The sequence below is a fragment of the Euleptes europaea genome, chromosome 10, assembly GCF_029931775.1.
Source record: "Euleptes europaea isolate rEulEur1 chromosome 10, rEulEur1.hap1, whole genome shotgun sequence".
Classification (NCBI taxonomy): Eukaryota; Metazoa; Chordata; class Lepidosauria; order Squamata; family Sphaerodactylidae; genus Euleptes; species Euleptes europaea.
The window spans coordinates 64,606,210-64,729,948 of NC_079321.1; the positions used below are offsets into that span (position 1 = coordinate 64,606,210).

At 42.4% G+C, this 123,739-nt stretch overlaps 1 protein-coding gene across 1 annotated transcript; it reads left to right on the forward strand.

Moving 5' to 3' along the window:
* The first annotated feature begins 950 nt into the window (after positions 1-950).
* On the forward strand, positions 951-116,637 carry FOXO3 (forkhead box O3). The gene is made up of 3 exons (XM_056856539.1): positions 951-1,436; positions 105,478-106,901; positions 116,511-116,637. The coding sequence occupies exons 1-2, from the start codon at positions 951-953 to the stop codon at positions 106,864-106,866; spliced, it is 1,875 nt and encodes a 624-aa protein (XP_056712517.1). The 3' UTR covers positions 106,867-106,901; positions 116,511-116,637.
* The last annotated feature ends 7,102 nt before the right edge of the window (positions 116,638-123,739 follow it).

Below are 123,739 nucleotides of genomic sequence, written 5' to 3' on the forward strand. Positions count from 1 at the left end.
CTCCCTCCCTCCTTCCTTCCGCCGGCGCGGACCTCGCGCCTCTGCCCTTTCCGCCGAGGCGCTGCTACCTTTATTGATTTGCAAGGCTGGAGTGAAGGGGGGGGTGGCGAGAGAGAGACGGGACCTGTCAAGATGGCAGCAGCAGCGGCGGCGGCGAGGGGGTGATGAACGTGGCGTCGGCGCTGGGACCGAACCCGTCTTCTCGGCAGCCCCGCGGGGGACTTGGACCTGTGGGAAGAGCGGCGCTTTGGCCGGCTTGGGCCCCTCGGCTGCCACCCCCTTCCTCCTCCTCCTCCTCCTCCTGCGCGCAAGGATTAAAAAGAAAGACTCCGACTCCCAGCTGACTCCCCTCGTTGGAAAGATCCGCTTTCCCTGCTTTTCTGGGTTTTAACCCCGTCCTTTCCGGGGCGGGGGCGCCATGCCCAAGCGGGGCCAACGCGGTCGGATGCATTTGGAGGCGTCCCTTTCGCGCCTTCGGAGCCCCGCGATCCATTGATCTGGAGCAGCGCAGACCGAGGGTCGGAGGGCGATAAGGATCGGAAACGTTTCCGAGGAAAAGGCGCTTTGAAGGCGGGGAGGACGCGGCGTCGTCGGGGAGCGGAGGCGAAAGCAAGCAGCGAGGGGGGGGGATCGGGATCGGGGGTCTCTTTGGATCGGGGGTCCGTCCCGCGCCCAGGCCGCGGGAGCGCTCCTCCCGCACGGGGCGAAGGAGAAACCAGCGCGCACGTCGGGACTCGGAGGAGCGCCCCTCGGTGCCGGGAGGCGGGCGGATCGATCCCCGGGTGGATCCCGGGCGGCGGCGGAGGAGCGGGGCGGGGAGGGAGCGGCCGGACCTTTAATGGAGGGCGGCCAGCCTCGCTGATCGCCGCCCCGAGGGGGAGGAGGAGGAGGGCTCCTCCGGCGCCCACCCCTCCAGCACCCGCCCCGCGGGGGGGGGGGGAAAGGCCGCGATGGCCGAGGCGTCCCCCCCCTCCCCCCTGGACGTGGAGCTGGACCCCGAGTTCGAGCCCCAGAGCCGCCCCCGCTCCTGCACGTGGCCCCTGCAGCGGCCCGAGCTGCAGGCCAGCCCGGCCAAGCCCGCCGACGCCGACGCCGCCTCCGGGATCCCCGAGGAGGAGGACGACGACGACGACGAGCGGCCGCCGCCCGCCTCGGCCGGGCCCCCCGCCGCCGCCCCCCGCGAGCCCCCGGCCCCCGACGGCGCGGCCCGCCTGCCGGCCCCGCTGCCCGGCGAGGGGCCGTCGGCGGCGGCGCCCAGGAAGTGCTCGTCGCGGCGCAACGCGTGGGGGAACCTGTCCTACGCCGACCTGATCACCCGCGCCATCGAGAGCGCCCCGGACAAGAGGCTCACCCTCGCCCAGATCTACGAGTGGATGGTGCGCTGCGTGCCCTACTTCAAGGATAAGGGCGACAGCAACAGCTCGGCCGGCTGGAAGGTGAGCGCCGGGCGCGGGGCTGGGGGCGGGGGGTCGCCTGAGGGCTGGGGGTGCCCCCCCCTCTAAGGCGACCCCGGTGCGGGGCCGTGTTAAGTCTGCCTCCAGGAGTAGAAAAGGGCAAGAGCCCGGTAGCGCCTCCAAGACAACCACAAATATTTTCCGGCAGGGTGTGAGCTTTCGGGAGCCACAGCTCGCTTCTTCCGATCCGGCCCAGGCGAGCCTGATCTGGTCAGATCTCGGAAGCGAAGCAGGGTCAGCCCTGGTTAGTATTTGGATGGGAGACCACCAAGGAATAACAGGGTTGCTGTGCAGAGGAAGGCACTGGCAAACCACCTCTGCTAGTCTCTTGCCATGAAAACCCCCAACAGGGGTGGCCATAAGTCAGCTGCGACTTGACACACGCACAAAAGGTCATTAACGTTTTAAATATATTGTCTCATGTTGAAGGGGCCCCCGTTTGGTCAGGGGCCCGCTTGCCATGGGGCCAGCCGGCACCCTGGCCAGCCCGCCGCTGGGATGATCCACCTCCAGAGTCCTGCCTAAGGCTCAATCTTTCTTTCTTTCTTTCTTTCCTTCTTTCCTTCTTTCCTTCTTTCCTTCTTTCCTTCCTTCCTTCCTTCCTTCCCCTTTAGTGTTGCCTTATGGTCCGCGCTGTAGCAAAAGGACAATGATCCGCCTCCAGAGTCCTGTCTAAGGCTCAAGCACTCTTTCTTTCTTTCTTTCTTTCTTTCTTTCTTTCTTTCTTTCTTTCTTTCTTTCTTTCTTTCTTTCTTTCTTTCTTTCTTTCTTTCTTTCTTTCTTTCTTTCCCCTTTAGTGCCGCCTTATGGTCCGCACTGGCCCCCCCAGACCCCCCCCTCCCTACAGCGGGAGTACACTTAATCCACCGACACCCGACACCCGCGTTAATTAGTGCCGAGTAACGATCCCCGGCCGGTCCCGCCATCCGATGCGGGCTGGAAGGCATAAAAAGGGCGGGAAAAGAGACGCCCTCTTCAACTCTTCCCCGGCGAGGGAGAGGCCAACTGACCCACCTCGCCTGGCTGTTATTCAGCCAGGACAGCGAGTCCCTGGAAAGGTCACCCCACGTTGCCACACGCCCGTGCGTAACATATTAACCCACATTGTTATGTATGCGCATAACACGCATAACCTGGATTACCAAATTCTCGTCCTCGCCTCCATCAGAAACTGGAAGCGGAGCCGGGGCGTGAGTGAGCTGGTTGTGCTCCCCCGGCCAGGGTGTGTTCGCACAGCGGGCTCCATACAGCGGCCCATCCCGCCTTGGCAGGTCTCAAGGCTTCGGCCCAGGGTTGCCCGCTGCCTGGTCCCCCATGGGGAGTCGGGCAACTGCAGGAAACGACTGCTTCTCCGCTGTTGGTGTAAAAGGATGTCTCTTCCCCAGGACACTTGTTGCGTTTTCGGTTGTGCTGTACAACGCCGGGCGGATCCAGAGAGTTTCCGTGCGGACGTGCCTAGAAGGGTACATTCTTCCAAGGATTACAACTCTAGGCTCGACCCTTCTCTGCTCCCCAGGAGGGTGATCAAATCAGGCACGCTGGGCCCCGGCACACTTGGCCGGTTAAAGATTAAATGGCGGTAGTGATGTAGAAGGGCAGGTGGCGGCGGTGGGGAAGGATCAGAGTCTGGGGTGCTTCCTAAAAAGCACTGATGGCGGCTCCCTCTCTTCGTTGCTTTGCTGTGAACCCCCCCCCCCCCGCATCAGCTGCTGTCTGCGTCAGCTGCTGAGCAGTGCCAAGGATGGAGCCGGAGTTTAAGATATGAACAGTTTGTCTCTTTAGGTACGCCTAGGTCATGATGGGGTTGCTTTAGTTCTTTTGCTAGCCATTGCCAGATCAACCCCGCCAAGGCATGTGTCAAAAAAGAAACCGGAGTAACAGAATCCATTCCCAGCAGCAGACAGAGAGTCAAAATGATCCCCTTGTTCAGTCTGTGGTTGCTGAGTGACAGGCTGATCCCTGTCCTTTGTTTGATAGGATTATCTGCACACAATCGACCTTAGAACCTATTCAGTACCGGAATAGGGACTTCGCTGGCGCTCCCTCTCTCCGTAGCTGTGGCTTTATGTAATGCTAATTCAGTCCTTTATTTTGAATACTGAGTTCACTTACTCTTGGGCAAGAACAGGAAACTAGGTGATTTTTCGATAACCAACTCTGGAAAAGAATTCATGTAGAGTGCAACCATGAACGCAACACACGCACACACAAACACAACTAAAATCCCAAGAGGTTAGATATTTAACAGAGAAAGTTAAATCATCCTAGCAGGGATAGACAGACCTGCCCCCCCTTTTTTAATGACCCAGCCATCAATTGTATTCCCACACACTATAAGGCAAACTAGGAAGGTAATACTGTAAAGCCCCACTGGTGGTCCATGCTGTCTTGTTGCTGTGACATTTCCGTGTATGAATACACAGTGAACAGTCAAAGTTGAAATGTGTCTGTTTTAGGATACATTTAAGCTGTTTTATTTACATTATACTTACCACTTATAGGTAGTGTTGTTTTTAATTCAAGACTGGCAGTACTACCCTAAGTGAGGTTTCACGTTTCTATGTTCGATGAAGTCAGTGGGTTTAGAAGGATATTACTCTATTTTAAGATTGCATGGGAAGTTTGGTAGCTGTCTGATTATGGTTCTGATCTTGAACTTTTTGAGAAGGAAGTTTTGGTAAAGATGCAAAAGTGTGCAGCATTACTTGGGAATAAGTCCCACTAGATAAAGTGCTTTTATATGCATATAAGATCAGGCTGATAGTATGTTAAGGATCAGAGTGCCAGGCTGAACTGGCCGTTTATGTAATTTGAATCAGATAATCGAAGTACACATTAGGTGCGCGGGAGAAGTAGCAGGATGAGGGGATGCTTCACTCTTTTCCTCCCTGCAGTTTCTCTGCTTCAATTGGCCCCTTTATTATTTGCTTCCACGGGGCTTGAAATATGTGTTTAATGCATTAGGAGACTCACAGGAAAAAGAGCACCCTAGGAGTGACATGGACAACAGGAAAACCGTGGGCAGGGAAAGTTTTATGGATGTATCTCCTATCCCAGTGCCCCTTTTCGTAACAACAACAAATAGCCATTGTTACTTGTATTCACATGTAATTTGTCCCTTAGGGTATGACAGATTCTCTTTTTTCAAAAGGCTTAGGTGGACTTGCCTATAGCCCCCACAAGCCACCCCACACTTGCATGCAGCTCAAATGATTCCTGTTATCATCTATGTGATGGATGTGGACTGCTATTGGGTGTGCAAGTGGTGTCCATGCAGGGGAAGAAGCCGTATTGCTCTGTGAAAACTGGTGTCACATTGAGCCTTTTTTCTCAGACCTTGCCTGTCCAGTTTTTGTGCAAAACATACCAAGGATGGAAAATTCCCGTCGAGCCTGAAGATGGATATCGTTTTGTTATTGTTGCTGTTTGAGAGAGTGTGTTGAAGGTAGTATGCAAGAGACATTGGTGTGCACACTCACCCCACGATTATGTTTATGCACAAGTTGTGCATGGTTTCGAAGAGCTTCAGAAACCAGTAAAACCTGTTTGATCAGACAGGCCATTATGACAAAAGCAATTACTATATAGGGCCAGGCTAGTGACATCTTTGTCACCCCACCTTCAATGCTGTTTTGAATTAATGTCTGTCTCCATCTGTTGACATGGTTTTACAGTTAAGAAAAGAAATTATAACATTTCTAAACAGAAGGGTTTCCCATACAGAAAATAGCATGCAATTCCTGCACAGGAATGTGATCACCTACCTGCATGGAAATTTTGCTGCGAAACTGCCATTGACCACGGCCAAAATTCTCCTTATGAGGCCACTACACAACAGTCTGTCCATGGGTCGTATGCTGTGTCAGAATTTTGTAAGATGCAAAGTGGCCCTGAGTTGTTCACACGTGACTCTTGTTGTAAAAGATTAGAAAGATAATACCGTCTTCATGCATAACCTGTGTAGATCGAATGGTTATATATCTCGTATGAGGATACTCACAATTAACATATCCCAAATATGCAAGTACTTCTGGAAAAGGGGGTAATTGTTTAAGAGTGTTCATACGGGACGAGGTTATTTTCTATCCGGCATGCTTATATCTTGCTGCACTCAAGGAATAAACATCAGGATTTTTAGCTTTGTTGAAATGTTATCGCTCTGCTTCACTTGCCTGCTGAAGTCTTGCGTACAAAAAAGGAAGCGGAGCCCAGTTCTGACACAGCGCTTGCATCAAAAGCATGAATGAGTCCATTCATTCAGAACTCTGGTATATTTACAATTTAATATAAAACCCCTTTTCCATTTTAAATATCTTCATCCGATGAGAATAAAGGAAAATGCAGTACTATATAGTGTTATTTGAAGGCAACCCCCCCCCCCCCGCGATTTCTTTTGGTAACTTGTTCATGTGCTTAACTTCTTGGTAGGACACATTACTGGAAATATAATTTAAGTGCAAATGAAAAATTTCTACCAGGCTGAGCACCTGATTTGGTACAGCCTTTTGGCTCAGGGTACAGTATTCACTCAAATGCAAGACTAGGTGTTTTTTTTTTTTACAGGTATAGCATAAAAAAGGGGGTTGTCTTACATTTGCATACAAATTACAGTTATGTCCAATAGTAAAAATGTTTTAGAATATAACATTTTTAAGGGAGTCATCTGACATTTGGAATCATCTTCCTTCTGAGTAAATATGGTAACTCTTTCTGTCTTGGTCAGCAGTTTAAAAAAATTCAAGGCTTGTGTCACAAAATACAAAAATACATAGATGTATTTTAATAACTTCTTTTTATAGCGTATTTGCATGAGAGCCTATGTGTACAATGCAAGGGCCATTAAGGGCTTAACTGCTTTCCATACTGAGCACAGGTATCCATTGTGATGTGTCAGTCACAGACTTACTTATTTGTCATGACAGAACCAGCTTTTTCACTGTTACGTTGCATTCTCAAAAAACTTTTGTCGAAAGGAATAAAACACCATGTAGCCGCTTGCAGGCCTGAAAGGTAGACATTCCATCCTTTGGTTTACAGGGAAAATATTAATTGATTTCGGTCGCAGTAGTCTCTAGGCCATACAGGAAAATGCTTGCATTAATTAGATGGCTTAATATTGTCAAAAAAAGTCTGATAATTTATAGTTTTAATTTGATTTTGATATTTCTGAATAGCCTTCAGTGGTGCTCAGAGCTAATTAACATGTTGGGCTGAAGTCCTTCAGAGTAATCTCACTGGTTTGTGTTACGGCATTAGTAAATCAAGCATTCAGATTGATAACTCTTAAGGCTCAGAGTGCATCACACGTAATATTTTAAAATTTTTATTTAAAATGTTTATATATAGGGCTGTGGCAAAGGAAGAGAATTCTCTTGGGGGTTGGAGAAAGAGAGTTTATTTTTGTTTTTGCCAATTACATAGATTCACATATCGGATGGAGGGCTTGTGCCACGTTAGAAATTTGTCATTTTTATTGTTTGTATTTTGAAACAGGAAGCTTATTTGTTTATTGTGGAACACTGCTTTACTTAGACTGTCTCTGATGCTAATATTAAGCAGCTAACACAGTTTGGTTAAGAAGTATTTTGAGGCATTTTCAGAGGATACCATGAGGAAATCCATGGTTAAGCTTATAGTGCGTGTGTGTGTGTGTAAATTGCCGTCAAGTCGCAGCCGACTTATGGCGACCCCCTTATGGTGTTTTCAAGGCAAGAGACTAACAGAGGTGGTTTGCCAGTGCCTTCCTCTGTACACTTGCTAAATACATTTTGCTATGGTTTAGCTACTTGCTGAACACCTTTTGCTATGTGGATGCATCCAGTTTTACTTTTGGCAAGTAAATACTGTGCCTATCAGGCATAGTAAGAAAATAGCTCATTATCATCATGAGTTTTGGATGTCTCTATCAGTGTATTAACTCTATGGGCCATTCCAAAAGTTACATGGTCCTCACATAGGGACCATATAATTTGTCAGCTGCTTACGGCCTCGTTACATGGAGAGTATTCACGCCATTGCTTCACATTCCTGGCTGGCACTGACATAAGATTCTTCAGGCTCCTCTTACAAACGTTATGGCTCTGTAAGTAGTGGCTGTAATTGTTGAAAGTGTTTTTGGTGACCTCTGTGTGAGTTCCTTAAAAGGTGATTGCGCACCATCTGTTCTACTGATTGTTGACAATGGGATAAATTAAATAAATATATAGATTCATAGTGACTCTGATATATTGCTTTGAAAGTATATTGATAATCAGGGAACAATACTATTAGAGTTTTCTACTTGCCACAAATAGTATTTGGTCACATATTTAGAGCTGAAAATGCACATACAGACCTTGCTTGTGACAGTACCTTTCTCAATTTTGTAACTAATGGATGCATTTTTTAAAATTGGCACATTGTATATGTAATAAAATACACATCTTTTTCATGGGATCCTTGGATGAACATACACAACACACTTCTATAATAGAATTACAGACATTGAAGAGAGTCAGAGTATCTTCAGAAACTAATGCTGTGTGAAAATACAGGGATGATCAGCGCTCCCTCTAGTCCTGCATAGCAGTATATCCGAAGAACATAGTTTGGGAGAAAACATGGCCGGGTGAGGGAGGATGCTGGGATGTTGCCGGAAAGGTGGGATGCGCTCTGGGAGCCGAGCCATCAAAAAGTAGTGGGGGAAAAGCAGAGGCGAGGAAAGAGAAGTTGTAGCCACCAGAGACCGGGGAGGAGGGAAGAAGTTGGCGGGAAGCCAGCCCTGCCCCCACCTACCAGCAGCAGACAGGATAGGGAGCTCAGGAGTCAGGAAGGCACCCAAGAAGGGAGGCAGGCAGCCAGCCCGCCCAGAGCCCACAGGAGCATGCTGGGAGGAAACTGACCTGAAAGAGGGGCCAGGGGATTGGAAATCCCAGGTGTTGCCCCAGCTAACACTGACAGCAGCCCAGGGGATTGGAGGTGCAGTAGGGAGCAGCATAGGGGCGCGACTGCAACGGCCAAGGAGGAAGTGTGCTTAAAGGCTGGCCTGCGCTTAAAGGTCCAGTACCCAATTTGAGGCCTCTAAGGATATCTTGCTGCACCACATCTTATACATCAAGCATCCCTAATGAATATCACATTACACACAGTTTGGCCCGGATTATTGTACCTTCCCATATGCGCTTCAGGTCTAGGGATAAACCGCTGTGTGGATGCAATACTGTATGGGTATAATACCATTATTCTGGTGTTTGTATCACTCCCCTTTGTATTTACACTGGCTCCAGAGGAGTTTGCCCCCCCCTTCAAGAATGGGCTGCCTGTGTGTGTGTTGAGAACATTGAGAATTGACTATTTAGCAAAGGTTAGTAAGACAAGTATTATATTTCATGTAACACAGATAAGACTTCACCCAGTTTATCACCTAGTTTGCTCTTTGTGTTCTTTCATACCCTGATAAAATGTTAGCTAATCTAATATTGGCTTGTGGATAAATACAGCAATAGTGTACAATAAGCCTCTCCAGATCCGTCATGCCCTATACTTTCTGATAAACGTATGTGCGAGCTATTTTAACACTCACCTACACGTTTCCAAGCCGCCCCACAGTGATTTATTTATATGACTCAGTATCTGCTTACTCCTTTGAAAAGCTGATGAGGGTACCAAGAGATTGTTTTAACTTCTGGTTTCCCTGAAGGGAAGAACTGTTGAAAGGAGGGACTGAGCATTATTTTTTATAGATAAACAAATGTTTTGGTGCTTTTACTCCCTTCTTGTTTGGTAGTTTGGGGAGTGTGGCTTATCTTTCTACACTGATTTTGTTCATCGTTCTCACAACTATTTCTTCCTCTTTTATCCTTCACAAGGAACTACCTTAAGAAAAAAGTACTTTGTGAAATATTCCAAAAATAACCAATTTTTTTTAAATTATCATGATCACTCTTGCCTAGAAATAGAATCAAGGTAGATGAATGGTAATAGACGAAAACAGGGCAACAGTATGCTTTAAGGATGAGCTCCAGGATAGAAGAAAAATTGTCATTGTTATATTCATATTCCAGTTCACTAGTCAGCGTAGTACAAGAGGCAGGCCTCACAGAGCAGTTGCTTTACCTGGAAAGGAGAAGGAGGAAAGCGCTTCATTTTCTGACCAATCCTCACATGCAAAACCACCCAAGAAAAGAGGGAGGAGGGAAGAGCTCAACGAGGGGCTGTGGCTCAGAGGTAGAGCATCTGCTCAGCATGCAGAAAGTCCCAGGTTCAATCCTCGGCATCTCCAGTTAAAGGGACTAGGCAAGTAGGTGATGTGAAAGACCCCTGCCTGAGACCCTGGAGAGCCGCTGCCGGTCTGAGTAGACAATACTGACTTTGATGGACCAAGGGTCTGATTCAGTATAAGGCAGCTTCATGTGTTCTTCCCTAGCAGCCAGGCATCCTCTGCAGATTGTCCATTTAATAATCTGAGATGAAGTTCTAATGTGCAATATTCAGTAACTATTAGCAGAATGCTGTGTTGCAAAAAGCATTCATTAGATTTGATAGAAAAATGAAGATATTTATGCTTTTAAATTCCATAAATAAGCCAAATAGTACTATTTTATATGTTAACCTCTAAATTATGCATTTTATGTTCAATTAGTAAAGGCATGTTGCTTGGCTGTCCCCATGTCACTAGTGTTGCCAACCGGCAGTTAGCGACCAATGGAAGTCTAGGGGGATGTGAACATTGGGGGGCACAACTGGGCGATGGCATTACGTCACTTCCAAGAAAACCCAGAAGTGCCATCATACCGCTCTAGAAACTGCCAGAAACTCTGTGGTTTTTCTCATTTACATTGTAAGCCTGTAAAATTAGTAGAGTTTTTTATACAGCTGTATCAATAATTCCAGAATTTAGAAGCAGGTCATTTGCTTTATTTTGTTTTTGTATCAGAAGCCTAATTAATCTACACCTGGTATGTTTATCTTCCTTGTGAGAGATAAAGACCAGCTGCTAGTGTATTTTAGTTTTTTTATAAAGATTTTGTAAAGCTTCTGTTTCAAGAATGTGATGCCATGCAAAAACATCTTGTAATTCAACTTTAGCTTTATTTGCTGTAATAAATGTCTGCTTACAGTGCATTCCTAAGGAGAGTTACTCCACTCTAAGCCCATTCATTTCAATGGGCTTGTGTGTGTGTGTGTAAAGTGCTTTCAAGTCGCAGCCGACTTATGGCGACCCCTTTTGGGGTTTTCATGGCAAGAGACTAACAGAGGTGGTTTGCCAGTGCCTTCCTCTGCACAGCAACCCTGGTATTCCTTGGTGGTCTCCCATCCAAATACTAACCAGGGCTGACCCTGCTTAGCTTCTGAGATCAGAGTGGAGTAACTCTCCTTAGGAATGCACTGTTAGTCAATTTAGGTTTTCTTGCCTTCTTTTTCTCTAGAAAGATATAGATGCTAAGCATTAATAGAAACCATTCAACACTGGTTCGGATTAGCAATTTATTTTGTGGTGATCAGGTAGGGAAGCATTACAGAAGTCGTTTCTTTTTCCTAAATATCAGCTCTAGCTTCGGCATACCATATTATTATTTGGCATACAATATTAGCCTTGTAAGTGACTGGAGCCCCATTTCATTTAGAAAACCCTTGCCGCAGCAATGTGCCACTGTTAACTATCCCAGTTGGTAATGCTGTGTTGGTACAATGGTTAATACAGTTCACTTTAGTCCTTGTTTGGCAGTGCAGTAAATCTTAATTTTAGGCTATAGACCTAATTTCTCCTATGCAAGATCTGAGAGTGTGGGGTTGGTATGATTGTCATTCCAGTTTTCAATCTGATTGGGAAGGCTCCTGGACAAGAAGCAGCGCCCCATCCTTCCATCTGACTGTATTCCTCTTTCAATAGGATTTCCATTTTACTAGTAGATATATTTTCATCCTAAATGCCATTGGTTTAGGACCAGTGGATAGTGATAGCAATGGATCTTACTTCCAGGTAAGAGTGTTTGGAATTATAGCCTTTGTATGGGAGAAGCAAATATAATTTTACCAGTATGGCATCGCTTTGAGACCCAGTTAATGTGACTGAAGCTGCACTCTTGAACTTTACGGGATTTGTTTCCGAGTATTCATGCTTCCTATTGCCCTGTCAGTCAGCATGTTTGGAATGTGGGTTGCATTTTTCAGCATACTGCAAAGAAATCACAGGACTGCTTCACTATATGCACCCCTCAGCACAGTATTTTACTGCGAGGTTCTGAAAAGTGAGTAGAATATTAAGGAGCAGCAAGTGCAGAGAAAGAGAGTTTTGGACGTATAATGATGCACTTTTGCATGTCCTTTTTATCATGTGCCAAAAATGCCACAGATCCACTCAGCCCAAACTGAACTAACTGATCTGGCTCTGTGAATTGTTCCTCCAAAGGCATACGGTTGCAGTTAGAGGTGGGCACTTGAAAAAATAAAAGATATTTTTTTGTTTGATTTTGGGAATGACTACTGTACCGGCATTCTGAATTATTTGGGTCTCCAATACCGTTTCACAATTTGGGTTTTCTTTTTAGAATTACAATTTTTTTCTGGTTTGTTATGCCTTGTAGGGGGATTCTTTTTCGGGGAGGGGGGGTCTGGAATGGCTGTTTTCAATCAAATGGCACCAAAATTGAAATGACCTAGTCCTGCCTGTTCACTAAAGACCCCCTGCCCAAGTTTCAGGCAAATTGGGTCAAGCGCTTCAATTTTACAGGCTCCTAAACAGGAGCCCCGTGGCGCAGAGCGGTAAGCTGCAGTGTTGCAGTCCAAACTCTGCTCACAACCTGACGATCCCAACGGAAGTCGGTTTCAGGTAGCTGGCTCAAGGTTGACTCTGCCTTCCATCCTTCTGGGGTGGGTAAAATGAGTACCCAGCTTTCTGGGGGTAAAGGGAAGATGACTGGGGAAGGCACTGGCAAATGCAAATGACCCCGTAAACAAAGTCTGCCTAGGAAACGTCGGGATGTGACGTCACCCCATGTGTCAGGAATGACCCTGTGCTTGCACAGGGGACCTTTACCTTCTAAACAAGGTGCCCTCAGCCATCCTGCCAGTTCCCATTGTTTTCTATGGGGGAAAACATTCTTTGCTTTCTCCAGGGCAAAGAAGACCATAGCCAAATACATGCACTTCAGGCCCACAGCCTCTACTGCTGCCCTAATATTTGTGGTACTATAACTCACCACATAGCCCACGGAGACCTCCCTGCCTACTCATGCCACTAACTGCTTCTCAGTGGCAGCAGAGATGTTGGCTGCCATGTGTGCCTTGTCCAGTACTTTGGTGTGGAGCGATGACTGGAAATAGCAGGCCTGGTGCCCCCTCACACCCTGCCTAGCAGTGGTTGCTCCATTTCTACCCAGAACATCCTCAGGCTATAACAAGTGGGCAGTCAGAGAGAGGTATGTGTTCTGTAACTGAGAACAGGTCCAAATGTCAGGTGTGAAGTGCACAGCTCTTCCATAGGTGCGGAACAACCGTGCCTTCACATGGTCCCAGGCAGCCTAAACAGGGCATCATGGTCCTAAGCACTGTGGGGCCAGCAGAGATGGATAGGCACCTTGGAGCAGCTTGAAGAACACAGCATCCCTCCACAATAGAAAAGGACTGCCCATCTGGAACAATCATGACAACCTATATCCTATTTTTGGAGGGCATGATTGGGCAGATAGTTCTAACGCTTCCTAACATCGGATCCTATTGTCTGGGAGAGCTGCCTCCCTCCCCCCCTTACCTGTCAAATGGAAGGGGGCAATGGCTCTGAGAGCCTTAAAATAATGTTATAGGATATTCCTGAATATTGCCAGAAATATTCAGAATCCTAACACTAACCCAAGAAATCCATATACCTGAATATGACCTTTTCTGCACAAATGGTTTAAAATGTTTCATGCTGTTAAAAGTTATGTTTTCTTTTTCGTTGCCACATGTTTTTCCTCCGTTTGGTGTTGGAAACACTTTTCTTCTGTTGTTTTCCCAAGCACTTTTACCGTGATTTTTTTCTCCGTTTCCAAGCCAGCTGTCGTGCAAACTTCTTGAAAAGGTCTTTATTTCTCCACCCCACCACCCTTCCCTTGTTCACGCCCACTGTTTTGCTCATCTCCCCTCTCTTCCCCTCTGTACCCAGTTCCCGCCCTAATTTTTTAATTTTTTGACGAGTAGATTAGCGATCTAATGCCGGATCGGATAGATTCATAAGAGCAAGAATAACTTCCGAGCAAAACGAAAAAAATGGATTTCCCTCTATAATTTTTAATTTTTTTCCACGAGGTTAGCATTCTAACGCTGGATTGAATGTAGGCATAAATGCGAGAATAAATCCTTCCCCTTTCTGCATTCCCCCTTTCTGGATTGCATTAAGTGGAGAGTTTTGCAAATTCCTGGGCAGAGAGGGTGATTGACAATGGTGGATTGTGCTTCGGTTTGAGGCAGCTGAGTTGGTACATTTCAGGAAGGAACGCTGGGTGAAGTGGTGTTGCTGGGCTTGTTGGTTTAAGTGGGTGAAACTGCAAATCTTTGATTTGCAGGTGCCCCAGGGGCAGGGGAGCTCTGGTCAATTTCACCTCTCCAAAGAGCTCTGCATTCTGTTTCAGTTTGGAGCATCCATTTTGAGTGTGAACTTTTCCAAATGTAAATAATGGTGGATGAGACACGTATGTTTTCCCCTCTAATGGAAGTGCGCATCAGCTCTAGAGCGCATGCGCAAAAACACACTCACAAAATTAGGGGGGAAGTGGGTGTCCAGCGCGATCATCCATGACATTATGAATCACATGATGCCCACCACCAGAAAACACTGCTTTTTGAGAAAACCAGTGTGGACAAGATAAAAATAACATTGCAAAAGAAGGTGGGAAACAAAATTTGTGGAATGTGATTCCAAGTCTTGCAGATCAACCATGTGGAAAATCTGTGGTAAGCAACGCATGTGGGAAAGGCCTATATTTGAAAAATGATTGAAAATATCTGAATGCACATCCCTAGTTCCAGTTGCTAAGAAGAAAGCAGTTTTTATCCTGAGTGCCTAAATTTGGATGTGAAAATGGAATAGAAATTTTGGAGGTGGACTTTTACTCTGAATAGCTAGGGCCTAATTTATCCATGTCTTTTTTAGTATTTTTGGTTTTAGTTCTTCCAGTCTGTGTTGGATTATGGCTCTTATGCATGGAATATCAACTGTAGACTCAGAGTTGAGCAAACAAAAGGGAAAAAAAACAGTTTGATAATTTGCTTAACAGGCTTAAAACATAAGTTCAGCATAGGCAAGTAAGAAGATAATGAGCTGGATTTTAACAGAAGCCCCATGGCCTTATCTAGCATGAGCTGCAAGGACTACATGGGTTTCTGCAACTGAAATTTGTTGCAGGATTAATAACTACATGTAGAAATGGCCAAGTTAGGCTTACCAGGTCCTGTTGGTCCATGGGCGGGAGGTTTTCTGGAGCGCGCGCCCTGCATGACGCGCCTACGTCACTTCCGGGTTTACTCGGAAGTGATGCGGACGCTCTATCAATCTCTATCAATGGTTTCCATAGAGTTTTGGCCGAAGTTGCTAGAGCGTCCGCGTCGCTTCCGGGTAAACCCAGAAGTGACGTAGGCGTGTGCACGTGGTGCCCGCCAAACCTCAGCTGGTCGACAGGCAGCCCGGTGGATTAGTGGGATTTTACCCGCCGCCACCAGGCACTTGGCAACCCTAGGCCAGCTAGACTTTCATTAGGGTAGCGAACTATTTTCCTGTATCTTGAATTGAAATGTTGATGGCTCTGAAGGTAAAATAACTAGAAAATACATCTGAACAAAGTTACAACACATAATTGCAAGAGGCTGGAAGGATTTTCATACCAGGTAATTTGCTAAATTTGTTCATATAAGTGATTGTCACTGATCTCTTTTACATATCATATGTGCAAGTTATTACTGATTTGCTACTATTGCATTTGCTTTTATTTATATCCCACTCCCCCAGTGTAGAACATCATTCTCCCCTCCTCTACTTTCTCACAACAACAATCCTGTGAGGTAGGCAAGGCTGAGAGTTTGAGGTGCCCAAGGTTACCTAGTAAGCTTCCGTGGTAGAAGTTCCCTAACCTATCTCCAAAGTCCCTAATGGACTACATGCCTAATCAGCAGACCTCTTAACCCTTCTCCCAGCAAAATCCAACAACCCCAAACTCTTGTCAGCTGGCCAGCAGGTAAACTGCCCAACTCCTCCTTTTCTCCCGTCTTCTTTTTCACCTTCCAGTCCCCCCCCCCCATTGAAAATGATTGACTGTGGCTCCTGGAGGATGAAACTTGAAACCGTCCATCACAGAAGGATTTATTAGAGCCTTTCTTTATAGAATATAACGGATGACATCTACAAATATAAGAGCGTTAAAAAAAAAATCTTTTTAGAATTTTATACTGTTCATTTCCCATGGCATATACGCAACATAATGGCATATATGTTATGTAAATGCCATAATAATCCTTTGAACTTCTCATGTTCTCTTGTTTAGGCATTTCTTTTGTAAATGCACACTGTTTTATTTGTGCATGCTTGCCTGACTGTTACCAAATGCTATACTTTCTAACCTTTTGTCTAGACTAGGAAATGAGGCGCGATTAGCAATTTTGATAAGTAGCACATGTTGACTTGACACATTTTCAAACATCACTTAGTAGCGAGGGTAAACAAGGTGCTCCCTGCTTCTTATATATAACAAGGCTTTTCCACCCAAGTAACAACATCAAGGGGACTCACCATTAGATAAAGGCCTAAAGACCAAAGGGGCTAGGGAGTCCTAACATCAGGGACTTGCAGAATATTTATACTCACATGGAATATTTTAAAGTACTTTGCAAAAAAAAAAAAAAAAAAAAAAAGCTATGCTGTCTTTAAAGAAGCCAGCTGCTAACTTGCACCCTTGGTCTCACTGGGTTTCTGATTAGTCTTTTCCTATTATATTAGAGGCCTATTAAAAGCCCAATGAAAGCAGGATATAGGAGAGGCAATGCATGTTGATATGCACAGTGAGATATATTGCGGAGGATCCTACCCCTGTCTTGGCATTCATCTGAGCAAAGTCTGAAGCCTTCCTGCAGCCTAAGGAGCCTCTGTCTAACTTAAGTGGTTCTAATGGAAGAGCTGCTTGTCTTCCTTGACACCTGGATTGCCTCCTTGGGGAGGCCAGGTCAGACTATTCAGATGGAAGGAGTATACTTTCCTTTCCTTGTTTATTCTTGCCTTGGTTTTCCTAGGTGTGGGAAAGGCAGCTGACCTTTGGGGTGCATTAGGTTGCTAGATTAGGTGGCCTGTGCCATTCACTAGGGAAGGACAAGGCTGTGTACAGTTTAATCTTATGCTTGTTTACTTGGAAGTGAGCCCCACCAAATAACTGCCAAGGGAACGTACATAGGATTGCAGCCTTCGTCCGTCTAACCAGTGGTTCTGAAATTGTGTAGCAGCGACTCTGCTATTACAGCTTTCCAAGGGTAATTAAGATCACAATCAGACTATCAGCTGTTGGTTCTCACACTCAACTCAGGTTAGGAGATAGGCAAGTGAAAGGCTGCAGCACAGAGACCACTTCAACACACGCCAAACAATGCACTCTCGATCCACTTCCAATGCACTTTGCAACTGGATTTTACTATGTGAAATGGCAAAACCCACTTGCAAACAATCATCTTTTCTAATGGAAAAATATCATAGTATGTCAAATGCCGATGTTTCTGCTATCTTGTTTTAAGGATGTGGCCGCACTTACAAATCATTGTCATCCTGTTATTATGCTCTGGGACAACTAGCCTACTTTCTGTGCCAAGAGTTTTGGCTTGGTAGTTTATTTTCAGGGCTACATATAGAAATCAATCGAAAAAGGCACTGTTTATCACTTTCAATCTAAGGAATCTGCTTGGGGTTATTAATTAATATGGCTTCTTAATACTGTAACCCAGGGGTCCCAACGTGGTGACTGTGGGCATCATGATGCCTGCCGACATCTTTCCCAGTACCCACCAAGTGTTTTTAGAAAGTGGAAGGGGTCAGTTGGGGCTTTTGCCCAGCAGAATTTCTGATAGGACATTGGAAATTAGATGGCTGTGCAGTTTTTTCGTTAATGTGGCTTTGGCAGCAGCTGCCACCAGGGCACAAGGATCTTCACTGTGTAGCTGAAGGTAAGCTGCTGCAGCCATTGTATGGCTGGCTCCACCTCCTGTGACAGCTATTTTGTGGCAGCCATGTTGTGTCTGTGCTCACCATGCTGTGTCAGAATTTCAGAGGTGCCTTCAGGCTCAAAAATGTTGGTGACCCTGCCCTAACCAATCATTTATAAACAACTCCCCGAGGAAATGAACAAGCTTCTGGTAGTGGCGGTTCTCTCTACTGGATGCAGGTTCATGAGTCTCAGTATTCTTGTGATTAATATCAATTTTAAAAAATTGATAATCATGTTTAAATTCCAACCTTCTAGAGACGTCTCCTTTTTATTCACCTTGGAAGAAATGAATGTTTAGAAATCAATTATTTATGCTAGGCTATTTTTTGTGTATTACATGTTTTTATTTTATACCCTTTGCTTTTGGCGGTTTTTAAAAATCTGCTTGCATTGTAAAAAAGTCACTAGAATTTCCAGCATGGAATTTTGTCATAAATTCATAAGGATCTATATCAACACAGACAAATTATATTATCCTGGTTGAAATTCTTCAGTCAGCCAGAAAATAAAAGGGCTGGGGGGGTGTGGAACTCCAGAGGTAATTTAAATCACTTATGGTAATGCCTGTTGCACTAGTATGCAGATGTTCATCTTTTGGTGAACTGATATTTGTGGATTAGACAAATTCATGAAAACATCAGAATATCAATAGCAATTAGCAAGTGGGGCAAACACATAGCTGTACACTTTGGTGTCCCTAAATCATATATAGCTAAAAGCTGGAAGTGATGCACTTTGAATGGAGAATTTTGTTACTGTGTGCTTTTGTTCATTCTCTTTGAAATCTCAGGAATGAACCTCTGGACAGCTGGACATCTCTAGTAGAAGTGCAGGGGAGCATAGGAGTACTGGTCAACACTGTTCCAGTATGCAGGCACATTTTAAAAAATCAGCCAAGATTTTAATCCTTCCATTTCAACAAACACTTTTGTGTGTGTGTGTGTGTGTCTTTTGCAGTATTAAGGACACTACTACACAAGGAACAATTTCCAGCATCCGCCATAAAAATTCCAGGCAGCCGTTTCCTGTCTTTTCTTAAGATATAAACAGTTGTGGTCCATCAGCAGGAGTTCTTCTCCCCTTAAGAACCCATGTCCTCTGTGGACCCCTCTGCCTTGGAAGTGGTCATAGCTCAGTACTATGTTTTATATGCAAAAAGACCCATACTCTCCTGGAAGAGCCAGGAATTTTTCCCCATGTAGGGGTCCTTTTAGTTTTTTAAGGTAATTCCAAATGTCAACTTGCTGGTTTGAAGATTGAAACCAGCCTTGGGTGTTTGTTTCCCTTCGTTGTATATTTGTTCAGATTTTCAGTTTGAATGGGGATTCATCTGCTTCCCATACAATTCAGGTTTCATAATGAAGCCCTTTATACAAATCTGAAGATTAAAACCAAATGAACTATCCAGAGTCTTATCATTTTGTGTACATGATAGTCAATTGATAGATTGTACACTCTTGTATTCATCATTGGCAATATGTGTGCACATTTTCTTGTGATCCTTTTTTGTTTTCCACACTGAAGTTTACTTGATGTCAACAATCACATTTTAATTTTTTTCATTTTACATTACCTAGAGAAGATAGTCTACATCTTGCCCACACGGAAGAAGAGGCCTGTCATCCTATCTGAGAGGGTAAAACTGGAACTGATATAGGTCTTAATTTTTTCATGAGACCTTTGCAATCATACTCTTTCACTAAAAGTTCCTATGCATTCATATCAGGGCTTGGTGTGTATTTAATTGAAAGTAGTTTGCCAAATCAGGGAATTTTGGAGCATGGTAAAACATGGATCATGAAAATATCCTACTGAGATTATTACTGGGATTATGTTAAGTGGAAAGTAGATGTTACAGTCCTCTTTTTTTTACATGAGCCTTCCTAGAGGCTCAGGCGGCTGTTGTATCTGATGTATTCCAGAGACATTGTGAACCATCATTCCACATGTGGACAGCTGACCAAATTGAGGCTGAATTGTTGATCCTCTGCTAGGCCTGGCATGGAGCTGCCCTGGAGGAAGGAGCCTCTTGTTGGACATTCTCAGCCAATTTGGGGTCATGTTGGGAGAACATGCAGTTGGTTGATCGTTGGTAAAGTTCCTGAAATGTTGCCTGAATAAGACCGTGTAAATATCTTATTGTGTGTAGTGATGATAGGATAAAATAACATAATGTGGTATGTGCTGATGAAATTTAGAAAGCAAGGAAAAACAACCCTCAAGTGACTAGTGCTGGACAACGTAGCACTCCCTGTTGAATTTCACAGTGAGCAAGGTCAGCAAAATGATAACCACAGCTAGTTAAGATTAAGAACCACGATGTTTAAAAACAAGTTCAGGAGATTTGAGAGCATCATCACATTCTTTCTAGGTTTAGGACACCATGACCTACAGTATCAGTCACAGCTGGTCAATCCAAGAATATAAATAGTGAAAAGAACATTGAATTGGCTGAGGGGAAATGTTTGCTGTGGGCTTTTCCAACAGCCGTTTACAGGCTGCAACTCTGAAACTCGCTGTATATTTGTGTCAACTTGTGTGCCTGACAGTGCAGTCCTGAAGCGGGGGTGGGGGAGGATGGCCTTAGGAGGTGGCGTGACCCCTGTGCTGGCATTAGTGCCACTTGCACCATGCAAATGGGCACTAACACTGGCGCAGGGCCCCTTATGCCAATGACGGAGCGGTGTGGCTGTGTCACAAGTGGGTGCTGGCGCAGCCTCAGCAGCAACATATCTCCAACACGGGCTCACACTGGCACCAAAGGGGGTGTCCCCAGGGGGGTGGGGCTGACTTTAGTTAGCTCCCTGAGCCCTTTTGCCCCGGGCAAAACAGATATATGCTGTTATTGGCATGCTCTGGTTGGCTGTTTCCGTCTTTAGCTGTCACAGGAGCATAAATGGCATGTCATGCCTTGATTGATGGATTGCAGTGGGGTTGCCACAGCCTCTAGTGCAATTGCTAAGCACATCTTGGAATGGTCTCTTTTTTGGGACATATTTACTTCTGCTGAGTGAACATAGGAGATCACTAGTGGCACTAGCACCCGGGACTCAGGATTAGGCTGCCCACGTGCAGATTCTCCTAGATCAAGCTTTTTATCATTTCCACCCAGGGCCCAGAATGAACACAGAGAAACAGCCTGAAGTTGTTTGTTGGTTTGTTTGGGATAAGGTACATCTATAAACTTGCTGTTTTAACACCTTATCATTGACAGTACATAGCAAATACAGACATAGGTGTGTAATAGGTTTTTTTGTTTGAGCAAGTAATAGTTTTAGTTATTTGGCAGTATCTAATTGATGATAGGTCATGATGGTTCAGGCAGAGAGGCATATTAACATAATAAATTTGCTGCTTAAATGTACTTGTACTTCTTACTCCTGTATGCATGGCAGTGCTGACCCTTGGGAAACTTGGGGGGGTTACTTTGGTGAAGGATGGAGGACCATTCTTTAATTCTGTTGAGCTCCTTTTCCTTACTGAACATGTGCCAGTCCTGGAGCCTCCTTCAGAAGCGCTGCTTTCAGCGATAAGGATTAAGAGTTTGACTAAGTGAAGTGTAACCTTTAACTTTATTTTAATTTTATATGTGCGTTTAATGTTGTGGTCCACCCCAAGCCTGAGAGATAGGGTGGATGAACACATTTACAGTCCTAAAGAGGTAATGTTTATTTATTTTGGTTATTTCTAATCCGCCTTTCTCTCTGAGACTCAAGGCACATTACATAGTATAAGTCAAGTACAGTCAACAGGATGGGACATCCGATGAACAATACAATCATGTTTGGACTACTGATATCTGAAAACAAACATAAATCTAAAACTGAGCTGAAGCAAACCTGAAACAAAGCATAAGCATTTAACCATGATATGTTAAATGGTGTAGAAACGACCTAGTCTGGAGCATATTTTCAGTGATAGGCTGCATATAGACCACAGTCCTTATCCCTTTACCAATGCAACTTTCTGAACTATTTCATTACAGTACAGACCTATTCACCTGTGCAAAAAAGGTCTTCTTGAATCATTCTGTTATGCATAGTTTGCGGAAAGCCAGGAGAGTGGGAAACTTCCTGACCTTGTCAGGAAGGCCATTCCATAAGGTGGGGGCCACAACAGAGAATGCACAAGTGAAGTGCTTTTGCTTAGTTTTGAAGTCTGTTCCACAGAGCACTGAATCTCTGGCAGCCTGTGATAACTCAGAAAGGTTTCAACAGCCTCTTCAAGCGGAATCATTAGAAGCTTGTTTATTTATTGCTCTGTGGCACGGGGTCCTAATATTAGTAGCAATTTGGGACCCAGTCACTGCCAGTCTCCATCACTCTTTTTTCAAACAAGGAAAGCCAGAAAGGATTCTGAGAAACCTATTCATCTGTCACTCCCTACGGGGTGTTGAATGAATTAAATAAGCTGTATCATAGTGCTGGAAAAGTAGAAGCTGCTACATCTCCACATTTAGAGGACAGAGGTATAATTCCAAGTTGAGTAACTGAAGTTCTCCAAGGGTAAACCCCATTGCTCTTTGTGGAAATTAAGCATGTTGAACCTTTTCTGCCCCTTAAGTGGCAAGTCGTAATATCTCTTTTCCGCGAGACTGGTCTTTCAAGATTATTTCCATAAATGGGGTTTCTTCCATTATGAATGCCGTGTTGAATGACAGGCTGATGCAAACTAATCCATAGAAGTAGTTTTCTTGTTTGCTATGGAATGATTGCCATGATTAATGGCTCTTTTATCTTCTCTCATCAGCTCTGAAAAAGCCATGTGTGCTGATGTGCATATCCTTTGAACTCCAGATACTCTAGTGTTTGCCTCTTTATTAAACCTTGCACCTATTTCACAACAGGGAATAATTGAGAGTGACTGGAAAGAACATGTGACAAAGTTCCTGCTTTGACAGTACTGACAATCCATACAACACCAGGTTCTGACCTTTACACACATCAGCACTGAGTATTACGGTGTAACATACCTAGCTAAATATGATATAGGCTTAGTACTGTTACTTTTTTGCTGCTAAAAATCAACATAGCTCTTTTTTTCCAAAGGTGCAACTAAATATGTCCATTTTGATTGAAGACCACAACACAACTCATTACTATTGAAATTGAATCAATATCTTTGATGATTCAGTCACCCTTTCTGGTTATAAACACATGCAAGACTAGTCTTCTAACTCTAGGACTCTTTGTATGAGATATAAATTGGGATTCCTTCAAAGATGTAGATTAAAGCACTCCTTCAGTTGTATGTCACTTCATGTCTCTTTTCTTTTGACCCAAGGGTACTAGGGATATTTATTCTGGGTTACCTGCAGCATGAGTATGTTTGTTTAATGGTAATTGCAATGAATGACTGATGTATCTCAGTTTAACAAAAATTAATGAGTTGCAGAAACTCCGCTAACATGTCCAGATGTGATACATCTGCAGTACTTCCAGAATATCATCCATGAGCACTTGTATGGGTGTACATAAAGTGAACTAACAGGATGATATAATGTCTTTAGATGTAGGTAATCCTGATGTAAGTCTCTCATCAGTTATGTAGTTCAGCAGGATGAACACATGAAGCTGCCTTATTCTGGATCAGATCATTGGTCCATCAAGGTCAGTAATGTCTACTCAGACAGGCAGTGGATCTCCAGGGTCACAGGTGGAGGCCTTTCACATCACCTACTACCTGATCCTTTTTAAACTGGTGGTGCCAGGGGTTGAACCTGGGACCTTCTGCATGCCAAGGAGCCACAGCCCTTCCCATCAAGGTTGCTTGTCTCTGGGCTCCCAAAAAGTTATGAAGGCTAAATGTTTCTCTGATATCTTTTGTGGAAGAGTAGGCTATAAATAGGAGCCCCGTGACACAGAGTGGTAAGCTGCAGTACTGCAGTCCAAGCTCTGTTCACAACCTGAGTTCAATCCCGACGGAAGTCGGTTTCAGGTAGCCGGCTCAAGGTTGACTCAGCCTTCCATCCTTCCGAGGTCGGTAAAATGAGGACCCAGCTTGCCAGTGGTAAAGGGAAGATGACTGGGGAAGGCACTGGCAAACCACCCCGTAAACAAAGTCTGCCTAGAAAACGTCAGGATGTGACATCACCCCAAGGGTCAGGAATGACCCGGTGCTTGCACAGGGGACTTTTACCTTTAGGCTATAAATGTAATAATTAAAATTACTAAGTTTTGAATTAGGTGACTCTGTGTCTCTTGTCTGTATCCTAAATACCAATGTTCAGAAAACCTATGAGGATCCTTGCACTATTCAGCTCTATTGCCCTAAGACTGCTGTATAGTTAAGGATCTCTGGGTCATGATGAGCTTTTCTGAGTGATCATAACCTTGAGGTTGTAACCTTGGAAAGGAATTAGGCTGCATATAATGTTTCCAAGAATTGGAGACACCCTGCCCTATTGAGCTGGTACAGATCTCTGGGTCAATTACTAACATTGGCTCAATACTGCTGCAGGGGAATCTTGCCGCTGTACTGTAGGCTTGTTACTAATAGTTGGTTAATTGGGTTGTATGATTGAGACAAACATGTCAAGGGAGCAGAATGAAGGAGCAACAAGTTTGGCTAAATAATGTTTCTGCACAGAGCACGAGCACAAGCAAATCCCTCTGGTTAATGTGTCCTTTTTAATGTATTGCTTAAGGGAGATCTTTTGTTGGAGCAAAATATTTCCATGAAGAAAATGCAAGTTTTATTTTTTTTAAATTATTCAGAACTCTTCATCAGGCAGAATCAATAAGGTGTCTAATTCACATTGACATATAAAATAGAATTTAAAAAAAGGTAAAGGTCCCCTGGGCAAGCACCGAGTTATTCCTGACCCATGAGGTGATGTCACATCCCGACATTTCCTAGGCAGACTTTGTTTACGGGGTGGTTTGCCAGTGCCTTCCCCAGTCGTCTTCCCTTTACCCCCAGCAAGCTGGGTACTCGTTTTACCGACCTCGGATGGATGGAAGGCTGAGTCAACCTTGAGCCGGCTACCTGAATTAGACACAATTAAACACCAGTAGCCAGATAGATAGGAGAGCCAGTGTGGTGTAGTGGTTAAGGTGTTGGACCAGGACCTGGAAAACCCAGGTTCGAATCCCCACTTGTGTCATGGAAGCTTGCTGGGTGACCTTGGGCCAGTCACACACTCTCAGCCCTGACCCTGCCTGGTATTTGGATGGGAGACCTCCAAGAATTTCCAGGGTTATGTCATGGAGGCAGGCAATGGCAAACCACCTGCCAGTGTCTCTTTCCTTGAGAATCCTATGGGGTCACCATAAGTCAGCTGTGACTTGACAGCAAAAAAACAAAAAATCCAGATAGTGACCTAATAGCAAACATTTCCAACACATTAATTTGTTTTTAGGCATGTGAGGGGTTTTTTTGTGCCATCATTTTTTAGTATTGCACTTTAGCTTTTTAGACTTATTTATTTAATTTGGTTGCCTGGTTTTGGGGAATTCTTTTCTTAAGGGATTGGGCCTGTTAGAAATAAAAAATAAATATACTATATATACTATATTTTGAGACAAAATTGAGTCAGCTGTGTAAAAAGACACTAGACTTCTTTCGACAAACCCAGTTTAGGGTTTGTGGCGGCAGCAGTAAGTAACAGAAGAAGACATGGTCTTTTCTTCATTGGTTGTCAGTCAGATGTCATTTAATTGTTTTATGGCTTGTGCTATTTGGAATGGATTTCTTTAGAGGTGATAAGCTCACTGTTCAGCTCTTGATGGTAGCAGTGTGGATTTAATTGTATAAATGTGAGTCGACATTCAATGGGTGTAAATACTGCTTCTTAACATAGAGATTCCATTTAACTGGAGTGGCTATAGAATAACTGTCCTCTCCTAGACAGAGTCAACAACATGGATGCTAGTTTCAGTGGTTTTGATGAGACTGTGTTTAGGACCTTGACATTGTAAGTCTGCCCACAGAGATAACAAATGAACATAAGGCAGTGTTTCTTACATGACAAACGTGGTAGGGCTAGGTACTGAAAGAAATGTGAAGTTGTGGCTTCTGCATCTTTGTAAATAGGTCCCAGAAAGCAGTGCTTGGGGAAATTTTGTGAAAGGCTTGCAGAGTTGCAACTGATGACAAAGTTAGCAAAGATTCAAAGGAATTTTGTTTTTAATTTGGGAGGAAAAGTTTACATTTCTTTTTAAAAACGGTGTCATTAAAAAGCCAGTCAATATGCGTTTGCATGAAATGTGTGTGAACAGAGACCTTGGGAAGCAGTAGCATTCATGGTTATTTGGGAGTAATCCCAACTGAACTCCATGGAGCTTCTGCGTAAACATGCTTAGGATTTAGTTATATGGTTCTTAAATGTAAGCTGTCTGTGTAGACATCCTCCTTCCCCCACTCCCTTACAGTAGTATTGTAGTTAACGGCTGGGAGACCTCTGACGTGTATGTTTCATAACTCAGAGTTAGGCATTCTTTGCAGGCTATCATATTTAGTGCTGTGTGCATACATATACACAGAGAGAACATTGTTTACTTCCTCTGTAAGTGCTGGGACATTCAGTACTATGAAGTATGATATGCTTGCATAAACACTGGGGCCAGATTTATCTCTCACTCCTATCTTTCCTTTCCAGTCTTGGAAAGTGATTAATCTGCAACACACATTTTGTTCTTGGATTGCACTGCATTATTCTCTAATCGTTTCCAGTTTTGCTGAAATCTGGTGCTTTCTTGAAGGAACATTTCTGTGCCACAGCCGCTTGAACATGAGCAGGCGGGCAGAGCCTAGGTCTGCTTGTAGTTTGCATTTTAAAAACTTCATACTCTATGCCTAGGAAAGACAAATATTGGACCTGTTGCTTGTCTTTTACCAGGGGCCGTTCCTCCCTGGTCCCTGCTGCAGTTACAGTCCATCCATCTCAAATTTTATTTAATCTTGTAATTTCTGTCCAACTTCATCTCAGATTTACGAATTTGGTGAAAATCTCAGTTGGATGTTTTTTCTGCTTATTAATTTGGGTTTGTTGACACAGAATTTGAGGGTTGAAAGATCAGGCCCCTGGGAATGTGTGAGCAGCAGCATAATGTGCTCCTGATGCATTTGATCCCATGCAGTTGCCCCATATTTCTTTACTTTTAAGTGGGCCTGCAAGGCAATCCTTGTTTTGAGGGGTTTTGTTGTTGTTGTTGCTGCACTGTTTGTTTAGTAAGGGCAATTTTTGTAATTTTGTATTGCTGCAATTTGCAGTGACTATTTCCTGTGCTTTTAAAGGAAGGCCAAGGAAAGGTGGGACAGACCTTTTAAAAAACAAAATAAAAAATAAAATGTAGAGACTCTTGAGCACAGGTACCACACAGGAAGGTGGGATACCAATGTGAGAGGCAGGAAAGATGTCTTGATTATATCACTTCAGACTGAAGGTGAGGTCTCCTCTAATGTAATCTTTCCCCCCAATATTTATTTATTTAAAATATTTATAAAATTGCATTTCTCCTAAATAATGGGCCCCTAGGAGAGTAAAACAGCCATAACAAACTATTAAAAGTCACAATACAGCCAGAAAGTACAATTGCAGTTCTTCCCAAATATCAGTTATCAAACTGTATCATCAATTAGAGCTATACATAGAAAAAATTATGTCAGGAAAAGGATTAGTAAGGAAGATTCTTGTGCTAGTTTTCTGTACATAGGGCTTTTATTGTATGGAAGATCATACAATCAACATGAGCCCCAATGGAAACTGGCCCCTTGTGAAGTCTACCCCCTCCCACCTCTCTTTTGCCTGTAATTTTCTCATGTTGTTCAACAACTTACTGGATGCTGACTGCATTTTTAAAAAAATTATTTTATTGCAAGAGCACCTGTGAACTGGCACGAAATGTGGCTGCAGTTTCAGTGATTATTTTAGATAGGCAACTATTTCCAGACTAACAGAGAAAGACATCAGCTATGCCTGCCACTTCCCGTTGTAGTGTCCACCCAACATCACAATGAAGATTGCTCCAGATTTCAGCTTCCTCATCACTGTTTATGCCCTTTGCTCATTTTGAGCATTTCCAGTTGAATGGGAGTGTGCAGCTTTGGCAAAACTAATAGAACATTTCCAGCTTCACAAAGAATGACTTTGCTAAAGGTAGATGGGATTGCTGGTGGACTAGAAGATGGTAGAATTGAATGGCTCGCTTTCAGAACTATAGTTTGTTGCATTGATACTCATCTGTCAGAAAGCAATTTATTTTTTGTAACGTGTTTTATTCTATCAGTGTAGCTTCCACAGCTTTGTGGGCTGTTCTTTCTGGGGGGGAAATCCTGCTCATTTCCAGTTACAAGCAGATGGGTGCCTTGCATTGGTGGTTTGTAGCTGTGCTGCCACATGGTTCATAGGTCATCAGAATTTCCACTCTAGACAGAGCCTGCATTGACCGAGAAATCCACACGTACCTTTGAGAATTATCAGTTTTGTACAAGCTAAACAAAGACATGTTGTACTCTTTTCTCCCCTAATTATACAATGCAAAAAAGCTATAGCTGAAGTTTTCAATTTATTTTTAGTCACTTCAAAAAAGTTGTTTCCGAAATGTGTAATGCTATCACAGAATGCTGGATCACAAAAGTGTTTTCCCTTTCCCTGGGGCTCAAATGTCATTTTTGTCCCACCTCCAGAGTTACTTGTCTGTTCCTGCTTGAACCACGGTATACTCCCCACTCAGCAACTTGTTTTCTTAAAGAACACAGCCTGATACTTGGAAATCGCTCCTTTTTAAGGAAACTTTCAAATCAACTGGAAAAATTATTCCTTTCATTGTATTAGTTACTGATTTTTCTTTTCAGAGTGACCATCTTTTCAGAGAGTTATATTAAGACAGTCAGAGCAGAAGTGAAATCAGAAAAGTTAGCTTTGTTATAAATAGCTGTGGTAGGAAAACAGGTGTTTGTGGTGCCAGAGGTGTGTATTTTAAGAAATATAGACCTAAAAATATTCTAACAGACCTGAAATATTACCTACAATGAATTACTTAACTGTGAAGCCACCATATGATCTGAAATGGACATTCCTGTACACAATGAAATAATAACCTCTCTATCTCCAGAGCTTAACATAGAACTCAGTGTGATTTACAAGCAAGCCTGAAAACATGATGTTCTAGTAACAAGATACTTCTCATTCATATAAGTCTTGGACTGTGTATTTCTATCTATTCTTACCCCCCCTCCAGATAGCGCAGAAGAATTAGAAGTGTTGATTGTTCTGTTTTGTCTTTACACAAATAAAGTTTGTCTTTGAAAGTTTTACTTTCATTCCTAATACAGAGCCTGAATTTTAAATTTGCAAGACTAGCACTCATTAATATAAAAAGCAGCAGAAATTAGAACATTTAAACTATATAGGGCATTTAAATTCTGTGATTGTAATGTTGTTTGGCTCAAAAAACAACCAGGGATATTGTTGCCAATTACAGGCTGGGAAATCCCTGGTTATTTGGGGGTAGGGTTACCAGGCCCCTCTTCACTATCGACGGGAGATTTTGGGGGCGGATCTTGAGTAGGGCGGGGTTTGGGAGGGGACTTAAATGCCATAGAGTCTAATTGCCAAAGCGGCCATTTTCTCCAGGTGAACTGATCGCTATCGGCTGGAGATCAGTTATAATAGCAGGAGATCTTCTGCTATTACCGGGAGGTTGGCAATCCTATTTGGGGGTGATGACTGGGGAGGAACCTCAGCAAGGATGTGACACTATAGAAGCTGCCATGTCCTTTAGAGGAACTGATCTCTGTAGTCAGGCGATCACCTGCAATTCTGGGAGAACTCTAGGCCCCAACTCCAGGCTGGTAACCTTAAATGGGGAGCTATATAGAGCAGCTATATAGAGTCACTGGAAAAGATAGTCATGCTAGGAAAAGTTGAGGGCAGCAGGAAAAGAGGAAGACCCAACAAGAGATGGATTGACTCAATAAAGGAAGCCACAGCCTTTAGTTTGCTAGATCTGAGCAAGGCTGTCAAAGACAGGACATTTTGGAGGACTTTCATTCATAGGGTCGCCATGAGTCGGAAGCAACTTGACGGCACTTAACACACACATATAGAGCAGCAACAGAAGAAAAAGAGTTGACTTTTATACCCCACTTTTCTCTATCTTCTGAGAGAACTGTGACACTGACTAGTCCAAGGCCACCCACCAGGCTTCATGTGGAGGAGTGGGGAATCAATCCAGTTCTCCAGATTAGAGTCTGCTGCTCTTATCCACCTCACCACATTGGCTCAGGGCCATACATTTGGGGAAGGAGTTGTGGAATGGGTTCCCTGATGACATTGTAGTGTTCTGGCTGTTGCTTAATTTTGCTTGGAGCTCTTGTTGCATAGTTAGATCATCTTGGTGTGCATTGTGTTCATTACTGGATGTTGATGCAGTTTCCTCCTACGTTGGCGCTAGTTTCTACTGATATTGTTTTGCTTTCTTTTTTGCCATTAGGAGTGCATTGGCTGTGCTGCTGACGTGGCAGAACTGTAGGACTGACCTGTTAAAACTTCCATTGGAAGTTCACTTTTCAGTCAGCTAAATTTGATGTTACGTCCCAGGCACAGTTACCTACATCAAAGTCCTTCAACTAAAAGTAACGCTGTGACCTCTAGTAGTAAATATAACTGATTTATTCTTTGGCTCTAGTTAAATCATTGCAGCAATGTTGAAGTAGAGGAAAGGAGAGAAAATGTCATAAATTACTAAAGTTAAAATTCGAATCCATCTTTTTTTATCCCTCCCAAACACTAAGGGAGTGTGAGATACCTTGTTATTCTTGAAACATAATTAAGAAAGAAAACCTATCTGGGAAAGGAATCACAGACATTAGCAGAAAGACAAGAGTCAAAATTATGCTGTTTAAAAAAACAGATAACACTGCAGTCTGTGGATTGCTTATGTCAGCACATGGCACTAACTTATTTTCTTTACATGAAAGCCTATGAGCACTGGAGACTGCTTAGTTTGCTAGCCAACGGTGCAATCCTAAGCAGAGATACACTCTTCTATGCACAATGACTTCAATAGACTTTGCTTAGTGTGGCAGTGAGATTTGTGAATGGCAGATAAAAATAATTATCTTTTCAGTGTTGTAGATCAAATGAGCCCTGACCTGGATAGCTCAGGCTATCCCCATCTTGTAGGATCTTGGCTGCTAAGCAGGGTCAGCCCTGGTTAGTATTTGGATGGGAGACTACCAGGGTCGCCATGCAGAAGCAGGGAATAGCAAACCACCTTCTGAGTGTCTCTTGCCTTGAAAACTCTACAGGATTTGCCATTAATGGGCTGTGACTTGACAGCAGAAAAAAAATAATGAAATAAAATGAAATCAAGCATAGATTTAACTTCCATATTTATTATTTGTTCTTGATTAATTATCTCTCTTGAAAATTGTGACAGAATACAGTACACATATCTGGAACAACACTGTTAATTTTATGTTTGAAAAGTAGCATCATTTTCTTCCCATTTTTAAGGATGGTGGGGAAGACGTAAGCCCATCGATTGCAGTTGCTTTAAAAAAAGCCCTTCCACTAGCTGAAAATTTTTGGAATACAGACAAAAGTAAGGCTGGCTGGTTGGCAAGGCAGAGGTTGTAAGGGTGCAGATATGTTAAGAATATAAGAAACGCCTTGCTGGATTTAAATAAGTTTGATCTAGTCCAGCATTCCAGTGTTGTCCTTTCACATTTCCATGGGAGATTGACAAGCAAGATTAGACCACATGTTAGTCTGGCCTCTTTTCATTAGAATTCTTTTAGAATTATAGTACCTAATAATGCAAAACATCTTTTAGACCTGGGGATTTACTAGAGCAACTGTGTGAACTTACTAGAAGGAGGGAACTGGTTAGATGCTTGAAATCTGGTGCAACTTGAGTTTCAATATTTGTTTGCCAGTTGTTGTCCCAGATTTAATTTATGATATGAAAGCAAGGATTGTTTGAAAGCTTGTGCCAATGAAATGAAGATGTATGATAGAGAACAGTTTCTAGTGAGATAGTGCAACTCTAAATAGAGTTACACCCTTCTAAATGCATTAATTTCAATTAACTTGGAACAGTGTAACCTTGTTTAGGATTGCACTGTTAGTCTATTGCAGCAAGAAGAACCACCTTAAAGACTAAGAACATAAGCTATGATGTGAAGAATATTGTAGAGTTAATAGAAACACCTCTTTCACGGTTTTTATTTTAACCATCTTTTTGTTGTTTTAAAAAAAGACGTAATATGGTTCCATCAAAGAGGCTTAGCATATGTGTAAAAATGTGCCTGTGTTAGTGTTAATTACGAGAAGGAGATACTGGATTTGTCTGCTGCAGCTAGAGCCTTTAAGCCAAATTCACCATTTGTAGTGGATTTGAGAGGCTTGTCTGGGAAGCCATTTAAGCAGCCCAGTTCCAGCGAGAGATCTGATAATGGTCAGTGAAAACAGTAATCCCAAAGGCCTAAAAGGGCTAACAGCAGTCAATAACATGGCTGCCAATCTTTAAATTTAATCATGACATAATGACATCCTTAACATGGAGAGGAGGTTATTTTTCTAAATGTAGCAGACAGACATTAGATAAATATGCATTGAGAAACAGTGACCGGAATGAAATTGTGCTGGACAGGCAATAAAAAATGTTAGAGTTCTCTCAATGTGCGATAAGAAATGTATTTTGTTGAAATTAGGCTAGACTAAATATAACAGTGAAGTGTTGTACTATTACGTGAATTTTCTTCGATTACCACATTGGGAAGAATTGAGGTGTAATCACTACCAAGTTTTGCGAGTTTGCTATGTAGATTATTCCCCATTTACCTTGAAATCCACTTGGTGAATCAGGAGACTGCCACTTCTGCAGAAGTGTTAACACGTGGGCATTTGTGTGGAGTACAACTGTCAAGATGTGAATGGGTGTTTGGGTAATTAGTTACATATATTACATAGTATTACCAGATGTCAGTGCACAGGTCATACCTGGAACTTTAAAATTTCATAAGCAAGGATGCCTCCCCTGTCACCTGCCCTGTTTCCCACTAGTTGCTTTGCCTGCTCTGCCCAAATCTAGATATGGTACAAAATTAAAATTGTTCCTGCAGGCATAGGGCCTTTTAAAGTACAGTCTCCAGGTGTCTTTGACACCTGGAATCTGAGCAGAAAAACTCAGGTATCCACCAAATACAGTACTCTCTAGAAAGGTAATTGTGAAATTACCTTGGAGGTTTGAGGCCTACCATCTGCTTCTATGATCCTTGCCCTTCCTGGCTACTTAAATCTGCCTGGGGGAAGGGGGAAGGCTAGTTGACTGGATCCAAGAGGTAGTTAATTCCTCTTTGGGGGGTGATTACTGTATGAAGCGAATAGTTTAGATTGGTTCCAATCTGGATTAGGTGTGGTTGTGGGACTGAAGCAGCCTTGATTGTCCTGGTGGATAACTAGTACCAGGAGATGGGCAGAGGGAGTGTGACTATTGACTTTCCTGGACCTCTCTGCAGCTTTCAGTATCATTAATCATGATATCCTTCTAGGCCACCGGTCTGGATTGGGAATGGGAGGCACCATTTGGTGGTTCCAGTCCTACTTGGAGGATACACTTCAGAAGGTGATACTGGGAGACTGCTACTGCCTAGAGGAGGTTGGAGTGGATGTGGGCTAATAAACTGAAGCTTAATCCCAACAAGATAGAAGTGCTATTGGTGAGCAGAAGGTCTTACCCAGGTTTTACGGTGTTACCTGTTCTCACTGGGATTGCACCCCCTCGAAGGAACAGGTCTGTAGTCTGGTGGTGCTCTTGATCCCAGGCTACTACTGGTTAAGCCAGGAATGCCTTTGAGCAGCTTCGGCTGGTTAGCCAGCTGTGGCCTGTCCTGTGGAGAAAAGATCTGGCCACTGTGATGCATGCCCTGATTATATCTAGATTAGATTACTGCAATGTACTGTACATGGGGCTGCCCTTGAAAAGGGTTCAGCAACTTCAATGGGGACAGAATGCTGCAGCCAGCGGGTTGACTGGAGTAGGTCATAGGGACTGTATCAGTCCAGTAGGTCCATTTATGCTGGCTCCCAATCTGTTTCTGGGCACAAGTTAAGGTGCTGGTGTTGACCTTTAAAGCCCTATGTTGTTTCGGACCAACAGACTCGAAAGACCTCCTACTCCCTTGTGAACCTACATGACCTCCTCGGTCATCTTCAGAGGCCCCTGCCTTGGTGCCTCTGCCTTCTGAGATTCAGCAGGTGACAACCCGGAAGAGGGCCTTTTAGGTTGTGGCATCAAAATTCTGAAACTGACACCCCAGAGATGCTGGTCTGTCCCTTTCTGTTGCCATCTTCTACCAGTGGGTGAAGACCTTTTTGTTTCATTCAGTGTTCCCTCCTTACTACCAAATGTTTTAATTGTCGTTTTTATGTTTTTGCATGCACTTTAGCACTGGTTTTAATTGTCTTAATGAAGTGTTTTGTTCGTGTTAATGGATTTTGAGATATGGTTTTATTTTTGTTTTAATTTGTCAGCCACCACGAGGGCCGTTATGAGGGCAGAAAGGCAAGCTGTAAATTTTGGTATATAAAAAAAATAATACCTAGGAACTGAATTAGAACAGCATGTTCCTTTATTTTAGTACAGATCTTCCCAGCAGAGATCAGAAACTCCTCTATATAGTGAGATCCAATTTTGTTTCCTAAACTCACAGGTAAAAAATACCTCAAAACAAAATGTCAAGAGCCTCCTATGTCAGCCTACTACTGTTTGCATAGTTTCCTGACTTTACAGACTATAGTGCAGGGTAACATTATATCTGAGGTGACTGTTCAGTTTCTTCTTGGGCTTCTAGTTGCTGCCACATAAATGTTCTGCAGGATAATTTTGCAGCCTGGTTCAGTCAAGACTAGCTTCACGTACACTGAGAGTTAATACTTGTTTAGCTGTTGCTGGCTGCTGGAGCCACACCGCTTTTGTTCTGAGGGCAACGGCCACCATCGCCTCTTCATAGCTCAGAAAGCCCACTTGTGTGGGGCTGGACTCAGTCTTCCCATAGGCTTTTATTGGTCTCCTCCCCTCTGCCTCATTGGCTAGCGGCTTTTCGCTTGGCTCAGCTGACTGGGGGTTGAGATAGGGCGGTAGAGCAATGTGGAATTAACTTCTTGTTCTCATTCCCAACTCCAGCTTTGTTTAACCTGGTCTGCTGCCAACCCTTGGCTCTTGTGCCACAGCAAGACAGGACAGAGATGGGCCAATTTCAGGAAACATTTTATTTCTTGTCTTTTATGTACGTATGAATAGGAAAGAAGAGGAACCATTAAAACCACTTGGACGTTTCTTGTCTGCTAATTCCAGCCCGTCAAAAAGTTTAAAAGGGAGGCATGGTCACAGACTTTCTCAATTAAGCAGAAGGAAGGCTTTAAGAGCTGGCAGCACCCTGTGGGATGGTTTCAAGCACCGGCAGTTTTTGTGGGCCTTAGGAAGGCAAGCTGCCCCCGCCCCCCAATCCAAAATCAGGTCACTGGCTCAAAAGTTCATTGGGGTGCATTGAGACACCAAGGCCTGACAGTTCCATTGACGGTCACCAAATGCCCTGCAATTTAAGGTTTGGCCCTCACAGGAAATGTTTGCACGGTCCATCACCGCTCCAGCTTCACAGAATGGATATAAATAGCTTCCAAGGGGGGCCCTCGCTTTGAATGCTAATCTTGCCCTCTGCCTCCAGTTATAGTTTAGGCCTGGAACAAACTGCAGGCCCGTGAGGAGCAGCAGGGTGGAACCATTTGGGAATCACATCGATGCTCCTCTTCAGGGTTCTCTAAACTCTGAGAGGTCTGAGCCAGCCGATTTGTTCTCCGTCCTTTTCCCCTTCGACTGACCCTCAGTTACTCCCGACATCCCATCCCTTCTAGAGCCTATTTAGTTTTGTCAGGCAATTTTTCCAGTGGTTTCTCTTTCTATTTTCCTTTTTGGTTACTTTAAAAAGTCTTTTTTAAGTGCCTGAGAAAACTATTGAGTAGGTAAAGATCCCTATCTTATCTGTGATGGCCTCATTGTGCAGTTTTTATCACCCACACTGGGGACAGCCATTTTGCTATCATTAGATACACCAATACATATCATGAACATGCATCCCCTGTTATTTTTTTGTTCTGGTTCTGTGGACTTAATCTGAACCACAGCACTATGTTTTGAGATGGGGAAGTCATGTAAGCATTCCAGATTTGACACTTAGTCACCTGTCGCAGTGGCATGGCAAACCTCACCCCAGGGAAGAGGAAAGGAAAGTTACCTTTTGTCTGATATCTCTGATGCCCCAGCCCACTCTGAACTTTGCACCCAGCTTTGATGTTGGCAAGTGCAAAAAGCATATTAAAGTGTGTGTTGAGCAGTACATTTTTGAATGGAATATTTGCATAGTGTGTAACTTTCTGACTGGTCAAAGGTGGTGTCCTTCCCAAGAAAACCCTGACACAAGGAGGGATTGTGACTTCAGTTATTAGAACCAGGGCGTCAACAGCATCTGTCTGACTCTATCAGCTAAGAGAGCTTGCAACTCCAATCTGTAAGCCACTTGACACATGTCCAGGTGTCAGGGCAGTCCCAAGGGATTTTAGTCTGCTAGGCAGCTCTTCACCCTGGCTCATGGATGCACCTGGTTCTGGGCAGGCAAGGAGCCACCGCTGCTAGCCAGGCAGCGTGGAGCCAGCAGCCACCTGCTCTTCTCTCCTCCCATGAAGCTGGCAGCCACCTGATCTTCCCTTCTCCCTCCTTCTGTTGTGGAGCTGGGGCTGGAGGTGGGCCAGAGGTAGGGGAAGGTAGGCCCGGTGAGTACGTTCTGGCCTCCGCTTCCGATCATACAGTGACCCAGGGGCTGGTGATACTGACCAGGGCTACTGCTTAGCATGGCTAATCTGGCCCCAGACAGGACCTGTCCTGAGCCTCTTCTGGCACACTGGCAATTGCCTAGGTCTGCCTAATGGACAGGCTGGCATGGAGGAATGTACAGATTTTTCCTCTAGTAACTACTAGAGGAAAGATCTGTACATTTAACTCTACAGGTAACCAGAAGCTGTTTTTCTTTTAATATTTCGTTCTGTGTTTCCCATTCCAAATTTCCATCCACTTGGTTATTTTGTGTGGGCTTAGAATTTAACCTTTCAAACTGGCTCTTTTACTAGGAGACTTGCTGTGTTTATTCCTCCCCATGCACACTGCCCTACTGCTCTGTTCACCTACCCAAGGGTGTTGCGAAGGGAGGGGAGTTGCCTCGTGGAGATGAGTAAGTTGTCAGGTTCTCTTCTTGTATCATCCTGCAAAGCGTTCACTGTGATTTTTAACCACACATCAGGTACAGAGACGTTATCAAATGGCTGTTTGTGTGTAGGCTTTGTCTGTGGCTTAGTAACAGAGCCTGTGTAGTTTTATTGACAAGGTTTGTATCTTTTCTGGCTAATGCCATAATAATAAATCTCTCTCTCTCTCTCAACAGAGCATGTGCTTTGCATGCAGAATGTCCCATTTTCAGTATCTGCCATGTGCCATTTAAAATATTTAAAATAAATGGTGTTGGGAAAGATCTTTTCCTTGAAACCCTGAGGCTCTACTGCCAGTCAAAGCAGATGACACTGAGCTAGACAGACCAATAGCCTGACTCAGTATAAGGCAGCTTTATGTATGTTCAACTAGTTTAGCAAGTGGCAAATTATAGTAAATGACCACTTAGTATGCGGTTATCTGAATCCACCCTGTGCTTGATAGCAACTGGGGATCATCTGTAGAATGAAGTGCTCTCCCTCGGCATGTGCATGTAATCAATGGCCTGACTGCTTGCACCCAAGTAGACTTTGCTTACCCGAAACTGTAACTGTTGTAAAGAGAGTGCATATATGCCTTGGAAGAGCTGATCAAACTGTCATACAACGGAAATGTTGAAATGATACCTCTCTACATGGGTGCCTTTTCTTCCTCTTCTTTCTCTTTCTTTTTTGTAAGCTTTTTTGGCGCTGTCTGTGCCTTGGTGCTGGCTTTCTTTATTATGTGATTAAAATGCCCTGTTCATCAGTGGCATTATCTAATCTAACTTAAGCCATTTCTAGAGTCCCTGTTCTGTCATCACCGTGCTTTGTTTGGTCCCATTTACAGAGAGTGTACTTTACTCAGCAGATAATTGGCCATGCTGAGTCTGATAAAAGTGTTTTCTTCTGCTGGGGATCAACTGACCTGGGCAGAAGTTATAACTCACGGATATTTCTGTCCCTAACAGCAGGGAGGGGTTTGGTTTATTCCCTTTTTTCCTCCTTTGCATTAGAGGCATTATCTCCACTAGGTGTGTTTCCTAATGTTTTCCATAGATGTAACCATTGTGTGGTACCACGGAGTAGAGAAATACCTAGCATTTTAACTGGGTATCACATTAAAAAAAATTGTGTATTGAAAATGTTTTTTTCTTAATGCGCTAGAGGTTTTAATTGGTTTTGAGGAAGGGTTTAATAGTTCCCTAAAATCAGCTGAGGAAATAGCCTAAGCCTTCCGTCAGGCACGTATGTTAGATACCCCCATTTCTTTACCTAAATCTTGAGGAAAAGAATAAATATTTAATCAAAGTTCCAAGGCCACTGGGTACCAACATCTGCAGGGACAAAAGAGCTGTTGGCCTAGAAAGCAGAGCAGAGTTGTTTCCAGAAAATGCAGGATTTCTCTTATTAACAGAGGAGCTATTTGATTGGCAGCCATATTTCTATTCTGAGTCTTCAGATGGGCTGGAGCTGACATTGGTCCCCCACAATCGTCAGCAAGGAGGATGTATTCTCAGAGCACACTCCCCACCACCACCGATTGCTGTTTCCCAAAAGAAATTAGAAACTTTTCTGATGGGAGGATGATGTTCCTTTAAAAATAATATGGAATAATGTGGTTAAGTGAAGAGTCACATTATCTGTTACTGCCTTAATTACTTATTCAACGTGGAAGATATATGGAGTCTTGTGGTTAAGGGTTGGAAGGAAACAAAATAATAACGGGACTGGAAACTAACCTGGTGGCTTATACCTTTGTAGGATTTTCACTGAAAGCTATTTATTTATTTTAGCTGAATTTTTCTATGAATTTAATTTTTCAGATATATTCTAAGGCAAAAGAAGTCCAGAGTTAGAGATAGAAAGGCCTTTCAAATCCATGCTAATTGGTGGCCCCCTACTAGGGCTGTGCACCATTCCTCCACCCCCAAGTATTTTTTGGGTTCGGGTTTATTACATCCGGAATTTTGTGAAAATCTGAAAAAGCCAAATATAAAAGATTTGGCTTTTCTGAATAATTGATTTTTTTTTTTTTTTGCTTAATCAACCCGAAAAATACGCAGCGCAGAGGTGAATTCTGGCCTTGGCAGAGCCCAGAGTTCAGTTCTGTGCAGCCTCTCAAATTCATGTGGACTTCAGAGGCAGCCCAGCAGTTAGATCACCGTCCCACACGCCACCTCCAAGACCGGGAACCGCAGGGGATGGCAAACAGCATGCTGGGCTTTGGTCCAGCGCTTAGATCAGTGGCATCTTTTATGATGATGTTGTCTGCCTGGCAGTAAATGAGGAATCTTCCATGATTGGAAGGACTTTTCTTTAAATGGAAAATTCTTTACTTAACGGAAGGGAACTTTAGGGAACTGTTACTCAGAAATTTCCAATCTTTGTCTTTGCTAGATGGGATTATGATAGCAGTATCTTCCGAAGAGTCTCTTCAGATAACATTACAGAGTTGTCGTGAAGCTAAAATGGAGGAGGAGGGAATAATGGGTCTCCATTTAAAAGCAAAATGGGGTATGAATATTCTAATAATAAAATAGTTTGGGGACATAATTGGAAAAGGCTACTTCTTGCTGTACAAGCATCAAGCTGTAGTATCTGCTTAAGGAAGACTCTCAAATGAGAAGCTGTGCATTTATAAGGAGTGTGACTCCAAGCAAAGCAGATTGCCCACCTACTCCTAAATAAACAGGGCTATCCACCTTCAACATTTCCAGATCATCTGAATAGAGCTTCAGTCCTTTGGACTTCCATATAGGGTATTATTGTTCAGGGGCTTTTGAAAACACTGGAAACATGCAATGATTGGCATTGGCTTTAAGTGCCAGGTTTTTGGATTGCACTTGCTGAAAAATAAATGCATTATTCCCCTCAAATGTAAGCATGTTGTTAGCCGAAATGCTCCTTTATATGGGGAAATTAGCTGAGCAATTGGTAACTATGTATATTTTTATAGCGATCTCGCACTCAACTATACCAGAATCCGTTTAGTGAGACGTTTGAATAAAGACAGAGACTAGGAAATCCAAATTAAACAGTGTTTATGTATTCAAGCATTCAAATGGTGCAGCACAGGCATACAAGAGAGTAGTAAATTAAAGGGAGTAGTACAGAGACATTTGCCAATGTGGCAGGTTATCGTTGATCTAATATTTACCATATCTAGATGAGGTGTTGTCCAATCTCACGCAGGCTACAAACAGATTGAAAAGGAAGACCGAGATGGGGGTAGGGGGTTCACGTAGACTTGACCAGCAAGGCGGGAGGGAGCGTGGTAAGGCTCGCAAAACCAAACCAACAGAGTAACGGCAAAGGTGCCAGGAAAGACCTAAGGTGACTAGAATGGGCCAGGGGCATACCAGTTATACTATTTTTCTGGGGGCGGGAAGAGGGGTTTTACCCCTCCCAGGTTCCCAGGTGACAAAAGGTGACAAAAAGGATTAAGCTGTGTCTACCAGGGCAGGGTAGTGAGAATTTGGAAATCTATTCTAATGCCAATGGCTTTCGCAACCCGAGATGGTCTGGAATCTCTCTGCTGATGTGATTTACATTCAGGAACAATGGGTGTGATCTGTGCAAATGTCCTGGGGTCGCTGCAGCTGCACAGGGGGGATGACTCATCTTGATATCAGGATCACTGCTAACGACCCATTGAGCAACGGAGGAAGTTGGGAGGGGGGAAGCAGCTCGCATTGAGTATGTGGCTGTCAGCTCTCTGCAAAATGGCTGCTACTAGAACAGAGGTTTACAGGAACATGGCTCCTCTCAGGCTCACAAGAGACGGCCCTTTACATCTGGTTCCTAGTGGCTGGTTGCCCGGGCTGGCGAGAGCGGCTGTGTCAGTTTCAAATGAGCCGCGCCGCGACCACCCAGTAGCGTTTGGGGCAGGCGCGCGGCTGGAAAGCAGTAGTGCGCTTGCATAACGGGTTGCCAGGTCCAGTCCTGGGGATTTAGGCAGGCCCGTATGCTATCAGTGTGCTTGTGCAATCTTTAAAAAAACAACAACATTTATTTCAATCAGAATACAAAACATTAACCATAAATAAATGTTACTAATATAATGTACCTGTGCAATTTTTTTTAATGTGCCTGTTGTAAGTATAACATACGGAATGGTCTTCAGTGAGTTCCTTTTGCAAGAATGAAAGGCATGTCTTTCAAAGCACTTTTGACACACAGATGCTACAGAAAGGAATATTAACGACCAACATTGCAACAACGGGCAGGCCTGGTTTTGTTGTTTTTGCTGCCAACCCGCTTGCTTGCAGTGCGTCAGACCTGTTTTGTTACCAAGTGGACAGCTAATAAGCAAATGGTTAAAGTTGTAGTTCTGAGTGCCAAATACAGGGAAATGGCTGAGTTCACGGAAGCAGGTGGTGTTGTTTGTTACCACCTTCCCATTCTCCCGGTAGCCTCCATCTCACATGTAAGCTAGTTCAAGCAATGAGTCGCAATGCAGGCTGACTTGTGCTGCTTATTTTTCATGGGTGAGGGAAACAGGCCTTTATTCCACCATCCTGAGCCTGAGGATAGAAGTGAAATGTTGTCTTTTGTCTGCCAAGCAAGTGCTGAATAACCAACTAGCACAGGGAAGCAGGACATGTTGTTGTATAGAATCAGAAAGCCTTCTCAGAGCCACTGAGATGGGGCAGAAAATGCTGACCAGTAGGAGAACATCCCTATCATACACATTTCTGTTGATGCTGAGTCACTGTTTTCTCTCATTGTCTCAGCCCCTCTTGGATATGGATCATTGATAGGTCCCTCTTTGCCACCAGTGGGAGGTTTTTTGGGGGGAGCCTGTGGAGGGCGGGGTTTGGGGAGGGACTTCAATGCCATAGAGTCTAATTGCCAAAGCAGCCATTTTCTCCAGGGGAACCAATCTCTATCGGCTGGAGATCAATTGTAATAACAGGAGATCTCAAGCTACTACCTGGAGGTTGGCAACCCTAATCATTGACCATATTTTTAATGGGGCAATATTTGGGTCAGATCACATTTAGTAAAATTCCAAGAGTAAAGCCCTAGTTATTTCAGGACTCCATAGATAAGAGCTCTTGGGAAGCTTCCAGAGGAATTGTTAAACATATTTCTTTCCTGTGATTCTCCAGTGCAGCTTCTATGTAGAAAACAACAAGAAGGTTAAATTATCACTGAGCTAGCAATGAAAGTTTCTGTATTATCATCCTTCTCTACTGCATCACTGTGTCCCTAATATTTTGATTTATTTAATTTGCTGCCCTGAGTCTGATTTAGAACTTTATCAGGAAGTATGTGATTCAGCTCAAAAATTACAGCCGGTTACCATTATGTTGTATTTCTTGGGATCAACAAGTTAAGGACATTGTTGGAATACGTTTATTATTTACTTTTCAACTCATCTCATATTTTATTGTATCATCATTTCACATGATCATGTCAGGTGACCAGTACAATACCCCTGCGAAATGCACCATAAAAATAATTATTATTTTTCTGAAACCCATCTGTTCACATAAAATAGAGTTCAGTCTATTTCAGACAGGAAGATTGAGCTCTAAACTGGTTGGGTTTCCTGTTAACCTGCACCCATGTGGCAGTGTTGCCTCTGCCTCAATAGCTAACAGATAGGGAATCACCTTCTACCCCCAAGACATAGGGCTTATATCTGTCTTGTGCTGCAACTGACTTCTGAGCTACTCAGACTCCTGATTTGGCAGTGGAGGCAGGAGGAAAGAGGTGTGCACTTGGCTGGGACTTTCAGTTGATTCCACTAGGAGAGTTTTACTCTCATGTTGGTGTAATGGCTGCAGCCACCTTTAAATAAGCATAACGTCTGACTTCATTGCCACTCTCCTTCCACCATGTTCCTCAGATTTTCTCCTGGTCCTGGGATGATGCCACCAGTATTGGGATCTACCAGTGATAGATGCGGTCTGCATAATGGTGGTGCTAAACCAGCAAAATCTCACGACAGTGCTGTAGCTTCTCCTTGCCTCGGTACAGTGGTGTTCTTATTTATGCCCAGTGGCTATAACTCAGGGGTACAATTGCACTCTTGGGAGGCAGTTAAAAAAACCCTAATTTTCCTGGATTGTCTGCTTTTGAATCATTATAACCATAAAACACAGTGCAAGCACCCCAGAAAATGAAAGGGGCCCTGACTAGAACGAAGGAGATCATTTCTAGATAAAAGGAAATGAGGTTCTAATTTCTCAAATATGTCTGGAAGTATCAAAAGTTGACTTACGGACACAACCAACCTTTATGCTTTTTGAGAGGGAATATTTGGGCAGGGAAATATCTGTGAGGCAATGGAAAAATACATTAAAATTATGGGGGGGCTTGTTTCTTATACCGCAGTTAAAGTAGACCTTTATAAAAATTGTGCATATATGGAACACATACGGTATATAAACACTGTCCCCCCCCCCCAAAATCAAGTCTCTGTAAATCCTGTGGAGCAAGTGCCCACTTATGAAAGACATTCATAGAAGACAGTTTGCCCAAGACTTTCAGATTATCAAGTTCCATAATACTTCTTAGTGCTCTTATTTATTCATTTGTTAGTTTTGTATCCTGATTAGCTTCCAAAGAGGCTTGTATCAGTAAAGAGACAGGCCCTACCCTCAGGCTTTCAAGCAAAAGCCTGCATGTCTTAGCATAAAGATGTAATCCAGCCAAAGGTGAATACTTTTATTTTAAAGTTTGATGTTGAGTTCTGTGTGTGTGCTTAAACCTCCAGTACAATCAACGTTGATCCATCCATCCTCCAAGTAGCCTTCATTCAGCCTAAGGAATTTTCCTCCAGTTTAATTGGTCTTTCTCTAAAGGCAGAGCCGCTTAAGTTGGTGGAAGGTCTCCCTAGATTGGAGGAAGGCTTCAAACTTGAGTCAAAAGGCAAGGTGGGATATAAATATTTAAATAAATAAACTTTGCTCAGTTGGAGTGCAAGGATAGGGGTAGGATTAACTCCACTGTGGCTTTCAGTGCAATCCTAAGCAGAGTTACACCCTCCGTAATAAAAATGCTTACCTGGACCTTGACCAGGCTGATGTCCACAGTTACCAGCTGCAAGCACTTAAATGTTCAATAGATTTTTCTGAAAGAAAGTAGCAATGCCAACAATGTTTGCATAGTGTGGTAAATTATAATTCAAACCCAGACTCGCAAATACCTCTGCTTGGTAAATTTCTTTTCTTAGCTTCATACTTGCAAGATATGACAGGCTAATAATAATTCACAAAATCAGGAATGCATAGTGCAATTCAAACTATGGTATCAACTATTTAAGGAACATATAGATTACGTGCTTTTCTTTTTTTAAAGGGTGGCCTAACTCTTAATATACGGTTATTTTTCAGTTGTTGCTTTTTGTTATCTGATTTTTGGCTTGAGTGGCACCTTTGAAAAGTGGCACCTTACACTGCTCACGTGTGTGTGCCCTTAGTCCAGCTAGATACAACAGGCCATGATCCAGAAGTTCATGCATTGGCCTCAAGTAAAAAGGTGAGATTCAACCACTCATAAACTTCACTTTCATTGTTGTCAGTCAACTGTTTGAGTTGGTGCTCAAATGCAGAGGACAGCAATACTCCTTAATACTATGCAGCAAGTAAAAAACAACTGTAACTGAGCTACTCCAAAGACAGTAGGTTGAACCTTATGGTTGCATGAGCGGAGCAATCCCAGTAGTGGATCATCTTTCCCCACCTTTCCCTTCCCTCAGCACTCTTAACATGAACCCTGAAAGGGCATTTGGGGTGTGTGGGTAGGGGGAGATCAGGGAATCTCTGTGAAATAGCTCACACAGAAACTTCAGCAAGGAAGTAGAATTGGGGGGACTCAACCCCAATTAATTAGTTGGTAGTTGAATCACAGAATTGTCCTGAAAACTTTCTCATGTGATATGCTGATAAACTTTTTGAGGTCCCCCTCCCCCAGTGGCTGTTAGTAGCTAGGAACTGAGGAACCACCAATTTGTAGTCTTAAAGACCAGCTGTGGAATTGAATGTGCTCTAGCAGCAACACTTGTGGTTAAGTCTCTCCATGCTTTGTTCTGAAATGCCTGAGAGCTGTTTGGCAGCAGTACCCTTTCCAAGAACTCTTCGTTCAAAAAAGAAAGATATGTTTTGTACTCTTTAAAATGATTGACAGACTGCTTTCCTCTGTCTGTACCAACCATAAAGGGTTGCCTGTTTAGGAATTGTGTGTGCATGTGTTTTTTGTTTTTTTTAAATTAAGGGACCAGCCTACTTTTTTTGTTTACATTTTACATGTTAAATCTGTTTAGATTTTTCAAAAACAGCTATTTCACTTAAAGCGTTAAAGCTTTAAGTGCTAGTTTTTTAAAAAAATTGTAGATTATTGCTGCAATGACCAAAGTTAAGCGTGTTTAAATCCCATTTGTTTCATTGGTGGAGTTCAGCATGTACTAAACAGAATCATCCTGTGGTCCTGTTATACTGCTGGTCCACAGTCATCAGTGTAGCTGTGATGTTACTTAAGCACAAAGCACACCTTCACGATACACCAGCGTATGGAAGCTAGTCAGACTCCCATAGCACTCCAGCCATTGTAGTAAGATTATCGGACTGTGCTGGGTATCTGTTTCACTGGAATAAATAAAATGTTAAAATGTTCGTGACCTGTCTTTGGTGTGTGTGTATATATTTTATTTTTCAAAGAGAAGCATCCAACAAGTATTAGCTACCTTTTCTCTGCCGTGCTCATCATTCTAGCACACAGAAGGTATTTTTGTTCACAAAGAATGGATGCAATTTCCCATGCTCTTATCAATATTCCACTGAAATGAATGGAAGTTGTAAATGTATGATATTGTGGTTGATTGCACACAGAATGTACATATATGGTCTGAATCCATTACATTGCCCCCCACTAGCGCGTACATGTCTTTATGCTGGGTTAGTATGAAGTCTTTACACTTTTCATATTAGGATTCTTTTAACTGTAATTGTTGTGTAGATGGAGAAGATTTTAGTAAGTTTAGTGTATCAAAATCTTGCAGTGCTGTCACATTACTAGTGTTGCCAGCTCTGGGTTGGGAAATACTTGGAGAATTTTGGGGCAGAGCCTGATGAGGGCAGGGTTTGGGGAGGGGAGGGACTTCAATGCCATAGAGTCCAATTGCCAAAGCAGCCATTTTCTCCAGGTGAACTGATCGCTATCGGCTGGAGATCAGTTGTAATAGTGGGAGATCTCCAGATTGTACCTGGAAATTGGCAATCCTATACATGACAAACTGCAGCAGCTGATTTTACCCCTTGTACATAAGGGTCATGACGCAGAGGCAGGCAATGGCAATCCACCTCTGAGTGTCTCTTGCCTTGAAAAAAACCCCAGGGATAGCCATAAGTCAGATGTGACTTGATGGCCAAAATAAAAGAACATGATTCCAAATGTTTAAAGGCTGGCCGTCGCTGATTTATATATATTGCTCATGTAAATGATTTGTAGCTCTGCAGTTCTCAAAGAATGCAACCTCAAAGAATTCAACCTTAAAGCTTGCCAAGTACTACAGTATCACAAAATCTACCATAATATGGCCATCACAATAGTTAGCACTAGCATTTCAGGCAGCTGTGTTGGGATAATGTTTCAGTTAGAAGTGAAAAAGTGCTTTCTCCCATCTTCATCATCATGAAACTGTTTTTGTACAAAGGCAATGTAACAGGGAGAATGTCATGTGTATGTTGCAGGCACAGCTTTCCCATCATTGGTGGTAGAAGGGTGGGACTCCTGTGTACTCATGGAGGTTGGGCTCCCTTACCCATCTGTAGGAGTCCCATGATATTCTACACCATCGCAATTGTATACAGAATGGGAAGTCAGATCATAGACACTACTGAAACTTTCAGATAATTTCATTAGAATTTAAAAACTGTGCTTGGACGGTACAGTACAAGTGTTGGCCTGAGAAAGTCTTTTAATTAGCAGTGCAACTTATTTTAATTCCTTCCCCATTCCAATTACTTAAAGGAAAAAAAAACATAAGAGATCTCATTCACATCATCTAAGCTTGAATAATTAGTTCTGAAAGATTAAACTTTTGTTCTAGGGATCTGCTGCCAAGATACAGTTGTTCAGCCAAAAAAACAAAAAAAAATTCCTTAGATACTCAATTATGTATTATTTTAAGAATATACAAGAACTGGTTTGTAAAATTCCATGTCTTACAAAAGAAAGGTTTGCATGGAACTATGAAGAAAACAATTCTGAAGAAAGAATGGCTCAAACTGACTGACTCTCATGCATGTTGTTTACAGCAACTCTTTTTATAATGGAGCACTTCAGAAATGTCTTTTATACTTTCAAAAATATGCATTCATCAAAAAGTCTGACCCACAACCTATGGGATCTGGAATTACTGGAACTGAAATATAGTAGTACCTACCCCAGTCTAACTGCATGAGTAAGGCTACAATCCTAAGAACACTTTTCTGATAGTAAACCCCAATGAATAAAATGATAGTTACTTCTGAGTAGACATGCATAATGTTGCACTGGAATTGTGTCATAATGTGGATGGCGATACCCATTCAGACTACAACTGACAATAGGTATTCTGGCTTCAGATGTTGACTTGTGATGCACATTTGGTTGTGTGTATGATTGGTGCCCACAGTTCCCAGTTCAACAAGCAGTATGCATGCATAAGCCTTTTTCTGCATGCATATCTGTTCAGCTGGATCAAGGCAAGTCTCATCCCATTTTGCTTCAGTTGTGTTAAACTGACTCAAATATTAGAGTGTTGATTTCAGCGGGGTTTTGGCACAGACAGTAAATTGTTTGTGTTCCAGTTTGTTACAGCATTTCACTGAACTCTTTTCTGAACTTGTTTCCAGAACAGACAAGCAAGGTTATATAGATGCCCGGGACCAGCAACCGGTGGCCTTCTTCCCCCGCTACAGATTCCCATCTTAGAATCCCACAAGTATTGAGACAGAATCTCAAGCTATACAGTGCCATCCAGAGAAGAGCTACACCCTTCTAAGTCTACTGAAGTCAGTGGGCGTAGAAGGATGTGATTCTACTTAGGATGGCACTGGTAGACTCTTTTAATCCTGTGCTTCCCTGTGATATTTTTTTTGGGGGGCACTCAGCTATTCCAAAATATAAGCAAAGGGTATGAAGGGCTCCATTGACCACTGTGGCCACAAATGAGGGGCAAATTTGAAGTTTCTAATTGAAAAAAACTGAGTTAGATCAATGGGTCAATTAACCCACCCGCCCCGATCCTGAGCCTTATCCTGAACAACTCTAAGAGATGTCCAGGCCTTTTCCTGAAAGGAAATCCCGGAAATGATTGTCAGTTTAAGTCATTTTCACACTTATATCTATAATAGGTTTCTCTAGGATCTCTTTTTATTATATGGATATAAAACATACATTGACAAGAATGTATACGATTGCTTCTCACATGGCTTACATTGACACATGGAACAGGTAGTGCAAGAGAAGTTTAAAGTCAGTAATGAGTATCTTGTGTGAAAATAGTCTTATTCAATTGCTGATCTACTTTATTTAAAGGAAGGTTTTCCAGTCATTAATGCTAATCTAGTATCCTGTGGCTCAGTGATCTGTTGTGCTTGCCACTGAGTTTTGTGGCCGCCATTTCCTTCTTCACTTCTTCCCCGATGCAAAGAACAGTCCTAACAATCTTGCATTTCCTCCTGGAGCAGGTAGGTACTTTAAAACAATACAAAAATAGCTGCTTCCATCAAAGAAAGGATGCTTGGCTTCAAACCTGCCAACATTTTGTGGTTGACCCAGCACCTTATAGTGGTGATGCCAACAACCCATTCTCAAAATATCAAAAAGTGCCCACAGGCTCAACAAGATTGGGAACTGCCTCTGTAAAACCTACTAAGAAAATAAGAAGAGCCCTGCTGTGACAGACCAGTGGCCCATCTAGTCCAGTATCCTGTCTTACACAGTGGACAACCAGTTCCTCTGGAGGTCCAACAACAGGGCATAGAGGCCGAGGCCTTCCCCTGATGTTGCCTCCTGGCACTGGTATTCAGAAGTTTACTGCCTTTGAACGTGGAGGTTCCCTTTAGTCACCATGACTGGTAGCCACTGATAGACCTATCCTCGATTAATCTGTTTAATTTCCTTTTAAAGCTGTCTATGCCAGTGGCCATCACTACATCCTCTGGCAGCAAATTCCACATGTTAATAATTATTTTTCAAAGGCATAACTTTCCTCCAGTGTGTCCATCTCATTAGGCAAGCAAACTGTACTACATTTCTGAGGAAAGATAATGGATGCAAACTGAAGACAGCCCCCAAGTTTTTTCCAGAACAGTGAAGTAGTTCAGTAGTAGGTGCCTTGGGAACTAGAATAGCTTTGAAAGCACTAAATGGCTTGTTTGACAGGAAAAGGAAGGGCAGGAAGAAAGGAAGTAATAAGAAGGAATGTTTTTCATACATTGGGCTGGTGCAGATTTTCGTGCTGAAATGATGTGCAGTAGTTTTGGGAGAAGAGAGTTATGAGTGCCCAAATATAGAAAAGGGGCTTTTAGTGTTTTAAGGGGAAAGCAACATTTTGTTTGGAAGTGTCCTTCGGAAGGAGTGGAACAAACAATGCTATCACAATTAATCTTTCTTTGCGTGCAGTTGTCACTAGAGATTTGTAACTCTTTTCTTGGTTCATTGTTCCCTGGCCAGTGTGTACTCTGCATTCAGTAGTGCCAGAATTAAGATGAAACCTGCCTGTTTCAATAAGGCTGCTTTGTTGTGAAAATGGCAATACTTGTATAGAAATTGGATTGACTCCAACAGAGCTTGCACGGTACACTGCAGCACTATCGTCGTGTGATCCCTTTTATTACTTACAAGAAGCCTTCCCCCCCCCAAAAAAAAGTTCTTTCTACTCCCCGCCCCCGTTTCATTATAAGAAAAAAAAAACACAAGAAAGTTCCTAGTGTGGATAACTTATTGTAAATTTTAAAACTAAGCCTGATGAATATACATACAAGATTAGATTAAGTTAACGCTGAGGAAGGCGATGATAGATTCATGTCTACTTAATCAACTTAGTTGTACTGAACTTATGAGCTATTTGAATCAGATCACCCATGTTCTCTCTCCAGGCCCATGGAACAGAATAAAAGAGAGTGCAAGTAGAATATCTCATGTGGATGTTTCTAAGTGCAAGGAAAGGAATGTTTTTGATTCCCCCCCCCCCACTGAAAGGCACAACACATTAACAGTACTTCAATGGAATGAACCTTTGCGTGGGAAATGACATGCAGCCCATGTGGGTATCTCACGTGCTCCTCCCTCCATGTGTACACATGCTGGAAAGCTGTGGTTTCTGTTTCGTAGCATGTGATGGTCTACTCATGAGGTGTGTGTTTTCATGTTCATGAGTGCCTTCCTTGTAGGCATATTGTAGTGTGTGAAAGTAGTACAGAATAATGCCCTATCCTTTTACCCAGATGTAGGGAAGACGATGAAGAGGCAGTGTTGACACGAGTTGCAATAATTCTTTGATAAGAACACACAGAGAGGGTGGTTCCACAGATTGTGTGGTGGACAATATAGGGAAAAACAACAACAACTACAAATCCATGTGTATAAACCCCCAAGATTCCCAGTTGTAGGTGTTTAAAGACTCAGGTACGTTGTCCACATGTGACGAGTTTGCTGCAACAAACTCTTGGTAATGCTGGTGCGCGTGTTGCAGGTGTGTTTGCTGCATGAAATGTGGAACGGCTCATTTAGTAACATGCAGGAGACCAATATCCTCTGCCAAGCATGATGCATAACCTGCTTCACTGTCACTTTCGCAGTAATCAAAAAATTACAGTTTTTAAGAGGCAACCAAAGGGAGGGAGCATTGCAATGATTCCAAATGCTGATTGTTGATACACTTTTCCTTCTTTCTGTGGGAAATTCCCTTCAGAAGCATTACATCAGAATGTCGCATCCATGTGGACTCTGGGAGGTCCATAATCAGGAGGAAGCAGCAGTTTAGTCATATCTGTGGGATTTTTTATTCCTTCCAAGCCAAAGCTTGAAATTATTCCTCCGCTGAGGGACATAAATTTATTTATTTGCTTAATTTGTACCTTACCTTTCCCCCCATTGGGCACCTAAAGTGGCTTTTATCATTCTTCTCTTCTGCAACATTGAAAATGTTACTTTGTAATCAGCCCAAAGCTCTAAAGCAGGGGTGACCAATCTTTTGGCTTCCCTGGGCCACATTGAAAGAATTGGGCTGCACATAAAATACACTAACACTAACTTGGGCCGCACATAAAATACACTGACACTAACGATAGCTGATTCATAATGTTTTAAGTAAGTTTACGGTTTTGTGTTGGGCCGCATTCATAGCCGTCCTGGGCCGCATGCTGCCCGGGGGCCGCAGTTTGGACAAGCCTGCTCTAAAGAAACAGAAAGATGCTTGAAAAGCTGTGTGTGAAAATACAGATTTCAAACATATCAAATAGTTTTGGATTCTTAATGGTAACTGGTGCAGGGAACCTTAATGAAAAATATTGTAATCGGCATTACCCATTAGGGAGTATCCCAGGCCTGGTTGCTGAGCCGGAAGCACTACAGAAATCTGTGGGACTGACTTGGAAGCGAAGGTCTGTGCTACCAATAGTGCCTTTTTTGTACTCTTTAGCTGGCCTTAAGTCAGTAGAGTTAAATCAGTTTACGTTTCAAGTGGTTTGCTCTGGTTTAAAGGAAGATTTGTTCGCCAGTGTGAAATTGGGAATGGGAAATTAGGTTGTTACTCGTTGGTGGCCTATTTTATTTATTTATTAAAATTTCTAACCCACCCTCCCCAGCCAAGGCCAGGGTCAGGGCTGGTAACAACAATAAAATTCCAACACATTATACATCTCATTAAAACATTTAAAACCATAAAATGCAACAAATTTACAAACATTAAAACCACAGGTGTATTTGAATATAAAATACTGAAATTCTCAATAACCTATGAGAAGTTACATGCTGAAAAAGTTGTCATTTTACAGGCTTGAATAGGATCTTTCAGGCACCCCCATTTCTTTGTAATGTCGTGTGCTATCAGAAAGGGCTCACTGAAAATTGCCTACCTTTTAATGGGAAGTAGTATAAATGCCAGGTCGTGACTAATTACTGCTTGCTGATCTTTTTTTTAATCAATCGGGCAACCAGAATGAATTTTCTCAGGAAAGGGAAGCTGAAAAAACAACATGTGTTTGGTTCTGAAACTCATATTGCAAGTGGTCCATATGCTGGCTTCTGTTTCCGTGTTGCCAGACTACAAACACGCGGCTGCGCATTTGCAGTCTTGAATTATGGCCCTTTGCATTCAAGCAATTAAAATATTCAAAGGCTTTTTCGAAGTGCATTTGCTGTTTGTTTTAATGCAATTCTTGTACAGCCGTATAAGTTAACAACTATTCTCAAGTTTGCATTTATGAGTCAGTAGCCTAAGAATGAAGTCCGCATTATTGGGAAATACTGAGTTATGCAATAATTTTTCATTGCATGAAAAGAAAGGACGGTGGCAGATTCAAGGTATTTTCTGTTTTGAATATCAGAATAAGCTGTGGTCTCACTAGAAATTCTTTCTGTATATATGTCATTCTGTCTTTGTATGAATGCATGTGTATAATTTTAGCAAGACCATAGAATTTGGCCCAGTAAGTGGTGGGAAAGAGGCTTGTATTGAGACATACAGTAGCAGCCATTGGTCACTCAGTCCTTTTACTCTGCAAAGGAATGATTTCTCATTCCTGAACTTGGTTGAATTGTGCGAAATGCTGTAAGGGTGTTTGACAAGCCCTGAACTATACTAGACGGGATTCTGGCACAACGTTTAGAGGGGTAGGTTCAGCAGTCCGCTAAAGTTGTGCAAGGCATCTGATCATTTGTCAAAAGCAGAGGGAAGGAGATATTCTGAATTAGCCCTGATGTTCCCCTTCATACCTCTTCCCCTTTTTATCAGATGATGGTTGCCAGGGGAGATGTCACTTGGAAGTGTTTCATTGTATCACCAAACTGCTTTTAGTGCTGTGGACAGAGAAGGTCCCAGGAATATCCGCCTCCACCACTGCAGAGATGATCCACGCTATTTGTTCTGAGAGAACAGGAGCAAAGCTTTTTATGTGTTCATCTCTGCATTGCAGCCCTGATATGGGAGAAATGGGACACAATGAATATGCACGGAGGGTTATACATGGGTATGTCAACTGTCTGCTTTCTGAACAACCTCTCCTTAGCAATCTTTCAGCTCAGGTTGAGTTTGTGGAAGCAATATTCAGACAACGTAGCCAATGTAGTCAATGGCTACTAGTTAAAATAGATACTAGTCATGACGCATACCTATTCTCTCCAGGATCAGAGGAGCATGCTTATTAATTAGGGTGCGGTGGAACACAGGCAGGATGCTGCTGCAGTCATCTTGTTTGGGGGCTTCCTAGAGGCACCTGGTTTGGCCACTGTGTGAACAGACTGCTGGACTTGATGGGCCTTGGTCTGATCCAGCAGGCCTTTTCTTATGTTCTGATGTCACTAGAGAACTCAGCGTTTCCATTGCCATTGACGGAATCACACACCATTGTCTGCTGGGCCCCTCTATGTAAGGCCCCATTGTTAACATTCATTTTACGTACATCTGTTGGGCTGAAATTAGCTGTTATGGGAGACATGTGGCTGTCACCAAAAGCAGCAGCCCCACGTCTCCTTTACCTAGATAACTACTAGGAGCAGAAAATGCATGCCATGATGCCTTCACCACTCCACTTTGTTGGCTGCTGCCTAAATAAGCAAGGGAAGCTGCAGCACCTTCCTCCGTGCACAGCCCCAATGCAGCATAAATGTAATGGTAACTGTTCTACATTTCAGGCAGAAGCTCGTAGGATGCCTCTTTAAACAGGATGCCTTGTTTAAAAGTATTGTCTTGCTTATAGACACCTTCCCTCCAGCTACGCAATGGTGATCCTTGTGCTCCACTTTGTCTACCCGTGTACTAAAAAATATTTGGTAGGTGACAGGAAAGGTGTCGGCAGGTAATGGGGTTGAGGACCCCTGTATTAGTCTTTTTCCACTCTCTTGACTCTTACAGCCTAGAAATGCAACCAAAAGTATTTCTCTAAGGCAGAGTAATACAGTTCCTTCCAAGGCTGCTGCTGGATATGTTACTGCTCATGGTCCTCTTTTGGACCACGAGCAGTGGCAACCTCTGTCTGAAGTGGTGACTAGTATATCTTGTGAGAAGAGTTGATGTGTAGTGGCTAATTGTGTCTCTGGTTCAGTTCTTGGCCATGAGTTCTCTAAATGGCCTTAAGCAAGCCACTGTGTTCCCCATAAGCAAACCAGGGATAATGATGCTGAAGCACTTTATATGACTGTTGTAAAGATGGTACGTGATATATGTTGTACACTTGAGAACAGTGAATGTATGTGCAGCAAAGTATGTTTCCATTTGCCCATCTGCATGTGGCTGTAAGCTAATTCCTACATGGATTTGTATGCTTTCTACATAACCCTTTTGTTATATTTAAAGCAGCTCTAAAAGAACTTAGAAAAACTATGTATGCAGTTGTAGTGGGGAAGATACAAGGCACATTTCTCATTTAACCACAGAATCCTTTTGTTCCTCTTCTATATGTTTCTATACGTTTTGCAGAATGGGATTTAGACAGGTTTCCTGATAGTATCAATTGATAGGAGAAATTGCAAGCCCAAGATCAATATTTCAGTGGTCTAATTTTGTAAATTAATATAGTTCAATCAAGTGAGTATATTTGATAAAAGTAACCACCAAGGAATACCAGGGTTGCTATGCAAAGGAAGGCACTGGCAAACCACCTCTGTTAGTCTCTTGCCTTGAAAACACCATAAGGGGTCACCGTAAGTCGGCTGCAACTTGACGGCACACTACACACCCATTTAGACAGAGAAATAGCCTGGCCATGGTGAGGTTGAACCACTCAGAAAATGATAACAGACCTGTATGTAGGTTGGAACTTGCCAACCAGACTTTCAACAACAACAGAATTCCAACTTTGGAATAGAAATTATCCATAACTATCTAGTGATAGCAAAGAAACTCCATAGTAAATCCCAGAACAGGAGATTTGGTCAAAACACATAGAACCATGTATAAAAGCTGTGGTCAAATCTCCTCAGTTCAAGTTCATGGCAACTAACACATTGAATTGTATTTTGAGAATACATGGCACTAGAGAGATGATCATGCACCAACTGGCAGTGATCTCTGGACTCAGAGATTGACTAAGTAAGAAGGTACTTGCTCTAAGGAGACAGGAGTTTAACAAGTATGCGGTTGAAAGGAGGTTGTGTGTTGTTAGCCAAGCCTGAAAATGGAGTGCAAAGAAGTGGTTTCTTGCAATGCAGCTCTTTCGCATTGTGATTAGAGATGAGCAGCATAAAAAGAATAGTGTCTGTTGAAGTGGTTCTTGCAGGAAACTGGATGCCAAATTCATAATGGCTATATGGGCACTCAGGGCAAAATGTTCAGCCATCATACCAGCTCCAAGAAAGGGGAGGGAGAAGCATTAAAACAAGCATATCTTTGTTAATCTGTCTGAATGCTTTTGAGATGGTTTGGACAAATTATTCCTTCTGGGCATATGGTGCAACTATCTTCATTCAGGACTCTTGTGCAGTGAAAGATTTACCTTTAGCTATTTTTAGTGTACAGACTACTCCTAGCTTAAGAGAGAGCTACATGGAGAACATCGTTTAGAAGAATGCCTTTGCATTATTTTATGAGATTTCTGGAGGCAAAGTAATTTCCCCCCAGAGTACATGATAATGTAATGATCATATTTGCAGAAATAACACAAACCATACAGAGTATGACACAAATCTCTAAGATTTACGCAGCAAGGCTGTTTAGGCCAATGTATGGAAGTGTCCTGGGTCCCACAGTGAGCGGGAAATGCTGTTTTCTCAAGATTTCAATGACCTTGTCTAGTTGGGGAACATTTGATGAAGTCAGGGAATTGAATGATTTTTACAATCCAGTTTCACACAGAAAAAAAAATCTACTGTATGTTCTCTAGCACAATTTAACATTGAAAGTATTCAGAGAGAATGTCGGCGCAGAATTGCACCCAGTTTGTAAAATCTGGATGCAATTCTGCTCTGGCATTCTCTCTGAATACTTTCAGTCAATGTTAAATTGCACTAGAGAATATACGGTAGATTTTTTTCTGTGTGAAACTGGATTGTCATGAACATAGGGAAGGTGTCACTAGACATCCAGTATTTCTTCTCAGAAATAATCAAGGCTGTGATTGTTATCTGTGGTACCACTCCTTCTGATAGGGAGCTCGACACACCCATGCCTACCCGTAAGGTAGCAAAATGTGGCCACTCACAGAAAAAGGCATTTCTTCTTGCTTGGCAGGCTCCCCAGGTATGCAGAACAATGTACAGTCCTATTTAAAAATAAGAAGAAAATCAAAGGTACAAAAATAATGGGCCAGGGAGCGTAAGCGTGGTCTTCCAGGAGCCCCAGAATGTTGAAGGCACTTAGATGTCAACTGGTTGTTGTTTTTTTAAAGAAGAGGACAACAGGCAACAGAAGTTGTTCTGCTCAGGACCTAACAGTTTATAATATCCTGAAGGAGGAGATTAGAGCAGAAGTAAGTAGGCCATGCGGAGGCATCCTCTTACTTCAATGCCCTTTGCTTTGCCAGTCCTGGACACAATACTTTTTAAAAGACTCTGACCACTTTGAACCTAAAAGCATCCTACTGGAGGGATTAATTAGGGTCCGAGGAAAAGAATGTCCTCTGTTTTTAATGAATCGCATCCCCCAAGCAGGAGTGCACTAGGAAGTGAAAATGGCCCTGGAGTGAGTCGAGCTGAGTGGCCCTGCTGTGCTACAAGAGAGCCAGCGTAGTGTAATGGTTAAGAGTGGTGGTTTGGAGCGGTGGACTCTGATCGGGAGAACCGAGTTGGATTCCCCACTCCTCCACATGAGTGGCGGAGGCTAATCTGGTGAACTGGATGTATTTCCCTGCTCCTACACATGAAGCCAGCTGGGTGACCTTGGGCTAGTCACAGCTCTCTTAGAGCTCTCTCAACCTCACCTACCTCACAGGGTGTCTATTGTGGGGAGGGGAAGGGAAGGTGAGTGTAAGCTGGTTTGATTCTTCCTTAAGTGGTAGAGAAAGTCGGCATATAAAAATGAACTCTCCTTCTTCTCCAAGCCAACACTTCAGGGCTGCTCAGCTCTGTGGGGCTGACAAAGGGCTTTAACGCACTCAATGCATCGCTCCCCCAAACTGAAAGCAAGGCTGGAAGAGACAGCTGGTAAGCTGACACAAACAGCCATGGCTGATGGGACATCTGGGCTAAGTTGGCCCCTGAGGCTCCGTGTCCAGGGCTGGCACCCCCACCCATGCAGTTACTGCTGCTGCAGAGATGGTTTGCCATTGCCTGTCTCTGCATGGGCTGAGAGAGTTCTGAGAGAACTGTGACTGGCCCCAGGTCACCTGCATACTTAGAGGTTAAAAGATGGGAGGTCTGTCCTGAGTTTCATCTGTGTAACATGAGGGCAACGTCTGTTTTAACATGTTGCAATAAACAACAGAGATTGGCAAGTCACACAATTTTAGTAGCAGGTTGTACTTACTGCTGGTGTTTGTAGACAAAAAAAATCAAGTATTTTAAATGAACTGCTAGCAGTTAGCTAACATGGCACAGGCCAGGGTTGGAGCCCTCAGAAGACTGTGGTGATGCCTTAACTAATATTATGACAGTTACAAAAAATGTTTTTTGGGGTAAAGGAAACTGATTGGAGTCCCCAAAACGTTCCTCTTTTGCACCATACTTTCGCAGCCCTGGTTGGCTGTAGGTTCTGCTTTAGGTTAATTTTTTGTGGCAATTGCAGTTGGCCAGTGTAATCCTAAACAAAGTTATACCCTTGTAAGTCCAGTGAACTGAACGGATTTAGAAAGGTCTAATTCCGTTTAGGATTGCAGTGGACACTGTGTATTGGGAAAAAATTGTGAAGATATACGAAAGAGGTTCACTGTAATAACTGGTGATGTAACGTCTACAAAACAGAATTCGAGTCCAGTAGCACCTTAAAAAGGTAAAGATCCCCTGTGCAAGCACCGGGTCCTTCCTGACCCATGGGGTGTCATCACATCTCGACGTTGACTAGGCAGACTTCGTTTGCGGGGTGGTTTGCCAGTGCCTTCCCCAGTCATCTTCCCTTTACCCCCTGCAAGCTGGGTACTCATTTTACTGACCTCGGAAGGATGGAAGGCTGAGTCAACCTTGAGCCGGCTACGTGAAACCAACTTCCGTTGGGATCAAACTCAGGTCGTGAGCAGAGCTTGGACTGCAGTACTGCAGCTTACCACTCTGCGCCATGGGGCTCTTAAGGTGCTACTAGACTTGCATTTTGTTCTGCTACTACAGATTAACATGGCTACCCACCTGGAACTACTACACAGTAACTCTCACAATGAGTTGAATGAAGCCTCTTCTTTTAAAACACAAACCTGGGTGTCCATGTGCTGCTTTATGATGCAAGTGATATTTAACATCCTCTGGCTCAGCCTCCATTTATCTGTGCGTTGAATGGAAGAACATTTATCAGATAATTTTGTTCCATTGACAAATGGATTACTACTGAACACAGTGACTTAGCAGCGACCCATTTGGACTCCTGCCGCTTGCAAGTGCTGTTGAATAGGGAATTGTGATATACATTTTGGCTTCACTTTTATGTAGAGGATTGATGAGTCTCATTTCATGAATGTTAATCAGCCCATTTGTGTTCAGGTATTAAGTTATTTCTTACATAACTGTCATTTAATACAGATTGAATTCATTTGACCTTTGCCTGTCCCACTTCACTTCCGTCACAGTTTTACTACAGCACCTCATGTAGCTCTTTTCCACTGAGAGGTTAATACCTCTTGATTATGGCTGAAGGCAAAGACCTACAGAAGCATATGCTGCATGTTGCCTTATCTGCAGTCATGAGAGTGTGATTAATGGCTTCGAGAATTTTAATTTGGTGTGGTTAACCATTACAGCTCTCTTTCCGGAGGTTGCGAAGCCTGACAAATGACTTTCGCACACCTGTGGAGGCTGGAAGTGGCTCCTGGTCTTGAAATAGCCCAGAATGAAATGTTCTAGTCAACCTCAGGGTGCACTCTAATCCAGGTAAAACCATGGTTTAGCTTGCCGTGCTAAGTCCTCCCTGCACAGACTATTTACAGGGCTACACCTGAGAGATCTGCTTGCTATTTTGCAAGCGATGTGGCCGTCATGGTACAGAAAACACCTTAGCTAACTGGGTGCAGATGTAAACACAACTTATCCATGGTTAAATAAAATCATTGTTTTTAAACTCATTTGAAAATACAATTTCACATTCTGGTTACAGCAGTCTGTAACCATGGTTTAGGTAATCCTATACAGTGTTTTACTATAGGTAAGACAACTAAACCATGGGCTGCTTCCACATGGGGATCATGCACTTTATCAGTATCACTCGGGGCATTCCTGGAGCTTTCCCCTTTAACCCACAACAAAACGAAGCCTGTAGAGTATCTGGGTTGAGCATCTGTATGCACCCTCCGACTGTGGCCACCAAAGGGGCGGGGACAAAGTTAAGACCCACTTTCATGCTCATCTTTTTTATCCATTTAAAGGAGTTTTATTCCATTTCCTTCTCAAGCCCAACTGCAATCGGGGGAGGGGGTCCCAGGACAGTGCAGGGAGGGGAGGAGTAGGGTTGGGGCAGCAGCAAGCAGTGTGGCAGGAGAGAGGGTGGATCTGATTCGCACCTGCGCCCACACCGCTTGCTGCTGCTGTTGCAGGGGCACAAATAAATGTTTGCTGTTTTTAAGTTACTTTCAAAAGGCACAATAGCATTTTAAAAAAATAATTACAGACAATTCATGCCATCACCTGGGCCTCCGCTTCCCTGTAAACAGCAACTAATTTGTACACACTCCAGTATTATGCCAGTGAAATGCACAAAAACAGCAAAAATCCATATAACCAATTCTTGCTCTTTTTGGAGTCTGTTAATGTGATGCAAGCTCAACGGGAAGTGGAGAACCAGACTGAAGGGCTTGATGGGAATGTGATGATGCATTCCAGACTGATGTACTGTCATGCTTGTTTGTTTTGCACATTAAGCATGATTTGGTTGGGAAATTGAAAATAAGGCCTCTTTAAGCTTCAGAAAGTGACGTAACATCCCCGTCAAGAGAGATCCGTGTATTATGAGGCAAGCTAGCTAGATCACGTTACCTTTACTGTAAATGAAAGTCTTAGTTACTGAAAGCGATTAGTGTTTTAGAATGGAAAAGGTGAAGTTTGATATCACCCCTGCTTTCCTGAAATTTACACATTTCTCTCTACAGGATTTAGCAGTTAACATGGTGACTTTATAGTCCCATAAACCACCGTTCTGTGTAATTATTTACCTCGGAAGAAGCACACAGACGTTGCAGTGAATCGTGTTAGGCAACCAGGTGCCCTTGATTTGGGATATACCCATACATGTCCTTAGAATTATCACTTTAATTAGGAGTTTTGCTCTGTAGAGAAGGGATTCTGCCTGGCCAAACTACAGTTAGCAAGCAAGGTAATGAGAGCTAACTGACAGCCCACATTGTTCAAAGTCAGCCTTTGAATTTTTGGTCCCTTCCTGTATAGTTGCAACACAGGCAAAAGTGAGCCTCGTCCGTTTATGTGTCTTCTAGCACTCAGATTGGAGAACTTTACATAAAACACGCCTTAATGAACAAGGGAGAGAAGAGAAAATGCTGTGCCTACACTGCCTTGTATAAAAGGAGTATATGAGACAGGATTGGGAAAATACACAGTGTAATTGGGCACATCCTGTACTTAGTGAATCACCCAGCTCCAGTGTAATAAACATTGCTCCATTCAAGAGAGCTCATTCCCTGCTCTGTCGCAAGTGTGGTGAACTGCTGAGGAAAAGGAATTTATTAGGTGCTCACCTACCAGCTCCTACGTGGCACAAAGCTCTCATTCTTCATGCATCTCATTCATTGGTTTATTTCAAGATACAGATTAAAGATACAGGCAAGTATCCAATTGAGTGATTTAGGATACAGGCACCTATCCAAATGGGTGAGGTCTTTATGTGCCTGCTTATAAAAGGCCTAGCAAAACACCCATGCCAGTTGACAGCTGATGCTGCATGCTTCAATACGATAACAGAAAAATAATAATTTCTATGCAGCTTGTGGACAGAATATGCATATATGAAAAATATTATCGTTAAGTGAGTCTTGTAAATATAACATCTGGCCATAAGTTAAGGTTGGATTCTCTGCCTTATTTTAGATCTGTAGTTCTCAGACAGGTTTTTATTTTTGGTCACAGGTGAGCTCACAGAAGATGCAAATCAGCAAAGCAAACCAGTGCTGTCTCTGGGGGCTGAATTGCACAAACCATGTCCTAGAATGTATCCATGCTTTCAAAAATTTACACCCATGGTTTTTAGACTATCTTTCCCTGGCATGTTGTGACAATGACTTGTAACTGATTAATGCCCATTAAGGTGGGTTTTGCCAACACCTCCAACACTTGTTTTTTTCCTGTTTTGTCTTCATGAGAAGGGGGAGAAAGAAAGACCAAAAAAAAGCTATATGTTTACAGCCATCGATTAAAAATCATTCTCGAGTGAAAAGGCTGAAGACTTCTTTTCTAACTTGAATTTCCCACAACTGGCTAATCCAACCAACAAAACGGTTGCTATTCCTCACGTGGTCCATTCCTTTGTGGCACTTAGGAATAGAGAAACTCTTGATGTGCTACCTCTCCTGTTAAGATAATTTGTCTTTTTGGTCCTTCACTCTTGAATAATGAACACAGCTATGTTTGTTTATTTGGTAAAATTACATGTTGCCTATCCAGAGAGCTGTTTGAGGTGGCTCACACAGTAAAAACATTACAATAAAATCATAAAAACCATAACCATAAAATTATCACTATTAAAACAAGTGAGAATAATATGACATAGAAACAATCCAGGGACATAAGAACAGCATAAAACATATTCAGACGCCTTAAATGGTATCCATAAAACAGTATTCAGGCTAGAAGCAGTTCATAAAAGCAGCTTTAAAAGATGGAATCCCAAAACCTGGGTAAAAAAGAAATGTTTTGGCCTGGTGCAGGGCTTGTGAAGAGGATATTAACTGGTGGGCTGGACAGTAGGCGGTCCTTCAAGCACCCTGACCCCAAATTGTTGAAGGCTTTAAAGATGTGAACCAGTAGTTTGAATTGTGCCTGGAAACAGAAGGGCAGGCATTGCTGATCTTTCAACACTGGATGATTCAATTCCTGTATCCAGTCTCCAACAATATGTGTTTACCAGAGTGCAAATCCCTTAGTGGTAGGCTTACCAGGTCCCCCCTCTGCTCCAGCGGGAGGCTATGGGGCTGTGGGCGCTGGCAACCCTAGTTGTAGGACCAATATTGGCCATGCAGTCTCCATAGCAGGATGATATTAGAAGTCAGAAAAGTGTTTTTCATTCCTAGGATGCTTTTTTGTTTTTGTTTTGCACTTCCTGGAAGTCTAACAATGTAGAGGCCAAGTAGAGATGAAGAGCATGACAAATTGAAAAGCCAGTGCACATCTGGAATTTCTTTAAAAAGAAAATTCAACTTGTGCACCAAGGTAACCTTTCTCTAATAAGGTAGATTCTTCAATCTGTATATATGGTGTGAGGTAAGCATTTGTTTGCTTATTTAACTTTGTACCTGCTATTTTGCTTTTGCCAGCATTCAGGCATTGAGATTTTCTGAATGCTGATTGTTATTAAATACTCTTTTATCCACTCCATATACCGCAACAGAGACAGCATATATATTTGTTTCAGCCTGTCCCTTGGTGGCAAGAGTGGGCATCTCACGTCTTCTCATGTAAGATGTGAGATGGGAACTCTATGCGCGTATGGGGCCCACATCATGCAATTCATCCCCCTCAAGAAAGAGAGAGGAGTTTATTTATTTGATGATGATTGATTTATTTCGAATATTTCTATTATACCTCTTCAAAAAAATTTTGCCTGAGGTGGCTAACAATAAATAATACAATTTGGTTAAAATAAAGCCAGTTGGAAAAAAAATCCAACAATAAAATCCTCAGCGGTAAATCAGCAATATAAAAAAGTTTATACGAAGGATGGGCCATGGAAAGGAGCCTAAATACCAAAAGTGGGTAAAAGGTTATTTCAAAACCTGGATGAAATGTTTTCGTCTGGTTATCTAAAAGTCAATAAAGTTGATACCAGAGAAGCTTCAAGGGAAAGGACATTCTACAACAGGGGACCCACCACAAAGCAAGCCCTGTCCCTAGTTGCCACTGGCCTCCCTTTTGCAGTCAAGGGCAGCATTAGCAGGGGTTGTGATGATGGCCTGAGTCACTTAGCAGGACACTATGAGAGAAGGTACATGGACCCCATTTAGGGCTTAGATTGCATGATTCATCCCTATGCGTTTAGGCATCTTGGCAGACTTATACAGTGAGTGTGATGGAAGGGAGGGGTAAGAACATGTACTCACACCTCCATCACAAAGACATGTTTTTTTTTGTCCCTGGCAAGTCCCTGAAGTGAGCCTAATGAGTGTGCCCTGAGCCATGGAATATAGACTGGCACAGATACTAAGCTAGCATCAGCCAGGAATGGTATTAGCGTTGAGGGAGTCCATACCACCCAGTCATTATTTTAATGGCACATTGTACACCACATGCCTTGCTTTCATTTCCTGCCATTTCAAAGCAGCGGCAGAGGAAGGTGTGAAGGACAGGCCTAAGGAGTCCTTCAGCAGAATGTCAGTAGTGCCTGAAAGGCAGGATGCACAGGATTAGGGGCCAAGTGAAACAACTGGCTTGAATTTTTGCTTGTGCCACGCTGTAACGGAATAAGGACTTTTTCTCTTCGTTGTTTCCCTTGAAGTCTCGCCACTCCCTTCCCCATGTAACCCATGAATATGTTCCTGTTCAGGTTGCACTCTCAGGGTCTTCCAGATAACATGACACCCACTGTTCTGGTCAGCCAGCTCTCTAAATCACCGAATTCTGTGATATATCAAATTCAGCAAATTCAAATTTATCTAAGAGGCAACAGAACGCTGAAGTTGTCCAGATGATTTGAAGCCTGGGGAAATAAAAAGGGTTAACAAAGAATCTGTGTGCAACATACGTATGGGAAATCGGATACGTTTAAAAAGATCCAACAAGAATGCCACCTTTGTAGTCTGAAATACCCTTCTCATGCTCAGTGCATTGGTGCGTTCGAATGACACTAACGTCTTAACACAAACATCCAGATTGAAAGGGCAACTGTGACAAAGGAAATGGGTGCACTCATATATTTTATTAATCTAAATGCAGTGTGATTAATCTGTCCATATGGCAGGTGGTGTTTTCGCTATGAAGTGAATAATCTAAGCTATAGGTTGTAGGGAAGGCGGGGTGCGGAGGGGATTCAGGTCATCTGCTTGGAGTTTATAAATAGAAACAAGGAACCCTTTGTCTCCCAATCCTTGTCAACCTAAAGCCTTTGTTTGTTTGTTTGTTTTTATTGGGTTACTGAAGCTTTTCAGTCAGAAACGCTGTTGACTGGATGGGGCCTTGCGGAGAAATTGTATCTGAAAATAAGAACTAATTCCTCTGGTTCTTCATTGTAGTTGGAAAGCTACGCACCCAGTTTTGAACAATACACCACCTGTAGAGTTGCAAAGGCTCATGCCTACAGTGCCGCTTTTTGAATGGCTCCCTTATTTATGCGGCCTTGTCTCGCTTGCTCAGTTGGCGTTCACCGATGTAAATGCTCAGTGAATCTCTAGAAATGTGTGCGTGTGCGTGCAAATATCTGTTTTGGTGTGCTTCTGTTCCCAGGCAAAAGTTTCTGACATCCACGTGGGAAGCCCTTTTCTCTCACTAAGCCCTCTTAATGCAGTACTTGGCACAGAGCGATAGCAGTGTTCCTGCTTTGGTCTTTGATGGATAGATACACATGTTCTGGCCCAGGTCCATGGGTGTCTCTATGAGGATAAGATTTGGGAGAATGCTATCAGTGTCGCCCAGCCAAGGGTGTGTGTTCTTGGCTGAGGATTGCTAGGGGTAGAGAGAAGTAAACAGAAATATGTGACACATTGTGGTTTGGGAGCAGCGTATTCTCTGTTTTGTTCGGTGATTCTTTCCATGTGATGAAGGCCGTTGTAGCACTAAAGGCCAGAGTTGTGTAAGGAAAAGATTAGACACATGGAGCCACGTGGAGAAATTATATCTGAAAATAAGAACTAATTCCTCTGCTAAAAATCTATCTAGTGAAATTCAAGGCATGTTATGTATACATATTTATTTATAGCCACCCCCAGCCTGTCCAGAATCTTTAGGATAGATAAGAGCGACTCTGTATTAATCAGTTGTTTGGTCCCTATTTAAAGGCTCACAATTTTGCAATTAATCAAATAATAGTAGGTTTCCAAGTGTGTTCTGGGAAGCATAGAATTCCTCAGAAACCTATCATTAGTTTCTCAATATGAAGATCAGTAACAATAGAAAAGCTTCCAAGGATGACACCCAATTCTGTTGACCTTCCTCAGCAATACAGTTTCAGGAGAGCGTGTGGCCAAGGGCCCGTTATCCTCTCAAATGTGTGTGTGTGTGGGGGGAGGAACCGGAATACAGGGGTTTTTTTGGCAGACAGGCCAGAATGGAAAAAAAAGATTATCTGAGGGCAGAAAATATGAAAAACCATTAAATTAAGGCAAAAGGGAGTGGCAGGAAATATCTAAGAAAATACAGAGCTTAACACTTTTATGTCAGTATGAATGGAGATCGCAATCTCCTCTGAGTTACATATATCCCATGATTATGTTCCATGTAGAAAGTCAAGCATGCTACAGCTTGAATCATATGGCATAGCTATTGATGGACTTCAGGCTGGGCATAGCTATTGATGGACTTCAGGTCTCGTGTTGTGATTCTCCTCTCTTCATTAAAAAAAAAACCCTTCTTGAAGTAACATGGCAGGGGGGAGTATATGCTAGAATCAGTTCTGAAGTTGACTTCAGAGGGATTTAAGCTTCTTAAGTGTGCACAGAATTGCAACCGTAGTATTTTGGAACTGATACGCTTTACAGAAGTTCAAATTCATGGCATCACTTCCTTTATTGTGAACAAAAAATACATGTTGCAGTTTCTATTTTGACATTTCCATGGCATGATAGAATATCTCTAGTTATCTATTCTTAAAAGCCACTGGCTTTGGTCATACGTGGCTTTGGGGAAGTCATTGTTTCTTAGCCTGGCTTACCTCACAGTGTTGTTGTGAAAGTAAATGATGAGGGCCGTAAACATCATTACATGGCAGAAATAGCTAGGAAAAAATATACCCTTATGGAGACAGAGACATTTCCAATTGTAATTCTAGTAGTAAAGCTATATTAAACCACAAACATCCATACCTCTTCCATAGGAAGGTTCCTAACACATTGACGAAAAACAAGAGAGGAGTTTGTTGTTGCTGCTGTATGTCCTCAGGGCTATATTCATAGATGACTTGATGACTTAAGGCTTGCCCTATCTCACAGATAAGAAAACATAATTCACAGCAGTCAGGTCATTCATCCTTTGAGATAGTGAGCAAGTACAGGTCATAGGGAACTGGAGATAATGACACTATACATCAGCAGAAATAGTTCAAGGTTTTGGACTTCTCTGTATCCTCCTCTGACCCAGCGGTCATTTGCAGTTGATTATGCATCCATTTGCATTTTTAAGTCAAAATACTCTTACAGCAGAGCGTCAAAGTAAATGCTCTGTCTGTTTGGGCCATGATCTCTCCAGCGCAATATGACTGTATCTCTTCACTGAGCATGCACATTTGCGGTAGCTGAGATATTTGATCAAGCTGCATGTGTGTATGAAAGCACACAGCATGTGTGTACTTTAAATAAAGCAACTGAAACATTATACGTTGTCTGCACATCTACCGCTAATGTTCTGTGGAACTGAGAACCTAATAATGAGAAGAGAGGAAATATGCTAACTTTAATGCAAGGAGCGTTCCTAGCTTGTTCCTTTAATAGACTCAGAAGATTTCTTTTCTTTCCCTTTTCATTGTCCCTGTCTACCTACCAAATTGTGAATTACCAAATTTAACGCAGATTTAAACCACTGTACATTCTTGAATTATAGTTTGGGGAGTGTCCTGATAACTTTATGAAAAATCCTGAGTTTCACTGCAGAATTATAGTTTCCCAGAGCTCTTTGGTGAAGACTACAAAATAAAGCAGGTTGCCATTTGCAGGTAATTAACCTGTCAAGCAGTGAAATTCCATTTTTAAAAAACTCCAGTAAGGTGAATAAGTTTAAATGGCAAAATACATATATTGTAGTCAATTGGAACAGTGCTTCGAGCGCATTTGGCCGGGTTTTTCCGAAATCAACAGGGAAGCAGAAGTGATTTAAATATACCTGCATGTGCCTTGTCAGGTATGTTTTTGTGCCCAGTTTTTTAAAAATGAACATAGCCTTGATGTTTGCAAAGTAGGTTGGTGTCAACCACATCCTGGGCCTTTTCCACTGTGGCCCCATTCTGTGGAATGGGCTCCCTGAAGAGATGAGTAGAGCCCCCTCAATGGAGATCTTCAGGAGGTGCTACAGGGCTTGTTCGTTTGCCGGAGCTTTTGATGGTATGTGAACAGCAAGCATCTTTGGGGGGAGGTGTTTGGGTTTTAAAAAATGTTATTCGGTTTTAATTTGTAACATTTTAATTATTACTTGTAACTTGCCTTGAGCCAAGAGGAGAGGCGGGTATAAACATTTTAAGAAACAAAAATTAAAAAGTTACATGTGGGTCAGCTATTGGTATAACTTAAGATGATAAACTTAATACCAGTGGTTGTTCCTTCTGCCTATCTTCCAAAGCACTGTTTTATATGAATCAGATGCCTAGCATTATTTCAGCTTTTCCAATCCCCACCCCTTTTTTATTCTGGCATGTTGATAAACGCCTCTAACCATTCCATTTTACAGCAGAAGAAGCAGAAGCTTGAGCCTTGGCAGCTAGTATAGTGTACTAATCTGGCAAGAAAAGTCCTCAAGTTCCATTAAGCTCTGCTTTCAAGGCATGAATCCCACATCCACAGCTACTTCCACTGGATCCTGTTATAAGTTATACTAGCCCCCATGGTACAACCTGGAGGAGTCATAGGATGCCAGGGAGTGAGGTTTCTGGCCCTTTCTCTGTCCACCCAGGTGCCATTTATGGGACAACTTCGCCTGTTCTAAGTGTGGTTTGGGGGCTGGATCTAATTGCTGTTTCAGTGGCTCACGGAATCAGGTCATAACCTGTACTGTTATGTAGCAGTGCTGCAATCTTCATGCAAAGATGTTTGGCAGAAAAGTGCGTCATTTTCAACAGCCGCTATCACTTGTGAGCCGAGCCTTGGATGTCCTTCACTTACCACCATTTGACTTGAGCAGCTGCCAGACAGCTTTGTGATTTTGCAAGAGTGGTGATAGGGGAATTAAGTTTCATTCTGCCTTATGACTTGTTTTGCTTCTGCACGTTAGGTAAAACTGACTCTCTTCTAGGATCATGGTTGGTTGGGTCATGGTTGGTTGGGTCAGGTGAGTGAAATGACTGTGACTCCCACAAGGCTGCACAAAACATGAATGCATGAAATATAGCATCAATAACATGAACTTAGAAAACACCAAGTTGTAGGCATTTTTTAAAAAGCAGTGGGGGGGGGGGTTTAACAGTAACTGCCTCATGGATTTGTTCTTTATTTAGATGACTTGCTGCTAAACACCACTCGGCTACGACTGGTCTGTGCGTATGTGTGTAAGAAACTAGGACTTACATTGTACTGTGACTGTACTGTTTGAATATGCAGCAAGCAACCTGCCAAACAGGCTTGAGCTGTTCATGAACAGCCAAGCTGCTCGACAACAAAATTGTCTCACTGCTTGTGACTGGCTTAAAAGACAAACCAGTGGATGTTTGAGCATCCCTACCATTAGGTGAAGTAGAAATATGCTAGATGCTTACTTTTTATTTCACTTGTACCAATAAGCTGGTTTGATAAAATATTGGTATTGGTGCCTCTTATTGGACAATAGTACCATTCCCCCAAACTTCAGTTATTTAAGACATTTTGCAAATTATTTTTTTCAAAGCTAAAAAAAAAGAGATAAAAAATCTTTCCATGTCTGAGTGTATGGAACAAGAGTTGTCTAAAATACCATAACTCTCAACTGAAATAAATAGTAGGACTACGCGCTCCAAACACAGAAGTACCTCACTGCCCTCTCCAACTCACAAACTATAGTTTATAAACAGGATTTGATCTTGTTCAAAGGTATTGCAGTAGACAAATGGAACACTCAGCATCTTGTATATGACTAAACATAGTGAAATAGTTTTATCTTGTTCATCTGCATACAAGAGGAAAGATTTTTTTTAACACTCAGCCTTTTCTGTGGGACGTGAAAAAGATGCCCTTGTTCTCTGTGGTGTGGTTCTCAATTTCTGGTGTGGTTTTAATATGTGGCATGTGAGGCTTTTCTTGCCCCCATTTTTAACTGCTTTGTACTGTTTTTGCTTTGACTAAGCAATTTTTAAGAGCACAGACTGTGCTACTGTATCTGCAAAAGGGAAGTTGAAATGATAGTGAATGATTTAAAAAAAAACATGCCTTCTGGAAAGAGATTAGCAAAAGGCGGAAGTGGGATCCCTCTTGGTTTCTGTTGGTTTAATACCCCCCTTAGCATTTGTGTCATTCTGAAATGTTTAGAATGCTTCTCCTCTTCGTTTGCAGAAGAGGGATGATTTTTGCAAGTGAGAAGCAAAGGAAAACATTTCATGTGGCTGCCACTGTTAACACAAAAAGTCCAAAATCATGGAGACTTTATGTGGACCACATCCCAGGAATACGTAATCTTTAACTATTAAGGGAAATGTGTGCCATCACTTCTTGAAAAATAATAGAAAATAAAATAAATGAAGTGTTAGAAAGGGAAGCGGCTGTCACACCAGTATTCAAGAGTGCCAGAGGGGAGATTGGGGAAACCTAAGTTTAAAATCCCCATTAAACTACAAAAGTCCCTGGAATGGCCAAGCTGGAATGACCGTTGTGCCTGCTCCTCCCAGAGGCTGCGATCGTAAGAGCGCTTTCCTGACAGTAAACCCCATTGAATAGAACTAGACTTACCTCTGAGTAGATCTGCATAGGATTGCTCCCAGAATTGCTCAGAAGATAAAATGGAACATTGGTGGTGCTAGAATATGTTGTTATAAGCTCAGTGGAGGAAGAGTAGGCTAAAAATGCAATGATTAAACAAAAGCTCTATATTTTACATCAGGCCTGCACAATTGGTGACTCAGCAAATTAAACACTGCTTGCTGTGTTTTGGGACCACTAAATGCTTAACAACCCCTATTTTATTAATTCTGGGCAAGCAAAAATCCTGAGCAGCCCCTTCCCTGCCTTGGTTATCCATGGCTGGTGGGCTGACTGGTATTCTGGGTCACAGGTTGTGCCTGCCTGTGCTACACAGAACTTTAATGTGTTGTGCATCTGTTTTTCAGTTGTCTGGCATGGTAAGATCATGGAACAAACAGGACACCTGAGGTTCTCAAAATACACTTTAGTGATCCACCAAAGGAATAACCCCTCTGTCCAGGGTCTGTCTCTTGATCTTTCCGTCTTTGTGCTGTGTTGAACTCAGTGGCCTCTTGCTGTGTCAGCAATTTTGGTGACTCACCAGCGGAGCTGTGGTGACTCATGGGTGGATCCGAATCTATTATTTGGGTGTCAGTATTACACAGTTAGTTTCCCCTGCCATTCAAAAGACATTTCTTAGTGCAGAATTTCTGGTACTTCCAAAGTCAGTATACATTTCAGTCTGTTGACGAACACTCTGTTTTTGTACCTCCAGGCTATTTCAAGCAGTCTTTCCCCCATTTTACTCCTTTCTCCAGATTTTGAGTTGCAAAATACTTCCACCCTGTTGCAGTTGCACAAGGCAAGCATCTTATTTTAGTGTCAGCTAAAAGCTGTGCAGAAAAAGATTACTAGGTCATCTTGCTGACTGGGATTTTTAAAAAGTTTGTTCCCATTTTTCCAGGTTCACTTTTTCCAGCTTATTTTTTATTTTTCCCAGAGTCATGAACATTGAACAGTGTTTACTCAGATCTTGTTAATTTTTTTAAACGTATCCTTCTCATATTTGTGACTTCCTCTGAGATCCCTGACCTCTTGCAATGTAGAAACTGCAGAACCATAATTGGCAGTGCCAAGGAGTTATCTTTATTTCTCAGCTTGCACAACATAACAATCTGAAGTTCTGTAGTTTGCTTTTAACAATTTCTTGAGATGGCCTAAATTCAAGGGCTAACTAACTGTTTTCTTATGTGTGTGTGTAAGTCGCACCCGACTTATGGCGACCCCTTTTGGGGTTTTCATGGCAAGAGACTGATGGTCAGAAACAGAGGTGGTTTGCCAGCACCTTCCTCTGCACAGCAACCCTGGTATTCCTTGGTGGTCTCCCATCCAGTGCCGGATTTACGTATAAGCTAAACAAGCTATAGCTTAGGGCCCCACTCTCTTGGGGCCCCAAAAAAAATTTAAAGGAAAAAAACCTGGATGTACATATCCAAAATATAAGATAAAAAACAAATAAAATAAAACCTACATACAGCAACAGTGTTTTGTGTTGTGTAGGCTCCTATGATGTAAGTTATGGGCCCCGCCTGCTAGCCTGCTCCCTAAAATATCACTGGTTTGCTCATTTCTATATATAAATTACCATATAGCATATATTCAACACAAAAAACAGCGACAATTTGTTGTTGACAAAGGACAGCTGGACATATAAAGGGCCCCATTACCTTCAATAGTTTAGGGCTTGATCAAACCTAAATCCGGCCCTGGTCCCATCCAAATACTAACCAGGGCTGACCCTGCTTAGTTTCTGAGATCTGATGAGATCAGGCTAGCCTGGGCCACCCAGGTCAGGGCAACTGTTTTCTTAGCGCCCCCCCCCCAAAAAAAACCTTCAGCTCCTGTTACCTTGGTGAAAATTTATATCAGTAAAGATATTAATAAAGATCATATTAATAAGGATGCCCAATGTGGTAGTGACTGCCGCCGCCATTACTTCTAACATTACTTCTAACTTCTAACAGGCCCATCAGGTTTGATGGACAGGGAAACAAGGATGGATTGAGAGTTCCAGCCCTACCACCCATCAGCGGCTGCCCCATGCATCTGCTTTCCAGATCTTCCCTGAAGCCAGAATCCGGCTTGGCCTGTTCCATAGTAATGCCTTGCAAGGCTCTTAATAAATGCAGACTAAACGCCTGCCATTATGACCAACAGGATGTGTGTGGAGGGAAGGCCAGTATATTAGAGCCCAATGGAAGGGTGAAGTCCTGGCCACCCGTTGTCAGAGGCGGTGAGCAGGTTTTTCCCTCCATGCTTGTCCTGAAATGCAGGACTTCTGTTTTTCCTACAGGAGTGAATGCTAGCTGTTGCCTTATGAGATAAACTGGTGGGGTGGGGTGGAGTGTCAAACCTGGGCTGCTGGTAGCTCCAGCTGTTAAGAATGAAACTTGCAACAATCTATTATCTGGGTTCTGCTTCTTGGTTCTGCTGGAATAGGACAGTATTCTGGAAACTTACACACAGAGAGAGCATGCTAGCTGCTGTGTACTGTATTGGAGTGACACAATTTTGGCCAACAAGGCTTCCTTCTTCAAGGACAGGGAAGGGCTTGATAGTGAGAACAGGATTGTGAAAGAGTCATATGATGGTAGAAGTAACATGTCCTGAGCTAGTGTGGGCAGGGCTTCTGTACCTTTTAGAAGCTGTGATGAACAGTGATGGTTGATAAAAGCAGTTTGTCATGCTTGGGTTAGGAAAGCTGCACCTGCTGAAATTCCTTGTCTTGTGAAGGGACCGGTAGTTTATTCTAAAACTTAAGCCATGGTTAAAAGTACATAATAGAATAGGGTGCCAAGAAAACTATTACAAATGTAGTCTGGGAGCATATCTGGATGGCAAGTAGATTTATTTCGCGCTTTGTGTTGATCTTTTGAAAACTAACCTGCAGCTCAGTTCGTGACATGATCTCTGTTCCTTTGTCAAGTGACGTGGGCTATAGATAAGTTCTGATTATGTTTGGATATGCTTAAAGAGAGTACCCAAAAGCTGGCCTTGCGCATGTGTATGCAAGTGATCTCTCGAGGATTTTATCACTACATGGCAGTAAGGGGTGAAGCAAGATCAGCCTCTTCCATCATGGCTGCAGAAGCCACAGCATTTGCTGAATTTCTGTTTGCCTAGCCCCTGTCCAACACACAGCACCACAATTCTAAGCCAGGCCTCGACAACTGTAACTGGACAGTTTCACTCCACAACCAGTAGAATAACCATACACACCCGTGTAGCTCAATATGAGTGAATCTCACATGGCGGAAGTTTCTTATGGTACCAGCATGGAGACTGAGACCCCTTTCAGATTACCGTTCTAAACTGGATGTCATTCGTTGTTGGCCCGTTTCCGAGTAAAGCATAAGAACATAAGAAAGGCCCTGCTGGATCAGACCAAGGCCCGTCAAGTCCAGCAGTCTGTTCACACAGTGGCCAACCAGGTGCCTCTAGGAAGCCCACAAACAAGACAACTGCAGCAGCACCATCCTGCCTGTGTTCCACCACACCCAAAACAATAGGCATGCTCCTCTGATACTAGAGAGAATAGGTATGCAGCATGACCAGTATCCATTCTAACTAATAACCATGAATACCCCTCTCCTCCATGAATATGTCCACTCCCCTCTTAAAGCCCTCCAAGCTGGCAGCCATCACCACATCCTGGGGCAGGGAGTTCCACAATTTAACTGTGCGTTGTGAGAAAAAATACTTCCTGTTATCTGTTTTGAATCTCTCACCCTTGAGCTTTAGCACATGACCCCGTGTTCTAGTATTATGGGAGAGGGAGAAAAACTTCTCCCTGTCCACTCTCTCCAAACCATGCATAATTTTATAGACCTCTATCATGTCTCCCCTCAGCCACCTTCTTTCCAAGCTAAACAGCCCTAAGCGCCTTAATCCCTCCCCATAGGACAGTTGCTCTAGTCCCCTAATCATTTTGGTTGCTCTTTTCTGCACCTTCTCAAGCTCTGTAATATCCTTTTTTAGGTGGTGTAACCAGAACTGTGGTCTCACCATAAATTTGTACAAGGGCAGTATGATATCAGCAGTTTTATTCTCTATTCCTCGTCTAATTAAGGCCAGCATGGAATTTGCCTTTTTTACAGCAGCCGTACACTGGGTTGACATCTTCATTGAGCTATCCACTGCCACCCCAAGATCCCTTTCTTGGTCTGTTGCTGCCAGCACAGATCCCATCAGTGTATATCTGAAGTTGTGATTTTTTGCCCCAGTATGCATCACTTTACACTTACATTGAATCTCATTTGCCATTTTAATGCCCATTCTTCCAGTACGCAGAGATCCTTCTGGAGCTCTTCACAATCCGATTTTGTTTTAACCACCCTAAATAATTTGGTGTCATCTGCAAACTTGGCTGCTTCACTGTTTAACCCCAACTCCAGGTCATTGATGAACAGGTTGAAACGCTCCGGTCCCAACACAGATCTCTGAGGCACCCCACTTCTCACATCCCACCATTGTGAGAACTGACCATTGATTCCTACTCTCTTCTTCCTATTTTTCCGCCAACTCTCAATCCATAAGAGGACTTGCCCTCTTATCCCGTGACTATGAAGCTTGCTTAGCAGTCTTTGGTGGGGGACTTTGTCAAAAGCTTTTTGGAAATCCAAATACACAATATCCACAGGCTCATTCCTGTCCACATGCTTATTGATGCTTTAAAAAAACTCTAATAGGTTAGTGAGACAGGACCTACCCTTACAGAAGCCATGCTGGGTTTTTCCCAGCAGACCTTGCCCTTCTATATGATTGACAATTCTATCTTTAATAATGCTTTCCACTAATTTACCCGGAACAGACGTTAAGCTAACTGGCCTGTAATTTCCTGGGTCCCCCTGGAACCTTTTTTATAAATGGGTGTTACATTGGCCATTCTCCAGTCCTCTGGTACAGAGGCTAATCGAAGGGACATATTACATATCTTTGTTAGAAGTTCAGCAATTTCCCATTTGAGTTCTTGAAGAACTCTAGGATGAATACCGTCTGGTCCCTGTGACTTGTTAGTTTGCAGTTTGTCTAGACCAGTGGTTCCCAACCTTTTTTTGACCAGGGACCACTAGGACTTTTTTGTTCGGTGCAGGGACCACAAGGTTCAAAATAAAAATTCTGAGAATTTGAAAATAAACTTTAATCATAACTGTTAGTTAAACATTAAACTTAGAATAATATTTGAATATATATTTTTATAATAGAGAACTTTTAATTGAAAATATTAATTTATTATGGGTTTATAACTTTGTTTTGTGGACCTTAATTTAGTTCTCTCGGACCCCTGGGGGTCCACAGACCCCCGGTTGGGAACCAGTGGTCTAGACCTTCTAGGACTTCCGGTTTTGTTACCACTATTTCCCTCAGTTCCTCATTTTCCCCTCTCCAAAATCTCTGTTCAGGAGAAGGAGTCTGCCCTGTATCTTCAACAGTGAAGACAAATGAGAAGAATTCATTTAGTTTTTCAGCAATCGCTTTATCCTCCCTTACAGTTCCTTTACTCCCATTGTCATTCAATGGTCCAACTGCTTCCCTAGCTGGTTTCCTACTCCTAATATTCTTAAAGAATCTCTTATCGTTTGTTTTGATGTGTTTAGCAATATGCCCCTCAAAATCTTTTTTTGCATCTCTAATTATCTGCTTGCATTTCCTTTGTGCAAGTTTGTGTTTGCTTCTGTTCGCCTCGTTTGGGCAAACCTTCCAGTCTCTGAAGGAAGACTTTTTTTTCTCGAATTGCTTCCTTCACCTTACCTGTTAGCCATGGTGGTGACCTCTTGGACTTATTACTACCTTTCCTGACCTGCGATATACAATCTAGCTGAGCCTCTAGTAATGTGGACTTGAGTAACCCCCAAGCCTTTTAAAGAGATTTAACCCTCCTAACTGTTCCTTTCAACTTCCTCTTTACCAGTTTTCTCATTTTAGAGAAGTTCCCTCTTTTAAAGTCAAAGGTAACTGTGTGAGATTTCCCAGTCACTTTCCTATTTGCATATAAATTAAATTTGATGCCATTGTGATCACTATTGCCAACTGGCTCAACTACATCCACATCCCGCACTAAATCACTGGTAGCACCACAGAGTATTAAATCCAGGATCGCCTCCCCTCTGGTTGGGTCTATGACCAACTGTTCGAGGGCACAGTCATTTAGGATGTCTAAAAATTTTATCTCTTTGGCTTGACTGGAGCATCCAGTCATTATGAGGGAAGTTGAAGTCTCCCATTATTACTACTTCATTACCTTTACATGCTTCCCTAATTTCATTCTCCATCTCAAGATCACCCTGAGCCATTTGGTCAGGGGGCTGATAGAACGTCCCCAGTACTAAATCTCCTTTGGGGCCCGGAATCGTCACCCATAAGGATTCTGTGGACGAGTCTGCCCTTTTTATGGTCTCTAGCTTATTAGATACTATGCCTTCCTTGATATACATAGCAACACGCCCTCCAATACGCCCTTCCCTGTCATTTCTATACAGTTTGTAACCAGGGATGACTGTATCCCACTGGTTCTCTCCCCTCCACCAGGTTTCTGTAATGCTCACTATATCTATGTTTTCTCTTAAAACCATGCACTCTAATTCCCCCATTTTTGCTTGGAGGCTTCTAGCATTAGCATAGAAACACATCCACACTGTTTCTCTCTTTCAGCTTGCCTGGCATGTGCCTTTGGGCATCTTTAAGTGGCTATCCATCATTTTTTTCCATTCCCTTTCATGTCCAAGTAATTCCCATTTGGGCAATCTGAAGCAATTTTCCCTTTGTCCGTGCGCACTGAGTTTGCCCGAACCGGATGCTTCTCAGCTCCTGTCGGCTTTCCCCCCAGGTTCAGTTTAAAAGCTTCTCTGCACCATTTTTATATTACGCGCCAGCAGTCTGGTTCCATCCTGGTTCAAGTGGAGCCCATCCCTTTTGTATAGGCCCGGCTTGTCCCAAAATGTTGCCCAGTTCCTTACAAATCTAAAGCCCTCTTCCCTGCACCACCGTCTCATCCACGCATTGAGACTCACCAACTGTGCCTGCCTAGTTGGTCCTGCATGTGGAACAGGTAGCATTTCTGAGAAAGCTACCTTGGAGGTCCTGGCTTTTAGTCTCCTGCCTAGCAACCAAAATTTGGATTCCAAGACCTCCGGACTACATTTCCCCACGTCGTTGGTGCCAACATGCACCACAACCACTGGCTCCTCCCCAGCACTACCTACCAGACTACCTATATGACAGGTAATGTCCACAACCTTCGCACCAGGCAGGCAAGTCACCATGCGGTCCATGCACCCACCAGAAACCCAGCTATCTACATTCCTAAGGATTGAATCCCCCACTACAAGAAGCCCCCCTCCCCTCTGAGGCATATCCTCGGTACGAGAGAATATCTGTTCATCCACCAAGGAAGAGGTCCCTTCTAAGGTACCACATCCCCCTACCTGAGTGAGATGGCCTCCTTCCCCAAGGGCTCCATCATCCGTGACTGGCAGGTTGCCGTCACCTTGGGACTGGGATGTGACTATTTCATCTCCGGAGTCCTTAGTCACCTCTCTCTCTGCCTGTTTCACCTCCTCCAGTTGAGCTACCTTGGCCTCGAGGAAGTGAACTCGCTTCCTGAGAGCCAGGAGCTCCCTGCACCGAGCGCACACCCATGACTTCTGTCCAGCAGGCAGATAATCATACATGTGACACTTTGGTGTTGTAACCCTGCCCTTTACTCTCTTGCACTCTTCCTATACCAAATAAGAACTGAGTGCCGAAGTTCCTTGCCCTGCAGCTATCTGCTGCTAATTCACATAGATATTCAAGTTGCTCGGTACTCCAACCGGATGGAGGGAGTTACTCTGCCAAGATAAAAAGATTTTATACTCACCTACAGATCCCCAGTCACGATCCACAGGCTAAGAGCCACAGGGCAAGAACTCGCGCCTCTGGTGAGCAGGAGCCTTGGAATTTAAATGCTCATAGCCCCCACCTCTCAGACACAAGCTCCAATCATAACAACCCCACTTAACAAGGGAACAATCAAGCTTTCAGGCAGCAATCGACCTTAATCACCCACTGGCACAACAATCACAACCCTCTCCCAGCAAACCTCAATTAAATCCTCAGTTTAGTTAGGCTTCCCAGCGTTTTAAAAAAGGCAAAGTTTAAACTCACCCCTGCCTGTAGTCCCCAGCTCAGCTCAGCTGAATCAAAATGCAGCCTCTGACGAGCAGGAGCCTTGGAATTTAAAAAAAGCAATAGAGTTGGGCATTCATACAGCTCATTTCAATCTGTCTATGAGCCGTCTCTAAAGCGCTTTGGCCAGGACAAACAGCACCGCTATTATTTTCCTGCCTTTTTTGGCAGCACGTTCTTTTTTGGCTTTTTTTTTAAACATTTTAAGATGAGTGCTACAGTGCTATAGCACCATAGCAATCCCAACACATCTGAATGCTGCTGATATAGCACTGAATTGCTGTCACCAGCATTGGGATGCATTGGATTGCTGTGGTGCTTATCTTTAAAAAAAGGTAAAGGTCCCCTGTTCAAGCACCGGGTCATTCCTGACCCATGGGGTGATGTCACATCCCGACGTTTCCTAGGCAGACTTTGTTTGTGGGGTGGTTTGCCAGTGCCTTCCTCATTCATCTTCCCTTTACCCCCAGCAAGCTGGGTACTCATTTCACCGACCTCGGAAGGATGGAAGGCTGAGTCAACCTTGAGCCGGCTACCTGAAACCAACTTCCGTCGGGATCGAACTCAGGTCGTGAGCAGAGCTTTTGACTGTGGTGCTTATCTTAGAACGTTCCCCCCCACAAAAAAAAAAAACTGGGGAAAAAAGTGCTGCCAAAAAAGGTAGGGGGGAAATGGCGGTCCTTTCGGAAGTGCTCCAGACAGTTCAAACAACACACTGGAGCTATTCAGAAGTGCAAGGAAGACTGAAAACAGGAGAAAGCATTTTCATAAAAAGCGGCAGAACCCAGCAATGTTGATGGGAGTCAAGCGGCTTTGTCTGAACAGGTAAAAAAAAAATCTGTTAGCAGCTGGGAGCCAAACTGGTTGGGTCTGAATGGACACGAAAAATCCGTTAGCAACCCACTGCTCAATCAGATTGTAAGGACAGTTTGAGAGGGGCCTGAGACTAACCAGCAAGAGATCCTGGAGATGCTTTTTAGATCATGCAGTGGAGTGGTAAAATATTATCAGTCACCTCTGGCAGGGACGGGTGTAAAGAGGAAAGAACCCCTGGTGTAACTACTGCTTTTACTAATACAGCATCTGTTTCCATTCCTCTCTTAGAATTTCCTGTATGTGCAGTTTTTGATACAGATTTGAATGCCAAATAAACTCATACCTTCATCATCCTATTTGCAAGCTAACTAGTCAAACCAGGGCTATGGAGTGCAGACTGTGTTTTGAAGATTACACCAAATTTTTACTCATGCAAAGAGCAACAAAGGTTAAGATTTGTAGGGAAAGGAGATTTTAAAAGACAGCTTTTCCAGAGATAACATAGGACCAATTTCTTTTGATCTCCTTGCATTATTTCTTTTGCTGAAGCCCTTTTTGTGTCCTTAGCATGAAGCTTATAACAATTTTTAACATATACACATGTATACATTAATAAGTTAATAAGTTATCTCAATTGCGGTCCTATATATGGTTCAGACTGGTCCAGCAAAGTTCTTTATTGACTGTGCATTTTGTACTAGCTACATATTTTGTAAAGAGTTTTGCAGTAATGAATCGTGGGTTGGAACCGAAACGCCAGAACTGGTCCACGTCTCCAACTCCAAATTGCTCATCGGAACTGCCCACAAAACGTTCTAAGTTGAAGGAGAAGAAAAGGGACAAGCGCCCCTCGGAACCAGAGCATCATCGCTCAGCTCTTTTCCGACGGAGCATTGGAGTCCAGCCCGGGCAAGGCCGTTACCCGTTCTCTTAATGCATCTCCCATGGAGGACCTCCGCGTGTATGCCGAACAGATGTTGCGGATGGCTGAGGTGTAAGATGTGGAGGTCTCGACTATTTCCCATCATCTTACTGATAAAATTCTAGGCAGGTTATATGCAGATTCTCTGGGAGTCGTTCCTTTTCCGATGCTGGAAGGTCTCCTCGATTCCATCTTCGAAATTTGGCAAAAACCAGCATCTGCTCCAACTACTGCCAGGACAGTAGAGGGTTTTTATAAGATCCAAAAGGAATCTGCTCCTTTTCTTTCCCACACACCCACCACTGTCCTCTCTTAATACGGAAAAGATGCAAGCAAGGAGGCGACCTTTCCAACATGCCTCCCCTGCAGATAAGGAGGGAAAGAAGGTGGATGCTTTGGTTCAGAAAGGATACTCTTCCACTGCCCTCACTATGTGCATCTCTTAACTACCAGGCAATCATGTTGGGGTACCAATTGCTCTTATGGGAAAAGCTGACCCCTTATCTGAACCGCATTCCTGAGGATAAAAGACCTTTGGGGACTGTGGTCCACTCCGTAGAGGGTTTTATTTTACTTTAATTTTATCTTCATTATCTTTGTTTAGCTTGCGTTTTAGCATTTTAGCTGGCTGGCTGGTGCCCACATTATTAAGGGAGTTAGTTTGTTTTTCTGACTCCCTAAAAATTCTTTCTTTTAGAGCAAGCCTCTACAAGCTTGATGCTGAGGCAAAAGCTAAAGTTTCTCGTTCCTGAGCGAAGCCTATGCAGCCGGGGTGGGGTTGGGGGGAATAAGCGAAGAGTCTAATTTAAAACTTAGAATTGTTGCAGAAACCTACCCCCTCCCTCCCTTGTTGGGAATTGGTGGGGTAGAGCGGTGAGAAAAAAGACCTTTGGTGAGGCTGCTTCAAACCAAAGCTCTGTGACTTTCAAAGCAGCAAATCAGTGCAAGCAAGCATTGGGTGGACACAGTGGCTTGCAATATGGCCATGTCTGTAGACCTAAGTAGACACGCCTGGACACAGCAAATCCTTGGGGCACATGCCAGTTTGTGGAAGACCTTCCCTTTGAGGGAAACTCCTTGTTTTCAGAAAAGTCAAGTGATGCATTGGCACAAATCAAAAAGAACCGACAGACTGCCAAGTCCCTTGGGATAACGACCCTCCATCTCAGCCGAAACAGAGGCCGTATGGTCCTAGGGACCAGAGGTTCATTCCAAGGCAACAGTATCCTAATCATCATCTGAATATCCATGGTTTCAATAACCATGAATTGATGCCATTGTCAATATAATATTAAGCAATGCCTGGCAGTTTCAAAGTTGTAATTAGTATTTTTTAAGTGATTATCCCTAGGAACTGTGTGAGAGACTATGTTTTATTAATCTGTAAATGGGATATGGGAATAAAACCACACACACACTTATATATACACAAACAGGGGGGTGGGGAGAGAGAGTTCTCCTGATACAGTCAGGACACCAACAAATACAATACAAAATAAGTATGTGGTAAAATTATTAAAATCATTAAAAGTGACAAGCCAGAGCTCAAATGTGTAGACTTCTAGCTTATGAAAAGGATATTGTAATCATCAGTCTGATATGGAACTTACAAGTAATGCAAGTGACGGAGGACCCCAGTGACCGTGGGAGAGAGTTAAATTCTGCTGAAATAGATGAACGGACAGTCATGTCAACAGCATATCATGCTCAGTTCTTTGAGTGTGCTAAAATCAGTGTGATGAGAGTTTTCAGTGCCTTTAGGGTTTCCTCCCGCTTAAATTTGAACAATGTAGCATTCAGTTCCCCTCTCCTTAAATGTAAACAATTTATTTGAATATAACATTTTGAACCCCATTTTATTTATTTGTTTTCCTAATCAAGTAGTTGTTAGTATTGGGCCATAAAATTAACATGAGGTGATTTTAATGTTTGTTTGCAGAATTCAAGTCCAAATAAACACAATAAATCAGATCATGTTTTATTTACGGCATTGAGAAACTTCCTAGAATATGGCAATATTTTCCCATTAATTTTTTTTCTGGAAACCCCACATAACCAAGTATCTGGGAATTCAGGGAGAAGAAGAGTCATACAGAACTTAGAGCATATAGCTGTTCTCCCTTATCAATTGTCAGGGGGTCTGTGGAAACCCTGTGTTTCCTGCAAAGGTGCTTGAACTTCTTCCAGGGCACCACAAATAGTTGGAAGAGGGTATGCAACTGGACATTGCTAAAAGATCATCCTAGACATGGAAGGTGATTTTGGCTACAATGTATCTTTAAATTAATATATTCCTCATTTTGGTGAAATTTATTTCAAATTTGGAAACTCTTTTTGTATGATCTTTTTTATCACATGTTCTCTTGGGGTTGATAGAACAGCAGAATATGGCAGGAATCTCAAGTACTTTCAAGGACAAAACTTGATGTAGAGTAGTGACAAAGAGACTGGGTTATGGGTCAAGAGATTTCTGGTTTGAATTTTGCTGTGACCATGAACTCACTCAGAGGTTGTAAACAAGTCTCTTAGCCAGTACTCAGTACCGGTGAGTACCATCACCCCCCACCCACCCCGCAAAAGAAGAAAAGGAAAGAAAAAAGAAAAGACAGCCCTAGATTTAGGAAGAAAAACCTTGAAACATAGTCACCTGCAATTTTATAAACACATTGCAATACTGCTTTTAACAGTTAATGAAATTAAAAATGTCTTTACAGCGAGAGTCACACCCCCAGAGATTTCATGCAGAGAGAGGATGAGAGAGAGAATTTAGCATGGTATGTTGCAAGTGAATGAGCAACCCTTAAGTATCCCACCCTTAAATTTGGGAGTGGTTGAGATTGGTAGGGAGATTTAGGCAGGCTATAAGAACAAATTGAAGTTCTATATAGGGGAAGTAATTACAGTGTGATTAAAGCCTTCAGCAGAGACGGCGTTAAGTTATGGACCAATTCTGGCACTGTTTCACTGCTGCTGAGAGACTGACAATTACAGTGCAGTAAGATGGATGGTTTGGGGGTCAAGGATTAGTGCAAGAGCTGGTAAAATTAAGGCTGAAGCAAGGCTAACTCTAGTCCAGGGGTGTCTTAACTCTTGTGTTACGAGGGCCAGATATGACACAAATGTCACTAGGTCGGGCTGGGCCATGCCTCTCCAGCCCAGATTGGGAGTGGGGGCGGTGGCTGGCTCTCAGGCTGGATAAGAGCTCTCAAGGGGCTGGATCCGGCCCGCAGGCCATATGTTTGACACCCCCGCTCTAGTAGATAAGAAAGCAAGAACATCTTTTTTGATTGGTGAAGATGAGTTTATTTAGTTGCTGAACCTTTCATTTGCAGGAGGTCAGGGTGTAGCCAGAGTCTGGTAAGCAAATTGATAGGAAATGAGATGGATCCGAGAGTGAGTCAACTAGCCCCAGAGTTGGGAGTCATCCACATACAAAGTAAGCAGTGATAACATTTCCCCCCCTCAAGAACTTGCCAAAAAAAGAGCTTTGCTCTTTTCTGAAGAGTTTTTGTGCCAGACAGAAGACGTGTTTTCTTATTACAGTATCACTTTTTAATGTTCTCAAGCATATCCCCTTACAAATTTGGGGGGCTGGGGTAGATTCAGACAACACTTCTTTTCCCAGTGAACATTGCTGTGACAGTTACTAACTGCTGGGAATCAAATGAAACTATGTTAATATCAGTCTAAATATCAATGAATTCCACATACACCATTTGTTCAGACAAACAGTGGAAAAGCAGTTGGTTGCCTGTGGAATCCACTGAACTCATTCAAATCACCTTGTTGATTCCTGCTAATAAGCAGCTGCAAAAAAACTAGTGGGAGAAGAAAATGGGTTTATTAGGTCACAGGTATGAGTGACTATTTATGAATCCACTGTGTGCCACATTCTGTAGAATGATTGCCTTCTCTTCAAGGAGCAAGAGCAAGATTATTCAGTGTTCAAAGTATGACCATTTTATATGCTCTTCTTTCACTGTCTATGACTCACTCCTTTCTCCTCATCCAGGATATATGTTTCTGTTACAAGCATTGCCCACCCTGCCATGAAGCATGCTATAGTCCCTGGCTTACTCATTCTCTCTTAACCTAATACTTTCTCTCAGCTTGACTTTTATAGTAAACGTGCCTTTTTTGCTCCAGCCTAGCCTCCAGGTACTAGCTGGAGATCTCCTGCTATTACAATTGATCTCCAGCTGATAGAGATCAGTTCACCTGGAGAAAATGGCCGCTTTGGCCATTGGACTGTATGGCATTGAAGTCCCTCCCCTCCCCAAACCCTGCCCTCCTCGGGCACCATCCCAGAAACCTCCTGCCGGTGGTGAAGAGGGACCTGGCAACCCTATTCTGTGTGCTCCTTAGATGTGTGGTGGAAAGTGCCACCAAATTGCAGCCGTTTTATGGCAACCCAGTAGGCTTTTCAAGGCAAGAGACCAACAGAGCTGATTTGTCACTGCATGCCTCTACATAGCGACCCTGGACTTCCTTGTTGGTCTCCCATTCAAATACTAACCAGGGTTGACCCTGCTTAGCTTCTGAAATCTGATAAGATAGGGCTAGCCTGGGCTATCCAGATCAGGGCCTTTAGACATGGAAATTAAAAAAAAAATTCCATTCAAATTCAGTCTTTGATTTTCTCAGAAACAGATAGACAGCTATTCTTGGACTGCCCTTACACCCTGATTTTAAACAGCTCCATTTATATGAAAGGAATTTATTTTCAATTGAATGTGCTTAAATGTGTTAAAAATTAATCTATGTAGTTCTTACCTTGCCTTTAAAAAATATCTGAAGATCTTCCCTAATGATGTGTTGTGTGTTCTCTACTGATTCCACTTCTCCTATATACTTCTTTTTAAAACTTTTCGACTATATTTTATATCCTGCTGTATTATATCCCATTAGTTAATATTTAGCATTTATGTCCCACGTTTCTAATGCGAGAAGGTTTCAGTGGCCATAAAGGTAAAGGTAGTCCCCTGTGCAAGCACCAGGTCATTCCTGACCCATGGGGTGACGTCACATCCCGACGCTTACTAGGCAGACTTTGTTTACGGGGTGGTTTGCCAGTGCTTTCCCCAGTTGTCTTCCCTTTACCCCCAGCAAGCTGGGTACTCATTTCACCGACCTCAGAAGGATGGAAGGCTGAGTCAGCCTTGAGCTGGCTACCTGAAACCAACTTCTGTTGGAATCAAACTCAGGTCATGAGCAGAGCTTGGACTGCAGTACTGCAACTTACCACTCTGTGCCACGGGGGCCATAGGTGCATATAAATTTGTATTGGATCGGGGCCATTGTATGTTGTGTGCATCCACCTGCCTTGTAAGTTCGGACAGTGTTATTATCCTAATATTGCTGATGGGGGGTAGCTCATACACTAAATCACAACATCATTATATATTACTTTAGGCATCCAGTGCCATAAATATATTTTATTCTAATTTTTAGAGTATATATTTCCACCTATTTTTCACTTAATCTATATTTTATTATAGGCATCCAAATATCTTGAATGACGTAACTATGTATTATTTTAATTTATTTAGCCATGCTATGGCTACCAATTTTTGCACAGGAAGTTAGGTAAAGTTATTTGTTGATACTCTTATTATGATTAAATTGCATCATGTCAGACTTAATAAGATGAACCAATAAAAGATTTTTGTTCACCTCTGCTGGTCTGTTAGCACCCTAATCTAGGAAATAGTTCAGATCATTGTTGTTTGTTTAATATAGTTGACTCCTAGCTTTAAGCAACTGTAGCACACCTGACAAAAATGAGTCAGGTGGCTCATGCCCATTTATAATAGAACTGCCATTATCTGTTGGAATCGCTTGGCTATCTGAAGTTTTCTGTCCTCCCCCTTTCTCATAGTCTGATTCCAGAGAATCCTGGTGTAGCTTCCATATCCTCAGACTGATAGAACTTCGTACCATGAGCTCATGTCAAATGACCTCTGAACCACACACAGACAGCATTGCCATGTAAATGTATTGTGATGTTTTCTCATTATTGAAAACTTCTTGATGTCATCTAGGCTTTTCGTCCCTTCATCCTCCCACAGTCATACATGTCTTTGATCCTGGCAATGGGATGTACTACTTGCCAGCAACCTTAATTTGTCACCTAAAAAGAGGAGTTGCAAAACTCAGATTAGTTGGTAACCACTTACGTCAGTCTTAAGTATTACTCTCACAATAATATGCATAATAACAGGTGCTGTTACAAGGCAGTGTTTCTAGATTATGAGACCTGTGCAGAATGAAGGGTTGGAGACTTATCTTAATTTTCATCCTGCATTTTTGTTCCTTCTAAGCATGCATGTCCTGTCTGTCATTGGGGCAAGGCAAGTTTAGAGTTTATTCTTGTTATATAGGCAGAGAGAGAGAGAGAGGCAGAGAGTTGAATCCTGGTAGCATGAGAAACCAAGGATATGGTGGTCCTACTATAGACCTTCATTTATTAAATTACTTGCTAATGATGACCAGTGTATAATTGTAGAGAGAGATGGCTTTTCTGCTGCAAACAGTCCTGACTTGTGTGGGTAGGTGCAGTGCATCTGTGCATATACCTTAAACTGATACACATTGCACCCCTGTGTGATCCTTGACAGTAACAGCCTCACTGCTTAGTGTCAAGAGTAGAGATCACATTTTAGTCTCCTTTTTAATTTTTTTCACTCCTGTGGGAATGAGAAAGTAATTCAGTAGGGCTCCCATTGGGGTCGGGCTAATTTCATCCCATGATGACTTCAGCCATTTGAGATGTGAACCATCTATATAGCCTTGCCTGTCTTGGGGGGGTGGGGGTCATTCTAAAATGCCACAGAATGTTGCAAAGCTGGCTTTTAAACAGGTAAGTGATCAAATGGCTCTGCTCACCTAAAAATATTTGAACATACACAGAGTGAAACAGGTCTTTGCAAGGCAGAGGTGGCTTGCAGCACCCAGCATATATCATCTTGTCATTGCAAAACCTCAGGATATTCAACCCTGAGAAGTGTTGAGTCTGTGCTTCTCCTTCATAGTTGAGTTTCTTTTGAGAGCATAGACCGCTGTGATCTAGTTTAGGAACAGATTCCTAGCTGTATAACCATGCCCAGCCCCTATCCATATATTTAATAAATGGAACGCTTACCCTCTTTCATCCGAAGTGTTTTATTGCAAGATAAAAAAATTAGTTTGTACGGAAGTCAGTTTCAGGTAGTCGGCTCAAGACTGACTCAGCCTTCCATCCTTCCGAGGTCGATCAAATGAGTACCCAGCTTGCTGGGGGTAAAGGGAAGATGACTGGGGAAGGCACTGGCAAACCACCCCGCAAACAAAGTCTGCCTTGGAAACGTCGGGATGTGACGTCACCCCATGGGTCAGGAATGACCTGGTGCTTGCACAGGGGACCTTTACCTTTACCTTTAGTCCTTATAAGCAATCACTAAAATATGGGACTGAGAGGACCACGCTGACCCAGAACAGCTGCCCAGTGGTTTTTGTGGGATAAACCAGTACAGTTTGTCTGAGGGGGTAGAGATAACAGCTAGATAACAGTCTTCAAATGCTGTGCACAAAGAAGACAGCAAGAAAATCTCCTTCTCCACAGCTCTATTTGTTGCAGCACACTTTTCCTTTTGCCTCGTTACAGTTGGTTGTACTAGATCACTAATTAGCAGACTGTGTTTCGAAATAGAACTGCTAGGGCACCACAAGAATTAAACTGATTAAAAAAATAATTGGGCCTCTCTTGCAAGGCCAAAGTATACACACACACACACACACACACACACACACGAAGGAGACAGTCTGCTAAATTTATTCATGATTCACTGTTCTGCTTCTATCAGTGGCTTAAGCTGCTGCATCTTTCCTTTGGGGAATCACTGGATCATTCCATCTCTTCTAGTGCAGAGATGCAGCAGGATGACACTGTCTAAGGAGTCAGGCCTAGAACAGCAATACATATAGAGACACGTGCTGGGCTCCTCTGCAGGATAGTAGTCCCCCCCCCCCATTTGCTAAAAACAAATCTTTTGGGTTATACAAGAGAAATCTGTCTCAGATTTTTTAGTCAGGGGGAAAGTATGTCTCATTTGTCAGATGTTTTGGCAAGCTCCCGCTCTAGATGGATCTTGCAGGCACCTCCCAGTATATGACTTTTTAACATTTTATTTCATGCTATTTTAGCCTCTCAGTAACCACTGTGTACTTTTGGGAAGGCATGAATCAAATTAATTATAGCCTTTTGGCAGGTCAGCTACTCTGTGTGGATTTGAAAGAAATGGATTACTTGCTGTTTTTTCCTCCTTCCATGACTTTTATTTTGACTCTAGTTGTAATCTAAATACACAAAGTCCTTCTCTGCTTTTTTTTTTGCACAGATCTCCTGCACTTTATCACAAAGCCTGAGAAATGATCCTGTTGCCCTACAGTAGCTCAGTTTCTTGTCATGTGTTACAGCAACTAGCATCATATCAAATTAAAATAACTTCCTGATTAAGAGGTCAGAGCACTAAAGTAAGATCTTTATGTTTATCAGCCAAGATACCACACAGGGTGAAGGGAGCTGTCCTGCTGAACCATTGTATGGCTTCTGATTGTCAAAGATCGTTTCTCATAGTAGAGATTATTCTGGCATATGGTCAGCTGTCCAGTCTCACTCCAGCTATTTGACATGCAAGTTAAAAAAAACCCACTGTGAACTAAGTTGCTCATTGAAGGGTGGGTAGAAACAGAGCATCTTTATGAAAAGAACGAGGGGACCACGAAAGTGCCAAAATGCATTAAGTTGAAATTAGAGTCTATAATACATATACAGGGTTGTTGTTTTTTCTTTTAGGACCTTTGAATTTTGACCCAGGAATCTTGCTTCTTGGCACATGCAATTTACTGCTGTTATTCAGATTCTACCGAGAAAATTCTGACTAATAGTACCCCCCTTTTGTAAATACTCTCGAATCATAAGGGCTTACATACTCTTCGTTCTCTTCCAACAAGACTAAAAGAACTTAGTATGCTTAGTGCAAAAGCCCAGGAAGACAGATAGGGAGGAGATAATCCCATCATAAAGTAAAAGACATGGTGTTGAAAGCCATTGCTTCCTTGATCAGCAGCAAGTGTTTGTGAACCGGGGTGCAGAGAGCTATCCCAACCTCCATCACTATGAGACAAGGAAGGGGAAATGTTACCCTTACTGGGAGACAACAAGAGGCAGCAATAGAGCTGCCGGTGTGCAGCTTCCATGTGGCTAATGGAACTTGGCACAAGCCTGGGATTATGACACTGCTTGCTGGCACCAGGTTCAAGCAACCGCTCAGAAGCTGTACGTCAGCACAGTGCCACAGCTTTAGTTCCAGTAGCTTGGTTGCAACGTCCTGTGACCCTCCAAGAAGGGAGCCACCATCTTCTCCCTCGTCACATGCAGAGGTGGAGGCTGAGGTACTCCCTGCCACTGCTGTTCAAGGGGCCTGTTGAAGCCAACCAGGATGTCTTGTTTGAACACCCTCTGTTTAAGTTCATGTTCTGCTTAAAAGGCAATACCATTAATTTTGTTGTCGCAGCCACTGAATTCTTAAACTAGATTAACTGGAGACATACGGTGTGTAAATGTGGGCCGTAACGCAAAGATTTCCCACTTGAAGGACCAGATTCTGTAATAAAAGTAAAATGGCAAATATAAGATAGTTAACAGGGCTTTTTAAATATGGTCACCACGGCAACTGCCCTTGTTCCCAGTGACTGTTCCCTCCCAAATGTTCAACACAAAGATTCCCCAGGCTCTCCGTTTGCAGAGAACTTCGAAGAGGAAGGATCTTTCAGCATGTTGGTTATTGCAAAAGCCATGAGGGGCTCTCTCATTTTGCACTCAGCACTGGGAAACCGGAAGCAGCAAGATGACTTCCTTCCTGACTTCCTTCCTTCCTTCCTCCAGAGTGTTGGGGGGGCTTTTCATACTGGACTTTGTAGAAGATGGAAGCAGTGCTGAAACCCCGTCTTGCTGAAATGGGGAGGGGCAATGCTTGTCACTCCTAGGAAGTTTTCAACCAAACTGCTTTCAGTGCACTCACTGATGAGGGGGGGGGGAGAGAGAGAAAGAATAGTTTATTAAATGTTAAGCAAACAGAATCTCCTTTCACACATGCATAGAAAATTCTTTCTAGTCTAATGAAGTCTGATCCCTTGAGAGAAGCCACTGACAACTGTAGTAGCTACTACAGCTGCAGAAAAGTAAAAGAACTGAAGAAAGGAAGATCCAGGCTTACTTCCCATTATTTTTCTTTGTTGAACATTGGTCTTTCTTTCTTAGGACTTTTGTTGCAATTTTCAGCATTTTATGAGGACATCAGAAGAGTGCATTTTCCCTGGGACTAATTCTTACTATGATAGTAAACCTAGTTCTGAACTGGTAAACCTGTTTCTGAACTGTACCACTTGGATAGCAAGTGGGAGACTTACCTAATTTAACAGTCCTATATACACACAAGTACTTTACAAAGACTGTTAGAGTTCCAGGGAGGAAAACTTAAGATAGATCCCTTCTCGGAGGGAAAGCAGCATGGTACAGCCCGATGTCGTCAGATCTTGGAAGCTAAGCAGGGTCAGCCCTAGTTAGTATTTGGATGGGAGACCACCAAGGAATACCAGGGTTGCTGTGCAGAGGAAGGCACTGGCAAACCACCTCTGTTAGTCTCTTGCCATGAAAACCCCATAAGGGGTCACCGTAAGTCGGCTGCGACTTGACGGCACTTTTCACTCACACACAGATCCCTTCTCATTATATCTTGTTTTCTATGTGCTGGGAATTGTTTGAATAGAAGAGCTATGTGGATCCTCACCTTCAATCTGAAGTCACACACGAGATACAGATACACCACTTATAGAATCATGGAGTTGGAAGGGGCCACTTGAGTGAGAACTGTCTCTGTCTTTCCATTTTTCCTCTTCTCTCGTTCTGTCTGTACATGACACAGGAAAGGCAATGAGTTGTAAGTTTGATGGCAGCCTTAAATTCACAATCTGAAGCAGCTGGCTTGTTAACTTGATGAATTATTACATACATAGGATTTAGTTTCCTGGAAGAAATAACTTGATTTTAAAAAATAGTGACTCAGTGATCACTGTTTTTCTTAAGGGCAAATGATCTGTCGACAACTTTTCCGCTTGTCTAGTAACTTGGAATGATGCTCAAAATACAGAAACCAGGGACTTGCATTCTGCTTTAAGGCCTGGGTCCAAATTCTAGCTCATTCAGCTAAAAGGACTGGGGAAGGACTGCCTCCCAGCCTCAGAGTCCCATATGCAAAATGAGACCGTGCCATGCTGAGTTCTTGGGAAAGGGGGAGGCACAAGAATGTGAAGAGCTCCAGAAGGATCTCTGCATACTGGAAGAATGGGCATTAAAATGGCAAATGAGATTCAATGTGAGTAAGTGTAAAGTGATGCACATTGGGGCAAAAAATCCCAACTTCACATATACACTGATGGGATCTGTGCTGGCAGCGACAGACCAAGAAAGGGATCTTGGGGTGGTAGTGGATAGCTCAATGAAGATGTCAACCCAGTGTGCGGCTGCTGTAAAAATGGCAAATTCTATGCTGGCCATAATTAGACGAGGAATAGAAAATAAAACTGCTGATATCATACTGCCGTTATACAACTCTATGGTGAGACCACACTTGGAATACTGTGTACAGTTCTGGTCACCACGTCTAAAAAAGGATATTACAGAGCTTGAGAAGGTGCAAAAAAGAGCAACCAAAATGATTAGGGACTAGAGCAACTGTCCTATTGGGAGCGATTAGGACTCTTAGGGATGTTTAGCTTGGAAAGAAGGCGGCTAAGGGGAGACATGATAGAGGTCTATAAAATTATGCATGGTTTGGAGAGAGTGGACAGGGAGACGTTTTTCTCCCTCTCCCATAATACTAGAACACGGGGTCATCTGCTAAAGCTGGAGGGTGAGAGATTCAAAACAGATAAAAGGAAGTATTTTTTCACACAATGCATAGTTAAAATTGTGGAACTCCCTGCCCCAGGATGTGGTGATGGCTGCCAGCTTGGAGGGCTTTAAGACATGTTCATGAAGGAGAGGGGTATTCATGGCTATTAGTTAGAATGGATACTAGTCATGCTGCATACCTATTCTCTCTAATATCAGAGGAGCATGCCTATTATTTTGGGTGCTGTGGAACGCAGGCAGGATGGTGCTGCTGCACTCGTCTTGTTAGTGGCTTCCTAGAGGCACCTGGTTGGCCACTGTGTGAACAGACTTCTGGACTTGATGGGCCTTGGTCTGATCCATCTGGGCCTTTCTTATGTTCTTATGAATGCTCTATAAATTACAATGTAATAGTACAAAATAGTGAGATAACTGTTTCAGTCATTATAGAATAAAATAAAGCATTTAAAATTCTGAAGAACTAAGAAGCTGTTCATGTATGGTTTCCCCACATGTGTGTTATCCTGAAAAGCTGGAAAAAGTTCTGTAGCCTGTATTTTATAATTTCTACTTTTTTGGCTCCCGTCAAATGGCACCTTTTCCGGTTCGGCATGCTCAAATGCACTCCCCTATTCCTCCACATGAAGCCTGTCTGTTACCAGGATTCTCCTAGCCCAATACTAACTTTGCGCTTGTCACAGTTCTCTCAGAGACCCACTCAACTAATAACATTTGAAAAAATCTGGGCAACTTCTTTTAGAAGTCCCTTTATATTGTTAGAATCTCTACACAGTTGAGAACTCTGCAACAGAAATCCAAAGGATCAGGGAAATCCATTGATTGGGAGGCGGGGTGGAGAATAGATCAGACTGCCACATGAAATCTGATCCTTTTAGTGTCAAGTAACTTTCCTGAAAGGTTTAAGAATTTGTACACCTCCATCTTTATGTTACTTGGGTTGGGATTAATGTGAGATAACTTTCAAGATAAGAAAATCCCAAATCTTTTGAAGATCAAGTTTTTAAAAGTCATGGTAGATTTAATACTTTAAAAATAAATTTAAAACTGGCATTTTAGATGTGGTTATTACCTATAAAGAATGAAGGGAGCATATAGCCTGATCTCATCAAGTCTTGGATGCTAAACAGGGTTGGTACTTGGAAGGGAGACCACCAAGGAAGACTCTGCAAAGGAAGGCAATGGCAAACCACCTCTGCTTCTCACTTGACTTGAAAACCCCTTGCTGGGGTTACCATAAGTTGGCTGTGACTTGATGGCACTTTATACACACATTACCTATGCAAATACCTCTAAAACAATATACAATATAAATATACAAAAAGCCCATGATAAAAGGAAAATCAAATGCTGTTTCTCCTAATGAAGGGATGTGTGTGTGTGTGTGTGTGTGTTAAGTGCCGTCAAGTCGCTTCCGACTCATGGCGATCCAATGAATGAAAGTCCTCCAGAATGTCCTATCTTTGGCAGCCTTTCTCAGATCTTGCAAACTGAAGGCTGTGGCTTCCTTTATTGAGTCAATCCATCTCTTGTTGGATCTTCCTCTTTTCCTGCTGCCCTCAACTTTTCCTAGCATGACTGTCTTTTCCAGTGACTCTTGTCGTCTCACGACGTGACCAAAATACGATAGCCTCAGTTTAGTCATTTTAGCTTCTAGGGTCAGTTCAGGCTTGATTTGATCTATAACCCACTGATTTGTTTTTTTGGCAGTCCACGGAATCCGTAACACTCTCCTCCAACACCACATTTCAAAGGAAGGGATACAAACTACTAAATTGAAGTGCTCTTTGTCTTTTTGGCAATTGGAATAAAAACCAGGTTATCTATTCTGTACAATGATAAACTAATTACATGTTTTAAATTGCATGGAATGGGTTCAGATTAGTATTTATAATAGAAAAATCCAAGACAATCGAGAAGGTGGTCTAAAGCCCCTGGCTAGAAGGATTATTATGCCATGAAAATTGTTGATGGGTCTGTACAGACCTGCTAAAACATAGCTGCTTTGCAATATGTGTATGGTTTTAGTCTAATCAGTCACAAAGTAGCTATATCCAGTCCCCAGATATGATAGTTAATGTGTGCAATTCATGGCACCTAATTAATCTTTTTGCTGAACTAGCATTTCAGCATTAGCTGTTTGATGAAAGAATCTTTAAGGCAGTTAGGTTCAATCTGGACTGAGATAGGTATGTGCCTAAATCTCAATAATGGGATGTAAGTGCAAAAATATATGATTAAGAACCACTGTATACTGTCTTCCTCTTAAATGCATCAATCTTATCTATATATTCATACACTAGTACAGAATCATACATAGCTTTCCCCCTTATCTCTAAATTAGTGGAGAAAAAGCACTTCTCATGTTTCATTAATGGTTCTCAATATGTTTGTACTAAGGCCTAATAATGGGATTTTTGCTTTTCCTTTATGCCTACCCCTGAAAGTAGTCGTCCCTTCTGTGTCCATTAAAATGCGTTATCCGTTATATCTGTTTTCCTGAGCACCAGTTTTTCAGAGCATGACAACTCATTCAGAAGGCTTCTGTAACCTGCTGATAGGTTATCATTTGGGCACCATTGATCAATGTATCTATAGAGTTGATATGTTGGGGTTCAGCTTCTCTTACAGCAACTTCACTGGACTTAGAAGAGTGTAACTTTCCTTCAGATTGTGCTGTTAGTCTCTGAGGTTTAGGACTACTTGATATGTACATTGTTTTTGCTTACATGGATTCCCAAACCACAAAATAAACAATAACATTCTGGCTGCAACTCAACTGACATTAGTCATGACTAAGATCCATTGAAAGCAATGGGGTTTAAATTAGTCACGATTAATTAATTTATTTACTTCATTTATACTCCATTTTTCTTCCCAATGGGGACCCCAAAGCATCTTAAGTTGTTCTCCATTTTATCATTAGATCAACCCTGTGAGGTAGGTTAGGCTGAGTGTGTGTGACTGGCCCGAGGTCACCCAGAGAGCTTCCATGGCACGTGGGGATTCAAACCTGGGTCTCCCAAATCCTAGTCTGATACTGTAACCACTATCAGGTATGAGAGCAGAAGGAGGTGACATTTATGGACATTGACCAGTGTTTGTGGCACTACCAAAGCTGGGGGAAAACCTCTTCCTGCTGTATAAGCATAGTTTCACAGCCCAGAATAAAAACAGGGGATCTCATTGATATGCTGGTGCCTCGCTATTGCTGCCAGCACCCAAGACCCCAACTGGCTAAGACCTTTTTATACATGTGAGAGGGAGAACTGAAAAGAAGCTGTCCCTTCTGTGGGTATGTTTGACTCTTGGGCGGAGAAGGAGTGTGACCATAGGAAGGACATCATCCTCTTCAGCATTGGGGCCTTTTTCTGGGAAGTCTGCTTTGCTGGATCAGGCCAAGATTCATCTGGACCAGCCAAGCAGATGCCTTTAGTATTTACAAGTAGAACATATTGTTTGTCGTCATTCCCCCCCCCCACCTTCTGATAGGTGGAGGAATAGTTCCTCTTTGACATGGATGGTCTATTTAGCTATCATAGCTGATGTCCCTCCTTGATAGTCTTTTTGTCCATTCATTTGCCTGATCTTTTTCTAAAAACTTGATTTTATGATTTTCAAACATTGAATCCCTTTTTTAAAGCCATGTAAGATACAGGCAGCCCTGACCTGGATGGCCCAGGCTAGCCTGATCTCGTCAGATCTCAGAAGCTAAACAGGGTCAGCCCTGGTTAGTATTTGGATGGGAATACCAGGGCTGCTGTGCAGAGGAAGGCACTGGCAAACCACCTCTGTTAGTCTCTCGCCATGAAAACCCCAAAAAGGGGTCACCATAAGTCGGCTGCGACTTGACGGCACTTTACACACACAAGATACAGGCAATCTTGTGGCACTTAATTCTGCAAGTTAACTTATGGATTGTATTTGGTACATTTGTGAGCCCAGCATACCACATTTCACAAGTGGCCAGATGTGAGGGTTTTCCCTGCATGGATGAAATCTCCATGCCACAACCACCATGAGTGAATTAGCCCTTAGGCTTTTTATCTATTTTGTTTATTTAAATCCCTCAAGGTCCAGGGATGTCGTTTTATTTTACAACACAATAATTAATATGTAACGGTGTAGGAAAACCCTCATGTAGTTCTGTGGGATGTAGCACATTTCTATGCTCAAAAGTAGCATTCAGGATCAGGCCCTTTGAGACTGCTGGACACACTGATCTCATTAGTTTTAGTGTTTATTCCCTTACCACTAATACACAGCATTTCCTGTTATGGAATAGCTAGTTTACTCACATTTTCCAAAGCTTATTGCTCTCAATAAAATGGGTAGATTCATAACAGGAGAATTAACATTGACTCACCCATGTCATCTTCCTCATAAACAGAACAATGCAAGAGGAGCATGCTAATTGGGTATTTATAAATTGACCAAAATAAACAATATGTTGTGAAGACTGTAGGCTGAAAGGGAAATAAATAGTAGTTTAGTATTAAAAGCCTCACATAACTTAAATGCTTGTTTGTGGACTAAGTTCACATGAGCAAAACTGAATCACTGTTGTGTGGTGCATATCCCACTTTTTTATCAAGGGTATTCAAGTTCAATAAAGTAACATAAGAATGTCCCACAATTCTCCTTTAATATTTGTCCCACTAGTTCCTTTCTAGGTCCTCAGTGACCTCTTCATATACAGAAAAGAATTGGTCCTCATCTCTATTGTACAGTCCCCATGGATCACCATGAATGGAAATAGGAACTTAATCAGCTGATTTCATCCCAGGACAAAAGTTACCATTGTAGGGCCACCTGCAAAAGCAGAGAACCCACTGGTGAGCAGAGAACATGACCCATCCACTTCTGCCAGGAATGGGAAGTCACCCCAGAAGCCATTGCAATGTTTTAGTGCCTCTGGATCTGTCACTTCAGGATGGGAGGGGCATCTGGAGTAAGCAGAGCAAAACTCTATTGCACTCTTTAGCTAGCACCAACAGGGCATAAATAATTGTGACAGAACAGCAATCTGCAGGAGAACACATGCACATAAGTGTGCCTGGTGAGATGGGGTGTTTACTAAGGAAGGCTACTGAATGGCAACTTGCCAAGGGCCACCCAAAACCTGGAGCTAGTCCTGCTTGCAAGCACATGGGTGGGACTGATTGTGCTAAGGGAATGAGTTCCCCACAATGAGGGAGGATGCTGGTTATGAGGAAAGAGCTACACAATTATCCCTCCCACATGTTTGCGGGCATGTGGTGGGATGAACCTGTGTCAGAGTGGCTTGTGTGGTGCAGCTGTGACAAGTAAAGGACACTGAAATGATAATGGAAGGTGTCAAAGTAGGTTGAAGGTTTGTTAGACTGACGTACATGAGAGTAAGGCTTACCAATCATCTCTGTTCCCATTCCACCACCTTGGAACTTTTCCACATGGCAATTCTTTCCTGTGGAAGCCTCAGGGTCTCTGCAGATGCCGACGCAGCACAGATGGCAGCTTTCCGTGTGTTTTCCCTGCCCCAGTCCCTTTGGCAGCCATCCCCCCCCACACACACATTAGGAGGGGGTAGCTTTTCTCAGGGTTTCCCCCCCCCCAACCAGTAATGGACATACCGCCTTTATCTGGATAGCCGTAGGCTAGCTTGATCTTGTCAGATCTCAGAAGCCAAACAGGATCAGCCTTGGCTAGTATTTGGAAGGGAGACCTCCATGGAATACCAGGGTTGTGATGCAGAGGCAGGCAATGGCAAACCACCTCTGAACGTCACTTGTCTTGAAAACCCAACAGGGTCACTATAAGTCAGCTGTGACTTGACCATTATACCTACATTGGCAGCACAGCCCCGCTATGCTGTGATTTTTCCTAAAACATTGCTGCAAAGCAGGCTTGGGAAAGATCATAGAAAAGTTGAGGAGAACTCAAGTAGTGCATGGAAGCACCAAAATGCTGTGGGGAAGCAAGAAAAAAACCTCCATCCCCAACAGCATCGAACCCATGTGGAAAAGGCCTTCTGCTGGGCTTCTCTTCTCACTGCCTTGCAGAGGTAATTGCAGTTTTTAAAAGGTGATTGAAATCATTGGAGCCATGAGATGAATGGGTTAAACACATTTCCTAATCTTTAAAGATGCCAGGTGACGTTGCTAATCACCTTTTCATTGGGAGGGGGACTCTCAGGAGAACCTCATCCAGGATTTTCCAACCATATCTATCTTGACCTTAAGAGAGTCAGACCTTTAAGGAAAAAGAAAAGCTTCCCAGAGCTCACTCCTCCCACTTTTGTGATTGGCTACAGAAGTGGCCAATCAGAATACAGTGGTAGATGGCACAGTCAAAAAATTGCCATTTTAAAACCCGTGGGATAGGCTGCCAATCAGATAGCTTCATAATGTTTAAAACCATCAATTTAACACTGGGTTTAAACTGGAATTTGCCCAAGGTTTTTGAAACATCTGTATTGCTAATTATATATGTATTACAGGTACATAGGGGAAATTCCAGGAGGGGAAGGCCTTGTTTAAGATGAGCCCCCTCCCTATTTTATTTTTTTAATAATATATTAACCTTAGCTTGGTTCGGCCAGTTTTAATATGGAGTAAAATTTAATCTAGAAAACACGGGCAATCATTTCAATCCATGAGCTTCTTGGATGTATTGGGATACCCAATGTTCAATGCTTTTCCATTCACTATAATGTTGGGTCCAGTTCCGTGCAAGCTTATTCCTTGTTTGTGCGGAGCTGTCCCTGCATTAAAGTTTTAATATGGAGTAAAATTTAATCTAGAAAACACGGGCAATCATTTCAATCCAGGAGCTTCTTGGATGTATTAGGATACCCAATGTTCAATGCTTCTCCATTCACTATAATATTGGGTGCAGTTGCGTGCAAGCTTATTCCTTGTTTGCGCGGAGCTGTCCCTGCATTAAAGTGCATGAAGAAATGTCTTCTTGTTGGAGGCTTTTCTTGTGCACTGGAACACCAGTGGGCCTTTGTGCTGGAGCCGTGCATGCATGGATGCGTGCGTCTTATGCTAACAAGAACTGCTGGAGTGCTTGGCAGAATGTCAGGGGATGGGGGGGGGCAATGTCTGCGAGAACTGCTTCCAATGTCCAATATGTGCCAGAACTAGTGCAGGTTTGGCGGAGGGGAATGGAATGTTCTCTGTAGTTTTCCAAGAACAAAAACAGCTGGGCAAGAAGCTACTGAGACAGTTTCTAAATCTGAAAAATAAACGCCACACAGCCACTTAACTGTTGCCATCTCTCCTTATGAAGTTCCTCATAAACACAGAAAACGTGGTATGTTTCCTTAAAAGTGAGAGGCTGTTGCTTGCCCCCCCCTTTCATCCTACGATTCCCTCGCCCCTCTTTTTTGGTCAGACATCTTAAAAATCAAAGCATTTTGGATTATTGACAATTTTATTTCTCCCTGTATTTTCCTCCCCCACTTCTCAGTGGAAAAAAGGAAACTGCAAGCAGCGTGCTCTCTGAAAGCAAAACAAATGTTACTTATTAAAGGTCTCCTGTGGTCAGCGGAAGGTTGCCTATAGGATAACTGGAAATGTTGCTACTAACTGAAAGTCTGATGTGTTCAGCCAATTCCCAGATGCTGTGTTTTCAGCCAGGGCGGGCCTGTTTATTGTAACAGTTCAAAACGTCTAGGAAGATAGACATTCTAGCCCTGATCCAGTTCTAGTTGGGTGCAGCTGGTGTTCCTTGAGGGAGATGTGCATCCTCATCCAAGGACATATCCAACCACTTTGAAGGAATCTAGACCAGCGCTGCCATGTAGATGTGCATGAGCACAGTTTATTTATTCAGTCGTTCCTTTCATTTTAGCATTCTTATGTACATTAGATTTGTAGACCACTTATCAAAATGCCTTCCAGAGCCCTTGGCAATAAAAATACTATGATAACACTGCAAATCAATAGCCATCACATTAAAATCAATACAGTTACAATACAGAAAAGACTGATAAGACCCATTGCAACTACAATAAAACACTATTCATCTAAACCCAGCTCCAAAAAGGGTTTTTAAGCATAGAGTCTTCTTCCACACCTCTTGTATCAGTGTTCTCATAATAGGCTGCGTAAAGTATGCCTTCGAGTCACAACCAACTCATGGCAACCCCATGGAGTTCCACCTTATGGAGTTTTCAAGGCAAGAGACGAACAGAGATGGTTTGCCATTGCTTCTTTCCGCATAGCCGTCCCAGTCTTCCTTGGTGGTCTCCCACCCAAATACCAGCCCTGCTTAGCATCCAAGCTCTGACAAGATCAGGCTAGTCTGGGCTATTAGGGCTGCTATATAATAAGTCAACCTCAAAATTTCTCAGCACACAGGAGGGAGTGTATACATATCGAATTTGGCTGAGTCAACATCATGCATACACATCACAAACAAATCTCCATTGGTGGATTGGGGCAGAGTTTTTTTTATTTAAATAACTTGAAAAACAGATAATAAACACATCATTGCTATTTCAGCAGTAACCCATTTCCTGCTGTGCTTAAAAATTACACGTGCCATGCACCAGTGGTTTCCATCAAATAATTTCCTAATTTGAATGGTTTATAAATATCATGGATAGCTATGTCAAAATTCATAATTGTACCCCTTTTGAAATCCTAGGGACAGGGAAATATCTATGTGTTGTCTATAAAAGGATGGATCGTTCTTTCTAGTTCTGGCATCTGTGAACTTCCAGAGTTAGGATCATAGATGTAAATATCTATACGGATTTTTTGTATGCTAACATATTTTGTATTTTGGGGAAAGGGCATTCAAAATAGAGCGTGTGGACTTGAAGGCCAACTCCTTAAGTTGAGAGAGAAATAACCAGTGTGGTCTATGGAAGATTTTGAGAGTTTGCACCAGGGAGAGGTGGGTTAAGCCATGAAGCTCACTGACATTGCAGTCCTAACCCACTGCGTTTAGAAGGGTGTAACTCTGTTTAGGACTGCACTGTTAGTGACCTTGGTTCAGTTACTATCTTTAAGCTTAAACTACATCACAAAGCTATTGTGAGATTAAAATAGGGTAACACCCACGTACTGTACCTCATACTGCTTTCAGGGTGGTGGAATACAAGTATAAGTAAATCTTAAACCATGTGTGTGTGTGTGTGTGTGTGTGTGTGTGTGTGTGCAAAGTGCCATCAAGTTGCAGCCAACTTATGGCGACCCAGTAGGATTTTCAAGGCAAGAGACCAACAGAGATGGTTTGTCATTGCCTCTCTCCGCTTAGCAACCCTGGTATTCCTTGGCAGTCTCCCATCCAAGTACTAACCAGGGCTGACCCTGCTTAGCTTCTGAGATCTGACGAGATCAGGCTAGTCTGGCCCATCCAGGTAAGGGCAGCTAGAACATTACTGGCCCCAAACTTGAAAATAAAGATGCTTTTCCATAGAATAATCTGGTAGTGCTGCAGAGTTTCTGAAGACCGGAACATGTAGACCTGGTCAATAACCTGGATAATAAGAGCAGGATATAAACATAGGCTTAAATCCAACAAACTGTGAGCAGAGCTCTAAATGTAGAAGATGGAATCTCTGCCTTCTGCTAGATATAGGTACATCTGGAAGGGCAAATTTCACAGTCCCTTGGTGAAAATCACAGTCTCTCGCCCATGCAGAATGCATGTTGTTCTCCATTTTTCACCACCTCTGCCTCTCTCCCTTCCCTTTGTTGTTTCCCTTATCTAAAACTTTAGATTTTTAAGCTCCTTGGGATAAGGGCCTGTCTTATTTTCCTCTGTAAAGAGCCATAAACACTGATGGCACTATACAAATAAATAAAATTCCTATAATAACCAGCATTTGTTAGTGAGACAGAGTTCGGCTTTTAATGCATCACTTCCCAGTGACCCTATTGAGATAATAAACTCCTGTGTCACAGTTATAGCTGGTGTATCTTTGCTTTCTAGTATGCTTTCTCTAGGATACCAGTTTGACTGATACCAAAATCTGAACTAAATGCAAGAAATCAGACAGATTGCATCGCCACCATCTGTATTTCCTCTTGCTAATTGTTAGGCTTGTTTAAAAACATAGAAAAGGGTAAAGGGGCTTTTAAGAGTTAAAGTGCACCACTTTTTTTATTTTTAAAGCGAGTGGATTCCTCACTACATTGTTGGGAATGATAAATTGATACCACATGTTAATTCCAAACAAAAAAGCCTCTGTATTCCAATAGAGACTCTTGCAGCTGGTGTCTGAATTAATGGGCAAGCTCCATAAGGTAAACATGGTATGGAAGAGGCTAAAACAGACACTGAGCAAGGAGGATCGGGGAAATTCTTGCAGGGGAGGACTGGCCAATTTTCCTTGCCCAAAGAAGAAGAAAAAGACATGAAACACTTCCAAATGACACACTGAAATAGGAAGGGCGATTAGTGTACACATGAAATCGGCTAAACAATGTAAACTGTCCTGGGGTAAGGTATTCCATGGTATCATCCTTTTGAAATCTGCGAATGAAGAAGGCTTTTAAGATAGCATTCGAGACACTGTCCTTCAGTGTTACTACTCTGAAGATGCCTGCCACAGTTGCTGGCGAAACGTCAGGAAAGAAAATTCCAAGACCACGGTTACACAGCCCGGATAACCTACAAGAACCAAAGCATTCTGTTTGCTTTCTGAAAGGATGTAAACCTGTTTTTCTTACAGCGTAGTTGCTCACAGCGCATTAGAGACCAGAGAGTAGGTGGTAAATGTGTGTAATACAATATTAAATAATATTGGTTTCACTTTCTTTTTTAAGTGTGTGAGGTGCAGGGGATTTGTTTTGCTTAGGGTGTCTACTTTGACACATACCCAGGACTCCTTAATCGTGAAATAGAGAGCACATCAACTACAACCCCAGACCCCACTTTCCTGGGTCCAACAGAGGGGGCGGTGGGTCATTTGGGTTGAGGATAACATGGGAGCCATATATAACAAAACAAATATGTTTGTGTGGTTGGTAAGCATGACATGTAATTCCTTCCCACTCCAGCCTTCTAGCTTACACAGTGCCAGAGCTGGGAGGTGCATTATACGTAAGAGGTACAATCTTTATTTTTTTAGCAGCTTTTAAGGTAAAGACAGTAACTAGACAGCTTGAACAATTATATGCACAGAAGTGAGAAGAACTTGGCTTTGGCTTTTTTTCTTTAGTAATCCTGGCTGCATACACAGCACTTTAAAAAAATGTATATACTTAACAGTTGAAAGAAGCATGTGGATTACATTTCTTTGACCACCCCAGATGGCTTCTATTAACTTAATGCCATTTGCTGGCTATGTCAATGGTAAGAATGCTAATGTGATTCATCCACCTTCAACAAGAATCCCTGTGATAAATTATAACCAAAATTTAGCAAGTTGTGTGCTCCTGTTGCTTTTCTGTTTTCAAAATAGCTGGCAGAATGCATGTTTGACTTTTCCAAATAGATAAAAACTCTGTGTGCCAATTTTTTAAAAACATCTCTATCTTTGCATTTTCTTCCACATAAGCATACAGCACCATTACAGGGGTTTTGCCAAGGTGGCATGCCTCCAAAATGCTACATCTTTATGCATAAAAACCAGGAATGTTATTCAGAGCTGCATTTTAAGCACAGGTTCGACAGCTGGGGGTTTCCCCCCCTCTGTTCAGCTAGCAGAAACTTAAGGCCCTACATAGGGTTGATGGAAATGGGCCTTTCTCATATTGGCCATTACCTTGCATGGGGTCTGAACAACATAGCATGACTTAAATAGTATAGAGGTTTCTGGGAAGCTAGTGTATTTTCTGTTTTAGTATAGACAGTTATAATAGCATCAACAGTACTTTCACTTCCTATGTGTGATGTTTCTTGTAGCAACTGGCTGGAAATTGGCATCGCCGGGCCTTTTCACAGGTCCACTAGATGTCTGTAACCTAAATGACTGCTGTATATAATGCCAAGTCTTCTTTGGAAAATTATGATGATGATCTGGGTAACAGAATAACAACATGCAGAAAAGAAGGCCATACCAATGCAGGATCAAGGAAGAGAAGGCAAAAATGATGGTGCAGTGGGGAAAGAAATTTTATTTCACTCAAAGATCACTAGTGTTTCACACAGTTTCATCAGGGAATCTGTAAGGCAACCTTCTCTTAGAGTGTAACCACATTATGGTGAGGACACACTAAGAGACGGTTGCCTTACAGATCCCCTGGTTCTAGGGTTGCCAGTCTCCAGGTGGTGGCCGGAGATCTTCTGGAATTACATTCATTTCCAGACTACAGAGATCAGTTCCCCTGGATAAAATGTCTGCTTCGGAAGGTGGACGTTATGGCATTGTACCCCACTGAGGCCCCTCCTCAGGCTCCACCCCCAACATCTCCAGGAATCTCCCAACCCAGAGATGGCAAATCTACCTGGAACTGTGTGTGAAACGTGTAGGGATCTTCAAGTGAAATAAAATGTCTTTTCCCACTTCTCCATCATATTTTTCCTAGCAGAATAACAAGCCATTTAATTCATTCAATGACCCATGAATGAGAAAATCATAAATTGTTACTGTGGGGTAAATTTTTTAGCAAATGCTGTTTGCCGAAGACTTTCAGTTTAAAACATGTGTCAGGTTTTTAAATGTCAGTGCTTAGGATCACAGCCTATCTGTATTAATAGTCTTGGTTTCACCCAGTTTATTATTTTGTCAAGATAATCTTTATGGTATCTTAATAATGCACTTGGAGAGGAAAGTCACTATTTGATTAAATAATTACTTAAATTTAAATAATCCTATCCCCCAGTTAAAGTATACAGAATTATTATTTGGGAAGCCTTAATAGACCTGTTGAGGTCTATCACATCAAACACAGTACGGCCTTTGACTAACGTTACAAACCAGGGAGCTGGCCAGTTTTTTAATTCTTCAAGCAGTTTATAAAGTCGATATTTTAATTGGTTTTATTTTTATATTTATTGCTTTTATTTGCATTTATTGTATTTTAAATGTTGTATTTTTAAATGTTATAAGCTGCCCTGAGTCTCCTGTGGTGAAAGGGTACGGGGTATAAAACAAACAAATAAAATTCCTTAATCACGTACAAAATTACAAAAATAGCATCAGTGCTGTACACTGTTTCCTACAGAAGAACTCTAGCCAAGGGAGTTCATTATATTCCTCTAGGGCAGAACCACATGAGTTGTATGTTCAACTAGAACTTTGTTCATGCAAACTTTGCCAGTGGGAGGGGCTGTCACTCATTGGTAGTGCATCTGCTTTGTACACAGAAGGTCCCAGGATTAATCAGGATCATTAATTAATGTGAAATATCTCTGCTTAAGACCCTGGAGAGCTGCTGCCCGTCAGAGTAGACAGTACTGGTCTTGAGAGACCAACAGTCTGATTCAGTAGAAGGCAGATTCGTGTGTATATATCAGCAGTAGGCAAAATAGTAGTAAGATCACTTTTACAAACTGTTATGAACATTTGTTCTTTGTAGTCATTGTGTTTCCCCCCTTTTTTCCTTGCAGAACTCCATCAGGCACAATTTATCCCTTCACAGTCGATTCATCAGGGTACAGAATGAAGGAACTGGGAAAAGCTCATGGTGGATGATCAATCCGGATGGTGGGAAAGGTGGGAAAGCACCACGGAGGCGTGCTGTTTCAATGGACAATAGCAACAAGTACACAAAAAGCCGAGGACGAGCAGCTAAGAAAAAGGCTGCTCTACAAGCTGCACAGGAAACTAGCGAAGACAGCCCCTCCCAGCTCTCCAAATGGCCAGGTAGCCCAACCTCACGTAGCAGCGATGAACTGGATGCGTGGACGGATTTCCGGTCTCGTACAAACTCAAATGCCAGTACGATAAGTGGCCGCTTGTCCCCAATACTGGCAAGTACTGAGTTAGATGAGGTCCAGGATGATGAGGCTCCACTATCACCAATGCTGTACAGTAGCCCACCCAGCATGTCGCCATCAGTAAATAAACCCTGTAATGTTGAGCTGCCTCGGTTGACTGATATGGCTGGCACCATGAACTTGAATGATGGCCTGACAGATAACCTTATGGATGACCTTCTGGATAATATCACGCTCCCCTCTTCCCAGCAATCACCCACAGGAGGACTCATGCAAAGAAGCTCAAGTTTTCCTTATGGATCCAAAGGTTCAGGTCTTGGTTCTCCATCAAGCAGTTTCAATAATGCTGTGTTTGGACCTTCATCTCTGAATTCCCTCCGTCAGTCTCCCATGCAAACCATCCAGGAGAACAAGCAAGCTACATTTTCTTCCATTTCTCACTACAATAACCAAACGCTGCAGGATCTGCTGGCATCAGATTCGCTTAGCCACAGCGATGTCATGATGACCCAGTCCGATCCACTCATGTCACAAGCTAGCACAGCTGTGTCTGCCCAAAATGTACGCAGGAGCATCATGCTCCGGAACGACCCGATGATGTCATTTGCTGCTCAGCCAAGTTTGGTCAACCAGAATCTGCTCCACCACCAGCATCAGTCCCAGAATTCTCTCAGTGGCAGCCGTGCCTTGTCAAATTCCATTGGTACTATAGGCTTAAGTGACACAAGCAACACTGGGTCGGCCAAACACCAGCAACAGTCACCTGTCAACCAGTCTATGCAATCACTTTCTGACTCACTCTCAGGCTCTTTATATTCCAACAGTGTGAGCCTTCCAGTCATGGGGCATGATAAATTCCCCAGTGATTTGGACCTTGATATTTTCAATGGGAGCCTGGAATGTGACATGGAGTCCATTATCCGCAGCGAACTCATGGATGCAGATGGGTTGGATTTTAACTTTGATTCCCTCATCTCCGCCCAGAATGTTGTCACTCTGAATGTGGGAAACTTCACTGGTGCTAAGCAAGCTTCATCACAGAGTTGGGTTCCAGGCTGAAGGATTTATGCAAAGAAGGGAAATGGTCAAAGCAGGTTAGCAATGTTTAGTCTGTTGGCATTCATTTGACTAGTGTAGAATGAGAAACTATAACATGTAATAATATAACTTTTTCTAAAATAATACAGCTTTTACAATAATCTCGCTAGGTCTTACTGAATGGGTTGCAATATGATGTACTACAAATATATATAGTGTGTCCTTCCTACGTCAGTGTGGCTAAGGATTGATTCTAACTAGTATCATTCTATAAGATCATCTTTGCAGACAAATTTTACTGGGACATGTGTAGAGTGGTCTTATTCATTGATGCTACACATGATCGACACCCAGGTACATTCTGCTGAGGGAAGCTCATTCTTTGTTGAGAGGGGATTTTGATGCAGAGGCATTCAGACACAATGCTTCCGATTATAGCGTCATCCTATTGGCTCCTCGCTCAAGTACAAATCCCAGAGTTCTGAGCCTTTTGTTCTTCTCAAACGCAGCAAGATTACTAGTACAACCATACATCCTTAATAGGTAGGTAGGTACAGATTTATAGTATATAGCCAAATGCCATTACAATCAAGTAGACACAATCAAATCAGATTCAACAAGAAAACAGTTAAAATCAAGTATTTTTGTACATCCTTACTAGGATTCATGTGTCTTTTCCTCTGCAAGTGAAAAAGTAGCTGAGAGATGCAATTCTGAGTGGAAAAATGGCCTAAGACAAAAGGGTTCAGCAACACTTTTCTCTACTATTCCTCCACCCCCTGATTTCAGCTTTTTGCAGCTGCTTTTCATTTTAAACATGCCAGGAGACTATTGACTGCATCTCCTATGAAATGTCTAATTTGGTTCTGAGGATCTATGGTTTAGACAAACTTGCATAGTTAGATATCTACTAATAAGATATTACTTTTTGTCCAACTGGGCATTGAGCCTCAGCAATGTGTAGAACTGCTAGCAAAAGGTACCTTTGTTTGCATATTATTCTGTGGTTGCATAAACACATTCATCCTTAAATGCTGTTGATTATTTTGTTTAATATCTTCATTTAATACATTTCAAATATTCTCAGACCTGAAAAATGCCTATATAGTGCTGTGGAATTTACGGGGACTCATTTTCCTCTTTCAAATGCCAAACCTTGCTTATATACAGTTAAATCAGAATAAATCAAAACTTCCCAGAATGACATATTAATGCAGAAAACAAGCTCAGGTGACTATTTTCTTTCTAAACGCATTTGTGCTTTTTAGATGTAGGCATCTCTTAAATCTGGCCTTTGCAAAGTTATGTAGATATGCAAACTGACAGACTTCCATTGAGCACTCTCAGATCTAAATACCATTGATACTGTTGTTTGACAAGATCATGCCTACTGGAAGGGCTGCCAAGGACTTGACTAGATGGCACAGGTTCTTGTACAAAGTGTAGTCTGGCTATGCCACAAAGAGGAGAACTCTTGAACAGCCTCTGACAAGACAGCAGCCTTTCACCATACATAGAAAAATACCATCCATAACCTTGTGTGTATTTGAACAAGCTTTCTTACAGAGAGAAAGATTTTCCTGTACTACACAGTAGGATACTGTTCTGGGGAACTCTGCCTTTAGTGTCTGGCCATGAGGGATACTAGGTAGATTTGGTACAGAACAAGGTTGATACCACTTGCCTGTTAAACAATCCAATATGACAGTCTGATTCCATATTGAACACCTTATAGCTCAAACAATCGCCTGGTGAAATTACATTACATGGTTCCAATTATTTGCATCCAGAGGTAATCTGAAGTCCTTTTTATCCTATTTTTGTTGATCAGTAGACGTATCCTGTATACCAGACAAAGTAAGAGAATAACAGTTTTTGTGGATGCCACCGTCCTGTGGCTGAGATGCCACACTTTGGCTGAAAACCAGTGTACCAAAAGTTAGCAAATTGTTTTACACATTAACTTTCATTCTTCACCCAGATTTTTTTAGTCATTGCCAATCTATCACCAATAATTTCACCAGTGCTTAGGGCTTTGCTTTTTCACCTTTCTACGAAAACCTGTTTGCAGTATGCATGCCTGGAGGTGATTTCTCCCACCATTACAAGATGTAGCAAGATTGTCTGAAAATACTATAATTATTGTAGCATTTGCCTTTATGCACTCAAAAAGAAGTGAACATCAACATTATTAAACTATCAAAGATGGCATGAGGCCTTGGTGTATAATGTTGGTTCTCAAAGGTCTCACTATGGAAGTTAATGTATTACTTCAGAATGGTTACACTGACTGTTGCCAGCCTAAACTTTAGGGTTGTCTTGACCAGGCCCAAATGGGTAACCTCTCATTTGCTACCCCAGTGCCATGTAAGCAGGTATGGTCAGGGTGGCAGACACATTCCCTAACCTATGGTATGATCTGTGAGTAGTTTATAGTTGCTGCACTAGCTAGCAAATGTCTGTTTCTTTGTGTTTTTGTCAGTGGTAGGACAGAAGGAAGCAAGGAAGGAAGTTTCCACTTAGATTTCTGGATGGAAGGCATAATAATAAGGTTTCAGAGGTTTGAAAGAAGGGCAAGGTAGAACTTAAGTTGCCATATTAGTCAGAAGCATAGGGGGGGATGGGAACTGGAGGATCAGGGAAGCTTCACAGGGCAGAGACTGAAGATCAGAAGAATAGCTGGGGACACCAATTCCAGAGAATGGTGCCAGAGTTCAGTGGGCAATTTTTGATTTATCTGGAGTGGGAGCAAACAGTTACAGAGATGGGATAACTTGTTGGCATTGCACGTGGAACTGGAAGCCAACAAGGTATAATGTGCGTCAGAAGATCAGGGTGCAAATCTCTGCTCAGCCGTGAAGCTTGCTGGGTGATCATGGGGCACACTTCGTCTAATGTATCTGCCCTAGGTAAGAAGGGGGGAAATGGAATGTTCCTGTGTACATTACCATAAATTCCTTAAACAAAGGGTAGGTAAAAGTGTCATAAATTCACTCCGTGTATATATCAGAATGGGAAATATTGTCTTATTGCAGGTATATCTTCATTGTATTTTTCACCAAAATCTGCTGTCATTTAGCACTTGTAATGATATGAAAAATATGTACTTCATATGTTCCTGCAGTGCTTCAACATTAATGGCTGGCTATCTCTTGAACCCACCTCTGTTTCTCCCACCCTTGTCTTGTCTCCATATCCAGTTGCTCCTTTTGGTACCATCTACAGCTGGTTCTTGGTTCTGTCCAATCCCCCACTTTCTACTGAAGATAATCCATGCCAATAAAGGCATGTGTTGTGTGTTGTGTACTGAAGATACCCACATTTTAATCAGTGCTATGAGGGGAGCTATATAATTGGTGCCATCATCACTCAAAGGTGAATGGTTACACCAGCTCAGCAATGGGGGGGGGGGAGATGGGATTTCGCTTCCCATGAATTTCATGCCCCTCTGTTTTATATATTTTACTTACGGTAAATTTATATTGTACTGTACTGCTTCTTTTATATGTTGGATAGTACCGTTTTTGTGTGTTGTAAGCCACCCTAAGGCCTCCTTCAGCAGGGAAAGGGCAGGATAAAAATCTAATAATAATAAGGTGGGAATGAGAAATGCAACCAAGTCCTTCCATTATTTCCCCCCCTGCAGGATCCAGATCCTCCATGCAGCATTCTTGTTATGTCTCACATCAGGCAGGAGAGGAGAATGGTTGAGGAACTGCCAGCTTAATATTTCTAATTTTATCCTGGTTATAGTTAGGGAGAGTCAGTCATTATTTCTTTGACTTAGGGAGGCTACAACATATGGGAGTTCATGTCATAGATCGTAGGCAGCCATGCCATAATCCTAACACACCAGTGAAACTGGGTTTGGGATGTTGATGAAGATTGACCTTTACTTTGTAGCCATAAGATGAAGGGATTCAGTTCCCAAAAAAGCAAAATGTTTTCTCCAGATATATATGAATTCTAGCTTAAGTTTTCTTCCAGTGCCTTTTCTCTTCTACTCTACTCCTTGTATTGCCTTGGTTTCCTTATTTGCACAGAGAAGTAATTTAGCAAAAGAGGAGTGAAAACATTTGATTTAGGGAGTATCTTCAATTAAGCTTTCCTTTCTGAACTTTTCCTTGTGTAATTATTAACATTTTTGGGATTCTTTCCTTTCCTGTGATGTGTGTGTGTGTGTGCCTGTGTGTAAAGTGCCATCAAGTCACAGCTGACTCATTGCAACCCATAGGGTTTTCAAGGCAAGAGACTTACAGAGGTGCTTTGCCATTGCCTTCCTCTGCATAGCAACCCTGGGATTCCATGGTGGTCTGCCATCCAAATACTTACCAGGGGTGATCCTACTTAGCAGTTGAGATCTGATGAAATCAGGCTAGCCTGGGCCATCCAGGTCAGGGCTCCTGTGACAGATTGTCACTGTATACCCTCCATTGGAATGGTATGCCTTGGCTTTCTGATCTGAGAACTTGCAGAGGTAGGGAGAATTGTTTTAAATGACAAGAAGTCCCACATTCATGTACGGTATATGGAATGTACAGTCCCACAACCAAACGCAGGAAAGGCAACAATTATGTGAATGCATATGATCAAAAGAAGAGCTCAGTTTTTCCATGGAATAGCAAATCAGAACATATGAATAGAATAATTGTTACGAATTTGTTCAAGTCCGCAGGACCTTTACAAAACAACACATGGCCCTCTTAAATTGGGCTGCTAAGTGTTTTGCTTAAATTTGTCCTTTTAACTAATACCTGTCTTTACTGAGCTATGAACTGAGCAGCTACTGAAACAATATGGTGTGATTGCTCCCATTTTTAAGAAAGAGATTGGCATGGCTAGGGGCATCCAGTTGATAGGATACAAACTTCATCTTCCAAGGTCTATCATTTACCCACTACACCAGAGCAGGTCTTGCTGAGTTCTACTTAACCCATGATCTGACTCTCTTTCAAGACCACTTGGAAAATTACCAGTGACTTCATGGCTTTGAGGTTATAAAATATTGTGGGGAAATAAATCCACTTCATCTTGAGTGGCTACTCATCTGCCCATCACTATGGCTACCAAACTGTTAAAATATAAATTCTTGCTTCTCACGCACCAATAGTCTATAGAGGACAATGATAAAATCCTCTTCTGGGTTAGTGCTTTATTATATTCAGTGGGGCTGCAATGGAGTAATAATTAGCAGGAATATTTCAGCCTTTCAAGGTAGTAAATAAATTAATGTATTAATTTATTTGAAGATTGCATAGTTAGGATAGCATTTTATTAGTTGGGCCTGGGATCTGTGCTGTAGGAAGTACACACTGGAGACCCCACAGTTTTAACTTTTCTAAACATTCATATTAGAGAAAGTATTACAGCTTTCCTGTTGATCCAGTTTCACCACCTGCACATTAACAGTATCTTGCACTTGGGGAAACTGTAATGCGTCACCTTTTCATTCTGGACAAATTTCCAGTACAGCATAATTAACACCTGTGGGAACCAAATGGGTATAGTAATCTGCATTAGGTAATACTTTAGAGCTTCTCTCTTGCCACTTCAGTTGAGATCAGAGCTTGGAGGATTTAACTCTAAGCTAACAGTAAAGGAATGAGGTGTGATAGTAGCAAATGAAATAGTTCTCCAATCCAAACTATATAATCACAGGCTCACTATTAGGGCAAAATAGACTAGGTTGGGGGTGATGCAAGTGTTCATAGCTTGCTGTCTCAGTGATTGTATTTTTTTTTTAATTAGATTCTAATGTTTAGGGGGGGTTGCCTTGGGGGGATCTGTGTGGTTTATAAGAAATGGCAATTCATGTAAGTTCCAGACAAATGTGAATAGCCCTCACATTTATATGGAATGGAAATTAATTAATTATTTTCCTCTGGGCCTTTATATAATCTCTTCTAAGAAAAAAGTTTCTTGTTGTAGGCCAACTGCAGATAACATTTTTATGGCCCTTATCTCAGAATTTTGTATTTATTTAGAACAAAAATATATGTGCCACCACTTCTCCAGAGACCTGTTCCATAGCAAATCATGGGATTGCCTCCACAATTCTACGACACTGGTTATTTTTACAAAGTGGAGTAGCAAATTTAGATCCACCTGGCCCTTCAGGTGGTCACCACAATCTTCAGTGCAAAATATCCATTCCCATCTACCATATGTAGGAGACTAATAGAACATGTAGAAAACATGACATTTGAGGCAGTGGAATATGGGGCTAGTTCTTATATAGTTGTTCATGGCTTGATAATTGCAATGTCAAGTGATGACTGGCATTATGCATGGGCTACCACAGACGGTATTTTCATACCTCATGCCACCACCCCAAATGTACTGCTTTTCAATGGAGTGAGTTCACATATTCAGCTTGGTTCACACATGCATGCATGTGAATATCACTTGATTCCTACAGAATTATGACAAGCAGGTGTGTTTTAATTTTACATTATATATAGTCTGCCTTTCTCACTGAGACAAGGATACACAGTGTAAATCAATGCAATCAATAGGATGACACCATCTAATAAGCAATGTAATAGGTCTAGGATTTGTAGAAATTTTCAAATGGAGGTATCATCTGAACAAAGCCATAGGTATTAAACACAACATGTTTAACAATGCAGAAACATGGTATTACATCAATTAGAAACACAGTGCATTTTCCAGGACCAATTTGTTATGATGTAGCTCTTATTTCCATTATACAAATGTCCTCCTGAACAATTCTGTTTTACGTAGTTTGCAAAATGCCAGGAACATGGGAGAGTTTTCCTGACTTCCTTATGGAGGCCATTCCACAATGTGAGAGAAGGCATGTGTACAGGCAGTTGTTGATCTTGCCCATCTGTAGGGTGGTACATCCAGTATGCCTTGTTCAGATGAGCAGAGCTGTCATGGCAGGACAAAGGTGGTCAGGTGGTCTTGCAGATATGAGGGTCCAAGCCATGGAAGGCTTTGTATGAGATAGCCAGTACCTTGAACTGAGCTTGGTAACTCATGGGCAACCAATGAAGTGATTGCACAGTGGTTGTGTGATATGCATGCTTCACCTGGCTCCTGATAATAACTAAGCGGTGGCATTCTGCAGCAACTGAAGTATCGGAGTTTATTTTGAGGGGAGGCCTAGGTAGGGTGCATTACAGTAGTCTGGCCTCAGTGTTACCTTGGCATGTATCCAGGTATGAGAACTGACTCCATTGAAAAGCATTGTGGCTGAGATGATAAAATTCTGTCCCTCATAGCTAGGGTTGCTAACCTCCAGGGACTAGCTGGAGATCTCCTGCTATTACAACTGATCTCCAGCCAATAGAAATCAGTTCACCTGGAGAAAATGGCCGCTTTGGCAATTGGACTCTATGGCATTGAAGTCCCTCCCTTCCCCAAACCCCACCCTCCTCAGGCTCTGCCCAAAAAACCTCCCGCTGGTGGTGAAGAGGGACCAGACAACCCTACTCATAGCTGTGATGGCGCATTGACACATAGTCACTGTAATCAAGTGAAGAGAACTTCAGAAATGTATACTCACATGGTAACATACTGGAGGCTTTCTTTGTGCTCCCCACTCAAAGTCATTATGACTTGCCATTTTGACATTTGCTGATTATTGTTAAGGAGATGTATTTTTCTTTAAACAAACCAATATAGGGTGACCATATGCAAAGGTGGATGGGAATCCTGTACCTTTATGGAATGAGAAGTAATACACTTCTGAAATTTGGTATTCTGCACACCCATTAAAGGCTTAGTCTTCCTTTGCACCATTTGTGTATCTTAGATTCATACTGGTTGACCTGGGCTTCTTTCTGGACAACTCATAGAAAGGTATGCAAAATATTGCTTCTAGCTTTGCCTTTCCACTGCAAGAATGCTGCCAAATGGAGTCCAGGCAATGAGATGACTTCAGTGGAATTCTAGAAAGTGGATAGTGAGGATTTATTTGCACCTTGTTAATGAGGTGGGAGTTGGGAAGGATTACACACCAAAGATTCCCTGAGTAATTGAGACTGTCTCATCTCTTGCTTCACACAAAGGCACACACGTGCACAAGCCCTAAAACACTGAGCAGCTGCATTTACATACTCCATTGCTCAGGTTGTATTGTGAAGCCTGAAGGCTGGCTCTGTGTCAACAAATGTCCCTGTACTGACATCATGACAGATTTCCTGGATGGGATTCTGGCTAGTCAGCCAAACACTGTGATGCCTGGTCCTGATGTTTACATTGCAACAACAGAAGGACTAAATGTGTTGATCCATCCAATTGCTTATTCATAAAATACTTACAATGCCAAGATTAATGACAAGCGAGTTTTGATTGTATAAACCACACAATGCTTTTGTTGTTCTCCAAGTTCCTGTGAATGAAACTCTTCTTTAATTGGGAGCAGCGGTCCCTTGTGCAAGCTCTCCTTTGGACATTGCAGCAGAAGTGTGAAGGTTGCCTGTCCAGCTACTTTCAGCACTTGCTGTGATGTCTGAAGTCAATGAATGTAGAAGAGGGAGGAAGTGACTGTGTGTGTCTGTGTGATATGGGGGGGTGTCTTTGTGTGATATGGAACATGGAAAGGTTTTGACATTGAGATCTGATCTCTGTTATGCCTTATATGTAGTCAAGTTTATTAATATGGTCAACAGAGCAATCATGTGCCAACATATCAAAGTTTCCAGACACAATAGTTTTGCACTGCCGAATCACATGGTTAGCTGTGATATTCAAATGCATTTACATGGGGCCAAACTGGGATTTTAAACTAGGGTTTGTGGCTCATTTATTAACCACAGTTGGTACTACCTCTGAAGCACAGTTTGTTAAGCAGTACCAGCCCTTGAGGCCAGAGAGACCACAGCATAGGGAAGAAATTATCAATACTAAGAGACAAAGACGAGGCAAGAAAGAAAGAATCTAGTCTTTACCCATGAACAGAGATTTGTTTTTACACCTTTGTTGCACAAATCAGGGTTTAAAATATTAACAGTTCACCATGATATCTGAGTATAGCCTAACTATGCCAGCAGAACTCTAGCATTCAGTGGTATGTATTCTATCGCTCTGTGCATGAAATGCAGTGTTTTCCTGTGTTCCGCTCTGTTCCTGCATCCCCTTCTTACCTCCAGAAGGATCATTCCCAGGATCATGAGACCTACTCAGAGGACTAGCTGTACAGTTGGGAGGGATGGAGTGAAGGACATCAAGTGAAATATCTCCTCCTTTTTCATCCACAAGTACAGCTGCATTGAGGAAAGGAGCTGATTTCACTCCAGCCCACTAACTTGCACAGCTGTTCATCTGCATGGATCCCACAGCCCTAGGAATGCTCTTTTTTAGGCTTGGAAGGGGCTGAGGAACTGAGAAGAATGTAGGAAAACTCCACATGCCTACCCTGCATGGATGGTTGGATATACACCAGTATTTAACTTTAAAAGTTAGTTTCCATTAACCGACTATGCAATGGGATGAGCCTGTCTACTTTCCTTATGCTACTCTTTGTACCCTCGCCATTGCACAAATCTTTAATATAAGGGTATTTTAGGATAGCAAGGGGAAGCTTCCACAACAAAACACTGTACTTTCTATAGACCAGGGTTTACGATGATTTAACCTGGACCATATTGACAGTCTGTAGGCATTCACTAATATTATTTACCTTTCCTTTTTTCCAGGCCCTTATACTGACACGAGAAAGAAAGAAAGAAAGAAAGAAAGAAAGAAAGAAAGAAAGAAAGAAAGAAAGAAAGAAAGAAAGAAAGAAAGAAAGAAAGAAAGAAAGAAAGAAAGAAAGAAAGAAAGAAAGAAACTACCCTTTGCCAAATCAACTGTCAACAAGTGGACAGAGATACCGTTTACAGCTTATAACCTTTGTGAATCCTGTATTATTTTCCTAATGAAACAGAGACTGTTAATGAGCCCCAGAATCTGAGTGACAAACTGCTTTTTCTGGAACTCAATGCATTCTTGAAGTATGCAAAATCTTCCTATGGTGGGATGGGCAAGCCCCAACTTGTGGATACAACATTCGGCCACCATCCTGCTTCAGAACACACTGTGTAGCCTTTAGGATAGTTTCTTTGTCAAACAATATATGGTGTTCCAATATGTTACTGGGTTGCAGAATGCTTTTGGTTGGCTTTTTTTGCCCAAAGCTTACCCCACCCCTACTCACCCTCTCTAAGGTGATTTTCCCCCTGTGAAATGCTTTAATTGTTCCTTTTTCTCTTTTTACATGCAGATTCCTCAAATACAGAATAATATATGCACAATGAAAAGCTAAATCAGTTTTGGTTCAGTTGACCAATACCACTTGAATGCTGCAGCCTTTGTAGGATCACCAAGTGATTGGATTCAAGAGGTAGCTTATGGAAGGGTTTTACTGTTTTTGGTTTGGGTTTTTTTCTGGTTGGTTGATTGGTTGGTTCTGACTGAGATCCTACAACCCCCAATTAAGTCTTTTCCTAAATGTCAGGGTATACCTTCTGTTTATTCTCAGCATCAGGAAGGTGGATTTTACCTCACAAAATTAGCCACCTCCAATGCTGCATCCTCGCCAGTGTTGAAAGGGTATGAGGGAGAAGGCTATTTCATAGTGTTAGTCACACACTAACTTGCTGTTGGTCAGATCAAGCCTAGCCTTGGGTGTTGTGCCAGCACGTTCTACCCAAACAGCTGCAATGAATTTTATTTTTCATTTGCCTGTATGGCTTAGCAACTGGATGGTATGAAAATGAATAAGTAAAGCTGCACAGTTTATCACACCAAACAATTTGACCATTACCATCTAGAAGGCAGCAGCTTGCTTTCAAATAATAATGATAATAAAAATAATAATAATCAAAAATGTAAAAGAAAAAGAATAGACTTTCTGCATAAAAAAAGAGTTTTGTGTATACCCATCATCCAGAACTTGGGTGATTTATTACATTGATAACTATTTTTACACCCTCTCCTTGTCTGGTCTTTCCTTCTTGTGAATGTGTCACTGAGACCTGAGAGGAGAAGCTGAGGGGTGGCAGACAGGAGAGGCAAGGGAGGGAAAACCATACAGACAGCTTTTCATAGGAGCGTAGACTGTAATTGGATAAATTCCACTGAAAATCAAAACGATTTTTATATATATTTGCTTATATGGGTTTCTTTTGTAAATTTTAATAGTAATGACGAACAACAGTGATGGTGCTGCGCAGATCCTCTCTTCTGATTATTTTTTACTGGTATCTCTTTTTTGTGGGGGAAGGGGGGGAAGAGACATAGAAGGAAAACCCAGTGGTACGTTTTAAATTTAAAAAAAAAGCATTGGAGTGAAGACACTTTGGCTAGGAAATTGTATACCTATCTTTCCAAAGTGATATATGAAGACGTTTTTTCTTGGCATAAAGACGTAATGCATATAAATATATAAATATATTTTATTATGTACAGAAACAGATCATTATGCATGAGTGTTAGGAGACCAGACTAGCATTTTAACCCAAAGTTTCAGTGCATGAGTTTCCACTGGCACATGAACCAAGTACAGTGTGGTGCAACTCCCTTCAGCCACTACATGCAAGTGTGCGTGTACCCATAGACACACACAATCACGCACACGCACATCTGTGGGCCCCATATTGCTCCTTCTTTTCCAGCCCTCTGAGGTAAACTTCGTGAAATCACAGCTCCTAGTGTGATGGAAGTTTTGTTTTGTACTGTAGCCTCTTCATGCTCGTGCTACGCTATTCTATAGATGAACAGGTGAACTCCATCATGCAGTTCATAAATGAATTATCTGTGCTGTTGTGATTCTAAGTAGATTATAGAACATAAACTTTCCAAACAGTCAAGATTTTTATCATTAAAAACAGACTATTTTTTTAATAATGAAGGTGGTGTATTTGTCAATGGCAGGGTCTACTTTATCATATTTCTTTAACCAGAAATAACCAATGTGTTCATTTGCTCTCCACATTGGAAAGGGCTTCCCCAAGAGGAAAACACTATATTAAAACACCATCTGTTCCAGGAGCTTAGGAAAGGTGTCATTTTATTTAGAGAAACTCTGATATAGGTACCTATTACCAAAGCTAGTTAAGAAATTGCTTATTTGCCTTCACTACATAAGAGTATCTGGTACATCATCAAATGTGAATCCAGCTGACAATGTCGTTTTCGTTTTTTGTTGCTGTTCTCTGATTCAGCAATATATTTGGTGACTGACAGTGTATTTTATTTGTAAGTTTATGTCTTTCTTCCCCCCAGGAAATCTGTGCACAAAAAATCTGGTACATAGCAGGTTTTATGTTTTCCTCATTTTTACGTCTGTTAAGTTTCCATTTGAGAGTATAATCCTTCAGGGAGACAATGTAGAAGATTTGTCATTTTTGCAAGCTCTATTTTTATCAAGGTGATTCGGTTATATGAAGTGTAGACATGATGGGTGCAACCCAGCCAAAGTTTAGCATTTTCTAAGTCCCATTGATTTCAATGGAAAATAATTTTGTCCTTGTTTACCTCTGCCAGCAACATCAGTGGGGTTTTGAGGCTGCAATCCTATGCATACTCAGCTGGGAATAATCCCCCACTGAACTCAGTGGGTCTTCTGAATAAACATGTTGTGGATCAGATTTCATGTCTGCAATCCTAAATGCAACTACTGGAGAGCAAGACCCCTTTGCAGGAACTCTCATTTCACTTGATGGACCACTGGCCTGACCCAGCAGGGCTCTTCTTAAGTTCACTGCCATACCAAAAGTGCACCCACATGGTTGATCTTGGTTCAGTCCACATGGCTGGGCTTCCCTGTATGTTTAGAAGTATGTAGACTTTCATAGAAGATAGACATTACTTTTCAGTTGTGTAAACATGCACAGAAGCCCAACCATGTGGATTGAAATTATTACACTTCCCCAAAAATGCCGTGAGAGTGATCCTGTAGGTGGAGACAACTGTGTCACCCCAGGGTATGTGTAAAGGAGGTGTATATCTGAGTAAACATGAAATCTCATCACAAACCAATTAGATTTGGTTCTTTTGGGTTGTCTCCTACTACTGTGCTAAATTAAGGGCGATGCATTCCATGGGCACAAGGTGTTTCCTCCCAATGCAAGAGGCTCTTCTGCTAGCAGGATGTGTCTTGCAGTGATGTAACACACCTTGTGCCAATGGAACATACTCAGCCTTTAGCTGAGCAGAGTGGTAGGATACAACTAACTCACTTCAATGGGATAAAATCAGTGTATAGAACTCCTGCTATTAAGATAAGGGTTTAACATAGCCACATGGGATGTAGTCCCACCAACTTTACACACTTTGCAGCCTAATCCTATGCATAGTTCCTCAGAGGTTATAACTTCTAATAGAGTATTTCATTAATCTCTTATATGAGTATCTGAAAAGAGATTATGAACATCTATCAGTTGTTCCATCTTTGTTCTTCTACAGCTACAATACACAACCTGTACCTGAAAACCTGATTAAGAAACATTTCTGTTTAGACAACTTCCCAGAGATTAATTCCAGTTTAGATACTGAAGTAGCCTCTGAGCTTTTCTGTGTCATCCTTAAATGGCTATAGAATCAATTACTTTCACAAACCTGCCTCTCTGAGTTGGCATCTACAGCCGTTGTATATGCAAGGTCATGAAGGGGTCAGATGCTCAATGAAGTCAAGTACCTGGATAGTCATCTCCCAGATATTGTGCCAAGTAGTCAGGTGTCTTTCTAAATTCAAAGACAAATATATCTGCTTGGCAATATGACTACGTTCATGGGCTGCGCATTTCAAACCACTTCTTCTGAAGTAGTCCTGGAGTTCTTGCATTGACCAGTGATTTGAATTTCCCAGTCCTGCAAACACCACACAAGGGTGCCTTTGCAAACACTGAACACTTTCATCCTAAATCCCAAATAACATTTAAGCATGAAATATCGCCCTGAAATTAATACACTAGCCATGTGTTTAAAGGTTGGGTACATGATCGTATTTTGGTCACATTATGAGAAGGCAAGAGTCACTAGAAAAGACAGTCATGCTAGGAAAAGTTGAGGGCAGCAGGAAAAGAGGAAGACCCAACAAGAGACGGATTGACTCAATAAAGGAAGCCACAGCCCTCAATTTGCAAGACTTGAGCAAGGCTGTCAAAGATAGGACATTTTGGAGGACATTGATTCATGGGGTTGCCATGAGTCGGAAGCGACTTGACGGCACTTACACACACCCACATGATCATGATCAATACTTGTGAACAACCTCTGTTGCTCTAATGAGTCTGTGGACAACTTTACAGATTTGTTGAATTATTTGTGGGATTGTACTTTTAGTATAGAATTGGGTAAGTGGTTCCAGTCACCTCTATTTTTCAATTATAAGTCCATTAAAATTGGATTGAATACCAATTTGGCACAGATGCACAGACTATTTTCTTTAACTGTCTATTGAGAACTTCATAGTATCCTGTTTTTAGCTCACTGCATATTTCTTTTTTGATTTCTCTTGTGAATTAATTTCGCTGATAATAGGTTACCAGGCTATTGCCTATCATACAACTGTTGTCAAAAACTAAATGTTAGAACATTTATCTCTTGGAAATTATGTCATTGCTTGGCAATCAACCTTCTTTCAGTAGTTTCTGTACATATGGTGTATATCAGAACTACCAGCAGATGTGAAGGGGGACCAGATACTTTTATTTGCTATGGGGAGGGGTGGGGTGGGAATGGGAAATGTATTGTACATTTTGGTTTCACGTGTGAAACTTTTTTTAACCAAAAAAAGTTGCATGAATGGACAAAATATGTATACAGTATCTGTAAAACTGTCTTATCTGGGTTCTTTCTTTCACTGTCAAACCACATACTTCTGAAAGAATATTCCATCCACTGCCTTAGTGCATGACCGTCTTTCCTAAGAGGTACATGATTTTTACTTTTCTTATGAGCTACCTTGCAGTTTCGTTAGAAAGCCAGCACTGTTGTTAACTAAGGCTTTTGTGGAAACCAGTTGATGACATGGGTGAATATACTACCTTGTTACATAATGATTGGAAGTCAGTTTGATTTGGAAATCTTCCCCATTGCAAATGAAATAGCAGTGCAGAGCTTAACTCCACTTGATGTTAGTAGACATTGCATTGTGTATTCCATTCTCAATTGTAATCTAGTTTGTAAAAGAAATGGTGACGCATGTAAATAAAGCATAACGGCTCTCTATGCGGAAGATGCAGGTCCATTTTCTTTCATTGTTTTATCTTTGTAAAGTTGTTTTGAAACTAGATGTCTTAAGGAGAAAATAAGCTACCCCCTCAAATGTATTAGATTCTTTTGAGATTCAAACAGAGCCGGTCTAGTACATTTGAAACTCATGTTACCTCCAAGAAGCTTAGGACAGCTCCCTTCCCCAGAACTGCCCTGTGAGGTAGGTTAGGGCTAGGCTAAGAGAGAGAGCCGGCCCAAGGTCACCCAGCGAGCTTCCACGGCAGAGCGGGGATTTGAACCCAGGTTACACCAGCCCTGGGCCAACTCTTAGGACATAGGTCCTAAGCAAGCACTCTTAACTATTACACTGCAGTGCTTTTTTTTTCTACTGTATTTTTCAATACCTTTCTATATTAAGCCCATCCTGTCAGTAGAAAGCTAAGAAGTCAGGAAAAAGACTGTCCCTTGATGTACTAATTTTCTGTGTGTGGTTTTGTTTTGTTTTTTAAATGACATGAACTAATCATGCATTTTGCACGAGGGGCATGGGAACTTATCTAGTATGGTTTTCTTTGCATATAGCCTTAGGCCATTACAAACATGTCAACAATATCACAAATGCATAATAAAAGGAAAACACTAAGTTAAAAATTACTAGATTGATAATACATATACATAAACTTATCCAGTATGAACCAACAGATAGAGCCTTGGCCTTTGTCTCGAGTTCACACATCAACTTGATCTGTAGTCTTATACTCAGTGCAAGTCTTGAACAAGTCCCTGTTCCATAGCTTCAGTTACCAGTCCATGAAATGGGAATAACAGAACTCTGCTTCATGCAGAGTAATGAGCTGCAGAAATGCTGTTACCTACCTTGAGTCCTGCCAGTGCAGTTTTATGTGTATGTATGCATACAGACGCTTTAACATAACTCACACACATGGTGTATTGACATTGTAAATACTTGTTTCACATTTGAAGGAGAATGTTCTCTTATGGTTAGTACAAGTTAGGAAGTTAAAATTTGGCAAATAATTTATGAGGCCCAGAAATGATTGCAATATAATTTTGCCTATACGCACTGCACCATGTATGTGCCAATCAATTTGTCACTGGCTGTACCACTTGATTGTGTTGATCTATGCAGCTTTACACTGCCTTGTGCAACACAGCTGTGCAACCTTAGAATCAAAGCTTGAGGGGTTTTCCTGATGTAAAATTTCCTGAAGATGTAAACAACAGCAATTAGAAGACCTAGTGCCTATGCTAAGGAAAAGCGGGAGAGAAGAGATCAGCATGCATCTTAAGTTTCCCGTGTTGCTAGCTAGGCCTACTTCATATTTGAAAAGTAAGAAAGCACGTCAGCTGAGAAATCCTTGCTTCTGATTTCACCTCCGCTGTGAATTTACTAGGTGGCCTGAAGAAAGCCACTGCGCCCCCAATGTGTAAAATACTATCATTCTGGGCTACTTTGCAGAGTTGTTATAGGGCTGCTGCTGTAATGTTTGGGAAGCATTTTGGAAATACTGTATCAATGTTCAGCCCCATCACAGCAGAAATCAGCATACATTCCTGTCTGTTCCTTCCCAGGCCAACCTTGGGTGTGTGTAGTCTGCAACATACTAACTAGCCATTGTACAGACTGAGGGCCCTCTCCATGCTGCCTTGCATTCACCCAGTCACCATTCTGGCCCAGTGAGTGAAACTCAGAGATGGAAGTTGG

Bases quoted from the DNA above. Each gene is read 5' to 3' on its own strand.
- FOXO3 (XM_056856539.1), top strand. From the start codon at position 951: ATGGCCGAGGCGTCCCCCCCCTCCCCCCTGGACGTGGAGCTGGACCCC. The intron at 1,437-105,477 runs GTGAGCGCCGGG...TTTTCCTTGCAG, and splicing joins ACAGCTCGGCCGGCTGGAAG to AACTCCATCAGGCACAATTT.